This window comes from Amia ocellicauda, chromosome 4 (assembly GCF_036373705.1).
Source record: "Amia ocellicauda isolate fAmiCal2 chromosome 4, fAmiCal2.hap1, whole genome shotgun sequence".
Lineage (NCBI taxonomy): Eukaryota > Metazoa > Chordata > Actinopteri > Amiiformes > Amiidae > Amia > Amia ocellicauda.
Window position 1 is genome coordinate 19,657,791 of NC_089853.1, and position 144,179 is coordinate 19,801,969.

The 144,179-nt window shown below is 41.8% G+C and overlaps 2 protein-coding genes across 8 annotated transcripts in view; both read left to right on the top strand.

The window, feature by feature from the left end:
- Positions 1-259: 259 nt before the first annotated feature.
- Positions 260-120,471, top strand: tjp1a (tight junction protein 1a). Of its 7 annotated transcripts, none has more exons than XM_066701268.1 (29): positions 260-688; positions 8,715-8,847; positions 84,521-84,577; positions 87,504-87,628; positions 88,357-88,459; positions 89,214-89,484; positions 90,701-90,804; positions 93,019-93,187; positions 93,831-93,975; positions 98,425-98,564; positions 99,560-99,665; positions 101,574-101,724; positions 102,418-102,526; positions 102,961-103,180; positions 103,785-103,969; positions 104,410-104,505; positions 105,174-105,256; positions 105,413-105,623; positions 106,767-106,867; positions 107,157-107,507; positions 108,103-108,336; positions 109,535-110,440; positions 110,913-111,007; positions 111,693-111,920; positions 114,142-114,296; positions 114,665-115,148; positions 115,450-115,667; positions 116,666-116,770; positions 118,832-120,471. In XM_066701268.1, the coding sequence occupies exons 1-29, from the start codon at positions 522-524 to the stop codon at positions 118,924-118,926; spliced, it is 5,547 nt and encodes a 1,848-aa protein (XP_066557365.1). In that variant the 5' UTR covers positions 260-521; the 3' UTR covers positions 118,927-120,471. The 7 variants fall into 7 exon arrangements, with proteins under 7 accessions (XP_066557365.1, XP_066557366.1, XP_066557364.1 ...); XM_066701269.1 differs by having other exon boundaries at positions 116,666-116,749; XM_066701267.1 differs by having other exon boundaries at positions 261-688; positions 116,666-116,809.
- Positions 120,472-129,804: 9,333 nt separating this feature from the next.
- The window catches only part of fam189a1 (family with sequence similarity 189 member A1), a 127,020-nt gene continuing 112,645 nt past the window's right edge, over positions 129,805-144,179 (top strand). Inside the window, exon 1 of the mRNA XM_066701274.1 lies at positions 129,805-130,655. Coding sequence (XP_066557371.1) covers positions 130,431-130,655 — 225 coding nt within the window. The 5' untranslated portion in view covers positions 129,805-130,430. The remainder of the gene's footprint in view (positions 130,656-144,179) is intronic.

Genomic DNA, 144,179 nt, shown 5'->3' on the forward strand with positions numbered 1-144,179 from the left:
TCTCTCTCTTTTGAGATGATCTCAGTTTTTTTGGAGAACCGGCACGTGTCCAGTCATTAAAGCAAGCTCTTTCTGTTTCTCCTTCTTGTTTCATTGCTATTATAATTTATTCATGTAAAACAACAACCACCACAGCAACAGCAGGACTGAAGTACGTCGTTATCCAAAGGCATCTTCTGCAGAGGAAGGGCAAGAAAAAGAGGAAACATCTTCAGATTTATTCATTTGCCTTTTTTTTTTCTCCCTCTACCCTACCTCACGCACGGACATTTAGCGCTGGAGCGTTGAGAGAGTTTTAACAAAAAGTGCTCGGAGCGAGAAAACAATGTTCAGGTCCTGCCTATAATTGAATGGATTAGCAATCTATTCTGAGAGCTAATGAGATTAGAGTGTCATTGTTGACATGGGGAGCTTCGGCATGGCACCTTTTGTTGAGCTCCTTGGGGAGTGTTTGCCCTGTCAGATCCTCTATGCTGGAAATGGCGTTCTGATGCTGAGCGAGGGAGACGCAGAAGAGGCGGATGCTAGGAAATAAAAATTGCATGATAACCTACGCTGGCTTATGGTGTGGAATTGTAGAAGCAGTGGACAAAATGAAATATCAGAAATATCTGACTGTTCTGCAGATGGCTTTGGGAGTGACTGCCTCAAACAGGAACAATCTCCTTCCTTACAAAAGACGAATGTGGTGAGTATGCATTTCAGAGGATAAATACGGGATGCAAAGGGGGAGAGAGAGAGAGAGAGAGAGAGAGAGAGAGCGAGAGAGAGAGGGGGGAAAATATATAGCGGCTGTATCAGTGTTATCTAATGATGGGAGGAATGCACCGTGCCATTGTGCTTCCTTCAGACTGCAGAATTAGCTTGTTAGCATTGTCAAGGAAAGCGGTCGTCTCTTTTGTGTGGTGAAGAGGCAGACGCAAGCCTGTCTTTCTGTTTCATGGTGTAATTATTTTAATTTAGTGGATCTGGAGGCTTGCTTGCAGGAGGCTGGGTGTTTGTCTATGTGGGGGATCCGTGCAGGCACTGCCCTTTAAGGGAAAACTAACACATACAATGTGGTTCTCCTTTAGAACTGGATATTAATTTGTTTTGCTCAAATGGAACATGAGGAGAAAATGTAATTTGCCGTGCATGTGAAATAGAACAGCGTACATCCTAATATGGAAACCAAAAATTATAGTTTTTTGATTAGGTGGATGGTTACTGACATATCTTATTGTGGGTGGCCCTCCAGATTTCCTTTTAACTTTGACATATATGTACACCTTTTGTATGGACACCTGTTTATTTACACATCAGAGTTTTTGTGAAACCATTGTTTTAATGTGCAAACAAACAATGAGTGGAAAGCATACATAACTTCAGCTGCTGTCCTAAAATATTAATTCATTCTGAATGAAAAATTAGTATAAATAAAATATGGCATAAAATAGATTTCCTATACTGTTATCCATCATTTGCTTATTTAAAATTTAATTTCAGATGTGAAAGAAAAATGGTTCCTGCAACTGAAAACTTAATGAGGAATCACAGCCCTGATCTCTGTAGCGATCATAATTTTTGTATCTGTCTATCCATCTATTTTTATCTGATTATATGCCTGTCATAGCCTTGTGCTTGTCTTTGTTTTTCTATATATACATGTATCTATATATATGTGTGTGTGTGTGCACGCCCATATATATATAACATTCTAAATTTGTCTATTTATCTGTTTATCTGCCATTATTATATATTTTATATCTATACCTATCTATCTATCTATCTATCTATCTTTATTTATGTCTGACTTCATGTTTATTTTCTGTATTTTTTCTGTCTTTCTTTATTTGTCTGTGTGTTTGTCTCTTTGTATACAGATGTATATTCTACCATCTGTAAATACAGTTTAAGGATACTGGCACAAATACATTTGATTATTGTTAATATAATGACTGCATGAGTCACGTACTCTCCTCCCTAGCATGCTGTTGATCACACATTTATAAGATGGAAAGACTAGGAAATATGATTTGGTCATTGCATAAATCTAAAGAAAGTGCTCACTCCATTGTGATTTTGGAAACACCACAGGGGGAAACTAAAGCAAATAATTAACAATTGCATATTTCTAAAATGCATATTTTTTTTCTTGTTTAAAAAATTTGCAATTACATTTAGCATTGAAGAAGATGTGCACAGATGATGCAAGTTACAGTATTCAGATTCTAGTAATCTACAGGTTTCATACAGGCATTTCTGAAGTAATCTATCACAGAAAGTGTACGGATCATGATATGAAAACATTATAACCCAACGCTGTAAAACCTGCTTTTTCACAGAGATTGTTGGGAAACCCACAAGAAGTGAATCTCTCCTGTGTTACTGTGGAGCCTGTCACCTTTGGTCAGTGGGAAATGTTGACAGATTTATCGTTTTGACACTGTTTCTGTAACTCAGATGAGGTGAGCGCTTGGGTTTTCACACATGTTTTCAGAAAGATCTTTATTTTTCTTTTGAGTTGAGGGTTTAAATAATAATAAAAAGACTAACAATAATTAAATAGCTTCCTTTTTTTTTTCTTCCCCTCCTGGGGGACTCATTAACTGCTGCATGACCAGCCTCTTGTTTTAATTACACAGGCAGCTGTAGCCAGGTCTCTATAGGAAAATCTATTGTCTGTCCTCTCCCGATAATGTGCGTCCAGATGTCTGTTTTCAGCACGCAGTGAATTGTGGTCTGAGTTAAATGATGTGTGAATTCTCCCCTAACATCATGTAATAATGATCTGTAATGTCACCAACACAGCGATTTATAGTGCCAGTGTTTCATTGCACACAGAGCCTTTCTGCCCCTCTTCAAATACAAAAATCCTATAAAAGTGCCTTATGTGTCAACTGTGGCATTTCGTGGGATTGCAAACATCACCGCATGTGCTGTATACCCCTGTGTTGTTACTGTGAAACATCCTCAAACGCCCGGCACCAGGGCAAGCCTACTGCGATGCCAGCTCTGATAATATCTTCTTACTGTTCTTTCCCTGTTCGTTTCCTTAATTCTTTTTTTTTTCTTTCCCTTTGAAAAATCAGCATGTTCTTTCAGCGCTGCTCGTTGTAGCCTAATCCCCTTTTAGGGGGTTTATGCTGCTAACAGGGAAGATTATGCTGGGGTAATTCACCGGCTTTTTAGAGCCCGTCACCTCTGGGGGCCCTGGGTCAGGTCTAGATTAGGTCACCAGGGAAGAGAGTTTAGGGATCTGATTAACAGGGGCCTTTCAGCACAATCTTCATGCTCCATGTGTCATTGTTGTGGCCTTTCCTTGGGACACAGCTGAAGGCATGCCCTGGGCTGGCTCAGGACTGGACACTGCCTTCCTCCCTATATTCCAAAATGTATAATTTTAATTCAACAGAATCGGCTATTGATCCGTTTCAGGGTACGGTGATAAAGGTTCACCAGTGAGTGTTGGTAATTGCTTTATAGTGGCAGCTGTAATCCCTGGCGACGTGTGACGTTCAGAGGTGCAGAGTCAAGGTGAAGCAGCACAGTGTCAGATTAGTTGCTCTCCTGAACCTGAGAGGAAGCCAGAGCAAGGTGGAGGGCAAGATAAAACCCCAAAATAAAATCCAATAACCCCTTCAAACAATCTGTCCTTCCTAGCAGATATAAGGCACCCTTGACCCCCATAAACAGCATTCATACTGGAAAGATTACTAAAATTAACATGCAATAAATGCAGTATAATAAATAAACCAATAATTAAATAAATACATTTGCACTTACCTGTCATTAATACAAGGAAAATCTCTTAAAATGAGAAAAAGGCAGCAGTCCTGTGTACAGATACGTTTCCAAAATATGAAAGTGACAGTGTGTTTGGTTTTTCGCATTATAAACCAGTGTGTTTTGGTCAAAGAATGTTTTTTTTTTTTCTGTTGCCTGTGGGAAGATCTGATAGCGGCTTATAAGAATTTTAGATTTAAAACGGACGTTTGAAAATATATTTCTGAGAGGCTGTGACCCGCTGGTATGAGCTCTGCGGAAGGACTGATGTTGCTCAGAGACACCTGAGGATTTAGCTAAGAACGAAATGACTATGTTTACGTAACAAAACATGAGCCTGAGGAAGTTACGTCGCTGGATGAAGACAAGGAGTCGTTACTGTGTACCTCACAGGAGTCATGGTGTGCATGTCAGTTTGCAAATGTGCATTTTAAACCCCCCAATGACTACTCATCTGAAGAAGCTGAGTGCAGTCGGACACATCTAGAAATATCAAGAAAATGTTTGTTGCACTTCAAGCAGTTTGAAAAACACTGCTGGCAATCTGTTGACCAGTATTTCATTTTATCAAACCTTCTTACAGTATGTAAGCCCTGTACTGTGTCTCTTTTCTCCTTTCCTTCAGAAAGACAAATGAACAAGCAAACAAAACCCATACTTATACTATATATATCGAAGTACGCATTTTCTTTAACCTGAAGCTGGTTGCAGGAGTTGAGGTTACACTCCTCCCTGCAAGACCCAGTTAAAGTGTGCGATTGTCCATAGGTTTGCTTATCACACCATGCAGATGCTGAGCAGATGTTTTTCCTTGCAGTTTTTTGAAAGCTGCCTCTTACACTGATGACAAGTGATTAGGCTAAACCTTGGTGAAGGTTTACAATCCATTACCAATACTTATGAAGTGCAACCTGGGTTAAAAAATAAAAGGGGATGCTCTTTTAATTCATGAAATCTGTGATTCATACCAGTGTTGGATACAATCTTACTAAAGTACTAAACTTACGGTTTCATTTCAGTAAAGCCTCATGCCACACATCTGACTGGACAGACAGATAGCAACACATTTACAATCATTCAAACCCTTTCACCATCTTCATTCAAGAAGTGAATAATTGAGACTAGAGAAGTATGTAGTCATGAATAGAGGCATTGCAGAATGTCTGTTCTCCAGAAATATCCTGTAACTTGGTCATATTTTATACAGTGATCCATGGATCCCTCTCCACCAATATATCCATCTGCTTCCTCGCTCAGTCTGTCTGATCCGTTTCCATTGGGTCTGGCAGTGTGGAACATCTCCGCTACTGCCTGAGGTGATGAACCGGTCGGAGGGATCCTAGTGCTGGAGATGTACAGACCTCTCAAAACCACTTTGATTAATAATGGAAACAAAGACAAAAGGAGGTCTGCCAAATACTACTTTAATTTTTGCAAATATGTAATAATATTACAGTGATACAGTATGTTAAAACATTTAAACCCGAGTGCTTCTCTGCCACTAAAAACTATTTGCTGGGCCATGCCAGCGGAGCCTGATGTCTCCAATGGAGCCCATGTAGGGCACTAAACGTGAGTGCAGCCTGTGTTTTTGTGCCCAGTTTGGTTAAACTATCACATTTTAATGTTTCAGTTGGGTTTGCCCTCGGTACAAAGTGCCTGTGCTGTCTTTAGGATGTAATGAGTGTCACCTGAGAATACTGGAGCCAAACACAAGATGCACCGAGACATGCTGATTTAGCATTGCCCTTGTTGCTTTGGTTAATTGTACCTGATCATTCAACGAGCAAGGACTCTGTCAAGGACTCATGCCACACAATATCATCATGAGGCTTGTGTAGTTGAGCACACTATTCAAGTCACACTGGTCACTTTTTATAGCATTAGATGATGCCAGGCGGGCTGTTGCCATACCTAGTGAACACAATAATTTGTGCTATTATTATTTATAATGTTATAACTATCAAACAAATTAATTTAATCTTTGCGTTCTTACAATTATAAACAATATCGAATCTCTTTTTGTTCTTTTCTGTGGGGTCTCATTGGGGGTCACCAATCGAGCGTGTTTTGAATCCAGGTGGTTTTCCTTGGAGTTGAAAGTTCTGTCCCTTGTTTAGGCAGCGTGGCAAAGCATAGTCAGGATTATAGACAGTGTCTTGGCTTGTGTTATAGCTCAGATGGTATATTTCTACATACTGTGTGTATCTGTACATATTAATTTATTTCTCTGAATGTCCCGTGTTTCTGTCCATCTGAAGGTCAGCCTATTAAATGGAAGAATCATGTTTCCAGTGCCGAGCGGTATGACTTGTACTAGGAGCCTATTTTCCCATGTGCCCAGTTGAACGTTACAAGCTAGGGGCTGACATGACCTACACTGCAGGACGAGAGCACGCTCCACTGCTTCCTCTGCCCAAGTCATCCTCCCACTCTTATTTAAACCCTCAAATGACTAATCCGTCCATTTTATTAGGGCCGCTTCCTTGCCTTATTCCCTCTTGCAGCCCTTTGTCCTTGACATGAAGCTGCCATTATTCGGAGCACCTTTTATTAGCACCTTCATACAAGTTTTATTACCTGCATCTTGCCCTCTGTGTTTGACGACGTGCTGAATCTGGCAGCATTTTTTACGTTTCAAGGTTCTGCCTGGAATCTGGTTGAACCAGGAAATCTTGTCAAATCCCCTTGTGTGTTTAGCTTCTGCTCAAAAATATAGATACATTTAGAGAAGATTGAGGACTGCTAATTCGGTCTGTATTTTTGGTTTGTAGGCAGTGGGGTATTTAGAATTGAAGTGCATCTTTTAATAACCCAAAGGTGCATCAGTCGTCCTCCCTTTTACTCACCCATCCATAAGAGAATGATGAATACATATAATTTGTATGTATGCAGTACGTTGTGCACTGCAGTTACCCTGTAGGTTTAATGTGCTACTTAATATGTAAATCAAATATTTTTTTGGTTTGATTGTTGGCTCCAAAGCTTTGAACCACAGTTATAAAGTGGCTGTAGTTTTCAGCTCTGAGTGTGGTGCACTTAAAATAAATCTTACCGGTGTGCTGCATTGGCTGAGGTAAGGATAGCAGAAATGAGCAGGGAGACACAGAAGAACAGTGTGCTCTGAGGCACTAAATATTTATGTCCCCCAGAATTTGTAATGGATTTCTGTCTCTGGTGCTGGAAGAGATATTGCCAGCTATACTTCAACTTGTAATGCTTGGTTCTTGCATCGACCAAAGACGAAACGCGCAAGAGGTCTTTCCACATTTATGTGACAGCTCGCTTGACCAATTCCCCTGCCAGGGAGCAGTGCTCTCCTCAACAGAGATGTGGCCAGGACAATGACACAGGCCATCAGGTTTTTTTTGTGATGTTTTTTTGTTCTTGTTTAGCTTCCTTAAAGAAATCCCAGGGGTTTCTCTGCCTCCTCTGCTGTAGTGACAGTTTCCATTGGATCTGTTGTGTAAAAATCAGTATCCCTTTCTAACTGACCTTTGCATGTTGCCATTTATATAAACAAATTTGTAATTGGAGAAACGTATATTTATGCATGTATTTATTTATTGTCATACCTAGGAAGACCAGTATATAGGTTACAGACAGTATTCCTTAATGTATATTCACATACAGTCTTCCTAACTCAATGCATGGCATAGTGAGATACGAATTCACAGGTCTGCTATTTTAATTTCATGTCATGTCTGGGGTTCTAGTTTTAATGATGTGAAAAGGCAGGATATAAAAGAGGAACCTTGCTGTTGAAGCAGTGTGGAGAGAGCTCTTCTGGCAAGCCTTGCTTCCATCTCCAGCAGAGATTTGATTCAAACTCGAACCCGCCTACCAGGTGCAGGTTATGATCTCAGTTCTTGATGGTGGTTCTTTGTGTCTTGCTTCTACCCAGTGGAAACCTGCCATCAGGTACTGGGTTTATATTTGGTGCTTTGCAGGTGTTTCAGTTTTGATTTCCTCCTCAGATGCAGGAGAACCGGTGACTTCTCCTACATTTTTTCTTTTTCAGTATTTTCTTTTTGCTTTTTTGGTAAAATTAGCAGGTCTTAAAAAGTTCAAGACATGCAAAATGTACAAAGCCTTAATTGAACGCATGTGCAAATGTAATATTACTACTTGAGATCAAGGCAATCTGAAATCAGATGTGTGTATGTGCTGCTTAGTTGTAAAGCACTGTTTTCTCTGTTTATCTCCATCAGGAAAACTGTGAAAATCCATCCAACAGCTAAAGAAATATTGAAACTGGATTTACTTGTTAGTGTCACAATGTTTTTTTTATTTAATTTTATTTCTTTCAGAACAAAAAACCTTTCTATTTGCTTCAGCATAGAGAACCGTATACTGTTGTAAGTGCTCTTAAAAAGAATGTATTAGCAATTCAAGATGACCCAAATAGATATCTAAGATAATAAGAAGGGCAGCCCAGTTCAGTACAGATTGACCACGACTGTAGCATGTTATACCCTGTACATCGGTTATGACCTTACTGCAATGCAAGTAAGTTCTGCAAATATTAATAAGGGCATCAAAAAAAGACTTTCTCGTCCCATGTCTCGGCTGCTCTTCCATGTACAGGGTATAACATGCTACAGTTGTGGTTCCGATTTTGACATTGCATGTCTGAGATTAAAACTTTCAAAGAATAATCACAGCGGCTGAGGAAGATGCATGTCCTTTACCTAGCCTGTCCAGAGGCATACTGGTGACATTAAAACCAATTATGCACACTTGCTTCGAATGCCACTCAATTCAATAGGCAATATTGCCCTTTAAAAATAAAGCATTTGTGCAGAGTCCCACTTCATCACCCATGCCTGTAGCATGCTTCTGACATTATACTGTATGAAACATAATTTTCTTAATTCTCTTCCGTAAACCTGAGTAAGCGCCTCTCTCTTTCTCTGTCTCCCTTCCCCCCTCCCTCTTTTTCTCTCTAGGGTAACTCCAAGCTCAGACACCGCCAATGCAGCTGCCTCCTCTGGGAGCCAGGGTAAACCTTCCCTCAGACGAATCAAAGGCCGAATCCACAGAAGCAAAAGCCTGGACAGCATTGAGCTTCTGGACTCCAATGTAAGTAGAGGAATGCTGCTTAAAGATTGAAGAAAACCAATCTCCTCCACCCCAACCGCCCCTCCCACCCGTGGAAAGCACTTTTTTAATGCAAATAAGTACTTTTGCATACTATGTTGAGAGATTAACTTAAGTTATTTACTTAATAAAGAAAAAAGACACTGTCACTACGCTCTACCTGAATTTGCCTGGGGTGTCAGGAAATGGCTTGATGAGAAATGGAGAGTGTTGTGCAGGTACCTGGGCTGGCTTCAGTGAGGATTCAGAGGTTACTCCTTTATTGTATACTGCCAGAAAGTATTGATAACTTCCTGATGTTGTTGATCTGAACATTAAGTTTGCAGGTTGGGGAACAAAAACAAAAATCAAGCTATATTTACATTGGATAAAAAAAAGGAATACTTAAAGAAAGGAAAAATTCGTTTTTATAACTGGGGCTTGAATCATGAGTCACGAAACACTGAGAGACATTGAGTTCTGGTACCTTAATACAGTGGCAATGCAATAATCAAGTGATTTTTCTTGGGAGGTTTCCTGCGGCCCAGTTCTGGTAAGATGTCAAAATATTGCTGTAGAAGAGGATCCTCCAATATGAAAAGCAAAAGTTATGAATTGTTAGGGATGGAAACTCTTTGTTTTTTCCCCACACAAAGAACTCAAGTTCCTTAATTACTGATAGTGCACAAGTAGAAAGCCCTGGTCAATTATTGGTTTTACTATTGATCAGATTTACTATCGTATTCCTGTACATAGTGCCTCATTTGTACTTCCTTGCTCTTAATTACATTCAGTATTGACCAATAGCTCTTATCCCTCTACATATATTTCTGCTGGATTTATGGCCTCTAATGGCTATGAGATCTGACAGCTGTATTAGCCTGCCAATGGATTGATCTGCAATAACTATAGATCTGACCAAACATCACATTGTGGGACTCTAAATTGTGATTTTTTTCTTTAAGAGAAAAGAGAAAAAATGTGTTCTCAGAGATGAAAGACAATCTAATGCAGAGCTTTTTAATTAAAAAATGAGGGGTCTTTGAAACAGATATTAAAAAAAAGCACATGAGCACAAAAGCATATGAAGAATTCCATATGTTCATACACAGTGGTCTAGTTAAAAAAAAACGTAAAGAAAATAATAATCTGCCAAATTAAATCTATAAACTGCTTGATAGTGGCTCTAAAAACCATCATAACACTGAAAGTCTTCATGGCTGTTTAAGCAGCCCAGATTCACAGGCGGTTTTGTGCTGTTTCTGATGGGCGTTGTGGGTGAAGCAGTTATAAAATAACATATGCAAATGTATCACTAATGTGAAGCTGTTTATGTGTTTATTTGAAACCTAATGCTTCAGACTAACACAGGGGCCATCGATAAGAGATTTGAGATTAAGCTCTGTAATGTAGTGCAAGCAAATGCATCCTTTTTGCAACAGCACAACTGGCAACTTTCATAAAAAGGGGGGGTGCAACCTGATTGAAAGTGTTTGCATCATAAAATTCTATGCATTTATTAATGATCTTTTATACGCTGCCTGCTTAACTCTGACAGATGTGCGCTCTATGCACCAATTACATTTCAAAGTCATCATAGCTGAAAAGTACAGTCAAACTTTATCACTGTCAGTTGCATCAAAACACTGTGAAATAATTGGGCATCAAATGGCTTATGGGAATGGTAGTTCATTAGCACAGCAGGGATTTAGCCATCTTTGGTAACTAATTTCATTTGTGTTGTGTATTTGAGCAGCTTAGATATGACTCGGTTTAGAGGAAGCACGTTTTGCAAAGCACTGGCTCATCTATTATTGAGGGATGCAATCTGGAGTCCTGCGGATTGAGCAGGTGATTTGGAGCAACCTGCTTTACCTGGTGTTCAAGTCTAAACCTCAGAATGACTGTGGTGAAAGTGGTCTAAATAGTGACTGCGTGATTGGCATGTCCAGCACTAGGCAATTTCAAAATGTTCTTTAATATGTGAGGGAGGGAGGCTGGATGCATGTGATGGTTTGAGAGCGGTGCTGGTAACACCAGGGTCAGGGGTCCATCTGCTCTCAGATGCCCACCAACCCTCCTGTGCAGTGTGGTGAGTCAGTCCCACCTTCCCCCAATACTCGACAGACCTTCGTGCACCAGGAGTTGGACAAAGGTCAGATAGGATGAGGATGAGCAGAACTTGGCGGTTATAGCCATTTTATTATAGTTGCATTTAAGGATGAAGCTTCTTCTGAAAATCTTAAATGAAAAGGAGGGTCTCAAAAACCAGGAGTCATGGAATCCAGTGATGGTCTTGTTAGAGTTTTGACACTGTGCTCAGTAAAACATCTGGAAATCTTGGATAAACGGTTCAATTCATTACCTAGAAAACCTAGAAAAGGTTGGTATGTTTCACACATTGTTGTTATTTTATTTTTATTTTTTGTGTAGCCAGTGTGAGGATCTTCAACTTATTTAAACAGATACAGCTTATCTGTACAATGCTAACCATGTGTCAGGTAGGACAATTTTAGATCCTTAACTCTGCTCCACTGCAGTAGAAAACACAGAATATAATTAGAACATTCTGGAGGAATTTCTTAAAGTTTGAAATGTTGACTATCCCACATACCCGTTGTGGTTGTCTTCATGTTATCGCTGAAAATGAGAAATAGTGTGGAGAGCTCCCTATCAGCTTTGCTCAGACGTACTTCCCAGCAAGCGTTTCACATGATGAAGTTCATATTCCAGGGAGATTGTTTTCTCTGAGCGTATTGTTCCATCCCATGAGTCATGTTCCCCAGAAGGGAAAGGGTTAAACAAATAATTAGAGAAATACGTATTTTCAAAGAGTTGCTTTTTGGCTGTGGGCCTATCGACTGTCATTATAGCTGGCAGCGAGCATGCATGTTCATATTAATAAACTTTTAGCACAACCCTGGGAAAGGACTGCATCAGTGTGCGCTGTAAGGATGCAGTCTGTGTATCATCTCACTGTACCTTCTGTTCTTCCAAGCATTAACCATGTGTCAATCATACGGATATGAGAAGGAGGCATGTCTCAAGGGACCCTTTTCATTTCCCCCTCCACGTAAAGGACAGCCACAAAGTCATGGTTAGAACAATACGAAATTATATTAATTTCACCTCACTGGATTGCATGTCACTGTCACTTAATAGCATTAGACACTGCTGCTTCTGTGGAGGCTTTAAGATAATTGTGAACTGCAACAGAACATCGTTGCCTCCTGTGCTTGGCTCATGTCAGAAGGTTTGCGATGCAGTGTCATGGAGGTCTGAGAGGACAAACTGGAATCAAAATAGAGATGAATTGATTAAGAAAATGAGACGACTGTTTTTTTTTTTAATGCAGTATTTTTCTTGCAGCCTCAGCTATACTTGTAATTGTTAGGAAAAAAACTTTCAGTGCAGATACAATAGAGGGAAAGGAGAGATGGAGGTGGGGTGCTGGTGGATAGGGCAGTGTGAGTGTGTGTGTAGGAGTGTGAGTGTGTAAGAGTGTGTGTGAGGGTGTAGGAGTGTGTGTGTAGGTCTGAGTTTGTAGTAGTATGTGTTTAGGTTTGTATGTGTGTGTTTAGGTTTGTGTGTGTGTGTGTGTAGGAGTGTGAGAGTGTGTGTAGGTGTGTGTGAGAGAGAATGTAGGAGTATATGTGCTTATATGTAGGAGTGTGGATGAGTGTGTGTGTGTGTGTGTGTGTGAATGTGTAGGTGTGTGTGTGTGTGTGTATCTGTTTACTATGCAAGGTACCATCCAAACCTGCTCTTTCATTTGTCTTCTTGAGTTTCAATGCAAAGCAGCTGCTGTTTCTGGCTACTGTAGGAGTGAGGACCATCCATCCATCTCAATACAAGGCAACTCGAAGATAAATGAGACAGTGACTTTTTGATTACATTGCTCACGCTTGCTTTTTGCCTGGCTTGGTAACGACCTTGCGGGTTGCTGTCGTTAAACTGCGCTGTAAGGCCCGGACTGTAACTCAGGCTTTGTATAGATCTGTGTTGTGTGCCCTGTCCCTTTCTGATCCCTCATGAAATATCTTTAATCAGCAATGGATATGGTATTCTTTGATGGCAAATTCTCAGCGTTACCTCAGCAAAGATTGTATCTTTTCACCTGATACTGAAGTATTACTAGCACAGTGGATTTTCAAAGGAGAATGGGAATCCATACATGATTTCCACACTGTCAGAGGTCTAGGAAAAATTTATAAATTCACCCTACCCCAGTCCTTCTGTATATATCTCGTGCAGATTACCTAAGCCCCTCCATCAGTGCTTCGCTCTGCCTTACATACAGTAGTATGTACAGGATAAGGACCTGTATAAAGTCTCACGGTGCTGAAACTAAAGGCCCACCACAAGTGGCACATAGGTAACACCACAAAGAGGAATATATATCATATAGAAGTGTTAATAACAGGGTTTTACATCCCATACTGGACAGTAGTTGTGAAAATTAATTTACTATATTCTTTCATACATGCACAGGGTAAATCCTACAGCCGTTCTAACTCACCACTGAAAACATAACATGGGAAGAGGATCCTTTGGCAGTGGTTAATGAAACACGATGTGAGATTTTTTAAGTATTCAAATTATTTTGGTGAAGGCTCGAAAGTAAACTTGTCAGATCTGTATTTTTTAAAATGTCTTAAAGGCGTCAATCGTTGAATTAAACACTGTTGCATTGGTCTTGCCATAATCTGATTATTGTTAAACAGTCCCTAATTAACATGGCGAGTTTACGGAGGAGACGGTCACGTGGGTCCCACAAAGAACCTTACGGTTAATCCAAGTGTTGTAATCTGCATTTAACAGGAGATCTGGATGACTGGCCTTAAAAAGAAGGTGAGATAGGGAGATTATTATTATAAGGAGATTGGTCTTAATTAAAGTGATGTTGCACTTTCTGGAAAGGCATACAAGGATTAGAGATGTAAGCAGATAGTTCTAAGAAAACAGACAGGAAGTTCAAACATGACTGCAGGCTAGAGGGTGCCAGGCTGATACGAAGGTGTCTTCCAAAGGCCGTCTTTATTTATGGCATTGCATGCAAAACAGCACTGTTGCAATCAAATCACATAAACATGCTTTCATCAGGATATGTGTTCTCTGGACATGGCTGATAAGATGTGATCGTTACCCCATGGTTTGTTTTCACCAGTAGGATTACTCAGAAACACTGATGACAGTTATTTTGTTCAAAATAACCTGTTTTGCAGTCTGGTCTGTTATTTTTCAATGCTGTTTTTCAATTCCGTGTTTGTCCAAAAATGTATTTAATTTGCTAAACTAGGAAGTGCTGTCAGCTGTTACAGACATAAAAATATACACGCCAAGGGGTCAATCCCAGTGCCCACTCGTATCCTGGCAAAGATTAATAAACATCATCTTATTTATGTGCTGCATGAGTGAAAAGGACAGAGGACAAAACCCCAGCGTAATAGTGAAATTATTAAATTGTATGAGATTTGCAACGGCAACAGCAACAATGAAGGGAAAAAACTATGTATCTTGCACCTTTAACAGAGTACACCAGCCAAACTGCAGTATTTTCACCCACGCTGTTAGGAGCCGGGGAGCAGAAGTTAGCGGGGGCTGAAACACCACAGAGTCCCCCCTGTGAGGAGGTCATCATAGACACCAGATGGCCAGTTCTTGGGTGGCGCTCATTCCTCCATGTCTTAGTAGCTCTGAGATTTCTATTACCTAGGTTCACCAGTTAAATTAAAAAAATGTAAAGAAAATGCACAAAAAGAAAAGCACATCTGGCTAGTCACTAGTCAAGCCACCTGTGTTTAGAACTTCTGTTCCACCAGAAAAGTTAGCTGTCCTGCTGTCGAGCTCAAGGAGGTCGTGGTGGCTTGTTCAGTGTCTCCTGTGTAATTGTAGCCACAATTGGGTCTTACGTCATTATGAATCGCAAAGTGTAGTGCTGGAAACAGAAGTATGGCTCCTCGTGATTTTTTTTTTTCTTACCCACAGTCACAGTTTGTCACGTTTGAATATAGAGCATACCACAGTGACTGACTCCTTCATTGCACCTCAGCTTAATGCAAGGATAGAGTCCATACCCACGTGTGCCTGTAGCATCACGCAGAGGAGTGGGTTACACGTGCAGCTTTACAGATGTGATGGTGGGTCACAGATCGGAGCAGAAATAAACTGGACACTTTAAATAGAAACAAAACAAAAGCAATGGTAATAGTCAAGAGCAGTTGGCTCATTTGCCTCGTGAGTTTATAACTCAAATTTAAGCACTTTCAAAACCCTTCTTTTTCCACTGTGCTTGACATAAGTCAAATTTCCCTAATGGTTTTCTAAATATGCGGTTATGTTTTATCAATATTTTCAGCATCTGACGTACATATGTGTATTAATAATAATAATAATATTATTATTATTATTATTAATAATAATAATAATAATAATATTATTATTATTATAGTAATGTTAATAATATTCTCATCTTGTTGGTAACATTATCAATAATAGGATGACCCATGCCAGAAACAAGGTCAGTGTTACTACTATACAGTGATTTATCATTTATCTTTTTTTTTTAAACTGGCAACACTTATTTGCAGGTGCGGTGTGTGGGGCTCTTCTTCCTGACCTGGATATTCTCCTCTTGGTATTGATCACACACTGTGCAGAACCCGCAGGTCAGCAGTTTGTCTGCAGAGTTGGGCTTGAATGACTCGGAGGTCAGGTCCAGATATCCTGTTCTTGTTAGATTATGCAGCAACAGGGACCTTTCCTCTGACAGCACTTCCCTAGACTCGAGTCCTTCAAGGTTTTATAGATGGCAAGAGGTGAACCTTCCCCAGGCAGCACTTAAGGGATGGGCCTTGGTGTTAGTCAGTATTTAATATGTAGAGTGGCTGTGTATCTGTCAATGGACGCTGCTCCCGTACTGTACCAATATCCACACAGCAAGACTCTCCCTCTCATTCACACATTCTTTCTCTCTTTTGAATTCATGCCTTTGGTGAAAAAGAATTTCGCATTCATAAAATTCTGTCAAAGGTATAATCTGTTTTGATTCTCCATTAAAAAAAAAAAATCTGTTAAACCCCCTTAATGACAACAAAGCTGCAAATCGTGTCCAAGCTGGACCAGAGTCTTTCATTACACAAATGATATGTGTGCTCTGGAGTTCCTCTTTGTGGGTGTTACCTATGTGCCACTTGTGCTGGGCCTTTAGTTTCAGCACCGTGAGACTTTATACAGGTCCTTATCCTGACTACTGTAGGCAAGGCAGAGCGATGCACTGATGGAGGGGCTTATTTAATCTGCACGACTTGCTTTGAGCATTTTCATTTTTCTGTATTGAAAGCTGAAAGCCCTGCTGATGGCAGACGTCTTCAGCTGCTTGTAAGACGAAATGGTAGATTAAATTACATTTTGTGATTGACATCTTGAGCGGGGGGGCTCTTATGCGTACACAATTAATCACATAAAATGAAGGCCGTGCATTATTTCTAAACGCACGGAAAGCATCGGGTGATACAGAATGGACTGTATTTAGTCGTGTACAAAGGTTTGCTCCACCACTGTGGAATACAGACGCGCTTAAAGTGATTTCTCTGATTTAATATGCATAACCCCTTTCTGTTGAAATTCACTGTGCGTGCTCCAGCTTCTTTGTTGACATTGTGCTTAAATTATCACATTTTACTCGTTATTTGCATAGTGCATTTTCACATTTCTTTTGTCTGTTGGTTTGAAAATGTTATCTTCGTATTTTGAATTTTTCATCGTGTGTATGCGGTGCCCTTTCCTATCCCATTTTGGTGACTAAAAAGGCTGGTGTCTTATACAATCACTACAGCTCTTTCTGGCTTTGTATGTCTGCCAGTAGTGTCCTGACGGGTTTCTTTGTGGTTAGGGAATAAACCAAAAGAAACGCACCATTAGAACTGTCTTTTCTTGCGTCACATGATTCCAATTGACTCCTGGTGTTTGAAGTGTTGTGTTTGAAGTGTTGTGGCCTCCTAAGCTTTTCTGGTTAACAAAAGGCGGTGCAAGACGGACCTGCAAACGAATATGCATAATATGCATGTAGGGCTTGTCTCCTTGTTGTTGTTGAAGGAAATTAAGTATTTTTTATTTTTTTAATGATCTCTATGGCAACACATTTCTTTTTTTGAGGGGCTTTTTTATCTTCTGTCCTTCTCAGGTGTTTCGTCATAATAATAACGTAAAGGTGAAAGAGATCGCAAAACCATGGGTAATCAGAGAGCTTCCAGATTAGGTTTGATTGATGTCGTAACAGTGAGACTCAATGTGATGGAGGACTGGAGCATGTGATGTCATGACAAGAATGAGAAGACACTTGAGTGGCAGTGGAGCCCACAGTTAGCAGGTTGATCAGACCACAGAGGGATGGAGGGAATGCTGGACATGGCTGAAGAGAGGACGACTTGGACATTTTTGGACATGTATCTGCACTCAAACACATACACGGCTACATAAATATACACATACAAACAAATAGTGCAGATTTTTTACGTAAAAAAAAATACCAGTTTGATTGTGATTTGCCCGCGCGATCAGGTTTCAGATTCCACCCGCAATGTTAGCCTTGTTCTGCAGGAACTGAGCAGAAAAGATCTGAAACCCGAACCGAGCAGGAAGAGGAGGAGGGAAAGAATGAATAAAAACAGCCCGTTATATTTTCATCAGCTTATGCATGTCCTTTTGGTTTAACAGAGCGGAAAAAAACATGGTTTTACTTATGAGGACAAGATTGTTTTGAACTGAGGCGAATGGCTGCAGTGAAAGACCCCCTGCCCTCACAACCCTGGGTGCTCAGAATGAATCCATCAGCCGCGGTGCTGCAGTTGAGTTCCATTAGGATCAAGGGCTCTGTTCTAGTGCACTACCTGTAGTGTAGGGGAATGTGCTGCCGGGATGTTACTGCCCTGATGCCCCAGCTTGCTTTATCCTGATAACCCCAGTCAGGTTCTGGATCCTGAGAGCTAGGCATCCTTCCCTGTGTATGATTCTGCCAGAAAACAGTGTTAATCTCCCTGCAGATGATCTGTTAAGCATTTCCCTAAAACCCTGCAGCTCCAAAAAAAAAAAACTTCTGCTGTTCTACTTTCCCCTCACTCTCTGATGAGAAAGAGCAGTCAGTCTCACACTGCTTATGCCCCCAGTGGAACCTGCAAACAGGATATAATTTAAGGATTTTTCTTTCATTCTTTCTTTTTCTTTCTTTCTCTTTCTTATTTAAATGTGTCGCACAGAAGCAGAGCAGGCCAAGTCACTCTGTCCCTCTGCAGTCTCCATAGGGTTGTAATGGACGGCCATCTGGGTTTCGTCTTGCTTGCCTATCGGTGACCCCTGGCACGCGGTAACGAGGAGGCATCATACGGACCTTGATGTAAGCGGCCCTGGATTCTTAACCCAGCTCTCCTTGGTGCAATTGAATTGGTATCGTTCTCTGATTAAAATCACTGAGTGAGCAGAGGACGAACCCATGCAGGGAGGGCAAGGAGGCGGGTACTGATCCGCAGGCCTTGTTTGTGCTCTGTAGGTCACAGGGAGGTGAAACCATGTGCTACGATGGGATGGGAAAGAACAAAGACAGAGGTGTGGGCAAGGTAATGACACTATATATAAATGCAATGTAGAATATAGCCTTGAAAGCAATTCATTTGTGCAACAGGAGCCTGTTGTGACCAGGGTGTACTTTGCTTTGCTTTCTTTCATGATACACGGAGGATATTTAACACACCAAGTTATGGCCTGGCCAAACCATTATAGCTAAAACCCTGCCATAATCCTTAATTTAAAACAGCCTGTCGCCGTAATCTGTTGTAGCCTGATCTTGCCAAGTCTCTGAGGCTCAGCAAGTCTGGGTCACGTCAGTCCAGGGAGAGGAGAGGATGCCTCCGAGGAGGATCAGCCTGTGTGGTTGTGTCCACCTTGTGCCCCACGCGGGCATATGCAGCGTGCCTGAGAGTGGCCTCATAATTTAAGCAAACATCATAAACCCATTTTCTCACTGTAAATCTCAGGGAAGAAAGTGACGGTGCTAAAAAAAAAAGGGTATGCATACTGGCATGCGTCTTTGAACTTGAGATGATGATTCACAGGCTTTTGCAACGACAGTGTGAATGTAAGTTGAAATCGCGGTGCATCATGGGCCTGGACTGCGTGTCCTGCTCTGCTGTGCCGGCGGTGAGTGCCAACACGGTGAAGCGCTGCTGAGTGTTGAGCAGGGAGCAGACTTGGCAGTGTCCCCGTGCTGCAGCACCGCTCCAGGAGGAGGGAGCTGCAGGAGGGGCCTGTCTCGCAAGGAGCCGCAGCAGCTCCAGCCTGGCCTGTGAGTGGCACGGGCCTTTGGGCACGCTCTGAGAAAAGGGCAGCCTAATGTCGGCTTCAGCCTGACGAAATGTCATCGAGACCCAGGACAACTCCAGCTGCCGCTTTCTCTGCTTTTTCCATTTGGGGGCTTCCTGATGGGTTGATGGCATCGGTTCTCCTGTTTATCCGGTGCTGAAGTGGCCCTCTGAGCATGCTCCCCACACTGCTGCTGAGCCCCACATCTGGTGAATGAAACACTGGGGTGGAGAGCAATCAGATGCAAGCTGAATAATTTGTAGCTGAAATCCTGCAGAGGGCAGAGTTTTACAACTTGTAAATAAAATGTGCTGGTCAGCCATAGTTTAGCAGTGAAAATAATATCAGTTTCCCCAATACCCAAACTTGCTTTAAACACACACGCTACCATACATTTGAATAATTTAAAAATGTTATATATATAATGTGTGTATATTTATTTATTTATATGTGAAATAATAATAATTTCTACCATATTGTGTTATTATTATTTTTAATTTTCGTAATCCCAAAGCACTTCAGGAATCGATTGAATTGTTACTTAAGTTGTTGTTTTTTCTGTGAGGAGGGGGTAATAGGAGATGGGAGGATGAGTAGAGGGGGTGGTTTGCAACTAAATCAATTTCATTACAGAAACAAGTAGAAATTTAAATCTGCACAGATACTCGGTTACGGTGTCATGCAGATGAAGACTGTGAAATATGAAATCCTAGCAGCCCTGGCTCTAGTGCAGCTCTAATGATGTTCAGCAGCAGAAAGCATTAATTTGTCCATTGCACCTTTCTTATTATTTTCCCTTCTCCTTCTTTAGCTTGCGTGGCTTACTGAATAATTGCTTTCGCCGTAGCAGATGCCAGAAGATTTAATTAACTGAAATTGACGTTCCAGTAATTGCCATGGGGTCTTTTTCTGAGCAGACTGGTGCGCAAAAAAAAAAAAAAAAGTACGGTGCTCCTGATGTGAGCATGGAGGCTGGGCCAAGAAGGAGTCTGCATTCTTCCTTTGCTGCCATGGCGGCTCGTCCAGCTGATCAGCTGATTTGCACCAAGGTAATGCAGCCTTTCTCCAGGGGTCAGCACGGAGAGCAGAGGGGGGAGGGACCCTTTGGGAATCTGAACGTATGTGAGTGTCACAGTGTGCTCTGACAGTGACAGGTGCTAAAGGTTTATCAATGATGCTTCAGTGCATACCTTAATTAGGTTTACTAACAAAAGTCACTGCTACATCCTGGATTGTGTGTGTTTCCCAGGTGCCTGTCAATGCAGCTGTACAGTCTGCGATTCGTTATCTGTTTCACATTAGTCAGGTGAGGTATATTTTTTGTCTTTTAATGTATTTGTTTTGTGGAAAAAAAAGGAAAATAAATGCAGAATCTGACAATAAGGGGCACGAGGAATTTGACATCAGCGTGCTGCAACACAAACAGAGAGAGGAGGCAGCAGACAGATGTTGCCAGACGTGGGTGTTATGCCTGCGTTATTGAAATATTTATTTATTTGTAACGTGCGCGGTGTCCCTTATCGTGCACCTCCACTGCAGTTTTCCAGAATGCTTATTTAAGCACATTTTTGGGGGAAAATGCCTTTTCAGTAGATTAGTCAGGATTTATGTGCCTCAAAAAGTACTTTGAATTTATTCCAACAATTACTTTTTATTATTTATATAAACTTCATTATTTAAAGACACACACACACATATATATATATTATAAACAATGCAATATACAAATTATTGTATATGTGTTTTTTGTATAATTCTTGCATTGCAGTACTTGGACATGATGCTGCTGTACATCTCCCCACTGCAGACTCACATTACTGATGGCTACGGATGGGAACAGCCATTTTGATATTATTGTGTCTCTTCCCTGATCCCTCCCGCTGGGCTGTCTTATTTAAGTTGTGCGTGTTATTGTGATGCGCTAGGCATTAGCAGAGCGCAGCTATGTCTGGCATGCATTCTTGACTCCAGCTTGTTCAAGAGGTCTAAAGAAATGGTGCTCTACCTCCTGCTGGTTCTTGTCTCTGTGTCTGATAACCGAAACAATCAAGCACTGCTAACTTTCCACTTAACTGTGCCCTGCTGGGCCGGCCTGAAGAGGGATACGTCAACAGATGAATTGCTCTGGGTTTTTACTCAAGACTCGGAAAGTTTCATAAATACATACACAAATAATAAATACACAAACATTTTTACACACATTTTTAGATTAGTACACCCCTAAGAGCTCAGATACAGCTGGATCCTGTACACCACAAGCTGATTCCGGCTGAATAACGGGATATGCAGGACATTTCCTTTACTCCAGAAGCACTTGTTTTCTTTTAATATAGCACACTATCCCACTGTCAAAGCCCTGCCTACACGTTGCGCAACACTTTGGATTTGTGTCAGCAGGGGAATGGAGGGGGAGCACTGTCTGTTGGTGTTTATATGAACATCTTATTATGATCAGTCTTTACTGGGTCTCTGTGGATGTGTGCTGTGCGGAACCCTCTGCTCTTCTGGTTACCCTCCTGACCGAGCATTTAAGGGAACACAAGGGGATTTTTGGTGCTGACGAAGTGTGCAGGGGAAGACAGTGACCGTTGCACCAGCTAAGTGTTGCACCTGGCTTAGTGCTCTGCAGACAGAATTGTACAACAGTGATACACTCACTCACTCTCCCCCCCAGCCCCGTGTCATTTCCTGAAATGTGTAGAATATTTGTATTTAGTTTTTCTCTGCGAAAGGCAAACTCTACTTTGAAAAACAATAAACAAACAACCCATTAATGGAGGTCCAACCCGGGACATCAGTGTTTGATTTCTGGCGCTGGCTGTGAGTTCCCTCCAGCCTTACATAAGCATCAGCCCAGTCCGTTACTGTGACTGCACTGGACTGACCTCAGATGGAATTTGAGAAGTAATTCTGATTCGTTGAAGCTGCCTGGCTTTGCCTAGAAGTAAACTTTATCTCCTAGTTATTGTTATTAATATTATACAGCTCTGGAAAAAAATAATGTGGAAAAAGAAAAAAAAAATCCAAAATGAAATACTGAAATACTTTTAGGCAGGTCTATGGTGGGAATTGGCACTTGGGACCAGGATTAGAGTATTTAAAACCCACCACCACCACGACCATCAGATCTCAGTGATTTAAATAATTTGGGTCCAGGCTTGAGTGGCTCCCAGACCCACAGATGAAAAGACCATTTAATTAATACAGTTAATAAATCTGCTGTCACCAAACCCAGCTGTCATTGAATTTTATATTTTCTTTGATCTTGGTTGTTACTTAAAACCCCAGGCCCCAAAGATTACCCTGTTCTGGCAACCATATAATCCACCACCTAACCTCAGCTTCAGGAAGGGTTGATTTTCTTGTTTTGTTTTATATCACATACAACACAAATTTAAATACACATACTTTGTGGGGAGGTGGGGGAGGTGCGTCTCTGTAGTATGGTTCCCCCCCTTCTTTAGGATGAGTGAGACTTTGGATGCTTTTGGATTTTCCATCTCGAGAATCATGGGAGAGGAGGAGGTTGTGTGTATAAGCATTCCACGCAGTCCGACGGAATTAAGATCAGGTTTAAAAAAAAAAAAGACTACGCTGGCGTCTCGTAGAGGAATGCTGGTGGAATGCCTGGTGTTGTCACAGCCCCTGCAGACCGCCACAGACCAGTGCAGTGTCTGAATGATCCGAGGCTGTCACAAACAATCCCATCAGGACTTTAGATCAGCTACCATCCCACCCAAAAGAGGTGTCCTCTCAGACTGATGGTTCAGACTCTAATTTTAGATCCACGGCTTTTCGAATCAACACCAGCTCCCCTGTTGTAGGGCCGTGTCATCTGAATTATCGCATCCCCCTTCTTGTGTGTCAAATACGATTTATTCCTCTCTTAGTTTGACAAGTTGATACCCCCACTCCCCCCACTATACCCCCTCCCCCACGAAAAAGAACACAAACAATGCTTGCTTACAGTTTTCTGGTGATCATTAATGTTAAAAGCTGTGGAAATATGTCAGGGTAGAGAGAAAAAAATAAGCACTGTCAGATTATTGAAGGTTACCAAGAGGTTTTTCTTTTCAGGCCTTCTGTAAGTCTCCCATTGTTTATTTGTCGTGATACATTTTTCATTTTTCATGTCACTGTGCCTTATTTGTTATTAAGACATACGTATGTATAGCAGGTTGCATGTGCTCAGTTGATGTTTTGCAGTTCGCTAACGTGCTATATGTTAATTAATATCTTTTACACCTATAATTTTATAGTCCTGCTTTTAATATGTGTACAGGCAGTTTATAATTAGTAATCCTGAAAGCCAGGATGAAATTATAGCTTTGATAAATACATGGTTTAGGTTTATTTATGTGATGTCAACTCCGATTTTGCTTCCAGTTGCAAGAGAAAACAGTTGTGTTTTTGTAAATTACAATTAAAATTTTCATGTATATCTACAGTTAATCTTATTTAGCAGTATGTGATCATTAGGGAATAATGAAACTTTTTAGCTTCAGCCAGTTCAAACAAATGATTGGCTTGCTTTGCCTGCAGCTAAACCAGAGAGGGCTATTCAGGAGAAAGGTGACTTGGGGCCTTCATTACCAACCTGCAGTTGGGAAAAGATGTGTTCTGCCTGGGATGCTTTGGATTCAGTTCAAGATATCAGACTAAATCAGTTGGATGGTTTTAAGTTAGCGATCAGTGTTGATCACACCAGGTCACATACACACACACACACACATAAACAAAATAAATAAATAAATACATGCAGTTTTTGGGGGGACCTAATTAAGGGTAAGTCAAAGAGAGAAATTAAGGTGTGCATTTTTTCTCAGTGAGATGTGAACGGATTTTTTCCACACTGGGTAGTCTTTTCCGCTGGGCTTCATTCAGTTTGGAATGTCTGAGTGAAGTGTATAACCCCACCCCCACCTTTGTGAATCTGTCTTATGTCTCTGGCGAATGTGTGGTAGACAGGGTAATGTCAAATTGCCTTTAGATACAAGGCAACCTCCACTATGAGCAGAGATCTGTCTGGAGTTAGTCCTGATAAGACCCTGTGTATGTGTGTGTGTGTGTGTGTGTGTGTGTGTTTGATGCTTCTTCCTTGGCTTTGAAAATATTTGGAAGCGAGCTCTGTGGGTCACACTGTCCCGAAACATTCTCCTCTTGCATTCTGGTAATGCGTCCTGTGATGCTATTGCTAAACAACTTTTAAAGTCAGTTTGCTGTCTGGCACAATTTGGGACCGTTAGCTCTTTTAGATTCCTTTCACTGTTTTCAGAAAGGGGAGGGGTTGGGAGAGGCACCTTATCAAGATCAGAAAAGGAAAATTCATCAAAGCCTTCTCATGGAGAGTGGAGAGACATGTTACTTTGGTGAGTAGTTACACAGCTAGAAGAGGGAATGACACCGGCCAGCTAGGAAACAGTGCTCTGCCCTTGGCAGCTAATGAAGAGTGTGGAGAACACAGAAAGCAAGTTAATAATTTCTTCACTGTCAGCAGGCACACAGACCTTGACAGACAATCCACTGTAAATGAGGCTTCTCCCAAATCAATCACTTAATTGCTTAACGGAGCTACTCTTTGGAAATAGCTGACTCTACAGAATTGCAGCACGCATGGATCCATTTTGGATACTTCTGATTATTAAAACACACCCACAGACACACATGCACTCACACACTTGTGTGCGCGCATATATACACACACGCGCGCATGCACGCACACACGCATGGTACTTAAGTATGGCAAAGCAAGCAGCCTACCTTCAGGATTTTATTTGAGTTTTTGATTGGAAGCCTTACCTGACCTCAGAAATGCTCTCTGTCTCTCACTAATGTGGGATTTTGGTGTAATGAGTCTAAAAGAAAAAACAAAGTTGTGGCTCACCAGTAGATTTCTATCATTATGTGATTTTATGTTGTTGATTCTTTTGATTATTTTTTTATCAGTGGAATCTCCCCATTCCCATTCTTCCCCGAGCTCAGAGCTGATGGAGTTTGCCAGCCAACTCTGAGTTAATGATTATTATCCAATTTCAATACTTTGTATTAGCAGTGTTTAGCCCATTTCTAATGCAGTATGGGGTTGGGGTCAATCCAAATGAAAACATAATACAGTCTTGGCTGCTTCATCGAGCAGAATAATGCTTTTGACACGAGGCAGAAAATAAAATAATGACCGTTACATGTGAAGTCTTTGCACTTTCAAGGTATTTTACAGTGTCTTTGCTTCCTGTGAAAGTGGGAGACAAAAAGGTTGAAATGGTTTTATTTCTTTATTTGAACCTGCATATCAGTATACATGCACTGCAGCACAGCCCTGGTGCAGCATTATCAGTCTGCAACTTTTTGCTGATGATGACAGTTACACATTCCTCTGGAATAATGGCCCTGCACACACCGCGCACACTGGAGGGATCAGTCCCAGCAGCAGAATAATACAAAATCCGAATTCCTCCAGGACGGTAGTGCACAGAAATGTTACGTGGGATTCATTAACTTTGTTTCTCTGTGGTATTCTTTTGTTTGCAAGGTTACACGTAGTGTGTGGTTTTGGGGAAGGGAAAACACAGTAAAGCACAATTGCACCGCCTAACATTGCTCTTTAATAAGACTTTCCTAGCTGCTTCTGTATTCTGATTCATTCTGGTTCCTCCCTGCCAGTCTGGCCTAGCGAGTCTCTTTGGCCATCGCTCCCTTCCCAATGACTCATACCTGCACTTCTGAGAACAACATTACATACAAAGTGTATCATGTCATAGGACCCACCCTAATTAAGTATAATGTGTATTTATTGTATTCTTGAGTTTTTATTACTGCAGCAAAATAATAATAATAATAATAATAATAATAATAATAATAAATAGGTAAAATAGAAACAAAAATACAAATAGAAGGTGTCCTGTTGGCATTTTGTTTTATAACTCCAAATATCCTTGTTTCCTCTTCTTGACTATCTACATTGAATTCAGGCTAATGAGCTGTGTCTTTAAAGTTAGCCTCACTTCATGTAGAGGCCCAAATACCTGCCACCAGTGTGATTAGTGCTGAAAGGGATCAATATCCCTTGTTAAGTTTCCCCCTTATCCCAGCCTTTAACAGCAGGCTTTATCTTTGTGTGTGTTTGTTGGGTATGTTAATTTTTCTACAGATAATTAAGTATCATACATATTTCAGTAGGCTTAGGCCTGATAATAACATGGAAGAGCAATCGGCAAATTCTGGATTTGAATATAAGGAAGTTCAGGTGGCCTAAGAGGGACGTGTCTGTTGTAGGGGATGTTTCCTCTTGTTTGTCTTGGCTTAAAGTAGTGTCATCTTATTGGAAAACTAATTTCCCTTTGAGAGTTGCATCATGAAGCAGAAGCTATGATGCTACACTAGGGAGTCCCAGGCCAGGGTACAGGGGAGGCTCATCCGATAGCTCCTAATAGCAAGCTGCTGATAATATCACAATGCAAATTGAACTTCCTCAAAGGGCACAAAGCAGCATTGAAAAATGGTCTTGATTAAAATGGGTGCTGAGCTTGCAAGTAATTCAGGTGAAAGTAGCAAAGGAATAAATAAAGAAACAGTGCAGTGCAGTTTTTAATGGGCTGCGATCAATTTATATATACACTCACCTAAAGGATTATTAGGAACACCTGTTCAATTTCTCATTAATGCACTTATCTAACCAAACAATCACATGGCAGTTGCTTCAATGCATTTAGGGGTGTGGTCCTGGTCAAGACAATCTCCTGAACTCCAAACTGAATGTCTGAATGGGAAAGAAAGGTGATTTAAGCAATTTTGAGCGTGGCATGGTTGTTGGTGCCAGACGGGCAGGTCTGAGTATTTCACAATCTGCTCAGTTACTGGGATTTTCACGCACAACCATTTCTAGGGTTTACAAAGAATGGTGTGAAAAGGGAAAAACATCCAGTATGCGGCAGTCCTGTGGGAGAAAATGCCTTGTTGATGCTAGAGGTCAGAGGAGAATGGGCCGACTGATTCAAGCTGATAGAAGAGCAACTTTGACTGAAATAACCACTCGTTACAACCGAGGTATGCAGCAAAGCATTTGTGAAGCCACAACACGTACAACCTTGAGGCGGATGGGCTACAACAGCAGAAGACCCCACCGGCTACCACTCATCTCCACTACAAATAGGAAAAAGAGGCTACAATTTGCACAAGCTCACCAAAATTGGACAGTTGAAGACTGGAAAAATGTTGCCTGGTCTGATGAGTCTCGATTTCTGTTGAGACATTCAGATGGTAGAGTCAGAATTTGGCGTAAACAGAATGAGAACATGGATCCATCATGCCTTGTTACCACTGTGCAGGCTGGTGGTGGTGGTGTAATGGTGTGGGGGATGTTTTCTTGGCACACTGTAGGCCCCTTAGTGCCAATTGGGCATCGTTTAAATGCCACGGCCTACCTGAGCATTGTTTCTGACCATGTCCATCCCTTTATGACCACCATGTACCCATCCTCTGATGGCTACTTCCAGCAGGATAATGCACTATGTCACAAAGGTCGAATCATTTCAAATTGGTTTCTTGAACATGACAATGAGTTCACTGTACTAAACTGGCCCCCACAGTCACCAGATCTCAACCCAATAGAGCATCTTTGGGATGTGGTGGAACGGGAGCTTCGTGCCCTGGATGTGCATCCCACAAATCTCCATCAACTGCAAGATGCTATCCTATCAATATGGGCCAACATTTCTAAAGAATGCTTTCAGCACCTTGTTGAATCAATGCCACGTAGAATTAAGGCAGTTCTGAAGGCGAAAGGGGGTCAAACACAGTATTAGTATGGTGTTCCTAATAATCCTTTAGGTGAGTGTATATATATATATATATTGATTGTTTCCATCGGTCCTTGATCCATTTTCCAATTCTGACAGAATAGGAGAACACTGGCAGTCTTGAATCAGAGCCTAATGATTATATTAGTTTTGATCAATTAGGTCAATGATTGTTCGAATTAAATAATTGGGAGCTGGATTTGAATGAAAACCGGATCATCTCTTAGCCCTCCAGGACCCCTGCGGTCACACAAGTAACCTCGTAGCTATGAGTATCTGAAGAGGACGCACCTGATGATACTGCCAGTGCTGCTCAGGTTTTGGGTGGTCTCCTCACTTGTTTTAAGGCTTCGCTGGAATATAATCTTGTGTTTTGGTGTATTTGTTTGGACTGTGTTTGTATGAACTGGTAAAAATAAATACCACTTCCAACTGGGAAACAGACTACTAGACTACTTTTTTATTTTTTAAGAATAAGGGACTCCTGAGTGGATGTGGTAGAGCAGTTACTGTATTAACATATGTGTTTTATATATGTTTTTTCATTTTTTAATAACTTTTTTGGTAGCATATACTAAGTAAAGGTTGCCTACTGATCCATGTTCCCCTTTCTTTTTTTTACAAGGCCCCCTGCTTCCTTCGTGGGGCGTGCATTCGTCAGGATGGTGTATATGGTGCAGTAGTTCACAGGACTCTGGACAGCTTGTGTGCCTGTGTGTGGGTTTGAACATAGATATTGGAGAGACCATTGGTCCATAACAATGTGCTGTCCGAAGCGAGGGGGGCTGGTCTGTGACACGCCCCTGACTCCCCGCGCTCCCTGGCTTTTGGGGTTTCTTTTTTCTCTTTCTGCTGAGGTCATCAGGCTTATCTCTTGGCCATGGCCACTGGTTTGCCTTGCAGACCTGTTTTCTCTTTTCAAATGGTGATTGTGCTTGAACAGCAAAACATAATCACTTGGCATTAGAGCTCTTGTGTAGAGCATTAGCAGTAAGAATGACTGGTGGGATATATAAAAATCTGTCTGACTCTGAACACCAAAGCAGACCAGCAACCATTCTGGCATTCAGAGACGGGGATTACTGGGGGCTGCTGGTTTTTTAGGAGGACACTATGTGACAGGTTTAGTCTGCCCTTATTTAGCATTCATGTCAGTGACAAGCAAATATATGCCAATGCGACCACCTCTGCATCATAGATTTCCTCCACAGGACCTCCAATTCTGGCATCAAGTGAGACCTCTCAGTGAAGTTTCTCTTGGGAAACATACACTGTGTCATTAAAACAATCCAGTAAATTGCATGATGTCTAGAATTTGAAAGGGTACCTATTACAGCTGGCACCAAAATACTTGCATTCGTAAACAGGGAGATTTGTGGTTCAGACATTTTAGAAGTAAACAGGTGTGCCTTCAGGTCTCGAGGATTTCTAGCATGCATGGGATGCATGGAGACATCTTGCTGCTTTGAAAACATAGAAACCATTACTGTTGGAAGTTTATTGGTATATGTTATTAGCCTATCTACAGCAGTGTGTGCATAGTCTGCAGATTGCTCTTTTAGTTCTGAGAGAAATTGCTGTCCGGCAATTTGTGTGCGAACAGCACTTTCCAAACTATTGATTTCTGGTGAGTATAGATGCTCTAAAACTAATCTGAAGTTTCGGTTACTGTGAACAGAAGTGAATATCATTAATACTAAACAAGACAGATGTGGGCTGTATAAAACTAGGCCTGTCACTGCTGATTTCAGCTCAACAGTCTTAACTCTCAGCATTAAAAAACATGGGTTGCAGTGACGTATTAATCTAGACCCTTTCCTTGGAGTTATGGGTAAATCTTTTCAAATTCTTTGCGGTGGATCACATTATCCCATGCTTTTTAGAATAAATCAGATTTAGTAGAAAAAAAAAAAATAGTATTTGATTTATTATGTTTGTTTGCTGTTAAAAACATTTCTTATTTCAGTCTCTATGAGTTGTTAGTTCCTTGGGTTTTGTGAACCCCAGCCTTGTAGCTTTTGATTAATTTCATTGCTGTAACACTGCGGCCTCATGGTTTTGGAATTTTGCAGTGGTAAGCTGTACCATGGGAAGAAAGCTATAAATTCTCTGCTTATGGGCTAGATTTTCAAAATTGAAGCTTTGGCAGGAAAACCACTCCCATGTCCAGGGTGTTCCTCCCCCAAGCAAGACCACAGTTCTCCACAGGGCCTTATTTGTTGTCGTGGATTGCTAGCTACACCTGATGTTTGCATTCCCAAACCTTTCTGCATGTCACCAGTAAACCAAAACATTTTGTGATTCTCGAGAAGAGCAAGTCCTGGAGAAAATTGAACCGCTTACACTCCAGAAAAGTTAGTTTCATATTTCTTTTTGCTGACTACACTTTTCCATTTACACACCCAGTACAATTAAATATCGTCATGAAGGTTATTGTCATAGCATTATTGAGTTTACCTGGCCTTTCACCTACTTTACAAGCAGAGGCGACTTTCGTTTCTCTAACGGGATTAAGCACAAACTGCCACACAGTCTTACTTTATTCAGCTTTGTGGGGAATCTGACTGGCATTGTAGGGCCTGGTTCCTCAGTCCTCAGCACTCACAGTGTCCTTGATAAGTACTGCCAACCTGCTCCTCAGCACTTCCGCTGTCCTCCACCAGGTGCCCTGAAGGTGACGCTCTTCCCAGCTGGAGACGCCTCTCCATTCTGGCAGACTCATAAGGCAGAACCTGATGCGAAAACCTGAGTCCAATGTGTGTGGGGGGGGTGCAATAATTGTGTGCAACACAACTGTAGATATTGTATTTCGTTTCACAAGCGCTTTCATTGAGCCAGGATTGTGCGGCGGGCGGCTACAGCAGGAGACCTATATACAGGATCTTTCCCAAGACGTTTATGGTAACTGAGGTTTTAGATCAATTTGGTTGTCTTAATTAACTTCTCTTCCCTTTTCTTTGCCCTTCTAATCAGTTATTTAGCCCTACATTTAATTTCTAATTAGGCTTCTTAAAAACGAATTACATGTCTGAAGGCAAAACGCTGCACCATAGTTCTCTCCTGGCTGTTTTTTTTTTCTTTCCCTTTTTCATCTTTCAATTGGCATTTCATTGTATTAGCAGAACAAACATAGGTTAAAATATTGGGAAACACATTCCACCAAAGGGGGTTTATTGGGGTGTATGATTATGATCTTCCTGACATAGAGAGATTCAAATCTTTATAACTGTAGAATCAAGAAAAAAATAAAAAGAAAATACCCAGTTAATGAGACCCCCCTCTGTCATTTTCCAAAAGCTTTTTAAGTTTGCAAAATAGGCCGACCATGTGATGGTTGTGATGCTTCATTGCCTCTGAAGGGAGTTAGTGAAGTCAGGATTGGTGTGTAACTGCGATGGTAAGAGAGGCATGGTCCTCAATAATGAGCATCTGTTCTAGCGGCTGTCGACAGTCTGACCGATTGGCGGTCATGTGCAGGAAGCCCTGTAGTGGTTCCGAGCTGGCACCCAGGAATGGCTTCTTTGTCTGTCCTTGTACACCATAGCCTTGTTGGTGACATTGGGAGAATTTGAGGTTAGTTGTCATGAGTGATGCAGGTGGATATCTCATTACCTCCAGCCGTGCCTGGGCCAGAATAGTTATCCGTCCTTTTACTTGCGGCAAAAGAAAACATATACATTAAAAAAATAATGAAATGTGTCTGATCTGGATTTTTGAAAGAGGTGCGATTACTGAATGGGATTTTCTTTTCTCCTTCCAGAGATCAATTTACACTGGCTTAAGACCTATATGCTCATTGGCCCCAAACACTCACTTTATTAACGGTGTAGTACAACAATCACTGTAGAGTGTAGCTAAGCAAATTGGTAAAGCATAGAGGGTGTACAATATAGGATAGCATAGGTTAGGATAGCAAACTGTGATACAAATAATCGAAAATCAGGGCAAGGCAAAGCAAATGTATTGTAAAACCATGGGAAAATGGACAAATTACCATGCAGATTCAGTGTGGTAAACTGTCATAAGGGCCTAGGCTTGGAGTAAAATATGCCTGTTACTTGTGGTGAAAAAAGCATCCCAACTAGATATTTAAAACATATCCACAAGTGTGGTTCAGGCATCTCAGAAAATCCTTAGACTTAGCATTGTTATTTAAGGCTTCCCAGGGTTCCTGGAGTCCTGTTGTTGCTTTCCAAATGTCCGGAAACAATAACACTTGCACATTGTTGGAATTTCTTTATAGTAATGAAAAACAAGCACCAATTTACAAGGCTGTGTACACAGTCTGCAGATTGCTGTATTAGGTCTGGGAGAAACTGCTGTCCAGCAGTTTAAAAGCTATTGATTTTGGAGGCGTATGGATGTTTGCAAAACCAATATGATAATAGCCCACGACTGCCACCGTATATCTCATTACCTCCAGCCGCGCCTGGGCCAGAATAATTATGAGGCCCATCCTTTTACTTGCGGCAAAAGAAAAAACATATAAAATAAAATAATGAAATGTGTCTGATCTGGATATTTGAAAGAGGTCCCAGTAAAGGCAGCCAGCCAGGGAAATGGAAAACCCGCCGTGCGTTGCCCTCGGGGAACCCCCCCCGAAATGACAAGGCCTGGGACAGCTTGTGTGGTGTGCTGTCAGGCCACTGCCTTGTCAGAAGCAGAAGGAGTGAGCAGGTCTGTGGTGCCGAGAGCGGCTGGCTGACACCATTCCCCAGCTGCGCCACTCTTGCACTTCTGTCTCGTCTCTCATCTCTCGTGGCTCGTGCGTCCGCCAGGAACACGGCTTGTGGGCCTGTGACTTATCCTCCTCTCAGGCAGGTCGGGACTTACCCTCCTCTCAGGCAGATCAGTGCTCCTGTAACTCCTCTCGAGTGTTGCTCAGTGTAGCTGTAGCGTTTCGTCTGGCCCATCTCTCACATTTGTAGTGCAGCACCTGCCTGTTGCCAATATGCTCAACACGTTTCTTCTTCCTTACCACGTCCATACGTCTACAGCCTGCTAGACAAGGGGGGACCTGTGTACAGGCTGAGCGATGCATTCTCCTCACGCAAGCGGTTTCTGTTGAACCCCCAGCCCCTTCCCAACACAAATTATAAAGGCAAATGCATGGGACAGAGATGGAAAGTAGAAATAGCTGTTAAAGCTCACTGAATCACCAGGGAAATTAGCAGAGGGAATCATAGGAACCATAGAAATGCATGACAGATTTTAATTTTGTCATGGTTTAATGTACAATCCCACACTCCAGCACTGAATGCTAACGAAAATCTTTAAAGATAATTGCATAGGAAATGTGCATGAGGACTATACCTTTACATTAACTTTAGTAGTTCAAACAACCCCCTATAGAAGTAGGTGGAAGAGGTAGTGATTGAAGTCATGGAGTTATCTTGGCCTTAACCCATAAGGCAGATTGAATGATGGCCTGGCCACGAGGACGAGGGCATCGGGACCCCCCCTACATAGTGGGTGTAGCCAAAGGGCAAAGGTGGAGACAGGGGAGGTGGAGGGATGTTTGTGTGTGTGTGTGTGTGTGTGAGGGTGCATCTCAATGGTTGAGCTTGTAGCGGAGTGAAGCGTGATCAGGGTGTTGTCTTCCTCATAAACATTAGGTTTAAACTCCATGAAAACAAATGGAATAAGGTGTGCATTTTTTGTAAGCAATACAGATAGCACTCTGCTGGTAATTATTTTAAAGAAAACTGACACATTTATGATGATACTTTCTTTAAATTTTTGTAAAATAACCTATGTTACAGGTTTTCAGTATTTTCTTAAAACGTAAGATGTAAAAACACACACACACACACACACACACACAGACACACATATATAGGGCTGTTTTAAAATGCAAAACATTATCTAATATTTTAACCAGAAAATCAGTCCCTCAATAATGAACACAATAGACAGTAGATGCTGCTCTTCAGGGTCATAATAGACTGGTTACTGAGCCATTTATTTTTTCTACTTCTTCACAGTATGATCAGAATAAAGGTTATCTTTAAATAGAATTCCCATGGTTATCGGAAAAGGTCGTGAGTGTCAGGCTTAGTTATGTGTAAGTGGTGCAGTAAGCCTCTTGTTGTCTTTCGTTTTCATCTGTTTCATCCTCAGCTTTACCCACACTGTGTGTCATCTTCATTCGTTTGCCTTTGTTTGTCGCTTTTCGGTGTTTCCTTTGGTTTGTGATCGTGTGATGGTTCCTGGAACAATTGCGAGATTCTAGAGCCCGCCCACTCACCCACCCACCCAATGACTGTGCCAGTGTTAGCCATTGAAATCTGTGGCCATGCCACTGTTGCTGGCTGTGTAGCCTAGCAGATTGTATTTCTAATATTACATTTAAAAACAAAAGTTTATCTTACAACATACACTCACCTAAAGGATTATTAGGAACACCTGTTCAATTTCTCATTAATGCAATTATCTAACCAACCAATCACATGGCAGTTGCTTCAATGCATTTAGGGGTGTGGTTCTGGTCAAGACATTCTCCTGAACTCCAAACTGAATGTCTGAATGGGAAAGAAAGGTGATTTAAGCAATTTTGAGCGTGGCATGGTTGTTGGTGCCAGATGGGCCGGTCTGAGTATTTCACAATCTGCTCAGTTACTGGGATTTTCACGCACAACCATTTCTAGGGTTTACAAAGAATGGTGTGAAAAGGGAAAAACATCCAGTATGCGGCAGTCCTGTGGGCGAAAATGCCTTGTTGATGCTAGAGGTCAGAGGAGAATGGGCCGACTGATTCAAGCTGATAGAAGAGCAACTTTGACTGAAATAACCACTCGTTACAACCGAGGTATGCAGCAAAGCATTTGTGAAGCCACAGCACGTACAACCTTGAGGCGGATGGGCTACAACAGCAGAAGACCCCACCGGGTACCACTCATCTCCACTACAAATAGGAAAAAGAGGCTACAATTTGCACAAGCTCACCAAAATTGGACAGTTGAAGACTGGAAAAATGTTGCCTGGTCTGATGAGTCTCGATTTCTGTTGAGACATTCAGATGGTAGAGTCAGAATTTGGCGTAAACAGAATGAGAACATGGATCCATCATGCCTTGTTACCACTGTGCAGGCTGGTGGTGGTGGTGTAATGGTGTGGGGGATGTTTTCTTGGCACACTTTAGGCCCCTTAGTGCCAGTTGGGCATCGTTTAAATGCCACGGCCTACCTGAGCATTGTTTCTGACCATGTCCATCCCTTTATGACCACCATGTACCCATCCTCTGATGGCTACTTCCAGCAGGATAATGCACCATGTCACAAAGGTCGAATCATTTCAAATAATTGGTTTCTTGAACATGACAATGAGTTCACTGTACTAAACTGGCCCCCACAGTCACCAGATCTCAACCCAAAAGAGCATCTTTGGGATGTGGTGGAACGGGAGCTTCGTGCCCTGGATGTGCATCCCACAAATCTCCATCAACTGCAAGATGCTATCCTATCAATATGGGCCAACATTTCTAAAGAATGATTTCAGCACCTTGTTGAATCAATGCCACGTAGAATTAAGGCAGTTCTGAAGGCGAAAGGGGGTCAAACACAGTATTAGTATGGTGTTCCTAATAATCCTTTAGGTGAGTGTATGTTAGCATGTTATATTGAAACGATTGTTTTACACCATTTGTATGTAAGAATCATAAATAATATTTTACTGGTTAGCTGTACACCGCCATGTGTTTTTGTTTGCTGCCTGTGGGGGACATACAGAATTTTTGCTGACACCACAATCAGTTTGCGGTGCAGACTAGGAAGTCAATAAAAGTATAGGTTTGAGCATGGGGGGGGATTTGAATGATGCACCCGACGCCTAAGTGAGTATGAAATGGGATTCCATCCAGTCAACAAAGGTATACACGTTTGTTTAATTATTATTATTATTTTTATTGTTATTTATTTCTCAGCAGACGCACGTATCCAGGGCAACGTGCAGTTTACACAAATAAGATTAAAGCATTTACAATAAAAGAATTGTTACAAAATACAGTAAGAATGCATCCTAATACAATGAGTTACCAAGTGCAGACAGCATACCGTGAAGTCCTAGGTATGAGCAAAAGGGAGGGCTAGGCATAGCAGTTTTACCTCAGAGTTGTCCTTTGTTCTCCCCTTGACAAAGCTTTTCTTCATTTTCTACTGAACCTCTTCCTGACAACAGGCTTGGAGAATTGGTTATGTGAGAAAACCTGCCTACGGGAAATTAAACATATATTTAATTCAGACATCTGATGTGTGACAGAGTTTCTGTATCGTGTTAAGCCTGTGGGGTGCAGAGGCAGGAGGTGAGCTGGGGGAAGGAGGCAATCATGGCTTCAGGCTTCTCCACACTCTCACCCTGGCTTCCCCATGCCGAATGAGGCTCTCCACACAGGAAGTCTGCCCGGACTTTGAACAAAGCGTTCAGAGAAACAAGCTTTGTATGAAGGCAGGCTGAGAGCGTTGTCGTGTAGACAGAAAAGAAGGGCCACCGCTGCTTTTGTGACTCATGTGGGAGGTCTTCTGTATTATTATAACCAGTTAACAATTTTGTATTATTCATTGAGGTACATGGCTTTAAAAATATATTTTTTTCAGCTGTTTGATGCAGTACGCATGTGTAAATAGGCATTTTCACACGAATATCGTATATATACACACACAGACATATATGTCATCATCATTAATCCACTAGAAGACAGCCTTCCTGCAATCCTCTCATACACACAAAAAACATAGCTTGTGCAAAGCATATATTCCCATGGACCGAGTGATTAAAGCAATGTATTCCTTACTGTGGTAAGGAGAAGCGGTGATGCAGAGAAGCCAGCGGATTTGCCCTTGGCGGCGTTAGGATACACTAGGTGTGGAGGCAGGGGAACGTGACACGGCCGCCCTGATATCGGTCTGAAATCGGAGCATTTCCTGTTACTGATGGGCTGCTTATCAGCACATTTTATGAAACAGACTTCAGCCACTGATCTGACCAGGATTCTTCTGCGTCCTGTCCATCGGGTTTCTTCAAGGGCCAGCTTATGTCAACTTGTTTTCCTGTTTCTTTCTTTTTTTTTGCTGTTTGCTTCAAATCCTGCTTTACGTGTTTTTAGTCACTATCTATTTGCTCTCTTCTGAGACGATTCCTGACGATTCCGTTAAAACAAAATCAGCAAAATAATTTTGGAAGGATAAAGTGATTGGAGGGATAAAGGTCACTGGACTAGCTGTTATCCTTTAGCTCACTTGACCAGTGTTGACTGGGACAAAACACCGAGCCCAAAAGGGGAACAGGTACGAACATACAACCTTATCTGGACAGCTGGGACTTTGATGCGTGTTGTGCAGGAAGTGAGCTCCTACAGCATCCCATGGAGCTTCCCCTCAGATGGGCCAACTGTAATTAATCACATCTCCTTTCCCAGTGTGCATTTGTAAATTAGCATTGTCGTGGTGTCCTGTGTGAGGATTGCAGCACAGACGGAGCCCGCGCATAGGCAGCAGGGCAGAGGCGGCGTGAAATAGTGCTCTGGAGGGCAACAGGCTCGCTTCAACTGGATAACACAGTGCAGGTTGGGGGCCGCATAAATCACCGCAATTGAAGTATAATTGCAGTTGCAGTTGCCGAGGCTGTGAACTGCAATGCCCAGAAGAGAGTGTGGCGCGTGTCAGCTGAGCAGAGGAGCCTGTCGTGACTGCCAGATGTGCTAGAGGCCCCAGCATTAGTTCTGCACGTGCTCAATGAGTTGGTATGAGGCTGGGATATCATTAAGATCCTGCTGCCCCCTGCTCCTCCTCCTCTTCAACCCCTAGACTGCAGCTGTCTCACCTCAGGAAAAATCCCCCCTCTTCCACACAAACACACACACAAACACACACACACACCATGCCTGTGAACCACCATCTTCCATCTCTTCACATTCTCTTCACAAGTTTGCACACTGTGCAGCCACATAAAATACACCTTAAAGTCACTGCACATTTCTGAAATGTCAAAAGTAATTCAAATATATGTTTAGAAAGAAATAAGTGTGTAATACGTGAGCCTAGTTAAATGTTGTCTATGTCAACTCACCCTGCTGTCTTGTTCTTGTGGTTCCTAAGAGTATGTTTAGCCACCCTCCTTGGGATGATGTTGTGGTTAGCTGATGCCACATCTTCAGATCAATACTTTAATTTTATTTATTTTCTTAAAACATTGTACTGGATTTTTTTTTCTTCGACCTCTGCCACATTTTACAGGCTACAGTGGACAATAGGTAGGATGCAGGTCGTTTAATTCGTTTTTTAAATCCCATGCACTAACCGTCTGTAAAGACAGGTTCATATGCTGTGCATAGAGTAAAGTTAAGCAGAAGCTGAAAATATCCATTGAGTCATTGGTCAACATTTTATTAAAGTTACTGTTGTCTAAAATAATAACTTGCATGTTTGGACACCAGCTGAGACTGTTGCCAACCAGAACCAGTCTTTCCAGAAGTCATATTATTGCACAAAATACTTAATTCTCTTTGTCGGAAATAGCTTGGCTGTTTTTCTTTGAAAGGAAGACCTGCAGGAACTTTCTCAACCCCCCCCGCCAATGTGGCATTAAAAAAACATGTTGAGATATGATAGTGGCATGTCCTGCTCCAGCACACACTGGATAAATTATGCTGAGACTGCAATGCTTTGAAACCCTGTCGAGTCCCTGCAGATAATGTGCTGCTCGTGGTCAGAAGGTGACTGAGGTGTTATAGAGAGAGACAGATGTCAAGAGAAATCTCTTCCTGCCCAAGTGGCTCACATGTCTCCAGCAGTGACATCCTGGCAGTCCAGGGGCTGATTGTGCCCATTCAGAATAATACAGCCTCTTGTGGTACAGGTCTTCCTTGTGGATTTTTTGTCTAGCGAGGGGTTACGTAAGAAGAAATCGCCGCTGAAATAAGGAAATGTCACAGACTCCCTTTCACTCCACATTAACTGTGAAGATGCAGAAACGGGAAACATTGTGCATTTTTTATGCTTATAAGAATGAGAAAAACAGCCCTGTAACGGATTTTCTCCTTTCTTCTGAGGGGAATGTTGCCGGTTCCAAATAAAATCTTTATAATCGGTGAACAGCACTCTGCATGCACAGTGGTTTGTGCACAGTCCTTATTCAGTACTTATTTTTCTAGTGGACTTGGGCTGTTTTGAAACAATTGGTCCTTTCTTTCTTATTATAGTTTAAAAGAAGTGATTTTGCAGACTAAAGAACTTGAATAATTAAAGTCAAACGCACTGCTGTGTTCATTTTAGCCCTAAACATATCAAAAGCCAGTTGCAACAGAAGCCGCAGTCACATTGCAATGAGCATTTCACAGTTATCTTAATGAAAGTCATGATGGAAACAGAAAAGCATATTTTAGTGATTTCTATTAAAGCCGATTTATAAATGGGATAAGCAGTACAAGTGGAAAGGTTATTGTGTGTTCAGATTAATCTCTCTGCTGCCACTATCTTGCTGTTCTGCAGTTAACCTTGCACTGTATGCAAGTGTTTGTGTTTGTGTTTGGTCTGAGGGTATGGACAGAATTTTTCTCAGTTACGTTTCTCAGGAGGTGGTGTGCGTTTTAAACCAACTAGAAATGTACATAGAATAATTCACACGTTCACTGGCAGCAGTAATACAGCAGGTCTAGTTAGGGGAAAAAAGGAATTTTTTTAGAAAACTTCCTAACCAGTTTTTCTGGTGGCTATTTTTGTGCATGATCATTTAGCATAAGTAATTGTTGGTTAAACAGCTTATGTATAAAAGTGGAGCAAAGCCAGTCATCATACAGACTGCCTTAAGTTTGTTGTTTGGCTATACATGTTCTGCACAGCCATGCTAATTGGCAGCTGGTGAACGGCTGAAGTGCAGTGATGTTTTCTGGGTAGAATTTGCTCCAATGCTCTTTCTTGTGTATGACATTCAGGAGGTCTGGGACATTAGTTGCCCACAGAGTGTTTAAGAATATTTATTGATTGTTCAAAACGGCTTAATTTTCTTCATTACTAATTACCGGTGAGAGTCAGTTCTGCAAACGTCAGGCAATTAAAGAGTATAATTCTGGAAGGGCTATTAAACTGTGAGGTGTAGAGAGATGTATGACCCGGGCCCACAATTGCTAATTGTCACTGGTGCTTTTCCTTGGACTGGCTACACAATAAGAGGTTATTTCTTTGCTCCCATCTCACTTGGGATGGGGGTGGGGGCTGTATTGAATACCTCACATGACGCCTGTTTCTAAATATTATTCTCAGGGGTGTGCCCTTTATGTGCATTAGAGATTTCAGTAATTTTTTCATCATTTCATAATTGCATAAAGCTATCATAACGAATCTCCGGTGAACCCTGGGGGAGTTCTTTTTACTCGCTTTGGCATTATTTTGCACCCCCTCCCTTACAGTTTATCAGGTAGAATATGGACATGGCAATATCTTAATAAACATTAATGTCATGATAGACAGAGAAGGTGCTTAATGCCAGAGATGAAGTCATTCTCGATGATCTCATGCCCTTCTTATGTGAGGCTGAGAAAGTAAAGAAGTGCTAGTGTGGGGAGGTGGGGGCTGGAGGTGGTGGATGTTTGTCTTCCAGAGGGGGATAATCGGTGGTGTGGTTTCAGTCAGGCCGGCAGGGTCAAGAAGCCCCCCTGTGGATTAGAATCTTAAAATAACGAACATTCCAATGCAGGAAGTGTCGAAATCAGGAGAGAACCACACTGTGTAGGAGAATTTCAGTGGAGAACATCTACATTGCATCTACATCTACATCTACTTATGCGTCTGATTAGGGGAATTTATACATTTGTATGGAAATATTTGCCCAGAATGGTGTGTTACAAGCTGTAAAGTTTACATATGTTATCATGTTTTGTGCCTGTATTACAGCACCCAAGTTTTAATCTTGTAGCTTCTTTTAGAAGGGAGAGGGAGGAATGGTTTGACTGATGATCAAAGAATGCTCAAAAGCTTGGACAGCAGGAGCTCCTGAAGGGACACTGGCCTTCTGTCCATTCCTCTGTGGCATATTGCAGTGAACAGCAGCCTGATTATTTAATTAATCAATGAATCTGTTTTCCAACTCATTTAGAAGAATCCCTGCAGATGCATGGGTTGTTAAAGAAGCATTGACAGGCATATTGAAGCATCACACTTTAAGGAATTTTGATGAAATGGAAGCTCAAGGCATGGATAGGCTTTGAGCACAGATCTGTTTCCCTGTAACTAATGTGACTGCAAACGCGACTGTTGTGTACATGTGTTTTCGTGGTTCACATTGTGCTTTTTACAAAGCCCAAAGGTTTTTCCTCTTTGTCCCTGCTCAGGGGTTCCTGCAGTCGGTGGTGGCCCTGCCCGTGAAGTTGTCAGCCTGTGTTCAGAGGTGCAGTACAACTCTTAGAGAAGATTACCAAAATATAATGAAATAAAATAACACGAAAAAGAAAAGGAAAAAAGAGAGAGAGAAAAGAGAAAGCTTGCCATTTCTAATTTCTGCTGGATAGAGTGAAGCGCTGGCTGCAGCTCAGATGAAAGCTGGCAAATCCGAGCTGACAGCACGCTGCACCCTGTGACGGGCTTTCTGATGACGGTAGCGGATTTCTGCACTTGAAACCGTTTTCCGTGTAAAATGAAAAAAAAGAAAGTGTATTACTATGGGGCGGGGGTAACGGGAAGGGAAAGATGGCGCTTCCACAGGATTCAGTTGACTTAATTCTCTCAGTGTGCTCACCCACTGGAGTGGAGCTGCTCGGCCAAACTTCATTAAAACATTTAAATTAGAGATAAACACTGAGACAGAGATAAGTCGCGTGTTTGTTTCTTTATGCCAAACACATAATACTAATCTTGCATCAGTCTCCGTTGTGCCATTCCTTGATTCCAGTCGCAGAGTAGGGGTGGGGGGGGGTTTCTTGAGACCTCCGTGCTGCATTACCCTGTGTTAATTCCTTTGTCTGATATTTAAATTTTTTTGTCTGTACTTGTTGATCCTAGAATTACACCTTCCTTGTACAGTTGTATCAATACAGTTATGAAATAATAATATTAATGTACATTGTTCCTAAAACCCTATATTTTATTTGTGAACATTGATCTCAAGTATATCGATCTACAGATCTAATTTTCTTTCGTGCACATTGATAGTTATAAAAACAGATCATCCAGAAATCAGAAACACTGGTAAAGGGATTCCATTTTGGACAGGCAAAGTGCTCCAAGGTGAATTGCGAACTCACTCCGTTAGATAAAGATAATTAGTCAATTTCTCCTTAGAGGTCTTTGTAGGTTTCTACACTTTTACACCATATTACTGACACCAGTTTAAAGTAATGTGAATAATTATCAGAAATTACCTGGCCGTGAATCTCGGCTACATTACCCTTGGAAGGCAGTGTTTGTCTGATCCTGAGTGGATGAGTGTTAGTGAGCAGCCGAAAGGTCATTTTATTCTGCCTTGACTCCTGAGGTTGTGAATAGCAAGTGTGACGAGATTGTATGAGCCGGCTCCAGCGTATCCCAGGGAAGTTATTTCAAAGGCAGAGGCAGAGCTGTTGTTGGGATCGTACCTTTTGTCCTCTCCCTTTAAGGAAGTCCTGGACTCTGAGAGAGGTACAAACTGAACCACAAAAACTACAGCACCTTTAATAAACTCAGCATTGTTAGACCCAGCATTAGGACAAAAATAGGACATGTCTTTCAGGATGATTAGGATGAAAACCATGAAGCAGGCAAGATAGCATGGCCCTGACCCCAGCACAGAGGAATGACATTGTCAAGTGGCTTGTGCACTGCAGGTGTAGTGTTGTCACGGAGAACCTCCTCTGGGCCACTTTGTTGACAGGGAATCCATTCTACACCTGCGGACTGCACCTGTCCCTGTTCTTCAGTCAGACATTCCCTGGAAACTTGTCCCTCTGATACAAAATGCTGCGGATGAATTTGGAAGCCCCGGCGGCCTGGGTAAATAAAATGATGCTGATGAGGTTTGGCACAGCAGCTGGAGCCTCAACAAGGTACAGAGGAGGAGGAAGAGAGGGGGGGGCAGAGGAAGTGTGCAAAACCAAGAATAACACAAAGAAATATACAAGGGTGAGCATCTTCCCAGCTGTGGAGAGAGGCCATTATATCTGTAAAGGCAGGCGGTTATGAAGAACAACCAAGTTAGTTAATAAGCAAAGGAGTGAATAACACCATTGCGCTAAGGTTAATTCATATGTGTGTGTACATCTTTCATTCAATTTCACGGTGCCACTCCAGCTGATTCGATGGGTTCATTCTTTTATTTTTTGCAAGATGTATTTTTCGCAAACCTCTGCTGCCTCTGACCTTCGTCAGGTTCTCATTAAAGAAATTGAAATGGGGATCTGTGCCCTTGAGAATTGTAATGAAGTCAAGAATTTCCTAAGTCAATAAAGCTGAAGGAAACCAGATAAGATAAACAAACACTTTGAATGCAGCTGCATGAAGACAGACGCTGAAGCCCAGAGGCCCTTTGTTGGTTCTGCTGGAGGACTGATTAGGTGGCCGCAGCTACGGATGAAGGATTTGCTGTCCAGCTGTGTTTTCCCCATTCGAAATCCGATCATCAGCTCACACTGGCACCTTTCTTACCATAACATCTCAACACCTGCAGTGTCTATAGCACCAGAAGATTAGGCATCCACACACACAAATACCAAACCGACAGCTGTTCTCAATATAGGGTGTGGTCCTACCCTTGGCCTCAGTGACTGCTGCCGTTGTCTCTTGACGACCAGAGAGGTACTGGGCAGCTTCTCTGGGAGCGAGAAATCAGGGTGTCTGTGGCCTCTTCCCTGCTTGCAAATTCCATTTCCACAGGATCGAGGTCAAGACTTTCAGACAATTCAGCGTTTTCTGTGCTTTAATCACTAAATCGCCAGATCTTTGCTGACAGTACTAGTGTCTAAACCATTGCATCACATATGGTCATATAGGGCCCCTTTACAACAACAACAACAAATAACAAAAAAACAACTTGGCACAGCAGTAGCTCTAATGAAATCTGTTAACAGCACAGGGAGGACTTGTCCCTTGTACGTTTGGTAGCAGCGTAATGGCCGATTACACACAGCATTTGGGGAAACCCTTGCCTCTCTTCCCGCTGCACTTCCCATCTCATTCACTTGGACACAGAAAACAACTGACCATGTGAATCCACATCTGCCTTCTGTATCTGGATTCTCGGTGGTGTGGCGAACAGGTGGGTGCAGCAGATTAATTGGGAGAGGCTTGCTCAATGTCCAAAATATCCACGCTGTCATTTTTAATAACAGGCGAGCTTTGACTGGAAATAAAGGCTTGTCAGGGTATCACCATCACCATGTCAGGCGTTTCAGGAGGCAGTTCCTTATTTACTGCCACAATTATTTACTTTAATCTTGTTAAATATTCCTGGTAGCATAATTTCATTTTTCGCAAACAAGCATTAACATGATTATGTACATAATAATGAAATGCGTCTTTTCTTTTTTTTTCGTCTTTTTTTTGGAGTGACCTTTGCTGAACTTCTGGTTACATGTGACAAATGCCACCTGAATTACATTATTATTATTTTTATTTTTATTTCTTGGCAGATGCCCTTATCCAGGGCGACTTACAACATAAGTTGTAATAGCAAGTGTACATCTACTGAGCTAATAGTCATTCTTTGATTTGTTTTCATCAGCATCTAATTTTTTACAAATTTATTTTTTTTCCAATGCATGCTACTGTAACCCCAGTTAAGGGTGAGGAAGAGTAAAGGTTGAGCATACAAGATTTAGAAACTCAACATAATTAGTGGTTTGTGCAAAATACTGTACACTCCTGACATTTAATCAATATTATTGGCAGATCCCAAGTGGGAAACGTAAATTGACGTAAGTACTGATGATAAACACACACATGCCTCGATCACTTGCTCACTCAGCCATCACCACTGCTCTCAGACTCGAAACCTCAATGGGTACAGGACCCCCTGTTGGGGCCTACATGTTGAAGAAGGGACTGGTAACTATGAATGTCAGGCAGCAGTCTCATCTGCTAGTGTGGAGACATCTTGGATTATTTTTTTAATGTTCTTTAAACAGACCACAAAATCAGATTTTTATTTTGCTCAGGTGTGTCCGCTGGATAGGGAGGACTGTATGAAGCAAAAAACTCATTCAGCTTTCAGAAAGACAGAGTGCTGTCCGTTCGCAGCCTGTCTTCCCTGCTTTGAAACACCAACACCTTGCTGTTACAATGTTTGGATGCCCAACTGGAGTGTTATAAATCCCCACTAGCTTGGTAAAAAAACAAATCAAGACAAAAAACAGCCACAGAGAGTTTTGCTTATCAGTGCTCTCAAGATATCAGGCAGGAAACAATAATAATAAATTGTAGCCCCTCTATTAGGCTACAGTATTTGGAAATAGATTAAAACAAGAACAAGAAAAATCCTTTGTACATGAAGGTCGTACAGAAAAGTCTGCACAGAAGAATGATGTCAGATGGTTCATTGCAGAACAGCAACTTTCATACACATTTCCAACAACAGCGTACACAGAGTAACATTTTCCTTAGTTCTTTATTTGCATTGTTTATTATTTGCTTGCAGGATAAAGGAATATATCTATTTTAATGTTGCCAGCCTGAAATCTTCCACCTAGATGACCATGAAAAAAAAAAACACATTTTCTTAAATGCTCATCTTTCTGTAAGCAAACCTCAAGCAAGAGCTCAGAGCCTTCGACCATTCACTGTTCATCCTTCCCCAGAGCAGAGCTGTCACATTCTCTTTGAGTTTTTCTTTTTTCTTTTTTTTTTGCTGGGTGTAATTATGTCTGCTGGCTGCTAGGTTAAGACCACCTAAAAACTGCCCCTCTGACCTGAGACAGATGTGGAGGTCACCAGTGTGCAAAGTCATGGATAACAAATGAATTCCCTGTGCGGGCCAGCTAGCCACTTTGGAATGCCTACGTGAGAATGAGAGGAGTGAGCACTGGGCTGCGTCACTTGTGCAAATGAGTTGTTTTTTCCTCTCAGACGATGAGGTGTAAATTGTTGCCAAGGGATCGTTGCATTAATAAGGGGGAATGTCTCGGTGGTCAGTGTGACTGCATGTGTTTTGAATTGTGGATCATCTTCACTGGGAAACTTGACTAGTCTAACCTAGGGACAAACCAAACCCTTGCACTTCCCACAAATCATAAATTACAAACTTGTACTCAGTCACGGCTCAATTTGTTGTCAGAGGCCAGTTTCTACTTCTCATACATAAAATTGTGAAAAACACTGTAGGGTCCAAATTGCTGAGTTGCGATTCGTGGGTAGGTTACAGTTGTGATTTGCTCTAAGCCTCTAAGGTTGAATTCCCAAACTTATTTTAGTGTAACCAATTGCTCTTCAAGCAACCTAAATATAACCCTAAGACTGTTAGTGCCTTTTACTTATCAAATATTAACCATGAATTGTATGCATGTAGGGAAAAGGGGTGAGAGTTTTCAGAACAGTTTTTCCAAACCTTGTTATAGTTTTCAAACACACAAAGTTCCTTCAAAAACTGTGTAAGTATACCTACAAGAACTGATGCTGTTTTGGGCAAAGGGTGGTCACACCAAATATGGATTTGATGTAGATTTTTCTTCTGTTCACTCACTTTGCATTTAGTTAATTGATAAATATAATCTATTAACATGTCTATTTTTGAAAGCATTCTTACTTCACAGCATTTTTTCACACCTGCCTAAAACGTTTGCACAGTACTGTATCTCCATGCACAAAACATAGTTAAAAGCAATTTTTAAGGTAGCGATGAGAGATGCACATGAAGAATGCCCTAGAGATTCTTCAAGCTAGTTAAAAAGGGCTTAATGGAAAAAAGAGGAATAATTCCTTTAAAAAAATGTCCTTGACTGAGGTCTCTAACCTATCTGTTCATGTTAAAATAAGAGAAACTGTTAATACTGAACATAAAACCACTGATAGTGATTTGAAACAATGGGAGGGCATAATAGAGATACAATGATACAACAGCTACTGTAATCTAAATATCCAAATAGAGCAAACACATGTATCTGTTGTGTGTTCAGTTTATTTTTAATTCCACTGTACATAGGTACCTGGCTGCCTCATGCCTGCATGCCAACTGAGATGTGGTTAGCTATTACTGGGGACCACAGCTGATTGAGACTCTATTGCAGGGATGTATTTACATATTTCCCATGCAGGGGGTTATCATTGCTGTGCCGGTGGGTCTACAGTGTAAAATTTCCCTTTATAACATGCAATCCAGCATGAGCAGAAATTGCTTATGCCATGCAATGTCAATGAAATCTTCCACTTGTATCTCCAGAGTAAAAACAACTGAATTAATGACGTAAATATATAGTAAAGACATAAATGAATGGCTCAGTAGTGGAAGTAGCACTGTAGTAGGTTTTGTTCTGTATTCCCCCACTCCCCTCCTCCCCCCTCTCTCACCAGGCCTGGTTTATTTTAACTAGGCAGCCATTCCTCTTCTTGTTTACTTTAAAACAATGCGAGTTGAACCCTGCTGTTCTGCTTTGCGGGCAGGGGCCAGGAAAGCCATAGGAAGCAGTCAGAGTGACACTTGTGGGCTGTAACGTTTCCTGTTGGTTTGGCGACTAACCAACACCAAACCCCTAACACTCAACAAGTGCAAATCTTGCGAATGCTTCAGATTTATTTTGGTGCTGAAGAATACCAGGAATGCCCATTGTTCCTTCCTATAGCAGCCATACCCTCCAAGTTGACGAGTGCCTTATAAATATTCAGTGAGGTCCCCTCTTTCAGACCAGAAAGGGAATACTGAGAAAAGAAGGGAGAAATATGGGGGGACAACTACTGTATGTGAGCTGCCACTGCTGCACTATGGGAAACAAGAGGGCTGACTCACACTCCACTCCCTGAAAGATAAATGGGAACACTCCTGATGGTAGTGTAAGGTGGAATGTGCAATGCTATTTCTAACCCGGCAGAGTGGTCTGGGGACAATTAGTGATGGCTTTATTGTCTTTGTGCCTTTGAATAAGTTGCCATTAACTGTGACCCATTTCTTTTGTGGGTTTGGCATACCAGGCCAGTGAAAGGCACAATGTATTAATAAATATGATTAGGGCTTCATTTATCAAGGGCTTTTCATCAAAGTGCAGTTAATGGTGTATAATTTGAAAGAAACAATGGCTGGTGATAAATAAAAAGTACAGAAGTAATTGGAAAGACAATTCCCAACCATAAGTTGAGGTTCCACTGATAAAAAAAAGCTCTTACTGTAAAAAGTGGGGTCAGATGTTCGTTTTAATGAAGCAAATAAACAAGCAAGGAATAGAACAGCTCAGCAGAACCAAATCCTTCATACATCTTCATTGATGCGTTTGAAATGTGTTTGCCTGTCACACTACTTTTTAATTACATTACTGTACTTTCTTCCATTTATTTTCTGACAATGTCTTCAAAATCTGTTTGTATACAGCTACCGTTTGAATAATAATAATAATAATAATAATAATAATGCATAAGGCAGTTACTATAAGATGTAGTTAATTGAAAGACACAAACTACATAACCTATATCAAATTATTATTTATTATCAATTATATTATTTATATAATGTATTTAATGTTTAAACGGATACTTGAAAAGCAAAATATCTCAAACTTGTTTGGACTAATTGCTCTATCCCTGAATTAAAAAAACACCCCCGACGTTACATAGAATGTAAAACTATTTGTAAATTTGATTACGATTCTATTTATTATTATTATTTAGTCATGTTAGTAGGATTATACCAAACTTTAAATTATGTACACTGCCAGTGACACGTAATAATGATAATAATAGCGCTGGACGAGATTCCCAGTTGTAAGATACCAGTTGGCTGTCTGAGCGCTTCCCAGTTCCCGGATTTTTAAAACCTTTCCTGGCCTCTGATAGGCTGCTGAGCACAGGGCCCTCCGCCGCTCGGGACATCCACGGGAGGAAACCAACCCAAGTGTCACATCCAAAATACAAACCAACCCCCCAGGATTATAAATCATTGTCTACAATCTCATACTCGCTACTTTAAAAGCCTGCTGCTTGTGCCGAAACGGGACAACACAGAGACGGAAATAAAGATGAGGGTTTACCCATGTGATCAGAGGTAACATATCCGCGCATCCCCCGGTTGTGCCCGGGTGTCCCCCCTCCCCGCACGCTGGAATGGACTCTCCCAGTCAGACATGTCAGTGGCTGGGAGAGGAGAAGCGAGAAGCGGCGAGAGACTCAACCTGCCATTGCGGTCCGGCTGCTCTGGGAGCCCAGGAACAGGCGACAACCCCACGCGTGTTTTTTAGTTTTGCTTTATTGTTCCTTTTTTCCATGTTGTGTTCGTAAAGGGATCGGCGCTATAAAACAGGGTCCCAGATCATCTGGAGCGAAATCGCCGGCATTGGCTGGAGAGAGAAAGTACTGAACTTTGGACTTTCAAATAAATATATATATATATGTTTTTTTTTTTTTTTGACATGTCGGTCTGTGTCCTGTAGAAAATAATTGCCCCAGCAGCGGGGCGAGAGAAAGCAAAGCGGGAGTGAGCGGTTTGATCTGAGCGTGTTGGTGGTTTTTGTTGTTGTTGTTTTTTTGTTTGTTTGTTGCTTTTTGCTCTAAACTTACTGCACTGGAGAGAAGAGGACAAAATGTCGGCCAGAGCTGCTACTAACAAGGTAGGATGGCAATAAAGTGTTCAAAAGTGCCGCTGAGACCCATTTTATTTGAACTGCGGGCCGGCCGTGTTGCCATGTTGTGTTGTTGTGAATAAGTTGTAATGGTTGCGGTGCAGCATCAGGGCTGGCGACTGTGCTCTCGTTTTCAGTCTTATTTACTGTTGTTGTGATCGCACACAACGATTACGGTAATCAAGACGACTTGCCTGCGGGACGATTTTTAGGGGTGGCCTGAATGACCAAGGATCGCCTGCGTTTTGATGTGGATTAGAAAAATACATGTAAAACTAACAAAATGCATAGTAAACAAACCGGCGCGGAAGTGCTTACACCGATGCTGTTTTAGTGCACAAGGTAGGAGTTGAAAGGGCTTTTACAGAGTGTGTTTAACTCTGCAAGAAAACCCTACCTGTTGATCGGCAGATCCTGGGCACTTTACTAGACGTTAGCTTACAGGTGTCTGTGGAGCCTGTGGGCTTTCACACTACATCACGATGAGAGAGCACCTTTCTTAACATCATACAGTGCAATTGTGACGGCACAACCAGCATTAGCCTGGCTGTAGTTTTCTTGGCTTGGCATTTCCCTCCTAAAAAGCTAACCTAATGTTGTGAGTTAGAGAACAAAGTTGGATTGTCCACATGGGTGTTGATTTTTGTCTTTTTCTGTTGCAAATGAACAGAGGGGTGACTTATAACCTCACATAATACGATATTGTATTGCTGTGGGTCATTTCTCATTTGGCTGGCAATGATTTGTGCTGTGTGTTGGTGGTGGGGTTTTCATTTAGGAGACACTACTGAGATGACTTTCTGTTTAGTAAGTTGTGATTGAGGGTCAGACTGTATTATCAAGGTGTGGGTTAAGTGTGTAAATAGACACACACACACAGTCAAGCCATACTGATAGGGGCCAGCCCCCTAACAAAAATAATAATAATAATAATGCTTACATGATTGACATTTTAAAACCAATAAGTATTTTAGTAATTTACATTAGAGGTAAATCCCAGTATTTGTTCTTGATTTGAGATCAGGTTTTGAGATTACCTCGAAGGCCTGAAATACTTTTACGTGTTTTGAAGCAGGACACTGAATCCATCATGGCGATGTCTTGGAAAGGCACAAGTGGGTCAGTGGCCTGCTGACAGGCTTTCTGCACTTCATGCATGGTAGTAATACCACTTTCCTAAAAAAAAAAACCCACTGCAAATGTGACTAGCAGTGCATATGGGCGTAGCCGGTCAGTTGTGTGTGAGCAGTGTTGTGCTGTGCTGTACCTGCCACACAACAAACTTAAAATGGGTGGGATTACACTGAAATGCTAGTACAGGGCTGGCCTTTTTTTTCCCCCTCTTCCCCCCCCCCCCCCAACCCTTTTTGTGTATGTACTGTTTAGATTTTAGATTGTTTACTTTTACTTGAGAAAATAAAATGCCCCCTCCCCCACCTACCATGTTATTAGCCAATTTTTTTTGATGTTCATATTTTTTTACATGTCCTTAAATTGTATACTGTTGTCTTGAGCTGGGTGTGAGATGTGGCTGCTGTCTGGCACAGCAGCACTGTAGTAGAATTGGCAAGTAAGAATGTACAGATTAGGAATGGTGACAGACTGGTAGGGTGAGTTTCTGTAGCTCAGGTGAAACTAGTTCTGTTTTTTCCCCCCTCCCTCCTCCTCTCCTGGTGATGTAATTTGCTGGTATGTTCTAAAGGTGGCCAGAGCAAGATCAGATATGCAAAGAATTTTGCTTCCACTTCCTCCTCTCCTTTTTATATGACCTCGCCCACCCTCTGCCGTACGTTTTAAAAGAACGTCACATATGTGTGAAACTTTCTGATGACTTATTACATGTTATGTGTTCGGTACCTAATTTCAAGCAGACCTCTAAGAATCTTCTTTGCAGTCATTGAACTTGAAATTGTTTTGTTCTGCTAGGAGGGAAAATTGCTATAATATACTTGTTTGTGTAGCCTACTGGGTACATATAGTCTCCAAAAGAACATACTTTTCAGTGATATGTCAAAACATTTTCTTTTTAGTAGGGTTTTTTTTTGTGAAGAGAGCCTAATTTATTTTTAAATGAATACAATATCTTTACTTCCTCCTTATGAAGTGGAGTGATATTACTGTATGTTCCCTTCATGGAGAGATGACCTTGGGTGATGGTTTTGTGTGTGTGTGTGATTTCAGGATTGTCTTACAGCTGTGCGTCTCCTTTGCAATTCCAGGTAATGGGCCTTCCATATCCTGTCCCTTCTATACTAACTGAGTCATATGTTATGTTTTATTATTAAGTGTGAGAAGATAATCAACGGAAAGATGTACTTCTGTGTAAAGTCCAGAGGTTTCATTCTTCTTTTTATGAATTGAAATTGTTTAAAAATGTCAATGTGGAAGTACATCTCCCTTCTGGTGAGTTGTCACATGTCTCCAGTTTATGTAAAGTGTGCATTCCTTTAGCATGCATTGACATTGAGACATTAGTCTTGGAGCACTTTGGTGGACTTCAGGCTAATGGCAACTTTAAATTTCCTCATTTGTGTATGGCTGATTAACTTTATAAATGACAAGTAGAGATTTCCCCCATACCAGCTGCCTAACCTTACCTCACCTTGACATAGGGTGTATTAGTTATTCAGGGATCAGTGGCTCATTGCTAGATGCTCTGAGGCCAATCCAAAATGGAGTTTAAAATCCCTTTGCTTCATGATTTAGGTCTAGCCCACATAAATGCACATCCTTTGTGTGTGCGTCATTATTAATAGACGTGTTGGGTAATGGAGTCTGGTAGGGTTACCACAGCCCCAATAAAAAAAGGGAAGAATCCAGAACACTGGCCGCTGCTGTTATCCAAAGCTAACTTTGATGGTCGAATGTAATCTTGTATCTGATTGTGTTCACCCCTGTGGTGTTATGGTCTCTCTTCCCAAGAGTAAAGTGGCCTCCTGTGTATTACCCGAGCACACAGGAGGGGTGCAGTTACAGTTGCGTTTCCTGTAGTGGTGGTCATCTCGGGTGCACTGTACAGAAATCCAAGAAGGGTGGGGGGTGGCGTTGTAGAGTTGGGGTAGTCATGGTGGACATAAAAGATGACTCGTATGATATCTAATAGTAGCGAGCCATTGAAAATTGATTGACCAAGGTTGGAGTCCGCAGCCTCTTCAAGAGTAAGTTTATAGTCTAGTATTCAAGACCTTTTTGAAAAAGCATGCAGCTTAGACTGGGATATAACATTACATTGGAAGGTGTTTCTTACAAAATATGTGCAATATTCTTTGATCTTTATGCCACTTTTTGCTTTGCTGAGCCAAATAATATTGCTGTTTTTAATTTGCCTGCTGATTGTTCAGTCTTTCTCATTACTGGCCAGAGTTTAGTATAAGTATAAGGTGTCTGAGGCCTGTTAGTGCTCCTGTTTGAGGATCTGCTCCTTTGTTTAAGAAACAGGACTGCAGTTCTCATTAAGTAGAGCAGCGTTTCCACAGTACGGTGTGAGTGTACGAGTGCTGACAGGTAGGTATGCCACTCACATTTCAAAGATGTGTGAATCCCATTATCCAGTAGACACAGGCCACCACAAATTAAACCATTTGTAGGGTTGTGTCTTTAAAACGAAATCCAGATGTTTACTGTGTGTTGTATAATGCTAATCGGGCAAATTAATTGGTTTCTTAGCACTCTTAAAATTGTTGTCAGGCCTTCAGTTAAAAGTGGGTGGGTGGGTGGTTGGGTGGGGAAGCCACTTGTCTTTTCTCTCTGTTTATGTTGATCTAATGTTATATTAACTACTTTGAGCCTTTGGCTGGTGGTGGCTGTCTCCCTCCTGTAGCAGTTCAGTAAATGGTAAAAAGCTTTTGCAAAATTCCGCAGTGAGGTATGAAGTAAGACGTGCATGTGAGGTATAAGTTGGTACGATTACATGGCAGCAATATTGGGGATATATGGCATTCTGATTACTGTTCTCTGGCATGGTGTTCTGAAGGAGGCACAGAAGTGATCTGTGGTTTCTCACCAGGGGGTGTTTGGCTTTGTCTTCCTCTGGGAACATTACGAAGTTATGCAAGGTATGTTAAAGCAGAATTGAAAGAGGCCATTCTGGAATCAAACTGTGAATGGCACCGGTCCTAATCTTTTGATGTGATGTTGAAGGTTTGGCTTAATGGGCCCTTTTCTGCACTGTAAAAAAAATAATAATAACAACTGAAAACGGGTTGCTAGCAAAAGGCTTGCCATCTTATCCCATTGCACTTGACTTGTGTTAGCTTAGCGCATAACTGATTTACTGACAGTGTTCTAAGCAATTCATTATTTTTCCTTGCTGTATCCACAAACCTGTCGACTGCTTTTCTCTTCATTTTATTTCCAGAAAGTTCTGCATTATCTATCCATTGTTAACCAGGTGTAGTAACAGCTGTTGGCGACCTACCTGGAATTTCACCCTTCAGATCGACAAAAAGGGAGATCTCTGTGCAATAGGACAACATACTTCTTGATGCAAATGCAGTTGGGGACACCTCCCGCAGAAAGAGAAATTAGGGCTTTTACTTCTGCTGCTGCAGTCGCACATGGAGAAATCTGATTCTCTCAGCTGGTTTCACAGACCTCGATTTAGTAAACAAAAATAACATTGGCTAGTCCAAGAATAGTGCTTATCGCAGTCTGTGAAACCACCCCTATATTTCCCAGAACCTTCTGTCAGTATCTTCAATATAATATGATACAAATGCAGCTTGACAGTTGTATATATTTTTTTGTACTTTGCAATACTTTTTTCCTACTCACTGATTTGAGTACACAGGAAAATCCGGTGCACTTCCAGCTGGGAGGGACACTTCCTCCTCTCTCTCTCCAGCTCTGGGCCTTACTCCCGCAGGCAGACCGGAGTCAAGTTTTGTAGAGCAGTTTCAGGGTTTGCAAGCTGCAGGCTTTAGCATAAACTCACCTTATGAAGCGGAAAAGCAAATACTGGCAGTTTCATATTATCTGAGCTCCTATTTTTGTCTGTGCACGTTTACTCAAGTAAAGAGGACTGACATGCCCGGCACCCTGTGTTGACCTACGTGTAAATCGGAGAGCATGCAACCCTTCAAATGTGCAATTCCTCAAGACACCACACAGAGACTGGTGTATTTCCGTCCCTGACAATTGCCCTTATTTTACATTCACAATGGCAGGTTTAATTTTGTATTGGTTTGTTTAGTTCGTTATTTTAATGCTTTGAAATGTTTTCAAAGGGCCACACTTCCAGCAACGCTCGTAAGTAACCATATTCCACTGCAGTAGTTATCTGTTCACTTTTTCGAATTCGGAGGATTGCTTCCACAGTGCTTAATTTGTCACAGTTGGATGGGATAGCCTAATTGATGTTCTCAGACTGGAGTATTAGTAGTTAGTCCACGGTAGACCACCATGTTTAATGACACTAGGATGGATAAGTAAATCACAGTAAAGCATTTAATTAGGATTTTAAAAATATATATATTAAGAAAGGACAGCCATTTCCCTCCATGACATGGGCACGTGTGGTCTGTGTGTATATCTAATGACTTGACTGCTCATGAATCGCAATTGAGTGGCTAGCCAGTTGTCTTCGTGCCAGCAGTAGAACTTCAGAGAGAAACAGCTGTAGTGTTTAAAATGATTTTGTTTTGTCTGAGCCTGGTAGCAGTGCTCTAGAAAGAATGTGAGGGGCTGACCTTCGTAACGTGGGCAGGTGCACAATGGGATCGAGCTAGCGGTCAGGGCACCAGAACAGCCCCCTGCTGCCATACAGCTCCTGGGGGCTTATTGAGCACATACACTCAGTTGTGACAGTGGCATATCGGGTATTTGTCACTGCAATGGAGGAACACACTTTGCTTTAACAGCTGATTGCTCCATTGCCTTTACTCCCGTTGTCTTCGATTGTTTTTCTGCTTTGGTCCGTGTTCGGAAGCAAGTTTGCATCGCAGCAAAATGTTTTGAAATTATGGTATCGGTGTAGACTGTAAAACTTGGACCTCAGAAGATTGTTTTTCAGTTGAGCTCCCCTGGGTTTCTGTCCATGAATACTACCTGAGCTGGTATGGGGTGGAATTGGGGGAAGTAGTTATCCGATGCTATTGAAGAAAGGGTAAAATGTTTTGTGATGTAGACATTAATAACCAGGCATGATCTGCCATTGTAAAAGCGATTGAGCTGGAAGGGGCCCCACGTCTATCACCTATGAAGCCTGTTAAAGGCAGTTTTTATTTTAATTGTTGTGGTTTTATTTTTGACCCAACAGATATATTCAACCGATATTAGCCTTTTACATAAATATCTGTATTGGCACATATTCCACCAATTAATGCACCAATTTATTTTCTCAAACTACTGGCTAAATATTAATGGTGCATTTTTACTGGAGACTTAATTAAATCGCTTTTCAAAATTCAAAATAGGAATTGAAATAAAGAAATATTAAATGTTTGCTGAAGATGTTGACTGGATATCAGCAAACAAAAACTGTCTCCAAATGGCAAGCAAACTCAGATCACTGTAAAACATCCAAAGAAAATTTGTGAAAAACGCTTCTCAGACAATGTTGGATAAAACTGAAACTATACATTATATTTATAAAACTTAAAATCCTTCATCGTGTTTTGCCTATGATTCATATTGCAAACTAGAGGAGCTTTTCCAGATCAGATGGGACACAAGCACCCGGGGACACAAATGGAAATTGGACTTCAAGGCATTCAAAACGGAAAACAGGAGACACTTCTTTACATGGAGAGTTTTCACAATCTGGAACAAACTCCCCAGCGAAGTGGTAGAAGCTGAAAGTTTGGGAACATTAAAAAATACACTGGATAGGATCCTTGGAACAATTCTTTGTTGTAATTTTTCCTTTATTCTCCCTTATTCTAATTTAATTTTTACAATGTTTGATTTGTGGTTATTTATGATGAAAATGAATGTTAAGTTTATTATGTAAAATGTAAAAATCCTGGCTTCAGTGCATATTTGACAATTTCTCTTTGACGGCGAGAGTTTTGAGGGATCCATGCTAGAAAATGTATTCATCAGTTATTAATCAATTAAGCAAGTCAACCAAGGGAATTCTTCCCTCAAGAGGCTGCAGGTATTCAAATAATTGCTCCAGTAGATTCTAAAGGACTGAAGTTCCCAAACCTCCTGCTTCAATTATCAGAATGAAATCCTTCCAGGTGTTTATAAATTGATGATACAAGGGTGATCTCTAAAACCTGCTGAACAGGATTGAGCACCCCTGCAATAACACATTTCCTTCAAAGTATTAAACTAACCGATTACACTTATTTGGAAAACTATAAATAAATAAATATCAGACAATGCTTTTTCACTTCCAGGTCATGGACTAGCCTATATTTTTTGTGTAGCCAAGGCTCATTGGTGCATTGCTCCGAAATGAAGGTATTTATTTGATCATGGTAAACGAACAGAAGCCTATGTGTTGTGTGAAGGCAATGTTTATTTAAAACAGGTGTTAATGACAGTTTGAGTCCCTTTCGTTTCCATCACATTTTCTTGTGATTTTAACATTGCTGGTTGTTTCAGGATTAATAGTTTGATCATAGAAGTGAGGATCATTCCCTCTAGTAAATCTGGTTTATCGTTCAGGTGTTGGGTGTCCCAGCGCTGCTTTGAAGCTGTAATTTTTCAATTTTTCAGTTTTTGTTTTTGCTGATGCGTAATGAGGAGTGATGGAGACTTCAGTCTCTTGGGAAGCACAACCTGGTTGCTTTTGCATGGATTTGGTGCAGGTTAATGCAGCTCAATAGCATTTTGAAAGGGACTCATGCATTTTAATGGTATTTTGAGTCTGAGCATTTCACAATAATTTACAAGGGGGAAGTTGTGTCCCCCATCCCCCCCCCCCCCCGCAACTCACTCCAGGGAATGTAGGCTGTTTGCTTTAGTAATTTGCAACATTTTAATCTTCATATTCCCACTGAACTGTAAACATTGACTCTGTATGTTTAAGACGTTCTTCAAACTCTTTACGGTCCCGGAATAAATCTTAATCCCTGCTTAATTTCATCTGAGGTAATAACATTTTTATAAAAGATTACAGAAAATTTGGTTTGAAATAAAGACCCGTCTCTCTCCACTTGATGCAAAGCAATGTACTTGACCCCTTTGTCTTTAAATGACATTGCTTATATTCATGTAATTGATATCATTTTAACGTTATGGGTCTTAACTGATACTGTACTAGGCTCCTGTAGCTGCCGTATCCTTGAGTGAGTCACCTGCATTGTTTCTGTTGGATGACCAGACATTGATCTTCTGGCCACTTTGACTTCGAGTCATCCTCTTGTTTCTGTTGGTTTTCAAATGGAGTCTCTATGAGACTATAAATAGCCTTTCGATCATTTGACTCCTGTTCAAAAACTGACTCTTCAAACCTGTTTGTTTTTAAGCTCTCAAACACCAGGCAGTGCCACAGGGCCATTTGTGATAGACCTGCTTCATCATGTGCTCAGGGATGCATAACCTAACAAATCTATATACTAATTTGCTAAAATCTGTTCCTTTCTAAAATTTAATTTAATCCACTTTGAAAGCTGAAAGTGAAAGAAGTTAATGTGAATATAAGTATCCTCATCAGTGTTTTATTTCTCATCCATTGTTTTGTTACTGAATACGTGACCTTATCCAGATCGAGCCAATTGGTTTAATCTTTGAATTGGTAGTTGTTTTCTAAACTATTGTCTTTGCTGTTTTTAAACAGGCGCATTGTCATTTGAGTTTTAATTATAATAATATTGTGGTTTTATGACTTCCTCTTACCATTCTTCACAGTTGCTCCACCTTTTTAGAAGAAAAATTCAGTGTGGTGAATTTTTCCCTGTAGAGATGATGGGGAAATGTTCTAATTTTGTAGCCAAATCCCTACACTAATCTAGGCATGTCATTTCCTGACCTGCTCGAACATGGCACAGGCCAGCGAGCAACAAGAGCCTGTTGACTACAAGTTCAGCATTATGTGCTGTGATTAAGTACACAACATGCCAAAGCTGATGTGTAAAAACTAAACCACATAGGGTTTTCAGCACTGCTTTATAGACCAAATCTGGCTGCACCTATTCAAATGCAGAAGATCTGTCTGTCCAGATCATTACCGTATGAAGTTGCAGGTTCACGTTAAAGCTCTTGCGGCCCACCTGCTCTTCATCCCTGGGGACACGGTGTGTCTGAGGTGCTGCTGGGCTGAAGTCTTTACATTTGGTAGTGTGACGGGCAGGTGGATGTTGGAATGCAGAAAATGGGTCCTTGTTATGCCATGATGCCACTTATTTGTGGAATTGGATTAGCCTCCATTTAACAGCATTAATGGAGCTCCCTGGCGATGGGTGTCCTAAAGCAGTGTGATCTTAAACTAACTGAAGAGAGCGCTGGATCTGCTTCCTAGGCTGTGAGAGTAAATGTCCGCTTTACAAATCACACACACACGTACATTCGTATGTATACATGTGTACCGTATATTTACAGAAATGCTTGTGTTAAAATGAGCACCTCATTCCAAACGTGCTGGACATTATTCCTCAGCCTCCAGGTATCCCTGTGTTTTGGAGATCGGGAATGTATTCCTGGGTCCCAGTGATTCCCATCCTAATTCTGTAGGGCTGCATCTATATACTCTTCATAATGGTCTTGACCTAGTTAAGGGCCTGCTGGATGAACAGGCCTCGTCCCTCCAGCTGCTGCCTGGGATCCCAGTCCCTCTTGCTGGCTGAAGTCCTGCAGTGGAAATGCCCTCCCTATGAAGGCCTTGATCTTGTGATGTAATGCCTGACGGGGCAGAGGAGGGAGCTGAGCCGAGCCTTATTGGTGTTTGTGTGTGTTTTTTGTTAAACTAAGAGATTAACACATCCCTCCTTGCCAAGTTTCTACCTGCTTGCCTGCCTAGCTGTCTGGAAGTGGCCTTTGAGAGCTTTGGCAGGCAGGGTCAGGAACTGGTGTATTGCTGGCGCTTGGGTGGCAGTTTTGTTTAGCTGGGAATACAAGGTTTGCTTTTACAAATACTGCTTTTCTGGGCTTGTGCGCATCATTTTAGGGCCAGAGGGTGTGCAAGAGGCAGGGCAGAGGGCCGCTCTTTCACACAGTTCTACATGGGATTGCTGCAGAATGCTGCCTCCTGTAGATATAATCTGAAAATATTCAGATTAGGCTACACGATTTAGCAGCACTAACTCGGGCTCTGTGTGTGCAGCCCTACGGATCCTCTTACACACTCATGCACGTGTGTGCAAGTGTGTATGTATGTATGTATGTATGTATGTATGTATGTATGTGTGTATATATATATAATATATATGTGATGGATACATAAACGTGTATTTATTACGATATTCCTGGGATCTTCAAGTAAATAATCTGCTACTACCTCTGCAAAGGAATGTGCTGCAAACCAATGTAATAAGGTTTAATCGATGAACTGCCGTAAAGAAATCCAGGTACGGCACTGGGAGGCTCAGAACAGGATTTGCAGACGAGCATTTTCTTAAATACCGGACATCGACGTGGTGGGTCCTTAAGGATCCCCTGATTTGTTTTAAAGAAGGTGACTTTATTCATGAGTGATTAACCCAGCTTGATGGCTGTTAAGTGGAGAGAGCACTTTTTAATTGTTATTTTCTAGGCAGTCCTGTGCCTAGAAGTGGTGCCTGTCCTGTTCTTATTAAAAGATGTGACATAGATGTAATCCAGAGCAGCAGTCAAGCCCCTGTGCCGGTGCCTAGTGTTGTGGTTTTTGTGGGAGACGGCAGCTGTGTTACTTTAGCCGGCCGACCCCTTCATGACCCGCAGTGTCTGGCTCTTCTACACGGGAGCCCCACATGGGCTAATTGTGGAAATAATACTGCGAATTGCATCACGCCTGTGGTTTGAGTAAACTGTCGCACTGCCACCCTCGCAAGGTGCAAACTTAATGCACCCCTGCAGGAGTGCTTGTCCAGACTGCTGTGAAGCCAGCACTTGGATTGCATTCCCTGTGTGCCCAATGTAATGGCCGGCAGCACTGCTTTCTAAATGCTTTCACTTCTCTGAAGAGTTGGCCAGTTTTGCTTTCCTGGAAGCTGCTTGCTCCTGAGCACTCAGTGCTACTCTCTGGTTGGTCAAGAATGTGAATACCAACTTGATGACAAATGATTGGGGCAATACATTTAATCTGGAATCCCCCCCACCTCCTCCCATTCTTCAGCTCCTTTCTCTGAAACTCTAACCTTGTTCCATTCTGGAACATGCAGTTTACAGATTATTACTGAAGATTACTTTTGGCCAGTGGTCAAATTTTTCTCCTAAGGAGCATCGTAAATGCAGAGGAATGTGGATGTTCCTCTGACTGTATCTTTATAGTGTAATTTCGAAAATGCCTGTGAGATTAGATTGTTTCTATAATTATTAAATTGTGTGAATGTGTGGGGTGGGTGAAATGAAAGCTCAGGAAATAAAAGTTGAAGAATCTGGTTTAGAATTATTTTATTTTTAATTGATCCTCCGAAATAAAGGGAAATTAGATGTTCTAAGACTAATTTGCATGGTGGTATGGGTGGTTTGAGGACATGATAATTGTCTTGAAAAATACATTGATATCAAAACTCTAGCCTGATGGAATTCACTTTTAAATTGGTGTTCTTATATTCATTAAATTAGCAAGTGGGATTTTTTTTTTTTAATTCCTGTTTATATGACTATGGAAAAGGGGACAGATGCATCATAATATACTCTTTCTCACACACACAGGCTAACAGGTAACAGGCTCTGTTACCCCCCCAGCTGTCTTGTAACACTGAGCATGAAATGCTTCCGTCAGATGTCTTTCAGGACATCAAAGGTTAATGGAGCCTTTGCAGTTCCTGGTTTTGGTGTAGTATTTCTCCTCACTGTCTAACCTGGAGTGCATTGTTTCAGAAAGCAGCGCCAGCAGTCATGTTGCAGTGCATCGCCGAGGTGTTGCACTGTTTACACGTATCAGGCACCCACTTTAATAAAGACTGAATGTGCCACTCCACAAGCTCATGGCAGATATTGGGCTTCTACTAGGTTCATTAATTATTCAGTCTGTCTGTATTAAAGGCACTGGAAAGAATCCTCATTTAGTTTGTTTTTCTCGGAACAGTTATGATTGAGTTTAAACCCAATATGCCTGTGGTTAACTTGATTTAAATTGCTGTCCATAAAAAGTGCACCTGAATTGCCATGATTGTCTGGAAGATCCCATTATAAATTGATTTATTTTTTCATCATAACTTCCTGATGAATGGCTCCACCCCATGAGAAATAATAAACCTACATATCATTTTTTTTTTTCGTAAATGACCTAACCCTGCTTTCTGACAGGCTGGGCCTAGTTTAGATTATCTCCAATGAGATCATGCAATACACGTCTATAGGAAAACTAACCTGATTTTCTACCAGATACAACCTAGTTGCATAAGTGTCTCAGTGAAACAGGGTAACATTGTTAAATTGAAACTGTAAAAGGTATGTGCGCACAGATGCCGCACCCATGACAACAAAGTCACAGCAGGCCAAGCTTGCTTATGTCAGATCTGTCCAAGTTAAGACTGTTCCCTGTTCTCACAGCTCTGTGTAGAGAGGTAGGGCCTGTAAACTTTACAGACGAGCAGTGAACCACATGGGTGAAGAGCTCACCTTAAAGCATCTTTGAGCCCCTGTCCGCCTTGCCACCCATTAAATAGGCCAGTGAGATCGTACTGTTTACCAAGCTTATTGAAAGATTACTGACCTGTTTACTGATGCTTCCTCAGCAGCCAGAACATACTTTAGGAATAAGTAAGCCCATTACTAGGCCTCCCTACTATACGTCTGTCATCACCTAGCCTTGTCTACCTTCTTGATATAAAGACACAGTGCCTTAGAGCTCTCTTTTCACCCTGTCCATTTACTCTTACTCAAACGCACAGCATTTTGTGTAAATCAGTCGTCTTGGAATGTTTCCCCACCAAAAGAAAACCAAGAAAATAATTTAATGAAAAGTTGTTTAGATTTAAAGTAGTTTTCACTCCCTTTTGATTCTGGTCCCCCATTTATTAGGCATTCATTTAGTCTTTTTAATTCTACACTTCATTTTCATATATATGCTCTTATTGATTTTATTTTGAATCAAATTCTATGAAGAATCCAACCTTATATTGCTTATATACACACTTTTATATATACATATATACTATTTGTGTGTGTTCAAATACTCTAAATATACCAACAACAGATGAAACATTGGCCAAATAAAGGCATTCTTATTTGTGCAGCGTTTTACAATTTTACAACGTTGTTGTGGTGGAGCTCCAGCAACGCATGGGAATTCCTTTCAAGTGGGTTCAGTTCCCGGTTTTAGCGAAGCACGTGATTTTTGGCAACAAGCTCGGGTATTGTTGGCCTTGATCAACAAGTGTTGCCTGGGCTAATGGGATTGTGAGTCTGTGCAGGGCTGGCCCCGCTCTAGGTCATTAGCAGATGTTAGCGGCCATCTATGCCACTGAGGACTGGAGCTCTGAATGCCTTCTTTGTTTATATGTCAGGATCACTTCATACATTTTTTTTTTCCTTCCTCCTCCCCCCCAACATAAGAATTTCAACGTGGGAACACAGTTCAAGGGTCGCATATCCAAATGCAGAAAATATTGAGAGACCACAAGTAGACTACCACTGCACCGCTCCCCCCACCCTTCACCCTGATGGTCTATGAACTGCACGCTGGCCTTGATCCTCGGCTTTGTCCTCCCTCTCTGCAGCAAAATTCCTGACCTCCCAGTGTACAGCCTCACACAGGGTCAGGGTATACAGTCAGTTTCAGTCAAGCGCCACCTTGAGGGTTTACACTTCGTTCTCTTTGGCTATGAGCCATTCCTTTTGTGTTTGGAGACCTATTAACTGGGATAGTATTTGCTTACCTCTTGCTTGCACTCTAGTTTGACCGCAGTTGCAGGGTTGCGAGTGGTGTTGGTGAAGAAGCTTTGTGGCGCCAAGGCCTCGTCCAGCAGTAGTGACATTCAGTGGTACATAAGAGCATCCAGAAAAATGCAGTGGCTTGTTTCCTTTACGCGTTCCTTACTTCTGTAAACTTTAGAGCTGGGCCAGCATGGTTAATGTTTGCTCCTGCTATGCTCGGATTATGTATATGTTAAGACAAGGGCATTCCCCGCTGGGATGGCCTTTTCTGAAACGTTACTCTCCTCTTAAGTAACTCTGGGTGGACTATTCCATGTTTTAGTTACCTCTTTGAAGACCCAGGCATTCAGTGAACTTGGTTCTGGCTGTCTGAAGCCTTTTTAAAAATATATATAAATATGACTAGTTGAGTCTGCTGTCCTCTGCACAGGTGGGTGTATTTTTATTTTCATTTCTTCATCTTTTGTTTTTAAATCGCAGCGTTGGCTATGTGCTCTTTATTTCTCTTTAACAGTCAGCATAACAGCAGTGATGAATCAAGTAACATTAATCTTCCAACTGCAAGGTCTGGTGTAGTATAAGTCCTGTACTGTTGAGCAGGGATTTTTCTAACACAACTGTTTCCACATTATCAGTAAAAATAAAGCGGGGCCCTGGGAGCCAGGCTTGTTATCAGCACATTCCTGCCAGCTCGTTTTTTGTTCTGTTTGAGTGCTGATAACTCTTTCAGTGCTGATTGGCCATGCGAGAGCATGATTTACAGTCGAGTAGCGCACAGCATGATTCAAGAGCCTGGTTTACCAGTAACTTACTTTTGGTAATTTGCAGACTTCAAATAGAAACCTGTCCCCAACCCTCTCCCCAAGTTTTTTTTTTTTTTTTTTTTAGTATTTTCAAACGCACATGTCAGGAGCTAAACATGTCTTTTACCTGTGCCATTTCACCCTTGGTTGCAGTTGAGGGATTCTTATTTTGTCATGTATACACTTAATATTTTGAAATGTGTCTTCGGCAACTTTGCACATGTGCAATGCACACTATTCCTCGGGGGCGGGGGAGCAAAGTAGGGGAGGGAGGGGTGAGCAGGACAAAGAAATATCATGCAGGATTGTTGAGATTAAAAAATTTAAAATCATTATTAAAGTTTGCCATCCGGAAGTTAGTGCTAATGGCAGAGAATGCGGCGTGTCCCTGTTAGAGTCCAGTTGAGTGGAGCTGACTTTGCTATCAGGCTTGCTGGAAATAAGACAGTCATTGCGGGTCACTGGTCACTTGGGTTGTGGAACAGCGCTTGAAATTTTGAGACTTGCAGTAGATGCGAACCTTAATGTCTGACATGTTTGGGATTATCAAGGAACCGAAAGGAAGCTAAAGCAGGAGGGTGTTTGTGATCGCCGTTCAACAAGGCGTGTGTTTTACACATAAGCAGGAATTACTATTTGAAGGGAAAAATGTCTGGTTAAGCAAAGCATATTTGTGGATACAGCCTGGTCTATTAATAAATTGTGGAAGTGCCATGCAAGAAAATCCAAAAATGAAATGGAGGGCAATAAATTATCTACTGTATTGTCAAGAGCATTTCATATAATTAGGACCCTGTGTTTTGTGGGATTTGTCCATATAATTGATATGGTAAATTTCACAAAACAGCCCTGCATTTAATCAATGCTCTCTTCCTTTTTTGAATTTAGGTTATGTGAATATATTCATTAATGTGCAGAAAATGTTTATTTACACAATACATAAAATGTTGGTTGCCAGTGAAGTGAATTATGGGTACTTTTTGATTGGTCTCTTCCAAAATGTCATTATCCCTTGAAGGTCTAATGTTGGTGGGGGGGGATGATTCCATAATTTTAATTTGTCAACCAGAGTTCTCCAGAGACCAAACTGTAGGCCCTGATCCATTTTCTATCCCCCAAAAAATATCGAGCTCTATATCAATCTGTATCTTTTGGGTTGTGAAATGTAAATATTAGCTCCTCTCCTTCTCTCTTACATTTTCCTAAAAGCCAAGATTAGAGCTCTGGGGAAATGTCCTGTGGACCACTGTCCTATTGAGCAAATGGCCGGGGGCTCTGTGCACCTCCCGCTTGGCATCAGGGTGGGGTGAGAACGAGGCTCTCCTTTCCTGGATCTGTGCAGCACTTGCGGTCTGTGTAGTTTTTGCCATCTATTACATTAAGTCCTACTTCATTTGTGCTGCTCTAGAGGATCCCAGTCTTTTAGTAATTCATTAGTTAGACTTAAGCAGAACAGTGCTTTTGGCACAATCTGTGAAAATAACATTTTATTTAAAAAAAAAAAATACACAATCAGAGAAAATCAGAAATGCGCAAGTCAGGCATTTTTATAATCTCACACTAGGAATTTGAAACGCACTTAACCGTATTCAAATTTGAAATCGCTAGACTTGAAACCCCCTTTTTCAAATGCATCATTCTTGGATCATACTTTGCTTGGCAAAACAAACGTGCCACCAACCAAATGTACAGCATTTCTGTTTTAGCCTACGGTCGCAAGAGATGCATTTAGTTCCTGTAAAAGATATGTTAAAACCTTAATCTTGCAAAGAGAACGCAGAAATGGGAACAAGAAAGCAGTGTACCTGCATTGTGCCGGCCTCTCTGCAGTACTCTGGCTGTTTTAATATGTCAAGGGCTTTGAGAGAAAATGCAGAGATTTAGTTTTAATCCAAATGCAAGGATTTATTTTTTTAACTTTTTTTTTTTTTTTTTCCTTCCACCAGCTTTTATTTTTTATTTTTATTAAAAGTTATGCTTTCAGGCAGTGTTATAATAGAGAACCTTGAAATGTACTGCCGAAGAATGCGGGGATTACATTGCAGGCACACACGCTACATTTGATTTCAGAGTAGCAGAAAACTTTTGACCGCTCTGTTGTAGATTAGATTCTGTGTCCTGAAATTTTGCAGACCGGCAGCTAGGAATACATTGGAATCTTGTATTTTCAAGAACTGACGAGCAGATTTGAGGAAAAATATCTTTACATTGGCACCTTATGTAAACTAATATTTTTTTAGCTTTATACTGCAGAGTAGGAAGCCCCCCGGGTATGACTTTCTGGTTTGTTTTTCTTGTTTTTATCTTGTGAGTCTGCAAAAGATGCAATATTCTGGGAATTTCCTTGGTTTGTCGCTGCTTGTGAAGAAGGGCATCAATTGGCTTTTTCCTGCACTGGTGAACGTATGTTTGTGAAAAGGTTTGAATTTCTCCATAATCCCTATCGCTCTGGCTCAGCTCTGGCTGCAGGCACTCTGCTGGGCCGCGTAATGAGAAGGATGCAGCTGCTTTACAAGCTCTACCTTTGGGATCAGGCTAAAGGACAAATAAAGCTGGCTGTGGTTACATCACAAAGGCTGTTAGTGTTGTGCGTTTCTGGAGTCCCTTTGATGGGCTAACCGTTCCCTCATCTCCACAGACTATTTTGTGTCTTGGTGAGTTTTTTTTTTTTTTTTGCCTTACATTTTATGAGAGCTCCCATTTCCTAAAATCTAAGCTACCTTGTGAAGTGTGAAGCTGAATAATTATATTTGGTCATTTTTTTTTTTTTTCCTGGTGCCACACCCGTTTATTTTTAGATTCAAAACTGGAGTGGTTTGACCAGGACTTCCGGTTTACAAACTGGCCCTCCACGATTTCTGGGACGATGGTGTTGTACTTTCTACACACTTGATTGGGATCGTCTGTGAGCTCAGCAGAGAGTCTTATTTGTTCTCATGTGGGATGGAAAAGGCTGCGGTTCTGCAGGCCTCAACTTTCCGATCACAGCGTACATTTCTTCTAGTCTAATAGAGACTAGTAGGTGAGCTGCTCCAGAGTCCCTTGGGACAATCAGGCTAAGCACCGCCCTCTAACAATCCATGCCTGACACTTAGACCACTGGACCATCCTGCAACGCAGTGATGTGACTCCAAGAAATGCATACTAGCAGATTAGTTTGTGTAGGCAATCTGTGCTCCATGTCTTTCAGCCTTGAATATGCATTGCCACACTTCTAACAATGAAGAGTGTTTGGATTGCACAGAAAATTATGACCTCAACTTGGGTAGCTTTTTTTTCTTATTCTGTCTTCTTAAAGTAGGGGGGGAGATCAAATGTATCTTCTACTTAAATTCCTGTAGAAATTACTGAGTAGTGTGTGGAAGGTCAATAAGTGGGACATTCTGTGCTGTATGGTTGTTTTTTGTTTTTTTCTTCTGAAAAATACATTTGTAGCTGCAGTATATGGTGTGGGGGGGGGGGAGTTTCAAGATGTCTCTGGAGTACATTTCAAAACAAAGGACTGGATGTTTTTTTTTCTTCCCCCTCCCCGCTATCCATCGGCATCATACTGTTGAAGTTGCTTTTGGATTTAAAACGAAAAGCAAACTTGATGCAGGAGTGGTTGGACAGTCACTCACTGGGCTGATGCCACAAGAGTGCAGATGGGTAATGAGGCTGTTAAAATAGTACAGTGTTTACTGGTTGTGTTTTCGTCCTAATTTAAATTTTTATAGTTGGGCACATTTGTTCATCCGTAACATCAATCACTCAGCCTCTAAACTGAAGAGCACTTCTGAAGGCCAAACAGAATTGTTTTTACACCTTTGATGTATAAAAACTGTGGACAAGACTTTGTGCCTTCATCTTCTGGTCTTGGACTTGACTAGCAAAGATGTCCTCATAATCCAGTGAAAATAATGGGATTAATAAAATACTGTTTATTAGGTTAAGTATTTTACATTTACTTTAATAAAAACAATTCAATTTTTTTTAATACTTATGATTAAAATCATTTAAAATATCAGTCCTTAAAATCACTTAAAAAAAATTAAAATCTGTGATTTAACAAGGAACAAAACAATTAACTTAAAAAAACGTTCTCAAATCAACAAAACAAACGTGATAAAAGCAAAAACTGCACACCAACAAAAGGGTCAAATACATTGAAAATAACTGAAAATGCATTGAACAAAATAAAGAAACAATTAAAAAGTAAAAATAAAAAACAAACAAAAAAAGTCCAATGCATTTTAAATTAAACCCAAAACGGTCAATGTATTTGACAACAAAATATAACAAAACTATACCAAAAAAACCCTGAACAATGTGATTTAAAAACAACTAAATCTTTAAAAACAATTAAGATTCCTTTTTTAAAATCTTTTTAAAAACAATCATCCGTAAAATCTTTAAAAGATCTTGGACTTGGGCTCCAGCAGGGGGAACTGACCGTCCCCGGAGGTGGGTCTCATCATGGGATCCTGAGCTCCCCCAGATCTTGTATACGCCAGTTCTTGTAGGCTTCCTCCTTGCCCCTCTGATGGACCTCCAGATTGACATAGTCTCTTACAAACACCATGCCCCTCCGCGCGATGACGATCGGGTCCAGCTCCTGCTTGTTGAACAAACAGATGTTCCGTCCCTCCCACAGTGCCTGCTTCACTGCGCAGACGACACGCCACCAGCACCTCAGGGTAGATGATGAAATTCCCCTGGCCGGACCGTACAGGATCTGCTGGGCGGTCGCCCGCGCAGGAACGGCAAACCTGTGGAGGAACGGAGAAAACAGGAGCCAGGCCCTGTGGGCGGAGGGGCACTCACTAAAGATGTGAGCCTCCGTCTCCTTCCCCAGGCAACCCTTATAGGGGCAGGTGTCATAAGGAGCTATGCCCCTTCTGTGCATGAACACTCGGGTGGGGAGACACCGACTCACAGCCATCCAGGAGACCTCTTTCTGCGTGTTCGTGAGGCAAACGTGCGTAGCGTTAGCCCAGATAAACTGGCAGGTTTCGGGAGGGAAATCTTCTATCCGGCTGGTCTCCTGGGTAGATCTCATCTGGCTACAGATGGTCTTGTAATCCCAGGAGGCCAGCACGACTTTATGGAGGCCTACTTCGAGCGCAAAGGCTCGGAGCGCCCTGTAGAACGGCGGGGGATCCCACGAGTGCGGCCTGGTGTTATCCATGGCGCAGAGGCCGAATGGTCTCGGGCTGCTGGCAAAATAAAAGCGGTTCATAAAACTCACTTTCTTGCCAGCAGCCTGGATGTTCTTTACCACATAGGCCAGCCCCTGCGCCTTTATCAGCCGCACAACGTCCGGGACCCCCCTGCCTCCATCCAGGGTACCCTTCACCATCTGTACTCTTTTCAGCCTCTCCATTTTGCTCCCCCAGACAAACCGAAATATAATTCGGGTCACTAATTTTGCGATGACCTTGTCTGGGGGGAAGATCATTCCTACGTAGAGGAGTATCGGGAAGAGGATGGCCTTTACGACCAGCACCTTACCAGCCATCGTCAAGGTCCTTGTGCTCCAGCCGTGGATTTTCCTTTGGACCTTTGCTATGGCCTCCTCCCAGCTCCGGGTGCCCGTGTTGGTCCCGTCGATCGTGATCCCCAGAACCTTGATAGACGGCTTCACAGGGAACACGGTCGGCGGGCCCCGGCCGACAGGCCACGCCCTGGAGAGGTAGACCTCGCTCTTGGCCTTGTTCACAGCGGCCCCCGTCGGGATTAATAAAAGGTGACAGGAAAATCTGTTACAATCTCGGAATGATTCTGCTCCGAATGTGTGTGTAATGTTAAGTGAAGTGATTCCAGGTGTTCCCTTCACACGTGGCTGGAGTGAAACCTTGGAAATGGTCAGATGTGAGCTGAGGCAGGGAGATTTACAGCACACTGCTCTTCTGAATCCTGCTGTTAAAGGATTTATGCATGTATTATGGAATTTGTGTGTGTAATATTTGAAGGAGAGATTTATTATTATTAATATTATTGTTGTTGTCTTTTTTGCAATATGCGGTTAATCCCTTAATTTACTGATTTTATGTTTATTATTCAAGTACATTCTCTGTAAGAACAGGATTTCAGGCAGTTAGTTCACTAGGCCCTGAGTGTGCATGGCAGTCATTTGCTCATCACATTGGTTGGCAGTGTGATGGTGGCACTAAGCAATCACAGGTTGTCCCATCATTTGATGGAAAGCCAAACAGGCTGTGTTCATTTAGTTGGCATTCTTGTATTTCAGTCACTCTCAAGTGGAAAAATAGGTGGGCCCCCCTCCCACTTTCAACTTATATAAAATGCATTGAAAATAAACTGCCCTGCCCCCCACCACTGCAATGGAGAATGCAGAACTGCACAAGATGGAAATGTGGTTGTAGGAAAATGGAACTAAACAATTGTGTGAGGACTATTGCATCCCAGTCAAATCCTTGGGAGCGCAAGTTGCGCGAGTCTTCTGCCACCCCCTGACCTTTCCATTGGCTGCAATGGGAGTGTGACTAGAATCACATGAATACACACTAAATTAACACTGGAGGAAGAGGACAGTGATGAAGGTAGACTCCTCTTCAGTGTTCTCTCTATCCTGGGGGTAGTTATTAAAAATGTGCTGCGCATTAGACAAAACTGCATCAAACAGAACAGCCACCAGCACATCAGCTGGCAGTACAGTACTGTGAACTATATGAATAGAACAGTCATGTGCCTGGGAAGGGAGAAAAACAATTCCTGAACATATGATTATGCTTGTCAGTGTTTATACTGCCTGATGTATTTAAAACCTTTATTTTTTCCTCTCTCTTTCTCTCTCCATTGGGCTTCAGTTACTATGGCAAAACTCAATCCAGTTAGTTATGGCACTTACAGGGATTAATGCGGTTTTGCAGGAACAGGAAGAGTCCTCTTCTATTTTGAGGATGTGCTGAATGTACCAGATATAGGGAATTTAAAGGTTCATGTGCCACCTTTTTCAGGTGTCAGTCAGCTACCGTAAGGCGTGGCAAATGAGTCCCAGATCACATCTTGCATTTAAAACCCCACATGAAGAGAAACCAAACGTATTTTGAGCAAACAGACATTTTGTTTTAAAATGAGAACCTAAATATATGTATGTAGGCACGATTCTGTATGTGTAATTATAGTCTCCTGATAACTGCAGGCAGGATTCTCTACACAAACGCTGCATAATTCACTAGAAAAATTAAAATCTATAAATAGTTATAAATGTGGTGCATAAAATAACCAGTAAATCCTGCCATTACTCAGTCAGTGATGGACTTTGAAGCAGCTTGTATTCCCGGAAACTCGCAGAAGCCATAAAAGCCAGTGAGACCACTGCCTCGAACTGCACCACACATTGGGTAACCGGGAGTTAAATTCACTACAGCAGCTTGTGGTGCAGGCGAATATGCACTGGCAGGGCGCATGGTTTGTGGAATCTGCAGATCCCACAGAGCAGGGAACTGCCTGCAAGCTGAACCAGAGGTGCTCGTTTCAGTTTAAATAAAGACTCAGTGCTCGCAGTGTTAATGTACAGTATGTCAGTATAGGGGGTTGTACACAGATGTGCTTCATATCTTTTTTTTTTTTGTGTGTGTGTGTGCTTTCTCTTTTCTCTGCTTTGCTTCTACATTTTTTCTCCTCAGAATCTATCCTCCAGTGTTTGTAAGACTGGGTAATTATATAATTCAGTTTGGTTAAAGGATGTAGTTTTTCTCTAAGGGATAGGTGTAGAAGGCTTTAGGTTTTTTTTCTCTCGGCACGGGGCTTCAAGACATCCAGACCTTCTGCAGGGTTAGTTTCACCCTGATAATTTGTGCTTATATCGCTGAAAGTGGGAGATTGTATCCGCATGTGGGTTCTTGCAGCACTGTAAGTATGGTGATCTTTGTTTTGCTTGTGGAAATCGAAAGTCTTCATGCAGCAGAATCTTAGGAGTCATGCATTTTCAGGAGCAGTGATGTGAAAGTTAAAAACAATCTCTGCCTTGAATGCTGAAACCCCAAAATGTATTTGAATATTAGAACAGGTTCTGTTCTGTTTCTCTGCCTCCACCTTCTGTGTGATTGGAGGGAGCTCCTGTGAAGTTATTGGTTTTCTTTTGCACTGTAGAGAACATTGTGCTACAGTGTGGATTAGTGTAATTTATGGTAATTGCATAGATCTGTTAAAGAGAGAATACATATATACATTGTGAAACAGAAGGCTCATTCCTTCTGGGAGATTCTGTTGAATTTGGTCAGCACTGTACAGGTTAGAGATTTTGTTTTGTACACGTTAATGTTTTCTTAAGGTTTGCAGTGTGACTGTATGCAGGGTGTTGTAACTTGCTTCTGTTTGCTGTTCATAAGTGCTTGTGTGTACATAAGAAAAAAATGACCGAGCCGGTTTTTGTCCAGTGTACAGCAGTGCTAACACACCGCGAACAGTTCTGTTACAGTTCAGAATTTATTTTCAGGATCATAATTTTCTCCTTCAGCTGAAATGAATATCACTGCCATATTGCACAGGGACTAAAGAGGATTTTTTTTATCAAATACATTTTTATGTAATGCTTATTTTTTTTAATGACTGCCTCTCTAGTCTATTTATCTTTGTCTGTTTCTCTGGACCATTTCCTGCTGTTATTTGTGGTTAATCACAGAACAGCATTGCTTTCTTGAAGTTGGATCTTAGTGTATGAGACTTTTCTTGCTTAAGATGTACCTGCTACCTAATTATATATATATATATATATATATATATATATATATATAACTAAACAAATTCATATTGAATTTACTTGTTTTTCTTGTACTGTAAAGTAAGCTGAGAGAAAGTCTATCAGAGGACTGCTCTGTCGACAGTTGATTTTTGACTTTAAGACTTTCCTCTCCAGCTGTAAACGAAGAACCCTTTTTGTGGCTGTTCTTTTGAGACTGAATTATTTTCCACTGCACTTCCACTGTCCCTGAGGCTGGATTAAACCCATTATTGTACAGCGAAAGGCATGTATGACTTTTGCAGTGTACCAACCCTTGGTCTCTGTTGGTTCTTCCTTCTGAAATGTTTAATTTTTGTAAATCTTATCTTGGGTTTTGTTTTTTCTATTTACCTTTTGGTGAAAGGATGTGCCTGCCAGTGCCGTGACATGGGTGGTAGGTCATAAGTCATCCCACCTTGATGCTCTGAAATGCTTCCTGTATCCTGCAGTTATATAAGGGGATGCTCTGGACCAGCCCTGTCCGACCTGCCTCCTTTCACACTTTCTGCCCCCAGTAAATCACATTCCACAGAACACCCCTTTCGTTGCTGTGGATCTGCTCTGTGTTGTTGTGATGGCTGTAGTTTGAGCTGGTCCATGCATGGGGGACCCTGCACAACAGTAGTATTGTATATTGGGAAAAGACATTGGCCATCATTTTTCAAAGTGTACTTGATATTATTGACATTGAATCTGTCCCAGTGTGTAGAGAATTTACAGTAGAGATATGACTAAGATCTCCTTTTGATGTCGTGTGTGTTTGTTTATCCGTTTACTGATGCATCAAACTCTTTCTGAACAGCTGACCTCAGATCTCGGTGGTGGGGATCGGTAGGGGTCTTGTCTTAGAGCAGTATTGTTTCTTAGAAGCAAATGCAGTGTGTTTTCAATTCCTTGCCTTTGTAATGTGAGGAACCAGAGTGTCATCTTGTGCCATTAGTTCCGAACTATCGTAATTGGTGGTGATGATGTAATGGTAATAATGTAAGTGGTATCCGTGGAAAGCCACTGAACTGGTTATGCTTGTGTGAAAGCCTGTTTCTCTGGAGCAAGATATTCGAGTTGTTTGCAGAGCCACTAATCTGATCTTTGTCACAATGAAGCAGGACTGTCCACCAGGGCCTGTCAGTTGTGCGCAGCCCGACACGGTGTGCCAGCTCCTTTTGCTCCACACTTCCAGGGGCTGGGTAACATCAATTAGATGAGCCTTCTAGCACTGCCTTTTTCCTTTAACAGTACAATTTAATCAGAGATAATAGAGCTATTTATAGTCCCTCTTCTGAGACAGAGAAATAAGTACACGAGCAGTCATAATTTAATAACTGAAAAAATGACCCTGTGAACTTGCACAAGGCAGCCGGCTGTGCAGCTTGGAGAGATTTTAACTCTGTTTCATCCTGCATTAGCATTGCGTCGCGTGCCACTCATAAGGGTATCTGTTCCTCATACCTGTCTCATGTTGCTGTGCTCCTGTGTAGATTGGGCATCTTCTTGTTTATGTACTTTCTTTACAGGAAAGGATTTTATGAGGTATTTTTCTCCTTTTATTGTCTTTCCATTTTTATTTATTTTAATTAAACAAAAAGTCGGCTCTTTTGACAAAACACAGTTCAGTGCTGCCAGATCAGAGACAACTGAAACAAAGGGCCCTTTAAAGTAGGATCAAGGGCCGGCTGCCCACCCCTGCCATTTCACAGCGCAGGATTTCTTTGGCTCGTATTCAGACGAGCTGATGTGAATGTATAAAGATGCAGATCATCTCGGGATAAACAGTTTCATTATGTTTTGTTCCTCTGGTATGACTATTAGATAAGCCATGTCATTTTCAGAACAATTTTTTTTTCTTCCTCTTGCAAAATTTATGTTTTGACAAAGGGAAATGAAAGCAGCCTTTCAGTTCCTTCTCAGACAGTGAACACTCAACCTGTGTAGCGAGATTCAGCTGGTGACTTTTCCCGATGAGCAGTGTGCTCTGCAGAGGCCAGTGATGGTGACTGTGGTCACGGCTAACAGTCTCCCAACTTCAGGTTGCATCCGAGGCTCTCGTTGGCAGGCACGTCTACCCACCCAATTAATTTCTGTGAGAAAAGGAGCAAGTATTGTGCGGATCACTTTCATTCCTTGTTATCCATGGAGGCTGGCTGTACACAGTCGATCAGTTGTGGTGTTTGGTTTGGATGTGTTCTTGCAACTTGGTGGATTTCACCTGGTGTGGAGATAATGGTGATGAAGGCTTTGTGGCTGATGAATGAATCTTAGATGTTTGTTTGTTTAAGTACTCCATTCGTCCATCTCTCCATCCGTCCAAACAAGGCACAGGTTTATATTTCTCTGTTTTCACTTTCCTAGAAAGAAGAGCCTTAGGAAGAAGTGACTTTACAAATGACTCGCTCTCACTCTCAAACTAGGCCATGCCATAAGTGTCACAACCAGGTGGGCTGTGAACCTGACTGGCTCTGCTGCTTCTGTGCTGAATATTGGCTGACCAGTAGTGGGAGTAATGCCAGCAGGTTGATTTAGGTCTGGGGCCCGGATGAAAATTGGAGCTTCGACTTGCTCACCAATCAGCAATAACGGCAGTAGCAAGAAGCCGCTGACAAATAAAAAGGAGTTTGCGACTGACTGACTGGGCTGGCAGAAGGTTTACTGCAATTTCGGCCCTTCCCTTTCTTTAATTGGTAAAATACATGTAACTTATAAGTTGATGGGGAGACATTTTCTCCCTCAATAGATTGGTGGACAATGTACACTTGGGCCAAAGCAGTGTCTTCAAGTTTTTTTTTTTTTTTTTTTTTTTTAAAGAACATACTATCATATAGAAGATTACTCCCTTTTCCTACCAACTGCATGATGTCAATCAGCTTACTAAAGTACCCCAAACTTTATCACAGACTCCTTCTTGGTCTTCTGTTCTCTATATGGCCTTGAATGAAATTGTGTTTTTCTAGGAATTGGCTACACAAACTATATTAATCATGGTCTACCCGGTGTCATACACAGAGCTGCAAATTGAGCACAATTTACATAATCTTGCTTCAATAGTAATGCAAAGAGATCATATTAGGCATCTAGACAAGGGCACTGTCCCACCTCAAAGCTATGTTTAATTAACAATTTAAAATCCATTTGATATTGAATTGTTAATCGATCTCTCTCTCTCTCTCTCTCATATATATAAACTAGTATTATTCTGATACTGTGGCTGTATCAGTTAAATAAACGGCCACTCTCTCGTGCCTGTGTTTCTATGTCTCCCCTGTTTACTTAGTGCAGCGATACTCTGATTAATACGCAAGTGCCACGCCCAGCTGATACGGTTCTCGTTGCAGTGCTGGTGGTTCAGCCTGGGGCAGTGTAGTGCCAAGGTACGGTGATGGATAAAAACAGTGGGCTCAGTTGGCTGTAGATCTGAGGTTGTTTTTTTTTCCCCCCACAGAGCAGAAGCCCTGAATACTTGCACTGAGACATGCTATTGGTGTGTTTCAGTTTTTAACCGGTGTAGACCAAAGCACGTCAATGGGGGCACAGTGGGAATATAATATCACACTTCCAGCTTATCGTCATTGCTCCCAGGCATTTCTTTTGAGAAAGATTTTCATCCTGAGTTTTAAAAAGATATGCGCGCACACACAAGTATTCGGTTGACTGGTTGATGTTTTCGCCCTCATCTTTACTGACACTGATCTCTGATAGGCCATGCATTTAGAACTGGGAAAACCAGAATGTATTATTGTCAGGCATAAAGAAATGTGCTTGCATAAGCCTATCCAGTTATCAGTGTCTTACCAGTGACAATGTCGCTTTTCTTCTGCTTTGATGCTAAACACTAAATGTACTTCTGTACATTGTCATGGCCCCTGCCATATCCAGTGAAGCCTGAACTATAGACGTATTAAGCCTCTGCCACACTGTACCCATAATGTTGACTTTTTTAGTGCAGTATTATACAATATGTTCTACAATTAACTTATTTTCCAAGGTCATTCAACAGAAAATGTAACCTTAGTCTTCGGTATCAATTTTTTTTTTTTCTTTCTAAAATTAAATAAAATATGTATTCCCCCTTCCCTCCCTAGTCAGTTTTAGGATTAAAAGTGTAGTAGGCATATGTATGAGTCCATGACATCTGGGCACAGCAACTGGCTGGTTTGCACCTCGCAACGGGATGTTTTCTGTGTGTGTGCGCAAGTCAGCTCTCTGAAAACTGTTTGTACAGGTACATCCTGGAAATGTGGGGTCACGCCATGTGCTCGCAGCCCTGCTTCCTCTGTGCTTTGGCCTGCCTTGGCCAAGATGCAGTTTCCCAGAATCCCTGGAGAGTGAAAGATAACTACAAATGGGATGAAGAACAACGCAAGCCAAAAGGAACAGGATTAATTTGGTGTATGCAGCAGCATGGTTCTGTTGTGTGAGCTTTTCTATTCGGCAATTATCTTCTTTTAATTATTTGCTTTATTCAATGTGAAATATTCCATGTAAAAACTGCATGAGCAGCAAGTTCCGACATTTCCTTCGCAAAGCATGGGCAGTCAAAAATTTGAATCTGTTTTGGTGAGCACTGTGTCACTTGCAGTCAGAGCAAACTAGCTAGCCACTGTGTGATGCAGAAGGAGTTGCAGTGGAAAGGTCACAGGCACCGCTTCCATGAGACCATGGAGACCATGCAAAACCAGTGGTGAAAACTATTGCGTGCTTGATCTGTGTGTGCATCGGTTACAGTCTCTTTAACATGCATGTTCAGGTCCATCATGTTGTGTGTTGCATCTTTTCATTGCAATGCAGTTCTCTGGCAAAATACAAATCTGTGGCTTGTCTGTCAACGTTTAATTGAATCTGGAATGATGCATATTTGGCGAAATAATAAGTAATTTCTTTATTTTGTCTACTCATGCCAATGTGAATGTATTAAAATAAGATTGTGCTCCCCTCCTGTTGCACCTATTGGTCCATGTAATTGCAGGTGTAAATGTGCATAATTACTCATTTCTAATGGCTTTCATTAAGGCTGGTCAGGGACTGCAGGTCATAATCACTGCAGTGCAGTAGCCGAGTGTCTCGCTTGTGATTCCTAGTTGGTAAACAAGTTGGGAGGTGAAATTTAAGTATTTTTTAATTTGTTTTATTCTCTGTATACTTTATATTGTATGTGTTTGCAGGAGAAAGCAGTTTGACCTTGCTTTATTTAGCATTCATGCAGTTAGGATGAAGAACCCTAAGTACAGAACAGGATTTGAATTGTGTAATCAGATCTGTGAAGTTTGTTGCCAAACCCTGATTGCTGTAGTGGTGGCAGCCTCTCCTGTGGACACGCTGCTGTGTTTAATGACAGACACCTGCACCGTGTTTACACCTCATATTTCAGAAATCTGCAGCAAGCCTGCTGGCGCAGTACACTTCTTTGGCATCCACTGCGCTGAAGAAGTTCACCTCAACCTTAGATGGTAACTGTGCCTCTTAATTGCTTCTCTCAGCCTGGTGAATGGAGCTATGAGTCCGCAGCAAGCTTCAGTGTCCCGGTATCCTCTGCCCTGAAGGCTCGTGGGCTCCCCCCCAAAAAGCTAGTCTTCAACCAGACAGGCTTCGGATAAGCTGAATAAAGGAATTGAAGTTTGCAGAGGAAGAACTGCTTGCATTATCATCTGTGCCAAGTTAGTCTATTTTGCTGTAGCTGGAACAAAATAATAAAGAAATCGGCAACATTTAAACTGCATACAATTAGAGTCATTATTTAGTTCAAAAAAGTTATCTGTGTCAGTTTGCATAAAGACACTGCCAAACTGGCAAATTCTCACTTAATTTCTGTCAGCAGTGGCTACCTGCCTTCCACATCAGGCATAGCCTACATTGTTTCAGAGATGTTTTGACACAGCAGAAGGACTGTCTGGCATTTATTTGATTCCAAAAAGTTTGTCGTCTTAGCAGTGCAGCTAAAAAAGCATCCGGCTTCCTAGTCAGGAACTGGGTACCTTGAGGATTTCTTATGTTGGACTTTCCTTCCTGCTGTGCAACAGCTGGCCACCAGAACCAGAATAGGAGATGGCAGGGTAGCACTCGGACGTCCCATGTTAAGGTTAAAGGCCAACGCATTCTAGTCTCCCTGCCCCGAGCTGTGCTTCACCTCCCGGCAGGTGAAGGAGGTTCTCTGGGTAGGGGCGCATCCTCGTCCTTCCCACCTATACCGCAGCTGCTTTTCCTTGCTTTTCTGCATGAAGAGGAGCTGTGGCTGGCCTGTGCAGAGCCTTTACTCCTCCTGGTGACTTCAGCCTCTTTTCTGAGTTTTTCAAGTTCCTTGATGATTCTCCCCCCTCGCTCCCCCCACCTGGATAAAGCACAGACCTCCTTCAGGGAGCTGGAAGTGACAGACCAAGCACTGCACCCTGTCGGCTTTAGGTTCTTAGCTGTACACAAAAATAGCTCTACAGTTGGTGTATTTTAGTTTTGTGTTTTGTTTGAATGTGGTGTACAGTTTTCTTTTACTCTTCCCCATCCTCCAAAATAAGTTGCATCCATATTCCATCTTTTTTTAATGTGATTTTATCCACACGAGTTGTGATGAGGGAGTTGTACGTCTCATGTTTACAACCGTATTCTTAAGCCTTGACCTTTTTCACTGTAATTTTTCTGTTCAATTTATATTTTTATTTTTAATGCCTCAATGCAGTATGTCCTCTAAAAGCCCCTCTTGATGTGTGACCTTCAAAGACTTACACAAACATGAAGGGGAGGATACCTTAAAATAGGTTAAGTACTTCAGCACAATGCAAGACCTGATTGCACGAGCCGAGAGCACGTTCTACTTCAGTAGCGTGCAGCGTTTCATATCGACCGTTAAATTGTATCAACACTCTGTTGCCATGGAATCCAAGGGCAAGGGGTTAAATGCCTGTTAATTACTGGGATCAACGGTTCAGGAAAGTGTTTTCATCTCCTTTCCTACGATTCCCTCTTGGTTTATTTATCATCCGCGTTCGCTGCAGCTTGTTTGACACAATCGTTAGGGTAAATTTTTAAAGCTGTTTTTTTTTTTTTTTTTTTGCTGCTGCTGCTGCTGTTCTTGTTTTGTTTTTCTTCCTGGGAGTGAGGACTATTCCCAGAGTAAATGGAGGGACAGTACATTTTTCAATTCTCATTACACACATAAGAACTGGAACTTTTTTTTTTCTCCCTCAGTTTTAATCATGCCTCCTCAGGAAGTGACTATCTCCAGTGTACAAAAGGAAATGTTCAGCTTAAGATAGAGATCCGTTTTGTGTTACTCATCAGGATTATCTCTGAACATGTAAGAATGCCATAATGTCTGAATTTTATAACCAGTGAATTGTGAATTCCTGACATAATTTGTTTAAAGGATCTGCTTTAAAAAAACATTGAATGTTATTTTTTGTTATAACTGTATACAACCAGCTTGCCTTTTTTTTTTTTTTTTTTTTTTTTTTTTTTCCAACTGAGCTCTCAATTAATTAATTGAACCCTTAATTTGACTTTTTAAATTGTGTAACCTAATACAAGTTGGTTCCTTAATAAGATACAATGTTATACTTAAAACCACAATAGTTTAAAATAATTAAGACTGATTTGGAAATTACTTCAGTTAAGGGTTAAATGAATTAATTGAGAACAAAAACCAGCAGTGTAGGGTGTCCTCCAAGACGAGGGTTGAGAACCACTGCTTTAGATGTCACTGTAAATTAATGTCAACGAGTCACTGAAGAAGCCTTGTATGCTAGGACTTTTTGGATCATTGCTGTACTGGTCACTTTGAAATTTCCCAGTTTTGACTTGAGCAGCTTTCGCTTTGTATTAGGTTCAGCCTTTTCGGTCAGTACAACACCAGCAGACAGCTAAACATTGATGCCACTATGTTGAAGTTGCGAGTTCCTGTCACACTAAATTTGTGGTGCTGACTTCCTATTATTTGCTTACTATATTGCCGGCCTGTGATTAGTGGAGCATCTGAGTGGTATGCCCAAGTGTGTAGTAGATCTTGCTCAGAACAATTTGATTATTCAGATTGGTTTTCTGGGAGGAGCAGCAAATGATTGATTAGGGTTAATTTACTGCTTTAATTAAAGAACAGGTACTTTAATTTGTATTGATTGCCCTCTGTAATAGTGTCAGCTGTTTTCCAATTAAGTGACCAACTAAGAATTAGCATTTTGGTTGGCAAAAGGGTTGTGGCATTTGAGCAGGACCATAAACTGAACCCGAGAACAGAGTGTATTTTTTGTTTTGTTTTCTGGAATTGGTTTCCTCTAGTCAGGTCGGGCACTTCGTTGAATTTGTTTCCACGGAGAGGAACCGATGCAGACTTTGGTGTCTGTCCTTCCGTGAGTTCGATGTACTAAATTAACACATTCAGCATTATTCTAACCCCTGCCAGAAAAATCAATCTGAATAATTGCAATCCATGCATCTCCTGAGCAGTGCTGCTGCCATTTTTTTTTTAATTGCTACCTGTTCAATAATTCAGCTTTGTTGTTTAGTAGCCTGGCTGGGGCTCCTCAGAGGAATTCCAGCTTCCCAAGGTAAACCTCTGTGCTCAGTGCCATTACAGTAAGTTGTGAGAGAAGGGCGCATTGTATTTATTTATAGATTTATTTTGCATATAATTTTTTTGCTTTCGAAGGCGTCGTGTCCCAAAATCAGAATTGCATTTTAAAACGTAAGGATCTGTAAAATGACTTTTGCTGTGCACAGTAATCTGGAACCCCCCCAAAAAAACACTGTAGAAATTCACTCTTCTAAAGCAAACAAATTAGTGTGCAGGATTGCAATGCGCTCCATCATCATATATGTCCACTGTTACTGCATTACCTCAGCTCTTGTTTTTCATGGGCAATGCCAGTGAAATTGTCCAAGCAGCATTTTAGTATTTCAGCTGAAGGAGCACAGAGACCCTGCTATGTAATAAATGGGAGTGCTCCTGTGATGTCGCATTACTTCCTAACATTGTGTTCACATGCGCTGCTACAGCCTCCTGAACCCACTCCTAATGGCAGTGCTTTCTTTTAAACTCCTCTGGGTGGGGTCACCATAATAGAACGATATATCGAACGTCTTTGTGGCAGCTGAATGCCACTTCGAATTACCCAGACTAAACATCATCAAAGTGGAATGCACTGTGTGTATGGGTGGGTAGGGTGAACAAACTGTAAATCACCCTGGATTAGGGCGTCTACAAATAAATAAATAACCATAATAATAATATGGGGAGGTTCTGATGCCGTGTAGTTGTGGCTTAGTTTTTAATTCAGCCTTCAGCTGAAAATCTGAGCGAACTATTGGCTTAGCTCAAATTACTGATGTGACTTGCAATTTGGAGCCGAGACCGGTGTAATTAAGGCAAAGACGACCTGACGCCACTCACAGGTTAAACACAATGAAGTAAATCAAAGCGGTTGTTTCTCCCACTCTGTTATTTAAAGCTTCAGGCTCAGCCAGGATTGCTGCTAATGGGGGCGATAAATATACCGTGACACAGCACTGGAGCACAGAAGCCAGGCTGAATTTGGACAGAGAAAGCTTTAACTGTCGTGCACCTGCACTGTGTGTAGGCGGTTACCCACTCTGTTTTAGTGCCAGTCCTGTGCCACCCCCTCATCCCCTCTCTTCTCCTTTTCACAGAATCTACCTATTCCAGTTGTTTGTGCTGGGGTGTTTTAGCCAAATGTGGTACGTTGGATTGACAATGTTTTAATTAGCTGTAGTCTGATCAGAAAGCCTCCAGAGCTCATCTGCCTGGAGCCGACAACTGCCTTTCTAATTGACGGGCAGATTGATCCGCCGTGGTCTGCTGCATGCTCTGCCCCGTACTGCGGTCTTTGTGCTGGAGTTGGACCGGCCAGAACTCGCCTTGCTTTCCCTTGCAAACTTTTCATTCTGACCTGATCATAGGAACCCAGTTTAATTTTTTACACTTTCTTATTGGTTTAAAGACGCCAGAACTCACCTTAACTATGTGAAAACATGATGTATTTGTGGCTCCCTGCTCTTCTTTTGCTTCCGTGTGGCTCCTGCTCAGCCTCGCTGGATCCGTAGTCAGTGTTCAGATGGAAAGGGCGATGTTTACCTAGCCTGAACCGCAGTTCAAGTCAAGCGTGACATCTATTTATAGCTCCAGTGCATGTACTATAAACCAGAAATAATCTGGATTCTTGCATAGCTCTGCATTAGACTCCAACATGAATGACATACTGCTTGCTTATTAAATTTACACTGTAAAGCTCCATTAATATTAATAATTTATCGATGCCTGCCACTCCATGCAGGTCACAGCAGTTGGGATGACAGAGCAGTATAGATTTATCATTGGCCTCCCTAGCCGAGCTGACGGCTTGTTATAAGTTACCTGAACATACAGTAGGTTTAAAAATAGCCAGGAAATTATTTGTGGTCTTTTATTTGGGAACAGGCTTGTCTTGGTCCTGTAAATGTATCAGTTTCTAAAAATAAACTACACAGATGTGGGATCTTTTTTCCTCCTCATGCTCCTGGGATCACTCCAGTTCTAGGTTCTGTAAATGGATATGAATTCGTGTGTTTGCTGTGCTGTGTGCAGTTATGGCACCGTACAGTACAACTCAGCAGCCTGTCTCGGAGTGTTAATCTCGCCGTAGCTGCATTGCAGAACTCATGCAAAATAAATAAATAAAGGAAAGAACACCCTCCTTAGCAAAGCTAAAGTGTGCAACTGCTACCTTCTACTTTCCTCACAAATGTAACATGCATGTGGATTTCTTCCCAAGATGAAAACCCTAAAACAGGTGGCTGGTGCATAGGTGTTCTGTGTTTTCTGTTTTGCAAGTTATTAAGGAAATGGAAAAAGTGCAGGGCATGTATTCGTTGTGCACTGCAGCTAGGGCAGGCTGTCTGTAGATCCTGCTTACCCTACACGCTATGTAGAGAACCGTGCCTCATTCCTCTCGGTGAAAGCACGGAAACGAGCAGAGCTCAGTGCTTACCCAGCAGGTCTCTGGAGTATACGCACAGTTTGTATTTACGGTTACAGTTATAGCAATTTGTTTGCCATTGTAGAAACGCACAAAAATTTAGAATAGGTTTTCATTTCGAGCTTTGGCTTCATTTTCTCTGAAAACCCTCCATACAATTATGCTGGATTCTGCACTCTCCAATTTATTTTCTGTGTTAAAATGCACCTTTTCTGATTTAGGATTGAATAAAGCTAAAAATGTCACCTGTGATCTGTACACGTTTTAATTTGTATTTGTTTGAGCTAAAGCCCAAATTGTGTGTAAAGCTAAATTGGAGAAGCACCACTTTATCTTCATAAACCTCCAGTAGTCTTCAGTAGGTGTAGTGGAGTTGTGGAAGTCGGCATCTCTAATGTGTTTCTCTTTCATCTTTGTTGCAGAGTGCGGCAATGGAGGAAACTGTGATCTGGGAACAGCATACCGTCACCCTTCACAGGGTGAGTACAGCCCCCTCTCGCGCACTCCTCGCCAGCTCCAGGATGCTGGCCGAATGCGCACACAATGGCAAGAAAACCAGATGTCAGGAAGCCAACGAGAGGAAGAAGGGCTTTGTAGTATTACTGTGTTGCAGTCTTTATTCGAGTTTGTTTCAGGGGAGATTAATCTCATCCTGCACAACCCACAGCTTTGGGCTGCAGTGCTCCAGCTGCCTCTCGTGTGCTTGCTCTCTGAATTTGTGGTCTCTTGTGGTTATCGGGTAAAATGCATAGAATTTTTCCGGTATTAACAACCAAAGTTAATTGATTTGAAAGAATTAAAAAAATGTTGGGGGTGCTGGCCCCATTTCTTGGGTGTTGTGTTCTCCCCCCAGACATATTCAAGGATTTAAAGACCACCAGGCACACGATAGTGAGGGCATTAACCACTGTTAAGTTTTGCTTGTCCTGCTGAATTGAGTGACTGGAACAAGTAGGACAGTATCCCAGTCAGGTACTTCATGTCTTCCATTCTTTACCTGTATTACTTATTTACTACATTACCATTGGTTCTCTTCACTAGTGTGTAACTGGAGAATAACAACCAGCCTACAGTAGCAATCTTCCTTGTGAACCGACTCTGCGGAGATTATGGAGAACAGTTTTGGTGTTGTGCGGGTTTCTCACAGTCAGCTGCGGAAATGTTTTTGGCAGCCACTTGTTTCTGCAGTAGTTCATTAACACAGTCTGGAACAGGAAAGAGACGCCTCCCCAAAACAACACAAATAACAGGCTTTGCAGCAAATGAGAAACGTACAAATGGGAAAACCCAGGATGATAGAGAACTTCTCCTTTAAAGACAAGGAAGGGGGCCTGAAAGTCTACTGCCTAATCTTCCTTTCCAAAGAATGTGATAAGGCACGGATGCTGGTTATAATGTACAGTACATATACACTGAGATGAAGTGGTCTAGCCAGAAAAGACCATCTACATTTTTAGGAGTAGTCACACTACTCTCCCCTCCCCCCCCCCCCCCAGTTAGGATGCAGTCACTTGGCCTAGGAGTGCTCACTGTGCAATTATGTACTGAAGCACAGCTATTGATAGGACTGAATGGAGCTGATCAAACCCAAGTGAAACCACCAGGAGAGAGGAGTGCTGGTCCCTGAACTTTCCATCCAGGCGGCTGCAGGCCAAATGTCGAAAAAAAAAAAAAAAAAAGAAAAGTAAAGATTAGATATTCTTGTAAAGTTGCAGCTATGCATTATCCCCTTGTAGCAGGCTGAAATGGTATTGTGCTTGTCACCTAGTTTGATACAAATAAACACTACCGTGTTCCTTACATGGACTGATTCGATAAGCAGTAGTTTTGACATCAGGCATTGTTCAGTCATGTTTGAATGCCTTGTAGGTTCTCTAGGAAATATAAACACACCAAATTATCAGTTTTTAAGTAATAACAGGAGTGGGGGAGTTATTAACAGTTTTGAATGGTGCTCATTGTTTTCCGTTCAATGTGGTTAAATACCAGTTGTTACACTTAAAAGCGCAGTTGCCTGGGAATGTCCTGGACCTGATTACTGCTGCAGCTTGTGGAGCATCCAATTTAATTAGCATTGCTTAATAAGGGTCCAGAAGAGATGTTGATGATATGTGACTTTTAAACCTTATTTTGCTTGCCAGCTAATTCTTTTCATTGAGCGCACACAATGCACACTGTATTATCGGCAGAGTGAAATGTCAACCAGTGAAAAGACTGGAGCTCATGTCTTCTGATTCTGTTGCAGTGGTAGTCTCATTGCTTTTGTTCCCAGACATTTTCACACACTGCACAGCTGGCAAAACGTCTAACGTGCAATTATCTAATTGGTGTTTATGCTTTCCGAAGAAAATAATAAAATCTTTGTGTGTGTGGATAGACAGATATAATATTACACAAATATTATGGATGCTGATGATAATATTGCACCACTGTCAGCGCACATGAAGACGGCAGTTATTACCAGCATTTTGGTGATTAGAAGTTTCACTCTTGTCATTCTGTCAGTCTTGCATTATATGCTAATTGATAAGGCTTAATTATAAAGGACTGGCTGTGCAATAGGGACAGAATGGACATGGTGCTTCACAGACTGGAGCAGATAAGGTAGTCAAGCCAGGTATAAAGGAAGCTTGTGTTTACAGTTCTACAGGTACTTTGTAATTCCATAATGCAGTGTTTTTTTTTTTTTGTCCCCCAATTATGCATGTGCTATTTTATGTTTTGTTTCTGCAAAGCTCTTCATTTATATCTGTTCATGGTTTGCATTGTATAAGAGCCAATTGTAACTGCAGATGTCTCCTAGGACACTTATTGGTTTTCTTTTTCCCCTACGTATTTGGTTAATTTCATAAAGATTTGGAAATCTGCATCTCCTTTGACTGTGCCTTAGGCACACCTTAATTTTCCAGATTTTAAGTAGGACTAATGTAAGTGGTTAGGGATGGAACTGCGATTCGGTTTGTTTTGAAGACGAGAAATCATTTTGGGTCTCCTGTATGACCCTTTAAGAAGTTATTAACTGTTCAAGTGACTCTCTCTTCCAGAGAGACTACTGGGCATCTTCTAGTATGTATTTTTTCTGCAGTCACAAGGTCACACACTCACATGATCACACACATTGCCAAGCGCACCAGCATCCTAGCCCTTCCAGGGTGTATTTTAGATCATATGACAAGTTAAATAACACATGCATGCTCCTGTTTTAGCTTGCAGTAAAGTACATTGCTTTTCTCTTCTGTTTTCCATCTTGCTTTTTTTTTTTTTTTGCAGTGATCGTGGAGTGCAAAAGAAACATTCTTCTTTTTAATGTGTTTTCTGGTAGCTTTCTCTGTAGATTTTCTTTTTGTAACATTTGATGTCGCTTGCAACAGGAGCCTGTTTTCAGTGTGTCCAATTTCCTTGCAGGCGCCAGGGTTCGGCTTTGGCATCGCTATCTCTGGTGGTCGAGATAATCCTCATTTTCAGAGTGGTGAGACCTCCATTGTGATCTCAGACGTGCTAAAAGGAGGTCCAGCTGAGGGCTTGCTACAGTGAGTACAGTACAGCCTGCTGCCACAACACAGGGATACCTGGAGGGCTGAGCACAATTGCTATCAGAAAATATAGCTTTTATACTGCAACTTAAGCATTGTGCAATTCTGAAAAGTCATCTAAAATTGTATGAAAAGTTTTTCCTGTTGTTAGTTTGTGTTTTTTTTAAGAAAACGCCACAGATGCTTTTGGAGAATCTGAAATTTCTCACATTTGTTTATGATTTAAAAAAAGATGACAGCCTCCAAAGCAGTTAGCAGCAGGAGGATCTGTCAGCAGCAGAAGTTGCTGCTTTATATAATTTTCGATGGCACTATGATGTGTCCATTGTGGAGTGCGTGTGCGTCGTCGGCTGCTGTAGGTTATGCTGTTGGGGGCTGTCATTGGCTGGCAGTCGTCTCTCTTCCTGCTTTTTCTCCATCGGCTCTTCCTGTGGTAGGCTCAGCTGGCTTGCATTCAGGGGGGGCCATCACCCAGTGCACTCTGACTCACAAACATGAGAGCACCATCCAGGGGCATATTTTTAAACCCAATTAGAATTCTAAAAACAGGATTCCTCACCTGGATATAATTGAATTTCACACTTGAATTCATTCATCTTTAAGTAGCTCTCCATATTACTTTCTGCAGCCAGCCTTGCTCTCACTGTGAAGCTGAGAGGCTGTGTTTAGTAATCATCCTGGCTGCTTAACTCTTGCCTTAGTTTGTTTGTGTAATTTGTTCACAGGGAGAATGACAGAGTTGTCATGGTTAATGCTGTGTCCATGGATAATGTGGAGCATGCATATGCCGTTCAGCAGCTACGGAAAAGTGGGAAGAATGCGAAAATTGTGAGTATGCACGTCCTTGGCGGATCTTTCATTTTTGCACCTTAAATCTACCAAGAGGCATATAGTGCGTGTTGATCATCCGATTTTTCTTTTATTCCTGTTTTTTTTTTTGTTTGTTATTTTGAACTTTTTCACAGTATTTAAATGGTATAAGCACAACTAATACAAAATAAAATAATCTTCAGCTGGATCTCCAAGATTGCAGAATTGGAGGAGATACTGTATAGCCTGAAACGGGTATCTAATGCCACTGAAAAACAATGCGTTTCATTGTGTCAAGTCTGAATAATACTGGTACATGCTGTAGTAAATGTAGTTGAGTTGAAAATGCAAGGGAGAATGTTGTTGAGGTAGGGGACAATTGTAGCAGCATCGTTATAGTGAGCGGGCAGCAGATGTCAGTGTTCAGAGAAGCAACAAAGGTGGAAACCATTCATCTTTGTGGAGTAGGTGCTGTGGCAGCACTTATAATTGTCCTCTGTGTTCCTGCAGAGTGCTGCGCATGTGGTCAAAATTGCTCTTGCATCCTGCTTTACTGGAAATCGCGTGTTTGGACAATTGGTACATATGAATACATGCATGTGCTCATTTCTTGGCTGGAAAGTGGTTTGACTTATGATTTAAGAGTGCTGATCCCCCATAAATTACGTTTGTTTTATAATTTTTTTTTAATATCCATAATTTGTGCCTTACGCACTGAACCAAAGACATTTTTTTTTTCTTCACCTATTATATTTTCTCGTCTCCCTGTCAGACGATCAGGAGGAAGCGGAAGGTACAGATCCCCGTGGCGCGGCCAGAGCGCGAGACTATGTCGGAGCACGAGGAGGACAGCTACGACGACGACGAGGTGTACGACCCCAGCGCCTACAGTGGCCGGCGGAGCGAGCGCAGCCTTAGCCGCCGGGACAGGAGCGCCAGCCGTGAGCGAAGCCTGTCCCCACGCTCAGACAGGAGGTCTGTGGGCTCCAACCTACCTGCCAGGCCTGCCAAAGTCACCTTGGTGAAGTCTAGGAAAAACGAAGGTAAAAGAGCATACCACTTATTTTTGTGTTTGTTCCCATTTTGTTTTATGTTTTCCTCTTGGTTGGTTGGTTTTCAATTGCTGAGGAAAAATCTTACATGGGATGGTGGAGGGTGAGTTTAAAAAAAATATATACATTTTTGTTTTCCCCTCTTCTAAAGAAATTGGGTCTAATTGAGCAGTGCTGCTTAGGCCTCACAGTTTGAATAAGCTCCTTTGCAAAATCCCAGCAGTCGAAATGCCTCGCTTTCACATTTTGTGATGAACTCAGAGTATTCTGTCGTGCTTCTGGATACTTGATTTTGTTTAACAGCGCCTCATCAGCAGGTAGACGTGTCTTAGCCCCTCAAATCTTAATAACCAGGGTAGACTTAGCTTGTTGTGACTGTCCATTAAGCTGCTTAGTGTAATGATAGCTCAGGGCTGAGCAGTTGATAGATGCCAGAGTGCCAAGTGCGAGAGGAGTCTTGTCTTGTGCTCCAGTTAAAGAGTAGGTAGAGCAGCAGCAGCGCACTGTATTTAAATTAGTACACTGCTTTACAAGAGCGTCTTGCAAGCGGAAATAAATTCCTCCTGGTGGAATCGAATGCAAACTGTCTGCCAGTTAAGCTGCAACCAGACATTTACGAAGTCTTTCTTAAATTAAATTTATTTATTTTTGATGGAGTAAATATGATCCAAATGGCTTCAGAAGTGTTTCAGCTCTATCTGTCTCGCCTGGGTGGAAGATCCTGTCACAGATATTATTAGGAAATTCTCTGGCGATTGACTTGTAACTACTGTTCATGGAGGGAATTTGGTGCTATGTTGCGTCCGCTGTGCTTCTGCTGTCTGCTCTGAGGTGCATTCATATAATTTTGCAGTCACCCACAGCTGACTGCATTGCATCCACTGGGCATATTTGAAGGGCTGCAGGAGTAGAGACGGCGCAGAAATGTCTACTGTCCCTTCGAGCGATGGTGATCATGTGCGTGTGGGGCTGGCATCCTTGCGCTGCGTCACAGCAGAGAGATCCCATATGGAGATTAGTAACCCAATGAGCAATGGAGGAAAACTAGGTTGTTTATAAGAAATGGCAAAATAAGGGGGGTGGATGGGACAATTTATCACCAGATATTGAAACCGTATGAATCAGGAATGATGGATACTCATGACCATCGGGGCATTCTGTTCACATCTTATCTTTTCTTTTCCTTTCTTTCCCCTCCCCCAAATAGAATATGGGCTGCGCTTAGCAAGCCACATATTTGTGAAAGACATTTCTCCAGAGAGCCTTGCAGCCAGAGATGGCAACATCCAGGAGGGAGATGTTGTACTGAAAGTAAGTGCGTAATCATCCAAAATAACTCTTACTCAGACTGTAATAAATTTACTTATGTTCACAAGGTCCCAGCTTGGCAGCTTCTGCATACGAGAACCCTGCCTCTGAATTACTAAAGCATGTTTTGAGGGAAGAAGTGTGTTCATATTGTGTAAAATTAAATCACTTTTTATAATTTTCAGTTGCAATGAGTATGAGCACATTATTTGAAAGCAAGACTTTCTCGTCAATAATACACTTCAGTCACTTACATTCTTTAGGCTGCTTGTGGATTTATTATTTGAAATCATTCAAGAAGGCCTACAGATACCAATCAATGCATTATTGGCACATGAAAATAACACACAATGTATTATTAAATAAAGCAAAAGAGACAACTGCAACAATACATGTTGAACAGAAAGCATTTTCCTATGCAACATTGAAAATAATACATTTCAAGTAGAAGAGAGAAGTGCAACAAATAGCTGATCATAAGTGCATGTTTTCTATTAATGTTAACTATTAATAATTACATTGTGTTTGAATATCTGTTATTCATTAATTATACATTTGAAAGAATGCAGGTTATAGTTATAAAACGCCAAATGTCTGTCCAGAACAGCTGTACCAATCAATCAGACATTGCATGTTGGCACATGAAAACCCCAAAATGTAAAATTACAAAAAGTAGAAGAGAGAAGTATAACAAAATTGCCTATTATAAGTGCCACAAGGAAGTATTTTATACAACTATTAACAACAATTACATTGTTTTTGAATATCTCAATAATTCATTAACTATAAATGTGTCCAGAATAGCTGGTTCAGATACTGTGGTTAATGCAGCTGCCCTGTGATCAGTAGATGTAGAGTCCAGTGTGCTATAGGGAGGCTGTGACATTTTCACTTGCTGGTTTGAGCTCAGATTGAGTTGATAGTGATTACCCGCAAATAAACATGGATTCAAAATGGAGACTGAAGAGAGCTCATTTTGGAAATGCCGTGTATATGAACATGACTGATTCAGGGGCATCAGTGATACTGGCAATGACAGATCATTCGTGGGTTTGTGCCAGTGTTGTGAACACATTGCGAGTGAAACACCAGGTCCAAATGACACTTTTACTCTACTGATCAATAAGTGATTGCTACTGCACAGAGTACAGTACAGAGTGCAATAGCGCAGCACATTGCACGCAAAATAATGATTCATGTACATTATCAGCGGAGGAGCATTTATTGCGATGCTATATATTCGTGCAGTAAGTGTTACCTGGAGAGGGCTGTCAAAATGCAGTGTGAGGTACGAGCTCATGCAGGGAAAGTGCAGAAATGTGTCCTGTGTGGACTGTATGAGCTGTCAGGTATGCAGGCTAAATGTATAGTAAATAGTTTATTGAAATACAAAGCTACAGTGAATACAAGCACTGTATGTTGAAAACAAAGTTTACACGATGTTGAAAAGGGTTTACTTTAGTGTACAATTATGTTTTGATAAATGCAAAATTTATTTTTGAACTATAAAATATTGCTTTTGAGCATTATTCCAATATTTACGTTTGCACTTTTTTCATTCCCTTATTGTATGCCGTTTTTGAGCTTTTTGCTTAGTGTAGGCTATATAGTTTTTTATGTTTTGACTACAGTGTGTGAGTTTAGATTAAAAAAGTGTAATGTTATTTATAGCAATAATGTTTTGTGGTCATATTTCAATTTAAATACTCTTTGTGCTATGTAAATGTTGGATTTGATATTCATGAATAAAACTTTTTTTATACGATGGTTTGCCTGTTAAAGAGCTATCGGTTACAAAGACCGGCTTTGGCGCTTGTAGGTAGTTCTAAATGTTGGCCCTTCTAGTGTTAATTAATGTATCATATCATAGAAACCACTTATTTGCTTATTACACATAGTTGATGATAATGATAATCTCGGGCCAGATGAATTTTAAAAAAGCAGTGCAGGTTTGAAAAAATCATCCTTTAAGGCAGCACGAAATGGATTAAAATATTTATTAAATAATTGCCAAGGAAAGATTTAAGAAGTTGGCACATTATTCTGCGCATCTCACACAACTGTTCACAGGAACAATTTGAGCTGCTTTGAAAAAAAAAAAAAAAGATTTATTAAAAGAAGCATAAGCTGAGTTGAACGGTACATTTAATACTCCTTTATTTTGGCTACTGATGGAAAGTGACTGTGAATTAAGCTTTTCCTCCTTTTCCTATTCAGATCAATGGCACAGTGACGGAAAACCTGTCCTTGGTAGATGCTAAGAAACTAATAGAGCGGTCAAAGGGCAAGCTAAAGATGGTTGTCCAGAGGGATGAGAGAGCCACTCTGCTGAATATCCCTGACCTGGATGACAGCATTCCTTCAGCCAATGCCTCTGATAGAGACGGTGAGTGGAGATGTGTGGCAGTCTCTCGGGAAGCAAGGCCCTCATCCGGTGATTTCAGATGCTGTCTGCGCACAGTAACTCTCCTCACTCAGTGTTTGCCAGCTCCTCTTGTACATTTCTGGGCACTGGACATGATGTAACTGCATAGAATATAATTATGAAAGGTAATAAGACAGTGGAGGATTTCGATGTCAGACTTGATCAAACTGACTACTCTAAAGAAGTGTCTTTGTGGTACAAATCCCATTAAAAACAAATAGTGATAATAAAATCCTCCCAGGTCTTTGATCAACCCCATTTCATTTTGCAATGTACTGGCTTGCTTTGCACCGTGGCATGAATCTTCGTCTCAATCTCATTCTTCGATTAGCCCATCTAACATTTTAGAGTTTTTACTTTTTCTCTTTTGCACTTAGCGGCAGGCATGTGATGGAGTAGAAAGCTCTCCCCTAGCCCAGCTTCTCCGTGTTGGCTCTGAGCCTAAAATGAGAAGGGTTGGTGGAGGTGAATGTTCAGTGACCAGCAGAGGAAAAGCTTGCACATCTCCAAACCCATGTCGTTACTTGTGATCGGAGCTTTCAAACGTCGCGTGCGCACTGGAAACAAATGCCATATTAAACCATATTTTTATTTATTTTAACAGACATTTCAGAAATTCATTCACTGGCATCAGACCATTCCAACCGATCCCATGACCGAAACCGCAGCAGCCGCTCCCGATCTCCTGACAGGAGGTCAGAGCCGTCTGACCATTCCAGACATTCTCCACAGCAAATCCACAATGGCAGGTAAGAGCGCATGCTTTGTGCAGTAGCCTGGGTATTGCATCTGTAGGAGGCTGAGCCCTGGACAGTTATTGTAAGGGCCAGGGTTGGGGGGCATAGGGATTCCTGCACAGTGGCCACACTGGGACTCTCTGGTGTGGGTTAATTGTGCTGTTCACAGCCTCCTAAGTCTTCCTTTCCCCACAGGGCGCAGGCACTGTGAGGATAAAGGACGTCCATGATTTCTGGCAGTGGAGTCTTTAAAAATAAATAAACACATCACCGTTGATGGTAATGCGATTAAGTCCAGGCTACATTACAGGGTAAAGATTTTATCGAGATGCGCTGAAGCTTGTTAGATGGGGTCACAGATTAGAAATGTGCCAACGATAACCTGAGCACATACTCTGCAAATCTCTTAATGTGTGTCATCACTGCATTGTCATGTTTTGTGTTTTTGTTTTTGTGTTCCCCTGACATCAGTTGGAAGATAAAGTAAGTCACAGCTATGTTATGGTAGAATAGGGTAGTTTTTATTTAGTACATTTCGGGTGGTAACACTAGGTGTGTGTGTGTGGATGTAGATAGACATAAATGCACATAAACTGCTGGTTTGTCATAATTTATAGGTGATGTCAGATGTGTATCGATCCTTGAAGATGCATTAATATGATTACCAGCCTGAGGACAAGTCCATGGGCCACAAATCTCACAGCGGCTTCATAATGAAAATAAATGTGCGTTGAATTTGAAGATTAATCTTGGTGTCGTTAGTGGCTCTTAACCCTGAATGATTGACTCTCAATAAACACTGATTGGAGGTCAGGAGTCATGCTTCTCGGCCCTGATTGTTGATACCCTGCTCCATGTGTACCAGCTTTGTACAGCGGGAACTAAACCTAGCCTTTTTTCTGTGCCTTTTCTCCTCAATTAGTAAAAGACACTTGAAGTTTGAAACATTTAAATGAACAGTCATTCTATCAGACAAATCCAAAAAAACAACCTCAAAAACCTACAGCAAGAGAATCATTGTTCACAGCGTATCTGTGCCTGGTGCAATATTTTGGCCATGAATTACCTGAAAGGATAAAAGGATCAGAAGTGAAATATACAGCTGTAAAAATGTTCCAGACACCTGATTTCTAATACTGCCGACATAGTTTTAGCTCTAGGTCACTGTATGAGAGTCCTTTTCAGTTTTACAGCCAAAGTAATATAATCATGGCTTTTGTTGTTCCTGGGTTGGATGCCTTGAAGGTACTACTAAGCATTCCAGAAAGAGGTGCCAGATGTTCTGTAGCGCACGTTAGAATAATACAAGGGATTCTGGAATGATTGCATAAAAAAATATATATCATTTCTGAGTGCTGATCATGACTGATGTTTTTGGCTTATTTCATTTTTTCATATTCAATTTGTCTGCCATCAGGCTGTGAAGAAAGACGCTCCTTTCACATTGGTTTTCTGACCTTGATTAAATTTATTACCGTTTTGATCTACTGTCAAGTGTGAAATAACTGCTCTTGGTTTGATGAAGGACTGCAGGATTACAGTCATATGTCTGTAAAGTGTGATGTCTTGGTATTATTTTGGTTTTGTTTCTTCAGATTTTAAAACCCTCAAACTTTAAGGGTGGAAGATTTTCAAAATTAAAAACTGGTCAACAAATATTTGCAAAATGTGTGATAACTAGATATGAAGTTAGGATGGAATATTCTTAGATGTGTCAGAAGACAATTGCAATGGATCAAGTGGATTGTTTTAGAAGGTACATTTCCAGTATTGTGTAGTACATGGATTTGAATTGTTATGGTTTAAGGGAACTCATTTGTTGCTAGAGATCTCATTGAGCCTCAGTTATGAAGTGAAGCTCCAGACTGTAATGGTCAGGCAGAGTGAATCTAACCTATATTTGTTACAGTAAATGCGTTCCTCCTAAGTTCCTGCGAATCCTGGTGATTTTTTAGGATTTGATGGCTGCAAAACAAATGAACAATAAGTAAATGTTAGAAAATGATATACGGAAACCTCTGAAAGCATGGTTTGCGTTGGCACCTAGATGTGCAGTTTACAGATTCATATAATGAGTCGCACTTTCCTACTGCTCAAGACTGGCAAGTTGCACCAAAGGGCTGTGTTCCAGAGGCAGCTGGTCTTTAGGAATTAGACTGGTTTCCTGCTTTTGTTGGTTGCTAAAGGAGTTTCCTTAGATAGCGGATTTCCCAGGGGAATTGTTTGGTCTAGATGTTCTGTTGAAGCACTGTAAATTTAAATTATAAAAAGGAACAGCAAATTTAGTTTTAACTGTAACTGCAGTTCTCTCAATTCTGCCGTGTATAATTTATTAATCAATTGAAACATTTGAAAATTGAAGATTTGCATTGTGTGGTTCACCTTTTATTTATTTTTTGTCATATTTTGTTTGGTTTTGTTGTTTTTCTTGCAGTATATCACTTATCCTCAAGGTTTGCCTAAGGGTTTTGTGTTGAAATTCAAGAAGTTACGACACTGTGCCACGTCTTTGAATATATGAATAAATAAATTGAACAACTGAGACGGAAATTAGAAGAGCCAAATATTCTGTACCAGTTCCCTATTGCGAGGATTGTAGCTCCACCTGTTCCTGAACCAGTTTGCTTCCAGTTATCATACAGGTTCCCCAAAGCAGCCAGTACTGAGTTCATGCCTTACACTGCTAGACGAGCTAGTACTGTGTGCTGATTGTAGTACTGCAATGTGGCCTGGTGTAAGTTTTTACAATATAAGCAAGCTGTGAGACTGAGAGGTGAAAACTGAGAATGTGGCCTCAGTTTTCCCTTCTGGTTTGATCTGTGCCATTTATGATGGACAAGCCAAATTAATTGGTTGGTAAAAAATGGCTTTTGTGAATTTACCAATGTGGTTAATGTACACAAAGTGGGGAAATGGTGTCTTTGCAACGTTGTGGATTTTGGACTAAAGTTAGAAAAGCTATGTTGGCTGACTTAGGTGTCACTAATGTAAATGTACTGTAAACATGAGAAATAGAAAATAATCATAGGCCAAAAAGAGGAGTGAATTGAAATTTCCCAGTCTGCAACTAATTTCAACTGCCAACAGTAGAAATGCAGCCTAACCTTATTAGAAGTCAAAGATGACTGTAAAGGTTAAACTGTAACCCTGACCGTCTCGACATTGGCTTGTTTTCTGAAGGTGTGTGTCCGTGTAAAATTGTTTCTGGCTTGCAGTATCAGAGAGCCCCGTTCAGGTTCATTTCCAAACTGCATCTCTTGGTGTGCTAACAAAGGATCGAGTCAGGATTTAAGATGGCAGTACAGGCTGTACCTCTGCATTCCTGCTGAAAAGCTCCTGCAGGCCAGTTCGTATTGACAGCGTGCCAGCAAGCACTCATGTGATTGGTGAGGAATTTGCATTGTTGTCCAAATGTGTAGCAGTGCTAGGAGAGTTCACCATGCCACCTGCAAGAGTACAGCGCAGATGTTCGGCTTGGGTTCGGTTTTCTCCCCCCCCCCCCTTCCTCTCTCCTTCTTCCTTTCGTTGTTGTCGAAACAAAGTAAAGTAGTTAAACATTGAAGAGGTTTTTAGTTCTTTTAGTTTTTTGTTGTCAAAGGGCTCTGGGTATGACGTGCACAGTGATGCATAATTTTCCTTGCAGGCGAACTGTAAAAGAGAGGGAGTGAATTGTGTCAACACTAAGCACTGGGTAACTCCCTTGCGAGGTTCTTGACCAGCAGCTGGAAGAGAGCTGCTAAACTTTGCAGGCAGTTCAATAAGCTTTTTACTGTTGCTCTTTTTCATTGTCATGATTTTTTTTTTTTTTTTTTTTTGGTGTTTCCCGCAGTTAAGGCTAGCAATGAGGGAACGAGATTTATCTTGATCACAATTCATGAGCAGAACGGTCTAATTATAGGGTTAAACTGGCAAGGAAACAAAGCAGTGACATTTAAAACTGTTCCCATTGAATCTCAAGTCTGGATCTGGCTCGATAACCATATTTTTAATTGTATATTTGTGGTCCTTCCACCCTTATTTCTCCTGTTCAGCCTTATCTTTCACCATACCATTTCCTGGAACACTTCTTCATATTTATTAAATGAAAGCACAAATAGCCCTTGAGAAGGGCAGCATTTCCAGTAAATTCCACTCGAAACCTCGTTTTTGGGGGAGTATGCAGAGCAGTACCTGCTGTTCTGGGTTCAATTCAGTGGGGGTCTGTTTTTATGTCCAATATTAACCTGGATTTATTCTAACCTTCAGTAATGCACAAAAAATGTTAATTACCTTGTTGTTCACTTTTGTTTTTATTTTGTAAAGAAACAATCTTACTTTACTTAATCTTCCCTAACATTATCCACTGGAATAAAGCTCAGCCCCTTTCAGTAGAATACATAATGGTCTGTAATGCTGTTCAATACAAAAAGAAAAATTTAAACCGAACAGGAGAAAAAAAGAATAAAATGTGTTTGTTTCCAGCCACAGAAGTCGTGACGAAGAGAGGATTTCAAAACCAGGGGCGATATCAACTCCTATTAAAATAGCAGAAGAAGCTGTAATCTCCAAGCCCGTGGAGCAGCCTGTGGTCAAAGAGGAGAAACAGATCCCTCCACTGCCAGGTCAGGGCCGCAGATGCATCACGCCTTGCTCGGGGGCTGTTGAGTATTAAGATAAACACATCTAGACCCCTGCGTTTTCCCAAATGCTCCCCATCCCTCCCTCCCCCGTCTGGAAAGCCTAATTCGCCTAATTCCAGTGCCTGCTTTCCCTTCTCCACTGAAGAGGAATGCATACCTCCCACCCGGTCTGGCCTTCTCTCACCAGTGCCGAGCACTGAGCTCTGCCTCATCCACTGAGCCCATCCCCGGCTCTCACCCGCAGCTCGCTCTGTAATAAGCTGCTCTCTCTCTCCTGGAGTGTTCTTCTAAAAGGGAATTTAATCCGGGAAATATTATCCTGTGACTCATGTTTGCTGGGTCTCCCGAAAGTATGATTTCATTTTATTTAAAATATTAAAAAAAGAAACCATGCATTCTATGAAGTTAAGTTTTGTTAAAATTAGTAAAGCTTGTCTTTTGGAATCATTACATACATACATTTCCTTCTGTTGAAGATTTTTCACTGCACACATAATCAGTATCCACATTATGCCACTTTTTATTTTTATTTTTTATTATTTTTACTTTTGTTTTGTTACATTTTTCCATGAAGCACATCTTCAGCTGTTAATCAAACACCTCTGCTGGGAATTTCACAAGACTGCTTTCAAAGAAACCCTTCTCATCAGGCGTTTCTTCAATAGTCAGACACAATGTTTACTACCTGCCCTGTCCACTGAAAGCATACCACAAGTAAACCACTTAAAAGCATTTGGCTAACTTTGTCCAGTTTTAGCCCGTTGTCTACAATACACTTTGAAAATGAAGAAAGCACAAGATTTTTAAATTTTACTTACAAGTAGATCCCTGCAACACTTGCTAGTGCTGAGACAGCTGTCTAAAGTAACACCAATAAAAGTGCTTGACTCGGTGGATGATCGCTGGTAGCAGGCGTCACAGCCGGTGTGTGCCCTGGCGCCGCTCTCTGACCGCTACTCTCCTCGCTGTGTCTGCAGAACCCAAGCCAGTGTACGCTCAGCCTGGCCAGCCTGACGTGGACCTCCCCGTCAGCCCCTCCGACGCCCCCATTCCCAGCGTGGCGCACGACGACGGCATGCTGCGGTATGTCCTGGGCTCTTATTTTACTTTCCTCCTTGCTTTTGTTTTTATTTTTCTTTGGTTTAATTTCTAGTAGAGTTTTAAACTCGGTTTTTCAATGATGTCCTGGGGCCAGTTGCATAAACATAGACTAAGTCTTTGTCTTGGTATGATAATAAGTCCTACTAACGATAGACACTCAGTTAAGACCGTTGCATAAAACAGTCTTTCCTTAGACTGGTCTTACTTAGTCAATCATGCACTGCATTCTGGGAATTTTAGGACACCTGAAGGAAAAACATGGTGGACGTTTCTCTAAAACAGCGATAACCAGAGTTAACTGAAAAACTGCTAGTTATTGAAATAATGTAGAGAAATGTATCAATTGGGTGCCATTTTCGTAAACTTTCACACGCATTCAAACACAAGGTGTGGGATAAAACGAAGAAAAAAGTTAACATCAAGCTGTTGTGTGCACGCTGTGAGGTCTGTAAAAGACAGGAGAAACTGCATACTAAATGCAAAGCAGCGCAGAGTTTATTATTATGTATTCCTTTGTTATGTGCCGTTATCCAGGGGCCGGTTGCATAAAACTATAGTAGACTGGTCTAAACCATTAGACTGGTCTTAATTTGACAGTTATACTAGTCTATGCAAGTTAGTCAGTTGCATAAAAATTAAGACCGACTAAGACTTAGCCTGAAAAGTTAGCCTCCTCACACCCAGGCGAACTTGGAACTTAAGTCTATCTTTCCATTGAAAGTGCTGCCCGAGTCTATTGCGACACTGACACTGACCGGTCCCGCCAGTTCTCACACCCTCTGTCCCGCCCACTGCAGTCCCCACAAACAAGACCCCTCCCAATACACTTCAATAACCACCTGTATGTTTTACCTGCACTTCTGTAATTTCGAAACTTTAATTTGTATTTTGACCGATTTAGTAATTGTGTGCTGTATTTAGCACTTTTGTTTTGCTATTTGTTATCCTAATTCGCCCTGTATAAGGGCGCATGGCAAAGGAATACATATTATAATAATAATAAATAATAAAAGCGCTGATTTGTGTTTAGTACGCTGATGTTTCCTCTTAAATTAGCAAATTTATTTAATCGTTTCTCCCGTCTTTTACAGACCTCACAGAGCACACACAACGGTTTGACGATGTTAACTTTTTCTTTATTTTATCCCACACCTTGTGTTTCAATGCGTTAGTGAAAGTTTCTGAAAATGGCACCCAATTGATACATTTCTCTACATTATATTTCAATAACTAGCATAGATTATCAGTTAACTGGGATCATAGCTGTTTTAGAGGATCGTCCGCCATGTTTTTTTTTTTCTTCAGGTGTCTTAAAATGCAATGCGTGATTGACTAAGTAAGACCAGTCTCAGACCAGTCTAAGGAGAGACTGTTTTATGCAACGGTCTTAACGGAGTGTCTATCGTTAGTAGGACTTATCATATTAAGACAAAGACTTTGTTTATGCAACCGGCCCCAGCAGGGCGACTTAGGATAGCATATAGCAAAACGAAAGTGCTAAATACGGCACAACATTACTAATCAGACAGACATAATAAAAATAAAGGTTTAGAAATTACAGAAGTTGTGGTTGGAAAGGCGGGGGTTATTAATTAATGTATTAGCGTTTGTTATAATTTTTTTTTTTGATGTTCTATTCACATACTGCTACTGAATGGCCTTCGGTTGGATTTAAACAAAATTACCACCTTTTTTGGGGGTGAGTTTTTGTTTTGTTTTGTTTTTTTAATCCTTTTTAAACCTGAAAACATTTACACGCCAAGGCAATTGGGCTTCTGCGCAACTCATCTCATGTCAGAAGTGTGGTCCTGTGAAGGCCGCCTCTGTGACGCTGCTGTGAGATCTGCTGCTCTGTTGCCGGCGTTGCTGACCAAGTCTTTGTGTTTGCAGGCCCAGTATGAAGCTGGTGAAGTTTAAGAAGGGGGAGAGTGTGGGTCTGCGCCTGGCCGGAGGGAATGACGTGGGGATCTTTGTTGCTGGCGTTCTGGAAGATAGCCCAGCGGCCAAAGAGGGCCTGGAAGAGGGGGACCAGATTCTCAGGGTGAGGGGCAGCGTGGGTTTGAGGCAGGAGAACCACTTTCGCTACACACAGCTTTTACAATAACTTAGGCATCGTGCTGGGGCTTGCCAGGGGCTTAGAGCCGGTTTAATTCCCTCCACTTGGGATGATATTCTGAAGGTGATCCTCAAGGGTTCGGATAGTTGGGCTGATCCCTGAAGTAAATAAATATGCGACGGTATATTTGACAAGGTTAGTTTTGCTCTGATCATGCCTGTTGTTTCAAATGGGATAGCTTGGGAAATAGACTTCTCCTGTCGTTATGCCTTACCATATGTACATGTTGTAGATGTTCCTCTAATTATTTTTACTTCAGCAGAAGGTAGTCAGGATTTGCTGAAGCCTGTATAGTTCAGGTTTTTGTTTGTTTTTCTTCCTTCAGTTTATTTATTTTACAGAACGCATCTCAAAAGGATATTATTTTAAAATGTGAATTGTTCTTGCAGCAGCATAAAAGTGGTCACCGTTTCACGTTCCATTCGAGATAAAGATCGGTAACCTCAAATCAAAGAAATAATGTCCAGTCTTTTGTTTCACTGAAGACATCTTTTTATATCCTTGGAATTGTTGCAAAAATAAACATTTCATAGTGCTTTGCAGGGAGGAGGTTATGGAGAAACAATGAGTCCCACAGTGGAGTCTAATGTGGTGCCAACTCTTCTTTGTTTTCTTTAGGTAAACAATGTTGACTTTGCAAATATAATCCGTGAAGAGGCGGTTTTGTTCCTTCTTGATCTTCCCAAAGGTGAAGAGGTCACCATTTTGGCTCAGAAGAAGAAGGATGGTGAGTAAGACTGGATGGATTTTGTGATTTTATTATTATTTTAGATTTTTCCTTTCATCGTAGGATGTGTGAGGTTTCAGATCTTGACATCCAAGTGTTCTGTTAATTTGGAACAGTGCTGGTGTGTTTCTGGGGAATGCCAGCACCGGACTTTATGAATTCCAGTTGTCTTCAAAGTCCATTTATCTCGTTTGGTCACGTGATGTGGCCTCTTCAGTGGATTTATGGTGCTAATCTGTGCTGTGGGATCTGAGAGGGAGAGGAGAAAGAATTAGAGACAAACCAATACCCATTCATCTTAGAATATGGATATGAGGCCTGGTGGTGTGTTTTGTTTCACAGCTACTCTGAAGATCCACTAGTTCAGGATGCCCCTGGGTCCAATTTACCCTCTTTTAATTGTGGCTTCTCTTTCATTGCCTTTTGATTCACAGTTTACAGACGGATAGTAGAGTCTGATGTTGGCGATTCATTCTACATCCGGACGCACTTTGAATACGAGAAGGAGTCGCCGTACGGCCTCAGCTTCAACAAGGGAGAGGTGTTCCGTGTGGTGGACACTCTGTACAATGGCAAGCTGGGTTCCTGGCTGGCCATACGCATTGGCAAGAACCATCAGGAAGTGGAGAGGGGCATCATTCCTAACAAGAACAGGTGCTTACCCTCACAGTGTGTTGTCTTGCATGCCGACCCACATATGTAAATTAAGCTTTGTTTTGTGTTGGGTTTGTCTGTGCATGCAGAGAAACTAGTGTGCGGTTTTGTCTTCTCCTTGGTGCCGAAGTTACATGGCACTCGGTATGCCGCCCGCCTGCATCGGTCTGGTGTGCTGTCAGGGAATTGTATTAATTTGACAGACGTCTCTTGGCGTGATGCTTAAATAACCTGCAGGGGCAAAGTAGTCTTCTGTGTTTTCTGTACACACTTGTCTTGAGAGATCACTTCAGCGCTCTTCCGGCTTCCGACCACAATAGGGAGAGAGCTTCCTTCGTGGTTGTGTGTGAAGTGCCGAGGTGCATACGGGTCCCCCAAAACGCCAGGAACACCCATGGCACTCTTCAGGGTTGCATGCTTGATCAGGCCAACCATGAAATACCCTTCTCTTAAATTTGCCTGCGGGGTCCGTTATTTTGGAAAATAACGATTTTGGCAAAAATTTATTGATTTTTGTTTTGTTTTGTTTTTGTTTGTTTTTATAATCGGCATTGGTCCTCACCGATGCCTGTATCTTAATCGTGCTCTCATGGTGTTTCTGAAGAGCGGAGCAGCTGTCCAGCGTTCAGTACACTCTCCCCAAGACGGCTGGAGGGGACCGGGCGGATTTCTGGCGGTTCCGGGGGCTCCGCAGTTCCAAGAGGAACCTCAGGAAGAGTCGCGAGGATCTGTCCGCCCAGCCCGTCCAGACCAAGTTCCCGGCATATGAGCGAGTGGTGCTGAGAGAGGGTAAGTGGTCATGCGGCATTTAAAGAACACAGCATTGAGAATTACACGACCGAAGTTCAGAAATACTGCATCTTCTCCCTTAGCTGGCACATTGACATTGGCGTGTGTTACTTTGTGCAAGACACCTAGGGCTTAAACTCCGAGGTGCAAAAGAGGGAGACTCGAGGGGCATTGTCACCTGCGTTTACCTCAGCTGCCCACATAACTATCTAGCCATTTGTGCATGTGTATAGTTGTGTATCAGTTGCAATTGCAATCTTTTAAAAGCAAAAACATAACTGTGAATGAAAAGAGCTTGGAATTCATGTGATCAAATGAAATCAAATGGACAAAATCAAATTTCTTCCCTTTTGTTGATTTGATGTGATACTGTCATTACACTGTTCTTTGTGCGAATTTTTTTTTAAACATTAATACTATTTTGTTTTCTGTCTTTTCAGCTGGGTTCCTTCGGCCCGTGGTCATCTTTGGGCCCATTGCTGATGTGGCTCGTGAGAAGCTGGCTAGAGAGGAGCCAGACTTATTTGAGTTGGCAAGTGAGTATGCCCATTTTCAGTTTGCAACCTGCAGCTCCTTTAACAGGTTAGCTTGAGTTGTGAAAATGTATATGGAAGACGTACACGTTTAAAAAATCATTTATATCCTTACAGCTTTTTGCTTAACTTTCCCCTCCCCTTTCTCATCCCTGTGAATAACCTGTACTGTAGAAGGTTAATTTATCCTCCCAATGAAAGATACTTGCTTGGTTGTGGAGTGCATTGGGGGTTAAAACAAAAAAGTTGCACAGGGGCCCGCTGTATATAGTGTTTCCCAGTTGCTCTGTGAGCTCGGTTGTCAAACGTGATGTTTTTATAACTGAGAACTAAAAATTGTTCTTTTTGCAGTTCCTTCAATATGCCTTTTAACAGCAGGGCAGTGGGGTGTCACATGCAGCCTTTGATGATAGTGTTTGTTTGATTGTCTCCCCCAGGATAATCACATTCATTTTGACTTTTTGGGTAAAAATATAGTGTAGACTTCTCATTGTTTTGTCCTCCCCTACTGAAATATCTTTGCTCTATAACTTCTCGCTAGATTCTAACTGAACTAAAACAACTTGGTCAAGAACTAGGAACATTTAACAGCATTTTGTGAAGTGTTTTTTAATTTATTTTTTACGGATTATCAGTCTAATTTTAACTGGTCTTGCTCCGCTCTGTGGCAGAGAGCGAGCCGAGGGATGCAGGAAGTGACCAAAGGAGTTCCGGGATCATCCGTCTTCACACCATCAAGCAAATCATCGACCGGGTGAGTGAGTGAATGCTCCTGGAACTACACCGCACAGGCAGCACTTTTGTGTTAAATTTGATGTATCTTTTGAATATTTGTAAAGACGTGCATAGGTAATTTAGCAGGTTTGCTATTTAGCAAGTTCCTATTAATGACTGGTCGTGGTTTCTTTAGGACAAGCATGCAGTGTTGGACATCACCCCGAATGCCGTGGACAGGCTGAACTACGCCCAGTGGTATCCCATCGTGGTGTTCCTGAACCCAGACAGCAAGCAGGGGGTCAAGAACATGAGGACACGGCTGTGTCCGGAATCTAGGAAGAGCGCCAGGAAACTGTACGAGCGCGCCCTGAAGCTGCGAAAAAACAACCACCATCTTTTCACCAGTAAGTGCACAGAGGCCTTTCTGTACCGTTGGCGCGAGGGGTACTGCTTTCTGCCCGCTAGTGCGCTGTGTGATCGCATTGTTTCTCAACACTTTACTGTGACGTGCCTCTCCGCGATGGCCGAGCTACTCGTTATGCATTCCATTCACACTGAGCTCTGTGCAAAATATGGCATGTTCCTAATTATTGGGGTCTGCCAAGGAAACTAAACTCTTTTTCCAGGACTGCAGTGCTGTGTGACACCAGCCGAAGTGACGAAGGTTATTTTTAGCGCGTCCTCAATGTTTCAGTTCTCGTTAAAAGCTGATTGAGCGACGACGAAACGACTCGCACAGCAACGCTTGCTAAGACGTTTTGTACTTTAAAGAGACTTTCTACGCAGAGAATAGTGCTTTCCAGCAAAAGGGTAAATTGCCCTCCATCAGCTTGAGTGCCACATTTTAGACGAGAAAGAAAAACTAAAATAAAAACGTAATTTGCTTTCCTTCCCTGCTGCTTCACCTACACATTTTTCCCAGAAAACACGAAATAAGTTAGAAATGGTCACTGATCACCGTGTATGAAAAGACTGCATTACAGTATAGCAGCCAGCAAGCTCTTTTCTGTAAGAGCTCAGCTGACTTAGTTGTTAACTGTCTGGCTGTCCAGAAATATCAGTCTGAGAAGCGCTGAGTTTTTACACTAATCACATCACAGGGCAAACTGGAAGAAGCAAGTCTTCTAGAATGTTCACTTTTTTTTGTTGTTGTTGATATTTTCAGTTTCTCAATGGTTTTGTCATCATTGCTCACACGTCCTACTATGAAAGGAAAATATACTTATTTTACATCTTTAATGTATGCATTTTCATCCTTTTGTATCAATCTTAAAAATATATTTTATATAGTTTAAAATAAGATTAATGGTTTAAGCTTCAGATCTAAATAATTCCAGAACCAATTTATCAAACCAAAATAACGCCACTTTCACTGACCTGTTTTTCTCGAATTCCCATTAGCACTGCTTCAGTAGACAGTGACAGAAGGCAGAATTGGAATTGGAATTACTGTGGCTGAATTGGAATTGGAATTACTGTGGAATACTCAGCTGCTTCTGTATTCCATCTATGGTCTTTATTGATTTCTTCTACCCCCCTTCTCCCAGCCACCATCAATATGAACTCTATGAATGACGGGTGGTACGGAGCCCTGAAGGAGACAATACAGCAGCAGCAGAATCAGTTGGTGTGGGTCTCGGAGGGCAAGGTGAGCATGTCTTAAAGCAGGCGCACATGCAGGAGTGGTCTGTTTCACCTGGAGATGGGCCATTGGAGTGGATGTGGGAACTGCATATATTTAGGGGTGTGGGTGGGGAAGAAGTGGTTGTGTGTTTTCCCCTTTTTGGGGCTTCACTGGTTTGGGTTACAATCCATGTAATATGATGCTTAGAACTACAGGGGTCTTTATAGTGTGAAGCATGAGAATTGAGCGAGATGCCAAACGGAGCATTTTTCTCTCCTTTCTCTCTCTCTCCCATTCCCCCTCCTCCTTTTAGGCGGACGGCGCTCCGGATGACGACCTGGACCTGCATGATGACCGGCTGTCGTACCTGTCGGCCCCGGGCAGCGAGTACTCCATGTACAGCACAGACAGTCGACACACGTCGGACTACGAAGACACGGACACAGAGGGCGGGGCCTACACTGACCAGGAGCTGGATGAAACCCTGAACGACGAAGTGGGCCCCCCCACGGAGCCCGCCATCACCCGCTCCTCCGAGCCCGTGCGCGATGACCCTCCCGTCATCCAAGATGCCCCAGGATACCCTCCTTACCAGCACCAGGTCCAGCCTGACCCCCTCAACAGAATAGACCCAGCAGGTTTTAAAATGCCAGGCCCACAGCAGGTAGGAAACCCACCTCCCATTAGAACCCCTGACCTCCCTCAGCTCACTGACTGTGTCGACGGGTGTTTCTGGAAGTGGTTTTTGGTGCCGGGGGGGCGGGGGGCCTAGGTGACTCGCATACCAGTGGCTTCTGAGCTGAGCCTCCTTTTCGCTGGCTGCACGATGTTTACTATAAGCTGCTCTGTCCAATGTTTTGCTGCAGTAGTAATGTCTTGGTTACAGTTGTGATAGTTGTACTCTAGATTTATGCTACAGATGTTTTTCCTGTACCAATATATGGTTAATTACCTTTTTAGTGATATATTTTTTAATAACATGTTTATTACTGCCCTGGTAACTTTTTAAAATAACTTCTATATATAATAATCGGTTCCATTTTAGACATTTGAAAGCACTCGTGGTAAACGGGAGTAATGTGGTTGGTTCCAGCTCCACAGTATGGTGTTTTGTTTATAACAATAGCAGCGATGGCGCTAGAGTGCTGTTGCAGTTGTTTTGTACGGTTGTTACCATAACACTAACTGTCAGTGATGTAATCCAGCAGTCAGCAGCAGCCGCTCTTGTATCTTAAACGTTTTTGAACACTACTTCACAGAAAGCAGAGGCGGTTCCTGCCATGCCTAGCGTTCCCCGTCAGCTTGAGCCCATTGCTGTCGTGACAGCGCCCCCTGCTGTTGACGACTCTGTATATGTAGCAGAGGAGCCTCTTCCCTCTCCTCACAGCAACTACGGCCCCCAGGGTGGCACCATTAGGAAGCCCACCACTGAGCTAGCTCGGCCAATGCCCCACGATCCCCAGCAGTCGGGCCTGCCTATTACAGAACCAAAGGTACCAGTGCTGCCCAGCTCTCCTCCACTGCTGCCTCTGTCGCCATGCTTCCACCGCTCACCGCTCACCGCTCATGCATGAGTTTCTATACTGGCCTTCTTTCTGGAATGCTCTCTTCCAATGGAGGGGTGGGGGTTCTTTTAAGCAGAAGTATATCGTACCTTAGTACCAAACCATCGTCGCTGCATTTTGTTTCCACACAGATGCACATACATGTATATAAACATAGACACACACGTATAAACACACACAGAAATATAAACACACACACACAAGCTTCACTACTGCTTTTTTTCTTTTGCATGGCTTCAAAGGGGTTTGTTTGTTGGTTTGTTTGCTTTTTTGGTTTGTTTTTCTTCAGGGAAATTTTAAATGTTATGGGTTGAATTAATTTAATTGATTTTTCTCTGAAGTTGCACGATTTCAAAGCCATTCCTCAAACATGAATACTCTGAAGCATTTGCAAGTGCACACCCTCAGTCTGGTTTGTAGCCCACAGTTCTATTAGCCCTGTCAAAATCTCCAAGTGAATGTCTTAATTAGGAGAGGTGATTAATGTGAGGCCCAGTTTCTTGATGAGTAGATGGATGTGGAAAATTAAAATTACATACAATTAATACAATAAGTCTTGATAAAAATAGTGTAAGTCATTAGTTCTCAGTTATTTTTGTTTTAAGGATACTTATCAGACTCAAGGTGTTTTATATATTTACAAAAATGTACATTTTTGAGGTAAGTTGCAAGTTAAATGTTTGTTTTGTTTCTCTCCCTTGGATTGTTTTTTTTTATATAGTTTTATTGTCTTGAATCGTAGCAGAGATTTTAATTCTGGACTCACCAGGATGAATAAAAGCAGAGAGAGTGGGTTTTGGTAGAGACCTATTGCTTTTATAGGATGGAAACTGAGGTGTGTAGTGAGGGCTCTCTGTGTCTTGGTACTGAACCATGTGGTACTTTCTATATAGTTAATTATAGCCTTAACTTCTTAACTGCCTTCATTCCAGGTTCTGCACTATGACTTCAGGTTTTGCATTGATGGATTCTGACTCATGCCCCAGTGCAGTATGTGCTATGGGCTCTAATTTTTTATTTATTTATTTATTTGAAATCTATCATTTATTATTCTAAAACATTTTTTTCATTTTTTTTTTTCATTTTTTTTTTCGTTTTGTTTTTGTTTTGTTTTTTTGTGACGCAGATGTACAAGAAAAATCTTTATGGAATGGAAGAACCAGCCAGGCAGAATCACGGCATGAAGCAGCCAGTCACTGGCCACCCCGTGCAGAGGTTCGACAAGGAGCAACCTCTGAACTACGACCCCCGGCCTCCGTACCAGGATGAACAGCCATACAGAGATTATGACCATCCGCCGTACCGATATGACTCTGCGGGAAACTACGTGGAACCAAAGTCTCGCAGCTATGACTCGCACCTGCACTACGAGAACCGAGTGCCTCACTATGACGAGCAGTGGTCTCCCTACGATCAGAGCTCCCCGCAGGGCTACCCAGGTCGAACCCCATTTGAGAACCAGCACCCCCAGGGCTATGAACCCCGGCTCCCCTACGAGGAGAGTGCGGAACGAGAATCCAGCACCCCCCCGCCTCGCTACGATGAGCAGCTGGCGCCCCCCGCAGTGTATGACGGCCGGCCACGGTACGAGCCGCCCGCCAAGACCTACAGCAAGCCCACGCAGCCACGCTACGAGGAGCAGCCCCTCGCGGGCAGCTATGATGTGCGGCCAAGATACGAGCCCGAGCCACATGCCTTTCCCCCTCCTGCCTCCCGATCGCCCGAGCCCAAACAGCTCTACGACCCTCAGGTCCGGCCCTATGCTCAGGGTCCTCCGCGGGGCTACAAGCCAGGACAGTACGAGCCTCCACTCAGCGCAGATGTTCCCCTCCCACCCCCGCCCCAGGTACAGCCTAAGCCAGAGCCTCCAGCCACCTCCAGCAAACCGCTACCCCCACCGCCAGCAGCAGAGCCAGAGGACGACCCAGCCATGAAGCCCCAGTCGGTGCTCACCCGTGTCAAGATGTTCGAGAACAAGAGGTCAGCATCGGTGGACCGGGCCAAGGAGTCTGGGGATCCCGCTGTCGTCAGGGTGGGTACCGCACGGCATCACGCCAGCCCGGTGTGTGACGTCCTCTTTGTGCAACTCCTTATGAAGCAAGCCATGGCAGATAGGGATGGATATCCGCAGTGTAAAGTACAAGGTCAAAATCTCGCCCACAGAAGACCTGGAAACCTTGAATCCATTTATATTTAAAAAAATATATATATTTTTGTTTGTTTTTTTGTTTAGTTTTTTCTAATTTATTACTTTATTTTCTCGCTTTTTTTTTTTGATATTTTTATGACGACATTAACCAAATCTGCCTCCAGATTACAGTAGTTTTGTAACCTTGTAACAACCTATTCTATAATAAACAGACCCAGATCCCTGTCAGTAGAATTAATAACCGCTAGATTTACTCTCCTAGGGACATATCTTCCATCAGTGGTAAATTACTAATAAATTGTGGTTTGTCATGCTGTTACCTGTTGTTGAGAACTGTTTGTGTTTTCGTGAACAGCCGACTGAACTTGTACCCAAGCCTGTGGTTGGGCCAGGCCCGGTCTCCAAGGCCAACTCTCTCAGCCATCTGGACCAGGACAAGCCTGCATACAGGTAGGTGGACAATAATAGTAATAAAAATGAATACAGGCAACCCCCCACATGTACAATTTAAATGCCCAAATTTACGCTCACAGCTTCCATTTATAACCACATATGACTCAGATTCCAGGTCTTAATTTGATTTTAGTTTGTTTTTTCTCCTTAAACATCTATTCAGCTAATTTTTAACTGTGATACCGCATTGTACTGCCATGCTGAGAGACTTGACTGACCTGGACTCTTTTCATATTGGTTTTTTATACTCACACTGCCCCCTGGTGGAAATGACATTTGCCTTCACACTGTAATCAGTTTTGAGAATACAGTCATCCACACAGATGTAAGGACTGGGCTGTAAGACTTGTTATGCAATGCAGAAATGGACGGCCACCATTCAAGTAGTGGGGGGTTGCATGCAAGTTCTGGCCAGGTGTTCCTGCAAGGATCAACTGGAAGTGTTTGCTGAGAGCACTTTCGTATGTGTTTTGGGTGGGGGAGGTCAAAAAACTGTTTGGTCAGAAGTGGTTTTTAAGTGCGTGTCTGTTTTTGTGCCAGTAAATGTGTTGCATTAACAAATGTTTTTTTTTTTTTTTTTGCCAAACGGTTTAACTACAGTATCTGTCGGGACAGCGACGCCTTTGTATTTTCTCTGGGCCCGTCTCACCAGCCTGCCATTCTGCCACTCTCTTCCCCACAGCAGGGCTCCTGAGCCGCAGAAGCCTCAGGTCAAGCCCCCAGAGGACATCGTTCGTTCCAACCACTACGACCCTGACGAGGATGAGGAGTATTACAGGAAGCAGCTCTCCTACTTTGACCGCAGGAACTTTGACAAGCCTGTGCCCCCACCCTCTGCCAACCGCTTCCCTGAGCCAGTCAAACCAGTGCAGCCTCAGACGCAGCCCAGCTACTCCAACTTCTCCTCCAGGTAATCCAGCTCCTCCTCCAGCCCCCTTTTCCTCCTCCCAACTGCGTCTGTCACTTCACTGGGAAGGCATGTAGTAAAACATGTTACATTTGTATTTGCACACATTATTGGATGTGATATCTTTACGTTGGGGAGAAATGAGACCCTCCCCCACCAAATTAAAATAAACTCATGGCCTCAGTGTAGGTTGACTGTATCTCCGATCATTTTTTTTTTTTTTAATATATAAACACTTTAACCTACTTTGGTCGCCATGTGAATGGTGTGGAGTTAATATCTACCCCATGCCAGATTTGACCTACACTGTGGCTTAGATGTATGCCCTTCCCCTGTACAGAACACCTTAGTTTTTTTGGGACAGGGTGGCTGTACAGCTGTGGTCGTGGGATTTCCGGTTTGGTTTGTGCCAAGGAGCCCATTTCCGCGCACTTCCTGTGACGTAAACTACTCACTCAGGAATATGTTTGGTGTTGTCTGCTTCTCCTTAAACCGGGAGCTGGGAAGAAATTTAATTACTGAATTTCTCAATTCAGCTGTTTAACGAGAGATGTTTGGGCATTTGGCACTTCATTGCTTCCTCTGGTCTAAGCCGGTGTTAAGATCAGGGGTAAGACATAACTAGAAATTAAGTGTACAAAAACCTGGCCAGTGAGTGGAGTAAGACACCAAGGCTAGCGCAAAGTCTTTGGAACCCGGCTGTAGAGATGAGTGTGTCTTCATTACAGTACAGGCTGAGGCAAAATTAACTTTGTGTGCCATTCAGTAATGCACTGCATTTGGTAATGAGAAGTTACAGATTGCTGCTTTGGATATGTTCTTTAATGTGTAATTGTCAGTGGGGGTAATTAAGTGCTGAAGCCAGACATTATAATTGTGAAGATTTTAGAATCGCAGATAATGTGCGATACGTGTTCACCAACAACAGCTGACTTGATCAGTCATGTCATGTGTAGTGTATTATGTTGTTGTTGTAGGAGGAGAAAAAAATCTACGGTTTTGTTTTACTGTTCCCTGATGGTATTGTGTGTTTAAAAAAAACAAAAAACTGAAACTGACTATAAGTAATTAGAAAACAAGACTGAAATCACCGCTCACTGCATATGAAGTGAAAACTGAATGTACTGAAAAACACACATAATTGATGCATTCAAGTTAAACTCTGAAGTGCAGCTAAATCCAGAACCTACATCTATACTTGATGTTTATTCTAGTGTAATTTACATTTTCTTAATATTTTTTTTTTCATGCAAAGCTCAGTGATCATTCTTCAATCTTTTCCCTCCCCCTTTCTTACCCTTCTCCTTTTGTTTTACATTTTGCTTTGCTGTCACCCACAGTAGATTTTTTGGCTTTTACAATAGCTATGACCACCTCAAAAGGAAGCTAAAGTGGTAAGAACCGAACCCCTGCCTTCATTGTGAGACCGTTTGCAGATCCCACATTGTTCAGAGACCTCAGTGAGCTTTATATGCACTGCAGAGCATGCGTTGAACCCGTAACCGAGGAATGGTACATTGTCTGCATTAGGTACCTGAGGACATGTCTTTACTTGGTGGCTTGAGAGATGCTCGAAACATTCACTGTGGTTTCAATCCAGCGTAGCGATTTGAGATTTGGCATTTGCGATGAAGGAAGATGCTCCTGAATGCATCTAACCACTGCAAAGGCAAAAAAATGGCACAGGTTACATATTTATCTATTCCTTGCTACTCCCTTCAGTTATTTATGTTTACTGAAATATTAAACATTAGTGCATATTTGGCTTATCTGTGCGTTTTAACTTTTGTTGGTTTTTGGTTTCTTTCCAAAACATTAAAGAGTGCTTCAGGTATCCAAGGATTTTTTTTAAATGTACATCAGTACAGTCTTTTTGTAATTTAGTTTTGCTAAATGAATAAATAATTACACCCATGCAACATCCCATACCTGAAACCTTCTTGGCAAAGCATTTTTCATGTTTGTTTGACTTTTTTGCTTTTGATTTTTCCCCCGTAGGAGTTATTCTGGTGTTCGGGTGTTTTTAGTGCCGAGCATGTCAAACTGTGTGTTGTTCGTAGGTAGGGTTTAAAACCATAGATCTGTGGGTCTTCTAGTTATCTACTAGATACTGTATATGAATGCGTTCTGCTCTCACTCTCTCTAGATCTATATATTTTTGTTTATGAATTAAGTGAAGACATACAAGATGATAATATTTGTTTATTTTTCTGCTCTCTAACAGGGGGGAGGCCGTGGAGAAAGTCAGTCCTGTGGAGAAAAGATATGAACCAGTGCCTCAGATCACACCACCTGCATCTCAGTACGGTCAGCCTGTGCCACCACAGACCACACTTGTCGCCCCCCCCGCAGTCCTGCCCAAGCCCCCTGCTCCTGAAGGTAGGCCTCTTGTGGACCTGCACAAAAACCTCCTCTGCTGATCCTCTCCCTGGTTGTTTTATTTTACTTTTTTTGGTTCTTGCTGTGCCAGAACTCGTATAGTTCATCACCTGAAAGAGAAAAACGGAACGGTATGCATTGTGCCCTGGATAAGAGAAGATCCATGATACTGTATAGTGGTGAATGGTGTTTCAGTTTCAGGTTAAATACATTTTTCTTCTGTGTTGTCAGTCATTATAAAATGTGTCTGTGTGTCACCACTAAAGACGCAGTGATTTCCGTTCGCTTTAATTGATTTATTATAGATGGAAAACAAAAGCTGTTTAAGACTTATTTCAGAGTCTCCTCTTTTTGCTCTTTTATCGCAGTCAACCCACTCCCTCTGGAGACCCTCAGCTCACCCAAGACCAAGCCAGAGCCCCCCTCCCTGCAGACGGTCCCCACCGCACTGCGGCCCAGTAACCGCGAGGACACTGTGCAGACGAGCTACCTGCCCCAGAAGAGCTTCCCCGAGAAGGCTCCGGTCAACGGCACTGACCAGCCCGCCAAGCCCATCACGTCCAGCTACAACCGCTTCACCCCCAAACCGTACACCAGCTCTGCACGGCCATTCGAGCGCAAGTTCGAGAGCCCCAAGTTCAACCACAACCTCCTACCCAATGACACCCAGGCCAAGCCAGAACCCATCACCAAGCCAGTGAGCAGCGCCCCGCAGCCAGCCAGCAAGCCGCAGACCTCCCCACAGTCAGCCGATCTGGACAGCGGCCTGGACACCTTCTCCCGGACCACGGACAACCGGCCCAAATACCAGCAGAACAATATCGGTGCCGTGCCCAAGGCCATTCCTGTCAGGTAAGGGGGTGGCTTCCCTTCACTGCTCTGTTTTAAGGGTAAAAGTTAGTTTCCCCAACTGACTTTTCCAGTTTTACAAGCTTTAATTGAATAAGTAATAAGTCTTACCTTTCAAAGGATAATTGATGGTGCCGCCATGACAGCTAGAAAGTCAAAGCAGAGAAAGAGGAGGAGAGAACAGATCTCAAGCATTCCTCCATAGATATTGTGATGGCATTGGTAGCAGACAGGCATACAGGCTTGATGTGACTGGCGTACCTGTGCTCCTTTGACCTGACTGGCTGGTTTTGTTGCTCTGCAGCCCCGGCGCTCTGGATGATGACGAGGAGGATGAAGGCCACACTGTGGTGGCCACGGCCAGGGGCATCTTCAACAGCAATGGTGGCGTGCTGAGCTCCATTGAGACCGGGGTTAGCATCATCATCCCCCAGGGCGCCATTCCTGACGGCGTGGAGCAAGAGATCTACTTCAAAGTGTGCAGGGACAACAGCATCCTCCCCCCCTTAGACAAGGAGAAAGGTACGCAAACTTTCTTCCCTGTTATTGTTTTGGTTCATTGGTTTGTGTGGCTGATTTGTGGCCATGGTGACTTGCATTCAGCATGGGGTTAGTTATTGTTAACATTGACATTCAATACAATAAAACTGAATAAATATATATATAATCAAAGTACAGTAGTGATGCCAAACCTGTCCTGCTAGTTTGAAATCATGCATATGATGAGTAATCTAGACTGGAAATTGCCATTTTTGGGTACCTTTTATTTATTTATTATTGGGGGTTGGTTTAATAACTCATTCACAGTAGGTTTTAAATGAGTTTCCTCTCTTTTGCCTTGTTTATGATTTAAAATTGCATTTTATTATTCTGTGTTTGTGAATAGATTATGTACAATGCCCAGATTAGGCTTATTGCAGCAATGTACTATATTTTTTACAATTGTGAATACACATTCCAGTCAGTGTTCAGGCTCCCAAAGCCATGGCAATCCAGTCCTCTACATCTGGTTAACAAAATCAGTTGCACCTTATGGCATCTTTCTTGATTCCTTATGGCATTTTGGGGGTTTATATTTTGTGATTTTAGTTGAATTAATCGGTTTTGTTGTAATGCTTTTCTTGGACAGACCTGTATAAAGCTTTATAATGTAGCAGAGACCAGGACCAGGTATGAGCTCAAAGTGCAATGCCTTGGTGGAGTGCAGAGCCTGCTACCTCCCCCAGGATGCATCTCTAAAGTCTTCATATTTCCTTCTGTGTTGAGGAAACTGCAAAGGATGCAACGCCCAGACCAAACCAGCCCTGGCCCTCCACTCTGAGACGCAAACATCACTGTAGCAATGGCAGGACTCAGTGCTGGCTTTTTACTACCCAGTACAAACCCAGCACTGTGTTATTAATGGCCAATCAGGGTATACATGTCCCTTTAGGAGCTGCTGTGACCCGGGCAGTGTTGCATTTGATCCGGCTGGGTTCTGTGCACTGCCTGCCTCACTGACTCTGCCTTTGTTGTTGCAGGAGAGACTCTTCTCAGCCCACTGGTGATGTGTGGCCCTCATGGCCTGAAGTTCCTGAAGCCGGTGGAGCTGCGCTTACCTCACTGTGCGTCTATGACCCCTGATGGTTGGTCTTTTGCTCTAAAATCCTCCGACTCCTCGTCGGGTATGCTGTCCTCTCTCTGTCCTTTTGGGGTCGTTGGGTACTGTACTGAATCACTGGTTAACCTGTTTGTGCGTCACTGGCAAACTTAAATTTCATTTGGTGGTTTCCAGATCAAACTCTTCCTCTATGCTATGCTTCTCCCCCTCCCCCACCGCAAGCTGCAAACCTGTCTGTGTTTGGCTGTGTGATTTGTGTTCCGCTAGGATGGGTTGAAGTATTTAAGCGAACAATCTTATCCATGATAAAAGTACAAATAATAAGTGATTGCTTTTTGCTTTGAAGCATTTTAAAGATTGAAACCTCCAATTTTTCAAAACCAGGCCGCCGTATTTAATTAGCTGCACACCCCAAGCTTCAAGATAAGATGTATTCCTAAATCCTGGTTTTAAAAGCTGGAAGTGCGATTTGTAAGGAGTTAGGAGCCCCAAGAATAACCTAAAATAATGATGCCTTTCACATGGATATTTCTTTATGGATGTGAAACTTCGCTGGTCTTTTCTGTTCCTTAGAGATAAATACTTTTTCCTTTTTAAATTCCCTGAATTGTTAATGTTTTGTAGACTGTGTTGTAGAACTGAAACCTCTGCCTGGCTGCATATTTTTATGCGTATTTTAAGTCCTTTACATTTCAAACTGGCACTCTTGTTGTTTATTGTTGCTGTAGAACGGGCATTATGCAGAAGTAGTGATTTGCTTCTAAACTGACCATATTTATTTACTATAAACCTGATATCTCTGTGGATTAGACACTAATTACCCGTGATTGATTTGGATGGCATCTGATAAATGAGACTAGTCTCATTTTGTGTCTTACTATTATTATAGACAGATTACTTGGCTCCAGTTTAATCCTCTTAATGTACAAGACGATTCTTTCAGTTAATTTACACTCTACGTCTTTTCCTGAACCTCTCTCTAACTGGAGCTTTGAAGTGCGTTCCTGTTTTAATTAGTTTCTATTTCAGACGCACACTAATTGACAAACTCTCAGCCCGCATCGCTATCTTGGATTTTTTTTTTTTCTTGTTTAGACACTCAAGGCTTCTCTATTGTTTATAAGAGATTCAGTGCAAACAGCCGTTGCCAGACAAATTAATCATGTCTTGTTTTGACATATAGCGCTTTTCAAAATATACAGTATAGCAGTCATCATTTTGTGTTCAGTTTTCTAAGGCCTTATTTATTGCAGTATTCTGGAAACTGGCAAGCATGCGTATGAATTGTTTGATCTGGGAAATCGCGAGATCCAGTTTTTTGTTTACATGAATGTGGAATGATTGACAAACGGATTAATGTTGTGTTATTTATTTATTAACATTGTTCGGTATTTGTACATTTCTGTACCATACATTACCACTGTAATCTATAAAATGTATAGCAATTTTAAGTTATTTGAACGATATACCATTGTCATCTCCAATAAAAATACCATGTTGCAATTTTGTATTTGACATTTCAGTTAAACGTGACATACTGTTCTGCTATAAACTTATTTTTGTGGAAGAAGGCATTACTTGATTTATCAAACTATGTATAAACGGACTAGCCTAGCACAAAGCCAAAACTGCTTCTCTACGAAACTAAAAATAAAAATTGAAACCTCACAGGCAACGTCTGACGCTCTGTGTCTGTTTTTATGTTTCGCTTAAAACTTAGCCTTGATTAGTGAAGCTGTGTTCTAAGGCGACAGACATAGGCCCCAATTAAATCACAACTCCAATCCCCTGCCCATCGCACTTTCCGTGCCCAGTGCTCGATGATGGCCTTTCACTGGGTACAAGCAAGAGGCCTCTGGCAAGCAGAAAGCTGCCGTCCAGTGATGCATTTGGAATTTGCTATCGGCAGGTGGGTAGAAGGTTTTGATCTAATCCGGGTCTCAGTCTGGTTTTGTGGTTTTTTTTCGTTATAATGCGGATTATCTTGGAGAGGATCTTGCAGAAACATTAACTTCACTTGTTACCATTTTATTTTTTTTCTTCCCTCCTCTTCTCCTCTGCTCTCCTCTTCCTCCTCCTCCTCCAGGCGACCCCAAGAGTTGGCAGAACAAATCTCTTCCCGGTGACCCCAACTATCTCGTCGGCGCGAACTGTGTCTCGGTCCTCATCGACCACTTTTGAAGCGGGAGACAGCTGGTCTGTTTTGAATGTGAAATCTCGGGTCAGGTCCTCCAGTCAGGACTGAGACGCTCATATGAAGTATTAACCCTTTCTCAGACGCTGTTTACCGCTCTCACAGGAAGACATTGTTCGGGCTCTGTTAAGTGCTGTTGGTTTAGGTGCTTATAAGCTTGCAGAGAACTAGACTCTTGAACCATTGATCAGATGCATGCCTAGTGCCACAGAGTTTTTGAATCACTTTTTAAGCCAAGTTTCCAAGCCTAACGGTTTTCTGAGAATTTCCATTAAATTAGAAGGATCTATTTACACGAGAAGTGAGAATTATTTGAAACTGTATTAATATAGCCTTTTTGTTTTTTTTGTTTTTTTCTTGTTGCTGTTTTTGTTAATAGATTGCCTGGTGGCTGTGGTCACTGTACAGATGTGTGGAGGTTTTGGCACGTTCTGCCAGCCATTTGAGTTTTGAAAGTTGATGGGCATCTTACACTTTTGGAGAAGAAACAAAACGATAACTATAAAAGACGCTTGTGAACGCTTTTCCAAATGCAGCTCTTACTTGTAACTGGCTGTATTATTATTATTATTTTTGCTTAGCATTCATTATTTTACAATATTTTACCTTAGATGAGCATATTGAGTTTTGTTTTTATGAGCATTGAAACTCTCCCATTATAACGGGGACTATGCATGTGTGATGACTATGGTTCAGGTGCCTGCTCAATTGTATATTTGCTCCCGTTCCTATATTAACAAGCAGGGATGCCTTACCTTATAATTCACGTTTTATTTTAAAGTTTGTGTTTTTTTTTTTTTAAGTTATGATAAATTATGAAAGATTCCCCCCCCCCCCCACACCCATTATCAACCTTTTGTATGAACTGAACTTGGGTGCAGCACACAAGAACAATTGGGGCTGATGAAGGTATGCTTTCATTTACCGCTATGCATTTTAATAATAAAAAAGGATGAAATGGTGGCTGTACATACTGCTAGTATATCGCCTTGGTTCTTGGTTTGTAAATGAACTTTTGTATGTCTTTGTTATTTTGTATAAAACTAAACTGAAAAAAAAATCAAAAAAAAAAATCTTTGTATTCTGGTATACCCTTGAGCCTTGGAACTTGTAACTTAAGCAGTAAAAACTCCAAACTTTTCTACAGATATATACACACTACATAAACATTTTTAACAGTCGCAGGACCTTTTTATGCTTCTTTACAAAACAACAAAAAAGTGCTTGGTTTAAAAGTTTAAAATTCTGTACTCTAAGGGTTCACTTTGAACAGTGCTCCCCTCATGTATTTGTGATACTGGATGCTTGTACGATGTGCCCTAAAATGTATTTTTGTACTAATAGACAATTTATTATGGCACAGCAGTACTATTTTCTTTAGATATTATAACACTGCTTAAATCCAGATATTAGCTATTCTACACGTGTGGCCGTTTTTTTTTTTGTTTTTTTTGTGTTTTGTTTTCCTTTTTTTCCGTCACATTTCTAAGTATACCACTGTATTAATTAATAAAATCATTTTTAAAGTAAAAGGAATTTGCGATTTTCTCTTCCCATTCAGTTCAGCGAGGCAACAGTACAAGCAGGACACTGCCACAGTGGCTTTGAAAAGGCTTTGGAAATAAATTATGGAGATTTTAACACTGTGAGTGCAAACTGTGCATCCCATGGTTACAAGCTCAAAGTAATGGCGCACACGTCATCGATCACGTTGTCCCCATCCAGATGAAGTCTGCATGGACTGAGAAGGCTCGGTGTGTAACACTTCATTTCTGTTTGGACGCAGAACTGCTTTTAATAGTTTGTGTCCATAATTACTTGGTGTGAATGTAGCCAACTTCTTGTTTTCTGCACTTCAGTCTTTTATGAAAGAAGAATGTGCTTTCATTCAGTACACACTTATGATGGAGGGAGGTGGGGGAGTGGTCCAGTTGTTATGAGAGGATAATTTATTAACACAGGCACATGATTGGCAGCTGTGAGTGACAACAGCTCTTTCTTGTCCTGTGTTCCCTCCAGGAGCAGGTAAGCCACAGATGAGACGGCTATGGGGTTTTTATACAGCGTGGGTGTGTACTGGATGAGCAGTGGAGGGGGTGACCACATGAGACTCCTTATCTCATGCTGAATACTGGCCTGTTCGGCACCTCCCAGCACACCAGCATCTATTCCCTGGCAGATGTACAGACGGGTGACAAAGAAAAAACCTGTCTAAATGAGTGGAGGAACATAACGAATGCAGATGCCTCCAAACAGGTGTACTGTATGATACAATTAAGCAATTAACATCCTATCATGCCCTGTGACATGTATAAAAATGCTGAGCAGGCCCAGTTGACCTGATTTTGTATCAAGATGGCAAGAGGAAAGGATCTAATTGACTTTGAAAGAGGGGTCATTTTTGGGGCATGAATGGCAGGAGCTTCAGTCAGAGACTGCTCAACTGGCTAGTGTTTCAATAGGAACAGTGACTAAAGTTACATCTGCATTTAGATCTATGGGAAAGACATCAGTAAATAGGGTTATAAATTGTGGTTGAAAGCCCACATTCGATGACCGTGATGCTCGTGAATTAGTGCGATATATAAGGAAAAACAGAAGACCGACTCTTTCCCAGGTGCCTGAGAATGTCAATGCAGGATGTGATCAGACTGTTGGCAAGAACAGTCCATCCAGAACTACACGGAGAGGATATTATAGTAGAGTTGTAGTGCATACACTCCTCATTACAAAGACAAATGCATATTTGAGAGTTCAGTGGTGCAAAAACCATAGGCACTGGTCTACAGAGATGTGGGGAAAAAGTGGTAAGGTCAGTTAAGTCATCCTTCATATTCTCAACAAGTGGATGAGTGCATGTGTGGGACACCAAGAGAACGGTACACGCCTGACTGCTGGACCCCTACAGTGAGAGTGTCCGAAGCCTCCGTTATGCTGTGGGGGGTATTTTCCTGGCATGTTTAGTCCACTTGTTCCCTTAGAGGGAAGGGTCACTGCAAATCATTACAAAGTTCATTACAGAGTGATCACCTTTTTCCTATGGTGAAACATTTCTCTCCTGATGGGAGAGGTCTCTTCCAGGATGACAATGCCCCCATCCACAGGGCACGAGGGCTCACTGAATGGTCTAATGAGTATGAAAATGATGTGAATCCTATGATATGGCCTTTGCTATCACCAGATCTCAACCCAATTGAACACCTATGGGAGATTTTGGGCCGATGTGTTAGACAGCGCTCTCCAGCACCATCATCAAAACCCCAAATGAGGGAAGATCTTTTGGAAGAATGGTGTTCATCCCTCCAGTAGAGGCCAGAGACTCGTAGAATCTGTGCCAAGAGCATTGAAGCTGTTCTGGCAGCTCGTGGTGCCCAACACCTTACTGAGACACTTTGTTGTTTTTCCTTTAATGTGTCACCCGTCTGGATGTCTTATTTATTCTTTAAAACACCCTTAAACTCCACATGTCTGCATTCATGCATTTTCTGGTTTACTCACTGCTCCCCCCAGTATTAGTCTTCGTTCAGGTGCACACAAAGTTACTATCGTTTAATCAAATAAAATGTAAAAATCAATGCATCTTTCATCCTGTAGAGGGCATAGTAGGACCGTGTTTGTGGTGGTTACTGTATCATTAAATCCTGCCACGATGAGGGCGGGAGTTCAAACTGAGTTGTACTTTAAAACGAACAGCAAAGTGACAGTGGTCAGAGGGTTGTGTGGCAAAGGCAGAACCAAGTAAAACCAGCAATGTCCAATCCTGGCCTGGAAAACAATCTTAAAGTCTCAATCAATAACATCACTTACTATTTATTTCTTACTATGAAGTGGGGGGGTTATTTTGTGGAAATGTGTATTACTAGGGAGGCAAAGGGATGACAATTGAAGGATAGTAGCCTATGTAGTTAAACCAATCACTATGATACATTTATTAATATGGTGTTGATGCAAAGTAATCTGCTTCACACAGAGGCGGACCGCACTTCGCCGGCACAACCCCCACAAAATTGATTTGGTTTGGTCTTTCAAACATTGAAGATTTATGGACATCTCTTTCTCCACTTCATACATAAGTTCCATCACTGCTGAACAAAATGTCTAATTGTGTAATCAGAGGGACAGGAAATAGCGAAGCGTACAGTGACTCGCCGTCATATGTTGCTTGTGCCTTTTGTATGGATGTGATCAATAATTGTTCATTTATAATCGATCGAAAACACTACAGATCCCATTTAAAACAATGGTGGAACGCTCCAAATTCCATTCCTGGCACAGACCCTTGTGTCGCTGTATGGTCTCTATCCAATCAGCAGGGAATCATAGGCGTGGGTTAAGGGAGGATGTGGAAATAACGTTAAATCGCCCGCACCCCTCCAAATAATTTATGCCCGGCTCCATAGTCGTAGGGGACGCGTGTCCCCCCCAGTGAAACGATCAGCAGAGCATCGTACGTTCCATAGCCAATCAATAGTAACTCCTTACAGCTGTTGAAAACACACTCCCACTGCGCCCCTAAAACCCAAAGCCTATTATTTGATTTGCTGTTATAATATTAATACTTATACTAATACTACTACATTTAACCATATATTTCTACCACGATTTTAACATAATTTTACCATATTTTTGAATTTTTCTTCCTACAATTTTACCACGTTTTTACCACATTCTTATAATATACATGATTTTACATTGTACAATTTTTTGTATGATTTTACCAAATTTTTACAATTAAATTTGCAATGGTTTTACCATAGTTTGTCATATTTTACCACAACCTTCCTTTTTTACTACATTTTTTATCATTGGTTTTACTGTGTTTTTTCCACATTTTACCACAGTACACCACACTTCAATTTACTTTCATAGGAGACAAAAGTGTCCCGCCTCATATTTAGCCTTACAGTCCCAGTCCCATATGACATTTCTTGTTCCTTTATGACACTTTGCCACAGTGTCAAAACCACACTTTGTCTTTTCTTTATTGGGCTCATATATTACAAAGGGATTATGATGTAAAAACAGCTTAATTAATCTTGGGGCTGTTTCTATTGGTACGATCAATAATAATAATGATGATAATGATAATAACTAACACAATATCAAGACCATGAACATGAACCCTGCTGTTATACTACAGCTACTAACCTGCTTCATTTTACATATTATTAGTGATGCATAGCCTACTATAAATAAATTCTAACATAAATTATACAATTTCCATTAATATAGCATGCAAATAGTACTGTCGCATACAATCACAGGGCTGGACCAAATCAAAACTGTAACTGTGCATTTTATATTATTTATCAACTCAGGATACTCCGTGATTTGTGATATTTCCACATAGAAGAGTTTTCCTGTCTTTTATTTATTTGATCGAATAATAGTGTTTTTATATGCATTTAGGTGACATTACATTTTGTGATTAATACATAATATGAAAACACATAAATTATATTACCTAGGGTTGTTCCCTTTCAAATCAAAAGACAGCCTAAAACCCTAGGTAATATAATTATGTATTAATTATAAAATGTAACGTCACCTAAACGGGGAAAAAAAACACTTAAAAAATATAGTATTCGAACAAGTACATAAAAGAAAGTAAAAACCTTCTATGTGGAAATATCGCAACTCATGGAGTATCGTGATTTGATAAATAGTATAAAATGGACCCAGACAATAAATTAAACCACCAGAATTGACAATACACAGTTACAGTTTTGATTTGGTCCAGCCCTGTGATTGCATGTGACAGTACTATTAGCATTATATATTAATGGAAATGCTATAATTTATGTTAGGAAGTAGTAGGCTATGCATCAGTAATTATATGTAAAATTAAGTAGGTGCAGGAAGCTGTCGTTTTCTGTCAATGTTTTGCAAAAAATAAACAATATCCCACAATCCCTCTGGGACCTACAGCAGGTGAAGAAACCAGGCCGGGGCGCGGGCGCTTCCTCTGGGTCAGTAGTTCCCAAACCAGAGCTGTGTGGGTCCAGGAGCGGTTTGGAACCACTTCTCTAGGTGCAACCTGGAGCCGCAACACTTACTTCTGAAGGCCAGGAATGAATTGTGTTGCTCGTGAAGGCCAGGGATGAGTTGTGTTGCTTCTGATGCTCCAGCTGGGTTTGTGTGATTGTGTGGCAGGGCTTCAGTACTACAGGTTACCAGTAGTTTATCAGCTGGGTTCACCTGCCATGCACTCCAGACATGCAGCCCCCATCTCACGCAGGTCAACTGGGGGACAGACTAAAATGAATGACAAAACAGAATGCCCATAGACTACAATGACGAAAACAAAAGGATGGTCTATATCTTGACTGCCTATTATATATATATATATATATTCTGTCAACTACATTTATGAACACTGCAAGTTCAACCTTATCTGAAAAAATTAACTGTGTAAATGGGCAACTGTATGTAAAATAATGCAATATCTTGAAACAATTGTAAATCACTCTTAATAAATCATCTAAATCTAAGTGTCTGCTTAGAAATATAACGAATATAAGAAATAATAAGACATTAACAAGCAAAGACATGGACAGGATTAATATTCTTGCACTTTGTATTGCACTTATGTTGTAAGTATTGTGCATTTTTTTTGCTGTAGATAAGGTTTGTTTAGTTTTGAAAGTATGGGTTGCAGTGATTATTTCAGATCACAAAGTGCAAAAGGCAGGATAGGATAGCTCCACTTTCCTATTCAAAACTGCATGGTTCTTTGTTGTCAATGCAGGGTGTGGTTTCATGGAACTTGCCTTTCAACAAACACCACTAAACTTCCATAATATTTCATTTGTGAGTCCTGCTTGTAAATCAAAGTATTCCTGTTTTGTGAAAACAATCCTATTATGTTTGTATTGTGTTTTCAGTATTCCGGGCCTATCTTTCCATAGAAATCAGCTGTCATTCCAAGTCATTCCACTTTTATTTTATATATGAGGTTATTTTAAAGAAAGTGTCTTCAGGATTTTAGGATTCCTGTGTGGGATTTGGAGATATAGACCGTCCTTCTGTTTTCCCCATTATAGTCAATGGGCATTCCGTTTTGTCATTCATTTTAGTCTGTAACGTAAACGGGTCCAGCACACTGAATAGACACTGACAGCCCTTCTTGTCAAACCGTGAGTGAAAAACAATCACATCACTAATCTTAACCACAACAGTATTTAGGGGAAGAATTAAAATATATATATATATAAACAAGTGTTTCTCCAAGACGGATCAATCCCTATGTCATATAGTGATTATACCTGCAGTGCCGAGGAGACTCAAATATTTGTGCACACTGTGTAGTTGCTGTTGTTTAATGTCTCTCTGGCTTTTGACAGCTCCGCTCAACATTGTGCTCTAATTTGATATTTATGAGAGCTGGAGTTGCACTGAATGCTTAATAAGATCTTTATGGTTTTTGTGTTGTTTTGTTTTCAGACGCTGTGGCTCCCGAGCTTTTCGTTGCCTTAAAGTGTAGTCTTGGAGAATCCAGCGGAACTGCGTGGTTATATTTGACATGTCAATTGAACAACAGATGAAATGCTATCAGTTAAACTTGAAGATGATCTTGTGCTTTGCGGTCTGTTTGGTCGGCTGCGCGTACCGTGGTTACCGTGCAATGTTTTTTAATGTTTGTTTTCTTTGGTTTGTTTGGGCTCGGTTTAAATACCCACACTATATTGGGAATTTCAATTGGAGGCTCTTGGAGGAATATAATTACTGCTTTTTATATGCTACCTGTCCTGGCTGTGCTTTCTGCCACGTCTATCTATCCCCCCTTCCGACAGCGGGCTGTGAATTTCTGTAGCTGGTATTTAACAAACCATGGGATAGATTTATTTACTTGGTGCCCTTGTTTCCGAGGGAAGGCTCTATTTCATGGTCTGTTTGGTGCTGCTCATGCAGGGGGAGAGAGGGGAGCACCACGTCCTCTCTGAGTGTGGTAAACAAGTCTGCAGACAGGAGCATCTCGCCTGGCAGGAGACAGAGGGGCTGACTGATTAGGTGAACATCTTCTACAGCTGCTCTGGCTCTTTAGATACAGACTGCCATGGCCCCCTTAAGACAGAAAGCCTTACTAAGAGAACCACAATCTTCCCTCATTATAGTAGCCAAGACTACGACGGGCATTGAAACTGTCAGGAAACGCAGTGCTGTAGAGAGACAGAGAGAGAAAAGTACACACTGGTGTAAAACCATTAAAGAACTGCTAATATGAGAGAGTGGTGTAGTATAGAGAATAATAACTGCAGCTCCTTTCTTGTGGCTGTTTTGTTGTTGTTTTTGTTTTGTTTCATTTTTGGGACGGTGAAAGCTAAAACTTGCCCCAGTCTGCAGTGTTTTGGTTGTGTTACAATGATGAATTGTTCCCCTTGGTTATATAACACTGAAACCTTAAACACTAAAACATGGAGTTTACTTTTTAAACAAAAAAAAACCCCTAAACTATACATCACATCTAAATTAAGTGCCACTGAGGCCTAAGAAAGGTCTCTGAATGCACAAACATAAAAGTGTTTTACAGCATGTGTGAAGCCCACAACAAAAATTAAACGAGCTGAAAAACACTCTGTGATTAAACATTGTATATTACACTGCAGCCCCGATTCCCACTGAGATAAGGGTCAGCAGGCAAATGAGACTCTGCACGCGGTGTTTCCTACAGGGAATAGTGCGGGGCAGCTGTATTCATAATGTCATGTGTTCCTGTGAACATTGTGGATTACCCAACCGAAGTAGAAACAAAGAGCCTGGAGCAGGCCGATCTCACACCATCACAGCAGCCCTCTGACTGCAGTGTTCAAACAATCCTCATTTTTATAGCCATGGCCAAAAGACTAATGAATACGTATATTGGTGCCTAGTACAAAATGCAAACTCCTAAAGCCTGGGTCTGCAGCATAAGGAATAAACCAATCATACCTTACTTTTCTAAAATAAATTAGCAAGAAATACAACCCCCATACACACACACACACACAAAAAAGTATACTTCTTTAAAAAGTATAGTTACGATTAGATTTTGCTTGCATACCACATTTGGCAAGAACCTGTTTCTTAAATAATACAGGCCTGAGAGTTTCTTAATCCCTGTAAACAATCATCAACAATAATGGCAGTATTAAGAGTGTAGGAAGTGGCAAAGGGGGAGGGTGTCACCTTCTCACTAACTGGATGTGAGATTAACAGCACAGGCAGCGTGGACTTTGACGCCAACTGCAAAATGCTCATCTGTCCCTCCATATTAATGGTGTGTTTTTGTTCTTGGTCATCATCATTCCCAGTGTCGTCAGAGGCCGTTAGTGAAATTTGAAAGGTGGTCCTTGGATGAGTGAGAGCCTTGCCCTGTCCTTCAGACAAGTCTCATCAACAAAGGGTGATCGAGAGGTGGTAAGGGCGTGCATTTCCAAGACGCCCCCCCCAGCTCCCCTCTCCCCACGGCAGGGTGGCTGAGACGAGGTCTGTAGCTGTGCTGCAGTGCATGGGGAGGGGGCTGGGACTCCTGCATCGTGGGTGGCGGCAGAGGAGCCCCTGGGCCATACCTTAGATGCACGCTTCAAAAGAACACAAGCTGCCTGCTTGACAAAGGCTGAAATTAAGACTTCCAGGAGCTGTGCAGGCTCAGGATCTTCAGCTAATCCGGCGCTGTACTGCATTGTGCTCTATTGTGTTGTATTTGCCTGCCCTGTATTGGGCTCCTCTGCACTGTACTGTGTTGTACTTGACTGTTCTGTACTTTACTGTAATTTACTATACTGGACTGGGCTGGGCTGCTCGGCTGTTAGCTATATGCATCTCACAGAGATCAATTCAGGATGCAGTTTGTGGGGTCCTTGCCAGGGCGGTGCACCATGGAGAGCACAGTCTAGGACAACTCGTGCCTGGAGATGGGGTGGTGACTGTGCACACTGTGTAGCAGTACAAACACAAGTCACAATGTGCAGGGACAGAAATGGATATATTATTACAGAGTGTGAAATGACCAATGACACTGATTAATAGATTGCAGCCCAAGCAAAAACATATTTGATCTGAACATGTCATTGCTTTGTTATTGCTTTCGCTCGAATTGAAATATCAACACAATGCACTTGCTGCAGCTCTTGAGTTGTTTTATGTGGGAGTATGAACTCGCCTTGTCTTTGGGTTGGAATTTTACATTATGTTTGATTTATTAGCAGACACCCTTACCGAGCTTTCACTCTGTGAGTCACAACTGCCCCAGTGCACCTGGATGTTCATGGTCATTGAAGGCAACAATGTATTGGCCTCCCTGGCATTAAAAGGAGGCCCTTATGTCATTGATTACTTCAGATGACTGTTTTGGTTGTCGTCACTAAACAGTGTCTTATGAGAATCGATGCGATTGTGTATTTTGTGTTGCTACCAGTAACCGGCCGAGCGCATGTGACAGCATCACTGCAGCCGCGAGTCGAGGCTCCTGCCGGCGATGCGCTTCATCTAACGCCAATAAACCCGCAGATACTGTGGTTTAAGCGTTTAAACACACAGCAATACCGAGCGCCTCTGCATCCGATCACCAGCGTGACTAAATCATCCTCACGTACAACACCACTACTACTACTACGAGCAGGCTGCACTAGCCACCTCTTGCATGCTTTCTCCTGCACCTCCCTGCAGGATCCTTCCCACCCGTCCTGCCTCGCCTGTCCCCGCACGCCGCTCCGCTCCGGTAGCGACTCTGGGCTGCAGCGCCGCCGCTCAGCGCACGGATACACGGTGGCCGAGAGCCGGAGCAGCAGAGGCTGCAGCAAAAACACGCAACATTGGACTCGCTGGGTTTTCTGTTCTCCTCTCTCCCCCTACCCGCACCCCCTCCAACACCTTTTTTCCCGTTGCCTTTTTCTTCTCCAAAGGAGTTGCATGTCCCCCCCACACCGCGCTCTGCAGCTCCTGTCAGCGAGGACAGCGATGCTACAGGACACTTCACATTGGATTGCATTGCATGAGCCGAGAAAGACACGAAACGGGGCGCTGCGATGTGACTGAATGAGCTGCATTCTTCGAGACTACGGTTTTTAGGGTTTTTTTGCAATTCAATACATGCTTTTATGTGTATGTGCTTATGCGTCTATTTACGGCGCTGCTGTGGTTGCGCTGGGAAGGGGAGCAGACGGACTGGGATCTTACAGCACGTTTGTAACTTGCCTTCTACCCCGCTTTTGCTTTTACAAAGATACATTCAACTAAAACCAAAGCGAGAGCGAATCTGGTCTCCATTTCCACGCCTGCCGGCGTCCACGTCTCTGCGGTGCTCCGTGCGGGAGACCGATGTTGCGCAGCCATCCTCGGGTCTGGACACGCAGAGCCCGGGCTGCGCTGGCTCCCATTGTGAGCGCTGAGTTGGGGGCTGTGTAGGAGGCCGGCCACGCCGAGTCGGGTCTGGATGCCGCTGCTCTTGTGTCCTATGACAGGATTGCTTTAAATTGCTTGTTGCCAAACACCACCACCACCACCACCAACAATGCCAGTGAGTGCGATGCCAGTGGGGCACTCGCTGAGCCCCGCATCTCTGTCCCGCAGCTTAACGAGACTGCGGGAGTTTCGGACCCGGACGCGGATCATGCTGTCCCTCGGAGTGGCTCAGATGGTCCTGGGCAGTCTGATACTGGCAGTGAGTTTCGCAGCCTTGGCACTTACTACCTCTCCCAGGGTCCGACACTCCTGTCCCTTCTGGGCTGGATTTTCGGTAAGTGTTTGTTCTACACTGCAACTTCATATGCAGTTGTATTGCTTATGAATGAATTCATGAATCAATTAAGTCATTAATGATAGTTTTCTGGGATGAGGGTACAACACATCTATTAGGTTATGTATCAGCTAACGTGGGAAAGCTCAGGATGGATTTCAAGTGTGTGATTCGGTCTATTTAATGCAGTGCAATACATAGTATAATTAAATTGCGTTTGCATAGTTGTCCCGTAGATGGTTTTTAAGTGCTTTAAGTTGGCAGTGTTTGCTGTAGTGGACTCTGCTCAGTGGCTACTGCCTCCAAGTGAACTGAATCAGTCTCAGCTGCTGCCTTACAACTTCTATTTCCCAGCTACTTGTCTGTTCTGATCATAGCAGTAGGAGTAGCACTTCATCATCAAATAAACTGGATGAGCAAGGTCAATGCAATGTATTATTGCCAGTGGTCAGATAACGCCATGGGCTGTCCCACTGACACTGATGGCTTACAACATACCCTCCCACTCCCACACGCACAATTTAACAGGTGGGACAGGTGCCTCGGGATGGGGTGGAGGATGAGGTCAGAAGAGGTGACTTTGCACCAAGTGAACCTGGCTAATGTTTTGATTGATGATGCAGGCATTAGGATGCTGTTCACTCTGGGACCTAACTGCATTGTGTCAGCCCTAGGGGGCATCGCTGTCTTGGCATGTCAGGGTTTCCTTCTCAACTTGCCAAGCCTTGACCTCGGCTTGGCTTTTCATCTGTAGTAAACATCACATTTCCATCGTTACAGTGTCAATGCTACGGTGCAAGTCCGGGGTGAAATGCAAGCGATATGTTTCTGAATCCCAGATCAGAGCAGATCACAGCAGCCGTTGCTCAGTACATCGTGCACTCACTCAAGACGGCAGTATAGCATTACTACAAAATGTACATCCTGATAGTATTCTTTTAAAAGAGTGGTTCAGATTGCAGTAACTGGCATGCTGTTAAAATTATTACAAAACTGAACTTTCTGCATGGCTGGCTGCTTAACCACCACACAACACACACACACAAACAAGAGAAAGGACACATGTTTCGCCTTTGTTAGCTAGTTTGGATTAATGACTTTTAAAAGTTTTAGTCCTTCTCTCGAATCCCCCCCCCCATAACCCTGCTGTGATATGGGGGAACTTGGCTGTCAAAGTAACAGTTACAGAGATGCTTTCATAAATCAGGAGACTTTAAAACAAACTAACGGGAGAAAAGCACAGGGGCTGGATGCAGATTTTGCTCTTTGAAGCGAGAGATGAGGTTTTTCACAGTCCTATTGTACACATGGCTGGCAGCCATTGCTGTTGGCATTTTATTTCCTATTACACATGATGAATGACTGGAATACGTTTTGGCATGCAGTTGTTACATATGGGGGGGAAAACAAATCTAAAAGTGATGTTTTTTTCAATACAAACATACATCTGTCAATATAAATAGGCTTGTGTGTGTGTGTGTGTGTGTGTGGTGTCAAAATCTCTGAACGTACCTATGTGTAGGCCTGGGTTATAGTTTCCAAACTGATAAGCGAGTCCTATCAATTTGGTTGTTGAGAAAAGATCAGAAGAGACCCGGAGAGACTGTCCCTGTCTCAGTGGCATTCAGTCCCAGCCTCCCGGTCTCACTGCTGTCATATTGAGAGGGGTAAGGAAACAGATTTGGATTTTGGGAGTATTTTTTTTATATGGCTGAAAGGAAATCAGCCTCATTAGGAGTATATTGTATGACAGTTTCTTCTCCCTTTTTTGGGGGGGTGGGTGAGACTTGGAATGCTGCCCTGGCCTGCTGCCTGTTTATGGGTCAGATTGAGTTATTGGCACGGCTAAACCCCCGCAGACTCTTAATCCTGCAGCTCTGTCTTTAGGCTAGCGTTTGGAGAAGGGGCTATTAATCGAATCTGCGGAAACATGCTCCTTGGTTCATGAGTTGTCCCCACGTGTATGCATCTTGATAGCAGAGCATCTTTACAGTTACAGTTGGATCTAATTAGAAAGGGTGTTCCTTTCTTTTTTCATGTTTTTGGTCTCTTTATATGCAAGCCATAGAGCATGATTTAAAAAATGAGCACTGAAGCAGTCCGAGGCTCTGTGTGCACTGCCTCATCAATATTCCAGACTTTAAGTGTGTTTTTATTAATTAACACTAAGACTGGAATTAAAGGTTTAGAGTTTGCCAGCTTTCAGATAATTTATGCTTTTGTTTCAGCTGTGCTTGCTTGTATAGTGCTAGCGGAGAGAAGGCCATGATCCGTTTAAATGTATATCATCATTATCATCACCACTGTCATCAGCCTTTATTGATCCACTGCTGGATGCTCTCCAAGATGTTTCCACTTGCTTTGATGTACAGTGTCCCAGTGTCTGTCCAGGTCATCTTCTAGGTCTTTTTTCATCCTTTGTCCATTGTTGATTTGTTCTTTTTGCGGTGTGTCCGGCCCATTGCCATTTTAACATTGTCACCCTTTCAATGATGTCACATATTTTCATTTGTTCTCGGATTCCATTTTTTTTTTTTTTTCCAAATACTTCTCTCTTCAGGCAAATGGGTAGATTTCCTTTCATCAGTGTGCTGTTTCTTCCAAATGTACTCCATCCTATTTTTACTCTTCTTTTGATATCTTCCATAAGACCTCCGATTTGTTGTGCAGGGTAGACATAACTTTTGATTTATATTTCACAAAGCTGTTCAACATGAATTTGGTTGTACTCAAGTCCAGTTTTCTTGAATTTGAAGCTGTTGGTCTTTAGGTGTTATGGCAAATATGACGATGTTATTGGCAGATTTGTAAGTTGTTAAAATAAGCTCTATTTAACTTGATCCCTCTTTCTTTTCAGTCCAAAGTCTTGAACACTTCTTCAAGAGAGAGCCATGAAGAGTTTCGGAGAGACTATCTCCTTAACATACTCCTTTGCAGCTTTCGATCTTGTCAGTGTCTTGGTAGAGTCGGATTGTTGATGTAGCATTGTTGTAGATATATTTAATACGAGTTATATAGGTTTCCTCAATGTGTTGATTTCTTAGAGCTCCAATGACTGGGTTTGTATGTATTGAATCGAATGTTTTCTGGCAGGCAATAAAGCCCAGGCACAGAGGAGGTTCATATTCCCTGCATTTTTTCAGTACTTCTCAGACAACTTGTATATGATACATTGTGTTATATCCACTTCTGGAGGCTGCTTGTTCTCTTGGTTGGGCGAAGTCCAGGATGTCTTGAAGGCGATGTGTTAATATCTTTGTTGATTTGCAGTGTTGGAGTGTTTTTCCTATGGTGTGTAGAATTATTTGTGTGTGTGTGTGTTTTAAATAATAAATGCAGCTACTTTCTATTCATTGTTTTATACACCTAGAAATGACAGCCACTGACAAATAACTTCACCAGCAAGCTTTTTTGAGGCATATGATGAGAGAGAGAGAGAGACCAGAGGGAGGCAGGGAGAACTGCAGTATCATAGCTTCCATCTTTACCATCTGGACCGCATGTACTCTTCTGTTGTTGTGTACTATTGCCACACAGAGGCTTTCTTATCTTCTGAATGCATTTGGATTTTTTATATATATATATATATATATATATATATATATATACAGTCATGAAAATGTAACTGATTGTAACAGCTCCAACAGGTGGTTTGACGAAGATTACAGGTAGTTTTATCTTACCTTGTTTTCCCTCTTGCAGTTATATGAACATAGAATGAAATAAGGCAATGTAAAAAGAAATTCAAATAAACCGTCCAACACATAATCCCTTCACATCAAGGTGAGGAGTCAGGTCTCACACACTTCTGCTCCATTTACACTTTACAGGCTGGCCTTTCACTTTCTGCAAGATGTAGTCCTGCTTAAAATGTAAAATCACAGTGTTTCCATAAAGGCACAGCATCCCTGCAAGATTCAAACAAGATTATTTAATAAACCGTAGATAAACAATTTTTAAAATTCAACTGACATCAAGCCGCTGCGTATAATTGTGCTGGGGATGATTCCCGGCTGAGACACGGCGCACAGTCCCCTCTCAGCGCAGTGTGGGCAGTGGAGATAGCCTTGGTGTTTGTGTGAATGGCAGCGGTGATAAGTTTAATTGCTAAATCCCAGGCATCTGCGGTGAAGAAGAGCTTGACTGACAGGCGATTGTGATCGGTGTCAGGGGAGGGGAGCCGGGTAAGTGTGTAATGATGGCAGGGCTAGATCAGGCTGCAGGCCCGGCAGTCCCGAGAGCAGCGGCACCGAAGCCTTAGCATTTCAAAAACATCCGTCTCCCGCTCCCTGCAGGGCCGATCTGAATTGTTTAGCCAGAGCCCGAGGAGATGGAATGGCGCAATTAATAAAGTGTATTGAATTTTATATACGCCGCCACCCCTGACAGTCTTCTCTGGGGCGATTTTTCTCCTCGTTTTTCCTTTTTGAAAATGTAAAGTGTTATGGATTTAGAAAAACAAAAATGTCAGTAAGGCTGCCTCCTGGAGTTCTGTTTCATTTAGAAAAGTGGAGTATAGACCAGACTCCTCGATCTGCCTTTTGGTAATTGAATCACCGCAGAGAGTTTTCCTGCTCTAGAGAAGTCGAAAAAGAGCAGATTTTAGCATAATTGAGGGCAGCATTCAAGACTGGAACCAGCTAGATGAATGAAAACTTGGTGCCAGACAGTTGATCTGCTTTTGTTCCCTCTGTGGAATAGTGCTATTTTGTATATATATTTGCATGCTGTTCTGGCAGTGTTGTAATTAATTATAGAGTTGAATTTAACTCTTTTCAGTTGTAGTCCTAGAAAAAATCGTATTAAATGGGCTAAGTGGATGTGTTTATAGTGCAGAGTTAAGATGATGTGAGAATCTGTGAGTGGTCAGAATTAGGAGCAACTGGAGAGTCTTTGCCAATCACAAGTCTGTCTTTTTTGTTTTTCCGTTCTTTATCTTCCTTCACCAGTTTGAACCCTGCTTGTGTTTTGTTTTTTCCTCTCTCTAACCCCCCAAAAAAAGATTTCAGAGGTGCTTGCTCATCAGCAGTCCTAACCACGCTGGAAGGAATTTGTGTTTGTGAGTGGGTGGATAATCTTTGATTTTCGTGGGTCTTAACGTTTTATAAATGGCAAAACAAACAAACAAACAGGAAGCTAAATAAATCATGAATCGTTTCAGACAAGCAAACAAACAAGAAATGTCTGTAGCGTTTGAGCGGGATGGTCATCTTATTGGGGCGTAAAATTATAGCAGCTTAAAAGTTTTATAACACTGTGAATATTCATGACCGTATACTTCCTAGATTGCTGCTGGAGATCCAGACACAACTGTGAGTGTGGGTATGCAAATGCAATCGATTTCATTCATTATACAGTGCACTCGATGGAACAACGGCTCCTGTTGTGCTGCCCTGACTGTCTTAATCAGAGAGATGAGAGCAACAACTCCAGAGCACTGTGCGCTGTCAGTTACCTGCTTGGAAATCAGAGCAAGGATGGCCACCATTAAACATAGTGTAAGATAGTGTCTAAATACAGGAGATGGCATGTTTTTGTTTTTCATCGCCTTCAATCTCTCATCCTGGAAAGTGCCTCGGTGGTGTCAATTATAGGTGCGTAGTGTTTGAAAGGTGCTAATGAAAAGACGCATTGTTAGCCAGTGAAAGAGGCGATGGCGAATATGAATCCAAACCCTGGGGCGTTTTCTCCATCCATTCTCCTGCTAGGCTGATGTGTAAAGGTGTTTCTGCAACTCCACTGCAGGTGTACCTACCTCCTTGGAGCTTATGTGAGGAGGAGGAGGAGGAGGAGAGAAGGAAAAATAAAGAAGTGTGCAAATTATGATATGTATATAAACATTGTAATTTACAACTGGTAAAATAAGCTCTGATATAGAACAGTGCATCTGAGCATTAGCCATGAGGGGGGCAGCTTGACAGACTGAAGTAACTGTACAGCACGGGAACCGACATGAGCGAGGATAGACGCTCGGGAAGGACAGCTGTGAGGTGGATGGTGTTGCAGGAGGCAACAGATACCCACTGAGTGTTTTGGAAAGGGGTGGAAAGTGCAGAGTAGAAACAGTGCCTGTGTGTGCGATCTGAAAAACGCCACTATTAACAGTTCATCTGGGCCTCATCTGAATACTGACGATTCCCCACGAGGGCCGTGTGTACAGTGGTGCGAAGTGAAACAGTAACACCGAGCCCCTTTTTACAGGCTGACATGCACAGCTGTGGCCTGGTGTCGGACTGGAACCCGGCCAAGCACACTGTCTGGGTTAAGAGGAACCCTTGCAGAGGATTAACAGCATGAGTTATTATATATTTTTAATGTTGTTCTGCACATATTCAGGGATTGCAGGAGGGACACTCACCCAGAAAGTTGGACAGGATCCACACTAAGTTGCTGCAGGTTTTGCATACAGTAAATCTACTATAGTTAGGGTTGACATCTCTGGTGGGATGTGGGCTGGGAGTTTTTTTTTGTATCCTGACATATTGGATTTAAGCATCGACTCCACCAGCAATTTGAAAGTCTTTTACAGGGGCCTATGAAATGTGTTTTATTTATTAGTTTATTAAAAATATATATGTTTTGTCCTGTTTTGTAAAAACTCTAGCCAACACCAAAATATAAAGTTATTCCCAATCTGAAACTCTTAGCGTTTCATGGATGATCTAACCCTAACCCTTGCCAAACCCACAGACTGGTCTGATGCCTAAATATCAACCAGAAAATGGTCAGAAAGAACAAGCATTTCAAACACCTATGTACAAATCAACATAGGTGCTACTGACAAGATTCATCCCTTGTACTCTGCCTGTAGAATGTAATATTAGATTTCAGTTCATCAGGTTCAAAATAGCAAAAGATGTGAACTTTAATATTGAAGTTTCTTTATTAAGAAGAATGCATTTGTCAGGAACTCTTGACAGCTAGGCTTAAGGGAATATTGTTCAGTTTTTTTATAAAAGTAAAACATAACATTGAGTTTAACAGTAGACTGAGCTGTCCTGATGGTTGATGTGCTCTGAAAGAGGGCCAAGTGGGAATCAAACCTTTGGTAACTACACATTGGAGAATTCTGGGGTTTGCTATGGAATTTATATTGCCTTTTAATTGTGTGTAATCGTATAAAAGCTTCTAGTTTAAATGTACATTTTCTAGGTCAGAGATCAGCTGGTGCAGGGAACCAAGCATGTTTAAAAAATGTAGTTCACTGCAGCCAGCAGTAACTGTGGGTTTTCCAGCTGAACATAATATTCCCCATGCATCCATCTAGGTGAAAGCTTGTCTTTTAGTCTGTGGCTGATTTTCCCGATTACGCAGAGCTCCTGGTGTGAGGGGGAATGTGTTGTACATGTAAGTGTTTACAGCTGATGCAGTGCACCGCAAATGTAGGTTTTTAGGTCAGCACCTATTTGTGTGTCTTTCTGAGATGCTGGAGTTGCAGGTGGAGGAGCACATTCCCCGGTTTCAGAAAGAAGAAGTAATCACACGGGGCATTATAGGGAGGGAGGCAGGGTGGGTCTCTTTTGTTGGTCTTTGTCGTGCAGCTCCTGAAGACACAGTCAGGTCGTGCAAAGCTGAACCCCCTTGAGGGCTGATGTCTCTGGAAGCTGACCTACCAGTCTGCATATAAATCCCCCCTGTTAACACAAGCAGAGGTGTTCATGCACCAGACGAGTGCAGTTTTTTTATAATCCCTTTCCTACATGTGTGAGTGTTTGTGTTTATATAATAGAGAGAGAAAAAATGTATCTTTATTATTTTTATGTTTCAGCCTTGACAGTGGCAAAGTTTGCTAGGTTAAAAAATCCTGTCTGTGTTAATTTATATTAAATGTTGAAGTTTAAAAGCCTATGCTGTCGAGGCATTTAGTAAGTATCGTAAAACATGCCTGAAAAAAATGAGGCCGTTAATAAGTAATGATTATTGACTGCTGAGAATCCGTCTCTCTTAAAATAATTACAAATGCAGATTTCTGCCTTGCGCTCTCCGGTCTCGGTCTCGTGTGAGGAGCTCCTTGTGACGAACAGAGAGCCCCAACCGAGCCAGCCGAGGTGAAACGTCCTGCTTCTGTGACAAATTCCACAGTGGACAGGCTTAAACTTCCCTTCCCGCTGTGGTGTGTAATCTCACTTCCCCAGTGTGTCTCGCGCTCTGCTGGGCCTCCTGCGAATCTCCCTGGTGGCCTGTAGCCTTCGCCCCTGTCGCTGTGCTCCCCACCCCCCCAAACTCTCTCTCCCAGCTCCAATAAACAGGATATGCACCAGATTTAACTTGCAAGGTTTTGAAGCTGCTCAGTCCCCGTCCGTGTACTTGACAGACACGAACAGCTTACTGAACCTCCCCCTTCCCCAGCCCCCCTGTGGTAATGAGATTTATTTATTTACAAGAAGAATACAAATACAAAATTGAATGACCTCCTGAGTGGAGAAGGAGAATAAAGAGACTGCGGCAGGTGTGCCTCTCCACGTGTGCGAATTTAGCTCGATTTGAGTTTAGAGGAATGTGGCTTCTGTGTGAAACAGTGGGGCAGGGGTCTCAGTCTGTTTTTTTGTCTGGTTTCTTGCCTCTTTAGTGCTGACACTGTGCAGTGTATCAATAGCCAGGTTTGCAATTGTGAAGGTCTCCAGGCAGCGTTTTGCTCAAAAGCGTGTTTAGAAGAAGCCTGTTCAGGGGCTCCTGTGTGCTGGTGTGTTTTTAATTACCCCCACCTGAGAACATACAGTCACACAAGAGCCTGTTTCTGTGTTATTTTGTTAACCTCTGAATTGCTTATATGCGGCTCAAGCAGGAAGATTTAATTTAGAAAATGACACCTGGTTCTTGTGTATTTTGGTTGATGTCGAAGTAAATAAAATCAGTTGTGTTTTTGGAGGAAATGTTTTAAAAGAACTCTTGCCAAGATTTAATTCTGAAACTTCTTTCTGTAAATAGTTTTGATAAGAGATGTTTGTTTGGTGTGTACTGTTAGATCACTTATCCGATTCTAGGATTTTTAAATTCGTCTGCAAAAAATGTGTCTGTGTGGGGGGGTGGTGTGGGCTCATCCTTGTGGGTGTGGCAATGTGAATTTCTTTTGTGTAGATAATGATTGAATATGTGTGCATGTGTGTACAACTGTCTTGAAGCCAGTTGTGTATCTCTGGGATGAGGGTTAGCAAACCAAAGTGTACTTTGTGCAAAAAATACAACACAAAAAACTAAATCAGCACTGTAAGCATTTTAAAGCGGTTTTGTTTTCTGAGTGCCATTGTTACCATTAGAAACACTGAGTAACTGTGCTGTGTGGGCGTCTCGGAGTCTTGCAAGCACAATCCAGATGGAAGGTGGAAGCAATCTGTGGCGGCCGTCAGCCCTTGACATCTACATTGCACTCACTGAGCATAACTGCATATTTAATCACTTCTCTCCACCTGCAGTGGTGAAACGTTCCCACTCATGTACACTACCTGGAGAAATAAGTGATTTCAAAGCACTTACAAATATGCAGTTTAGAGCTACATCAAGAACATCATGTCCTGTGAGGATGCGATTCCACAGCAATGCTTTCAGTTCAGAGAGCTCGGGCAGGTTCCCTTCGCCTTAAGTTTATGCAGTTGTTTATTCATTTATTCCTACCAGGAGGGTTATCTTGAGAGAATTTGTGCTGAGGCTCCCCTGGAGCAGAGCACCCAGGGTCCAAAAGCCCTGTCCTGCCAATAACAGACACCACTGAAAGGTCTGCTGCCATCAGCGTACAGAACAATGTAATACACCCCTTTGAGAAAAGCTAGCAAGCTTTGTTGGGAAATGACATCCTTCATTATGTGGAGTTTAACATCAGCACTTGCTAAAGTGTGGCACAATGCTAAGCCAGCAATCTGTAGACTACAGCTGTGAAAGCGCTAGTCATTGAGCGCTACCGCCTGCTTTCTTTGAAAATTCCCTGAGTGTTAGTCCAGCCCCGTGTCATGCAAACCTAGTATTAATTCAGTAACTTAACATCCTTTCCTATGCCCTTGGTCTCTCCAGTTCAGGGCAGTTCAGTTAAGTAGAGCGATCCCTTCTAATTCCATTCAAACCTTTTAAAGGTGTCAGGGAGCTGATTGTAGGGAATGTCTTCGGTACATCCTGGCTGACACCAGGGAGAAGCTGCAGGCTGGGTCACAGAGTGCAGTGCTGAGAGTGAAATAACTTTCTACGGCCTGCGGTCCCCCAGGCAGGGGCGGCTGGCCCAGGAGTGTGCCTGTGGACAGAGATTGATGTGCAGTCTGTCAGTGTCACGTCCATCTCTCTATCCTGCATCGCGTTGGTTGCGCTGGCATGTTTTGAAAGGCAGTGCTTGAGCTGCCAGCCCTTGGGGCAATTCCTTACAGGGTCCTTCATTCTAGACATGAGATTTTGTATTTTATTTATTTATTTACCTGTCAGCCTATCTGTTTATTTACCTATCTATTTATCTATCTATCTATCTATCTATCTATCTATCTATCTATCTATCAACAACAAGGACAGATGGCACGATAGAATAGATCTATTGTACAATAGAGCAAGTGCAAACACTGATGCATGTTCTGTACTATTCTATTATTGCTACTGCTCTATTAGTAAAATTGTAAGTAGCCGTTATTGTAGTAATAATATTGGATTTACTTTACGTTTTAAATGTAAGAATTGCAGTGTGTTTGAGAATTGTTTTCGCCCGTTTCCAAAAGATGGCTCTAAGGCCGGAGCGTTCCTCAGCCAGTTGTCCGTGTGTAGCTGCAGAGGAAGAAGGTGGGGAAGAATTGCAAAAAGTGTTTTAATTTATTTTCCATCTCACGTGAATGGTAATTGAATGGCACATCCATGATTGAATAATTTGTAAAAGCTGAGTTAATTGAAGCCTTGAAACCATTGTAATCACAATGATGTGTTTGTGAGTAATGGTGAGCCGCTGGCGCTGGCATAATTGAACAGAATTTTGAAGCAGGATGGGCATTTTCCTTGAGTCATCAAAAAAAAATATGTTTTTTTTTTCTGTGTCCCACATTGTCTTTTTCTATGTTTATTACACTATAGATTTTAATTAAAGGTTTACATAGTAGCCGGGTCACTCAAAAATGTGCCCAGGATGTAAGATAAGGAAGACAACCACAGTCTTTTCTGAATCTATTCCTCAGTATTACATTTCTCACCGCATACTAATTGCCAAATTACCATGGCCAGTGTGGAGAATACACATGAGATTTTCTTTTTCTCCCTGATTGTGCAATTAGAATTTCTGAAAAACAGGTCTGACTAAAATGTTTTAAAAAAATCCATTAGTGTATTTTAGCCTTCTAATAGGACTGAAATGCCACTCAGCATGGTATTACACCTACACAGTGGGATCATTATTGTTATTACTATTATTATTATTATGATTATTATTAAAGTCTGTTGGTCCCATTTGGGCGAGAAAATCATGTTGCAGTCTGCAGCATAGCTAAAGTTTTGAGCCATCGCTTTGAGGAAACTGTGTCCAAGGAAATGGTGGTCGGGAGTTCACTGTCTCACTCTCTTGTACTGCACTATATAAATACACATTTGTTTTCATTTATATTTTCCTCTCATCCAAACATGACGACATCTAGAGACGCGCACAGACAGGTGTCGGGCAGAAATCTGCTGGTGTCTGTAGTTGTTGAGAACAGATGCGCTGAGTGTCTGACCCTCTCAGTGTCTAGTTGATTAGAGTGACCCTCAGTCTTCCGCACCCTGTCTTCAGATCTTTATTTAAAAACAGTCAGATTGCCAGGAGGTCATGTAGAGTTTATATAAGTCCGTCGTCTAACACAGAGGGCCTTAGTGTGCTTCATCACGATCAGCCTACAGATTAAGACACTTTTTGGGGCTCTTATTGTAAATATTTGGTCCTGTTCTCACAAACCACTCTGTGATTATCACAAGTTACTTTCCCCAGTTTAAACTGTGCAAATGTAGATCTTTATTTATTTGTTGATTTATGTATTTATTTATTTGTGCCTTTGGTAAAATGTTTTTTTATTTAAATACACATATTTTTATAATGTATGTGAATCATACCTGTGAGAACACTTGCCTGAGTTTACTTTCTCCTCCTGCTGTGATGTTATCTAATTCAGTCGTTCCATTGGTCTTCTGGGTGGTGCTGGTGGCTAATCTGTAGGAATCTAGAGCTAGAAGATGCCAATAAAGTTACTCCTCTGTCCATCGGGCCCATACGTTGTACCCTTTGCTTTCGGGAGGTGGAGGGGGAGATGTGCTCCACGTTATCAGTTCACCGAAGATAACTCTTAATTTTCCAGATGGAGAACAAAACAAAAGAACAGACTTGTGCTTGGTTCTGTGAGCGTTTGGAGGCGATTTGTGGAGGAAAACAGCAGCACGTCTGGAATTTAGAACGCTCTGTGGAATTTATATATTTCTTCTTAAATTTGGAAAAGTTATAAATAAATCCCAATGGCATCTGGCTGTTTCTTTTGGCACAGCTTTCTCAAATCCCATTCTTTCCTCTCACTGTTTCTCTTGTTCTATCTATTTAGCTATTAATTTGTTCCACTACGGAATAAGCCAGTCATGTTTGTTCTGTCACAGAGAGTATCAAATCCTTTAGAGTCGTCAGGTAGTATTCTAATTCAGTGTCTCCCCTGGGATCCCGGGAAACATCTGCCCAGAATGATTCCGTTAGAGGAAATCAAATGCTTTGTATTCAGTGGCAAGGCACTATATTTAGCTGTGCATGTAACCATTGACATTAGCAATTATTTGTAAGTTGCACACTGTTCTGACCGCTGCTAGTAGGCTTAATAAGAGCAGAGAAGATAATCCAGTATTCATTTGACTTGATCTGCTATATTACTGACAACTCATATTCACCTTAATTTCGTGCTGTCTTTCCTAGGTTGTCATGGCAAATCATTCACTCTGAATGTTACTGATTGATGTTGTTTTTGTTGTTGTTGTTGCAATTAGTACTTTGTATCAGGATGTGTGTTCTTTTCAGTGTTATAGGCTAGTCCAAGCTCCCAGGCAATTTCTATTTATTTATTTATTTATTTATTTATTTATTTAAATTTCAAGGTTTTTGTTTTTGAACTCCTAAACATGCTTCACAGGAACAGATTCATAACTTCCGCAGTAACAGGAACGTCACTTTTTCAGAATTGACAAGAAAGTCATATCTCCTTTGAAAAATAAACCAGACAAACAAACAAAGAAACAATCAACCAAACAAACAAAACGAGGAAATGAAACCGTGGCTGATGAAAATAAATCCCCTGAACCCTTTGTTGATGACATAAAAAAAAAAAAATGAAAATAGCAACACATACATTCTCTGGAAATACTTATAGATACAGTCTCTTTTGTTGCTGCACGGTAATGCAGTTTTTCAGTACTTAGGGATTTATGCTATTCCCAGCTCATGTTTTTCCAACAGTAATATAACCGTATCTAAAGATTATCAGTCTTTGTGACACTAATTTAATATTTTTTATGGATTAGTACCATGGACATGTCTTGTCTGGTAATTGAATTATGAAGATTACA

Excerpts from the sequence above, each read along its gene's own strand:
- tjp1a (XM_066701267.1), top strand. The coding sequence starts at position 522 with ATGCTAGGAAATAAAAATTGCATGATAACCTACGCTGGCTTATGGTGT. Across the intron at positions 99,666-101,573 it reads CACGACGACGGCATGCTGCG|GCCCAGTATGAAGCTGGTGA; the intron begins GTATGTCCTGGG and ends TTGTGTTTGCAG. Across the intron at positions 116,810-118,831 it reads ATCCTCCGACTCCTCGTCGG|GCGACCCCAAGAGTTGGCAG; the intron begins GTATGCTGTCCT and ends CTCCTCCTCCAG.